This window comes from Gymnoscopelus braueri (assembly GCF_963280865.1).
Source record: "Gymnoscopelus braueri genome assembly, chromosome: 21".
Lineage (NCBI taxonomy): Eukaryota > Metazoa > Chordata > Actinopteri > Myctophiformes > Myctophidae > Gymnoscopelus > Gymnoscopelus braueri.
The window spans coordinates 48,288,964-48,413,329 of NC_137623.1; the positions used below are offsets into that span (position 1 = coordinate 48,288,964).

The 124,366-nt window shown below is 42.0% G+C and overlaps 2 protein-coding genes across 4 annotated transcripts; one reads left to right on the plus strand and one right to left on the minus strand.

Annotated features, from left to right (window-relative positions):
* Positions 1-8,985: 8,985 nt before the first annotated feature.
* On the minus strand, positions 8,986-75,590 carry LOC308077640 (guanylate-binding protein 1-like). 3 transcript variants are annotated; one of them, XM_080418453.1, is made up of 15 exons: positions 75,385-75,590; positions 72,978-73,195; positions 60,667-60,794; positions 57,637-57,746; positions 52,630-52,811; positions 52,273-52,509; positions 48,941-49,218; positions 47,773-47,985; positions 47,469-47,571; positions 28,406-28,587; positions 15,172-15,217; positions 12,325-12,451; positions 12,047-12,139; positions 10,799-10,934; positions 8,986-10,669 (listed from the first exon to the last, which is right to left on the minus strand). In XM_080418453.1, exons 2-15 carry the CDS (start codon positions 73,171-73,173, stop codon positions 10,535-10,537), a joined length of 2,166 nt encoding a protein of 721 aa, XP_080274579.1. In that variant the 5' UTR covers positions 73,174-73,195; positions 75,385-75,590; the 3' UTR covers positions 8,986-10,534. The 3 variants fall into 3 exon arrangements, 2 of the variants coding, with proteins under 2 accessions (XP_080274579.1, XP_080274580.1); XM_080418454.1 differs by lacking the exon at positions 28,406-28,587 and having other exon boundaries at positions 12,325-12,471; XR_013932418.1 differs by lacking the exon at positions 8,986-10,669 and having other exon boundaries at positions 10,895-10,934; positions 12,325-12,471.
* A 7,200-nt stretch (positions 75,591-82,790) lies between these two features.
* LOC308077642 (guanylate-binding protein 1-like) lies at positions 82,791-117,525 on the plus strand. Its single transcript, XM_080418457.1, has 11 exons — positions 82,791-83,013; positions 84,479-84,684; positions 93,385-93,512; positions 103,086-103,195; positions 106,582-106,763; positions 106,967-107,203; positions 109,814-110,091; positions 111,446-111,658; positions 111,858-111,960; positions 113,614-113,795; positions 114,238-117,525. Exons 2-11 carry the CDS (start codon positions 84,501-84,503, stop codon positions 114,499-114,501), a joined length of 1,881 nt encoding a protein of 626 aa, XP_080274583.1. The 5' UTR covers positions 82,791-83,013; positions 84,479-84,500; the 3' UTR covers positions 114,502-117,525.
* The last annotated feature ends 6,841 nt before the right edge of the window (positions 117,526-124,366 follow it).

A 124,366-nucleotide genomic window follows, 5' to 3' on the forward strand; every position in this document is an offset into this window, starting at 1 on the left:
GCTGTGTTTTCTTTTGCTGTTGTTTTTCCATCTTCAAATCCTATAATCCGGTGCGGTAGTTCCTGGCCAAACCTGGTGCATTTCCGTTTCTGTTTTCCGGCCGGATGACGTCATTTTCGCGGGAAGGACACCCCCGCCACCGTTTCAATAGAACATAGTTTATAAAAGGCTTTCGGGGGTGAAATTCATGGAGTGGGTGTTGTGAAACATTTGCCACTCACAAAAGATATACAATTTCACTTTAGTTTTTTTGAAAAAGTTACCTAGTACAACTTTTAGTAAAAGTATCAATACTGCAATGTAGAAACACTGTTATAAGTAAAAGTTCCGGGAATCTGAATTTACTTGAGTAAAAGTACAAAAGTATTGGCATCAAAATATACTTAAAGTACCAAAAGTAAAAGTACTCATTATGCAGAATGTCCTGTTTCACAAGGTATTATAATTATGTATAAAATGTATTAAAATATTTTGAAAATAGCAGATCTACAAGCTCACAACGCGTCACAACGCGTCGCATCGTGACGCGTTGTGACGCGGTGATTTTGTGGTCACCTTGTCGTGACCACAAAATGCCACAAATCATGAACGTACGAGCGTACGATTGCGGTTAAACTTTGCACGCACATTCACACTATGTTGAGGAACAAAGGCAACCCTTTTAACAGTGCCCTATTATAGCGCCGCCAGGACGCCGATTTTTGCAAATCATTTCTTTTTATAGTACTCCCAATAGTTTTTTCCCAAACATCACGCCTATCGGTACACATTATCTCTATAGTCAAGTGATCAATACGGATCTGTCCTATTTTTCATATTCCATCCTGATTGGCGAATTCCGATCATTGCTGGCCCACAATAACCTACCTGACCTGGCGGAGACCTGTGCTTCGAGGAGCACTTTTTCTAGTTTTTCATGAATACATCTTTACATTTTATCAACACAAATATACACAATAAACATTTACTCTTGTTAGGTCAAAACGTTTACATTCATAGGTGCAAACATAGACGTATTTTTTTTTTAAATACATTTGTTTTAACTCACCAAAACGCTTGGTGCGCTTGGTGCCGCTCCTATACTTCCATTGAACGAGTGCCTCATTATAAATACCTTGGGATTTGGTTGGATGATAAACTTACATACACACATTGAGATTGTAACAAAGAAATTGTGAATGAATCTTGGCTTTTTGTATCGCAATAGAAAGAGGCTAATTGAGACACTGTTCCTCGCTGCTTTGGACTATGGGGACATTATATACAGAAATGCATCATGCTACCACACTTACAACTTTGGACTCAGTTTATCACTCTGCCCTCAAATTTATAACAGGCAGTAGCTATAACACCCACCACTGCATACTGAATAATAAGGTTGGTTGACCCTGCCTTGCGACTAGGAGAGATCAGCATTTATTTGTATTTATTCATAAAGTTTTAATTGGGAGTATACCCTCTTATTTAAATTCTCTTTTGGAGTGGAAATCTAGTGTCTAGCATACCTCCAGTCCTCTTAGGACTGTTTGATGCTTGAGATTACACGTGTCTCCACTGAGTTTGGAAAGTCTGCTTTCAAGTTTTGTGCTCCACATACCTGGAACACTTACAGGCTTTGCTTAAGTACAGCTCTCTTGTTCCCCTAGGTCACTTTCAGTCGGATATATCAACTTTGGTCAATCTAAATTGCACCTGTTTTCATTGTTGTTGATAAATTATGTGATGTAATTTTCATGTAAATCATGCTATTTTGTTTATTTTACATGTCTTCTTATATTGTTTGTGCTTTTCTCAAACTTGGAATCTCTGCACCACTGGAAAAGAGGGCCTCAGCCCTCAGTGTTTTCCAAGAATTAAATAAAGGTTTAAATTAAATTGAATTAAATCAAAAGTCTGACCAAACTCCTCACAAAGGTGTTTGTCACTCCTTATCAGTGTTTTTCTTTTTACAATCAATGTAATTACTTACGACGTTCTGTCTGCTTCCGTGTCTCTTCATTCACAGCTTCAACATGACAGCCTCCACACAGCTGAGTTTAAATGGACCCTTCTAATCGGATTAAACCCTCATCCCGATTAAAAATGCTCCATGTACTGTATACACCTGAACAAACCCGAGCAAGCCCAACCCGATTAAAATTGTAATCGGTTGCAGAGGGGTGGTCTACGACTACACATTTTCACAACCGATCAAGAGGAACATTCTTCCATGTATATACCTCAACCCGATTACTATTATGTTCTTTCTGCAGACTGCACCGCTTTAACATAAACTACATTTATGTGATGTTTCACTATTCATCATTTATTTTATATTATGCAATTTTGTAATCTATTAATAAATACGCATAATCTCTGTGTATGTGAGTGCATGTGTGTGCGCGCACATGCGCTATTGCACTCGTGCGAGTTCCCCGCATTAGGGCATTCACCGAATAGTCGAATATTCGAATATCAAACTGACTATTCGACTATTAAACCACTATTCGATTATTCTATAAATTATTATTATTTATTTTTTTGTGGCTTTTCTACAGCAGACATGCAGCTGTGAGCTCTGGTGTGACGTCAACTCGCATTCCTTGAGTCGAGTCATCAATGCCATAAAAAAAAAAAAAAAAAAAAAAATTATAATCAAATCGATTAATCGAATATTCGAATACTTATAGGTCGAATAATTCGAATGCTAAAAATCACTATTCGTGAATGCCCTACCCCGCATCTCGATTGAGAACCGTCTGACCGATCAACTTAAGACTCGCCATGCACATTGCTCAGTCCACTTTGGGAATGATTGCAACCTCATGCAAAAGTTTTGCTCCCATTCTAGATCAGTAATTTCCAAAAGCACAACTTTATCGCACCATTTTTTGCTGCGGACCTTCATCCATTGCAGGCGCGTATCGTCATTGGGGCCAACGAGGCCATGGCCCGGTCTGTAAACCCAGCTTGTCCCTGTGTAGGGGCAAGATCCAGGGGAAAAAATACTAAAAATCAACATTAGCAGCCCCTCACCCTATTCTGTTGTAGCCGACCACAGAAAGTCGCCTTTGTTTTCAAATGGGGCTCATTTGCATTCGGCCGAATTGTTAATGAGTGGCCATTAAAAACCAGTTTAGCCGTCAAACCGGTTCTGGCCTGGTTCTGGCCCGGTCAACGTTAGAATCCACCAAACGCCACTGATCCATTGTACAAAAGGCTGACCAGCAAGTGTGTGCTGGACAACCTCTACTAGGTAGATGCACGCGCACGGGAGAAACAATTAACGAGTTGAGACATTAATTCATCAGTTGAATGGTGGTAGTTGCTCTTTATTAGTGCTCTAATTCTATGTCCATGTGTGTCCATGTGTGGTGTGTGTGCGTGTGCGTGTGCGCGCGTGTGTGTTCATGTAAGTACCTAGTGTGTTAAGATTAGCTAATAGTGGTTTAAGTAATTCTGCCGTTTCTGTACATTATGTGAAAATAGCCTAATAATGTGAAATGTGTAGCCTACACTTATAGCCTAAGTTGGTAATGGTGTTTAATGGATACATAGTGTATCAGTAGCTGCACAAAGGTTAGACTTCGGTGTATTCTTTTGTGCATTTATTTCATTTATAACAGCATGTGGCTGCATACTAGGGATAGGCTATTCCTTCAATAGTCCTATTGAAAAGTATAGTTTTGTCTAAGTTGTCTTACCATTTGTGGCTGCATGGGTGAAGGTGGAGTAGAGTGTTAGCTAAGGCATCATCATTTATTTTGTTCAACACTGCAACAGAGGTGGATGACTTGATGCAGGATGAGACTAAACACTTTGAAAGGAAGAGATTGAATATGTCCATGAAGACCCCAGCCATCTGCAATGTGAATGCGCTGATCACTCGCCCTGGAATGCTGTCGAGCTTGGGGGTGTTGACATGAACAACCTGCACAGCAGAGTTTGATAAGCTATCAAACAATGTTTGATAGACATCAGTCTTTGCCACATTCCAGTCACCACACCTCATTTCCCCTCAAGCAATCCGATCCAGCCTCCCTGCATTCCTTCATACTGCTGCTCACCATCTCATCTGTGTATTTATACCATCTCCATTCCTTAGTTCTCTTGTGCCTTGTTTAATTCATATTAACTCAACTGCACCTGCTTTGTCTCAGTCATCTGCATTTGACTCGTCTTCCCTGAGACACAGGCACATTGTATTCTGTACAAGCTAGGCAAGTAGAAGTGTAGTTCACTTTAGAAAACTCAGACCGTTATTACACATTGACTGCCAATCACGTAGATCTACGCGAACCGCTTTAAAGCCGCCACGTGCCAATCACGTAGATCTACGTGAAGTGAAAAAAAAAAAATATATATATATATTTTTTTTTTTTTAATGTTTTTTTTTTCCAATTTCACCCAAAGACCAAGGAGATATGATTAGTTGAAGATCTAGACTCCTATCCACTTCCTTGTTAACTTAAAACTTAAAAAGTCTGTATTTCGGCTCCTGAGTACTTTTTTTTTTCCAATGAAAAACTCTGGCACTGGCTAAAAAAATATGAAATAATTCTGGCAGTCAAACCTCAGACAGTTAGAAAAATAAAAATAAAATCTACAACGTCTTTGTGATCGGCTCTGGTAAGTCTTTATCCTCTTTTCATTTGAAATTAACTCATAAATAAACTATTATGGGGCATCTATTGCATTACACGCACATTGTGTGTTACCACCCGATCTACTATGAATCACCCCATTCAGTGGAAAGGAATTGCATCCAAATGTTCCCATTCTATGGGGTGGAATTGTACAATCTCTGCAACCCCGCTCACCCAGGTTACACAAATTACTCCTAAATCCCCATTTAATGGAAAGGCTTCTCCATTGGCTGTTCTGTCGGCCACCCCGCCCACCTCTTTCAGACTCGGTTACAAAAATTATTGCCCAAGTCCCATTTAATGGTATTAAGAGGTTGCCATGGCAACATGGGCTAAAAATGAACGATGGTCACGTGACCATTTCAATATTACGGTGGTTTTGGTATTTAAATACCAAATTGCGTTGCCATTGTGTTGAATTATTAATTATTTAATGATATTGATAATGTAATTTGGGCTATCATGTTTATTCATTATTAAATGATAAAAATCAGTTTATTTGTTAAGTTTACCAAGGACATTCATCCCCCCCATCCCTCTTTTGTTTTTTTTCCAATAATATATACTTAATATACTTATATACATTATGTGTTTTTTGTATTTATTATTATTTTCCTGTACTTTAATTGTCACTATATTAGGCGATCGGTAGGGTGGGACGAAAATAGGGGGGGGGGGGGATATCCCCTCCATTAACTTCAATGCGAGGCGGAGACAGTCACGTGACTTTCTCTCTACGCTCTCCCCATCACGGTGAAATAACCCCCAACGCCAGGCCCGGACCGCTGGAGTAGCGGTCCGGGCACCAAGGTTCCAAAGCAGCCTGACACCGTGTCGCGGATTCGATTCCCGATGCCCTTTGCTGCATGTCACTACCATCTCTCTCCCCATTTTATGTCAAACTACTATCCTATCAATAAAGACCCCAAAAATTATCTTTAAAAAAAAGGAAACCCCAAACGCAAAAAAAACGAAGTGATATCGCTTCTGTATTGCATTTTATGATATTTAAGGCGTTATTGTAAACGCGTTCATTCTGGCGTTTGTGAACGGCGCTCTCTCACAAATGCAAAATATAAGGTGCTTACCCGCTTTGCCCCAAATGTTAACTAGGTGTGCAATGTATTAGTCCACGTTTTTCAATAAAGAAGTGTTTTAATCCCGTATTTGGTGAAATGTCAAACAAATACGCCATGATTCTCTTCACTCATGGTGACCAGATTGAAGATGCAGATGAAACAGTTGAAAGCTTTTTGAATGATCCAGCACTAAACCAATTGATCAAAAAATGCAAAGGTCGCTATCATGTGTTCAACAACAAAACCAAGAATCACTCTCAGGTCACTGAGCTGCTGGAGAAAATCAACTACATGGCATGGATGAATAGAGGAAGCCACTACAACTTTGAGATGTTCAAAGACGCAGAGAGAGCAATAGCGGATAAGAAACACAGAATTTCTTTACATAATGCAGAGAAGAAACATAAAGAGCAGGAAAAACTGAGGGAAAAATATGAACATAGATAACATAGATTTATCCAAAGAATGGATTTTCCAACCAACAAAGGAAACTTTGTTGGTTGAATATAATAATATACCAATAATCTAACAAGAAACTCCATCCAGCCATGATTCTTCCTAAGTGTTTGTGAGTGAAACATGTAAAATTTCGAAAAAGGTGCTGTGCAGGACGTTGAGTGATTAACAACGATCCCCAACACGAACACGTAGAAAGAATCATGGCTGCACGTTAAAATAAATTAACGACAGAAAGTTGCTCATAACATGACAATGGTTGATTTCTTTTAAAGCAAAGCCCAGAGACAAAGAGGACAACACAAGCTGTCTGTAGAGGTGCAATTATGTGTTTCTCATCTTTTAATATCTTTGAGTTTATATCCTTAACCGAGGTTGCACATAGCTCCAGAAGGACGTATCCGACTGTAGGCAAGTTGGGAGTCTTCACTCTGCATAAAAGGATCCCAGCACAGCGTCCCGAAAATCCTCTCACATATGCGCTCATATCTTAACAGAGCCATATCTGCAATTATCTAGATCTGAATGACTATTTAAGCACATGGGTGAATGAATGATTAAAGGTAGGGTCAGTGATATTTTATTTTTATTTTAAATTAATTTTAAAGGTTAAAGTACTATATTCTGATAGTAATTGCTACGGAGCGTTTCTTTGGTCACAGGGGTCTCTCCAGCTCTTTAGGAAACAGAATATAGTACATTTTCAGGTAGGTGACAAATGTTAAGCCAATCAGGAGAGAGCACTGAAAATGCATTTTCCATTTAATAAAGAGCTGGAGAGACATGGGAGACTCCTTTTACTGAACAAACACTCTATATCAATGAGTACTATCAGAATATAGAGCTATTTAACACTTATTTTAACCAAAGTAAATCCTAACTTTAAAGAGGTGGTGCCATGTTTTTGCACTTTTTCTGTTTTTCATGTGTCTATGAGGTTGATAGAACTTCATTAAGCCCCCCGGTGGTGTTTTTATGGTGTTTTATGTCTTCTCTGACTATTTGGATTTTTTTCCTGGAGGCTGAAACCTTGAGGGTCAAATGTGCCAATAGAGAAACAGCGCTTTAGTGACATCACAAAGCCCACACCCTCCCCCTCATTATCATAACACAACAGGTGTGGGCATGAGGAGGAGGAGGGACTAGGACAGGTGGGTGGTGCTAAGGTGGTGGAGGAGGTGCTAAGGTGAGAACCAGGTATACTTAATGCACTGGTGGGTGTGTCTACATAAAAACAACATTTTAACACTTACTGTACACTTTTTTTTTGTTGAAAAAAATCCTTACATAATAATAATACCTTATGATCAGGTTTTAGGGTTGAAAAATATCATGGCACTCCATCTTTAAGCATCTAAATGGTAATTTTGTTTTTATTGCTCGTATGTTTGTACACTTGGAAATATCCTACCAATTTCACATAGTCGATGTATGCCTTTACAAATCATTTTTTCCACGTATATTATTCATTAGTTTGGTAGCTACATTTTTGGAGTGGACATGTGTTCAGATGGCTGTCATATTGTCAGACTATGCTGCACTTTACTAAGATGTAAAACATTTTCGTACACGAGCCGAGGAGCTGACGTGAGATTTGAGCGCACCGTACACTCAAGTCAAAGTGACGATGGAATGATGAATCCAGAAAGTTACGCCGATCGTACGCCCGTTTATCAGTCTGAGCAAGTTTTATAAATGAGGGCCATTTTGCTTGCATCATTTTACAATTGAATTTTAGCGTCAGACTTTTATTTTTAAAGCCTAAATCCATCTAAGTCTCATTTTTCCAGTATTTTTTATTAAGATTGAGAAATGAAAGAATGAATTAGCAAAATCCTGTTTTGTTCTCATTGTGATTTTTTTTTTTTCAAATGAAAAATTTAAAACGGGAGGGCAACAACCTATTTTGATTTGTGGTTTCAAAGGGATAATGAACGTACACTGAATGTACACTGACCACCCAACCATCGGCTTTACAGACTGGCCAAGCGTTGTGTTCGGCCAATGTTTGTGCCGCTCCACTAATATAAGTGGTTGCATTTATTTACATTGAAACTCCCTTCATATAGGCCCATCAATACAACATCCGCAGTTTTAGACGTCGTCATGGACCCTCATATCTCCATTGTTAGTTAAAAATACGTTTAAAACATGATGTTTTGGTCTTACATGACTTCATCAGAAGAAGGTCATTTAGAACCAAAATGTCTGCAATTGTTTCCATAAATGTCAAAATGTTAAGCATTTTCCAAAATAACAAAAATAATCTATAAACTCAGTGTGTCGCATCACAATGCGTTGTGAGGTTGTAGATCAGTAATGTAATGCCTAATATGTTCACTTCTACACCAGAAGGAAGCAAGTGATGTGTTGTTGTTACTGTACAGTATGCACATATACTGTAATATGTAGCATATTTAATTGAAATCTCATTTACCATTTCTGTCAAACAAAGTGCTGTAGATGTTTTCTTTTTTCTTTTTATATATTTAGTTGTTTCTGGTGCCGCCATTCATTGGCACAGTATCAAGTAAAAAAAGAAGTGTAAAAAACTAAAACTATTCCTTTACTGATGATTTGGATGAATAATCATGCATAGTTTATTATTATTATCAAAAACAGTTGATTGCTTCCAAAGGGATGATCCCTCTACCAAACAAAACAATGTAATTATTTGATGTGTTACTGTATCAGCTGTTAGATTTACGAGCTGAACCTTCACACCATAAATAAGCAAGGTACTTGGTTCAAATTCTGTAGAATGGGAAGACGTTAAACACCCTTAAATGAAATTCTCTACACAGGTGAAGTACAATTGTTTTATCCAATCATTTTTATTATCCTTTAGTCTAAGTTTACAATTATTTATGAGCCTAAGAAACTATCAGAATGAATTATCAAACAAACAGAAGAGATACAATACCAATCAATAGTACATCAGACAGCGCGCTGGATACAAAAATCTCTCCCTAATCACAGAGTAATGATGTTCCAGACAAGGCGATATTTTTGCACTGAAAGCATCCTTTCCCTAATCCAGCGATAATATACATTCTCATAAAACATCAATATGTCGCTGTTGGTTGCCGAAGATGGTTGATCACTCTTCCTGCTGTTCTCACGCTGGACCGTAGCCTTGGCGTCTTCATCCTCCCCTCGAAGGCATCTGGATGGCTATACTCCCTAACTTTTGGGTGCTGATAAGCTTCTATGATTGTCTATAATAAGTTGGCCAATGTGTATGGCATTTTTAGTTTCTATATCCTGGGAACTAACACCCTGAATTCTGCTGTGTAATTTTATGGCATTTTGATATCCATTTAAAGCTTTTAGTATATTACTATAAGAGTATTACAACAAGAGTATACGATTGTTATGACCTAATATTAATTTTGAGGCACCACTAGTGCCTGTATTTTCAGTGAGACATTCCTTTGAAAAAAGGGAGTGAATGAGAGAGAGGGAGAGACAGGGCCCCTTTCACTATGATCTCCTCTCATTCTTGGTAAACACATTTTCTTTGAATAAGGTTATAATGACACAGTTAAACTAAAACTTAACACTTTTAGTCATACTAATGATTAAAATATACAGTATATATACAGTACACAGTATAATAGTCTATATATATCAATGTGTGGCTTAAGTGATTAGAATAGCTGAACTTAGAGCAGTTATATGTTTAAACAGCAGGATATAAACATGAGCCACTATAAAAAAATCACACCCTGTGTGAAGTGGGCGGTGTCTTGCTAGCTAATCACAATACTGAATGGAGTCAACCAATCATGTACAAAAGATAAATACATTTATTGAAACACTCTTTATGATGGACGAAACCATAACTTGAAAAAAACAAACTTTTGGTTTTTTTCAAGTTATGGTTTCTTATATAGGGCTATGCACATGTGTCATGTGACACTGGCCAATCACAGTCCTGAATAGACTGTGATTGGCCAATCACAGCGCAGGATAATTGTACAAATTTCCTGGGCCCAGATCACAGCGCAGGAAAATGTAAATCTTTCCAAATCTCACTTATAGGGGCGGTTTCACCGCCCAAATATCAAAATATCATATGACCAGGCCGTAGCTATACATCAAAGGTCCTCTATTCTAGATTTATGTATTAGTTCCCCCTTTTTACTCTTCTAAACTCCTACATTTATGCAGTTTTCTACAGACACATTTATTATACTTCTAGACTTTAATTCTAATTTTCCTTACACAGCTAACCTTTTTATAAAGAAAATCACCTTTCCCTTCATTCTATCCTTTCTACAGCTTCATCCCTACCCCAGCCTCCTCTACACACTGCAACTAAACTCCTCCTTTTGTTCTTTAGCTGACTTCTACTTCCCCATGTCTCATGCTTCAGGCCTTAATAGTAACAGAGCTTCCGGTGACTCGCACCCCATACCACCCATGCCAGTTCTTGGTGTCTTCTCCTCCGTGCTCAAAGGAGATGAATCGTAGCCCACGGCCATACCTTGTGAATGTGTGTCTCACCTAGAGGTCAAAGAAAGAACATTGAATGTCAGATTGCCATCAAAACCATGTCACAAGCTTCATGCCAGGGCTGAACAACTTCTACATTTGTATGTCTGTGCTTAGATCTGCCCCTCTATCACTGTGTACCTGCTTCCATGAGCAGCCATGGGTAGGGTTCAGTGTCACAGTGCCTGGCTGAAACCTCTGCAGTACTTTCTTGTTCTCATCCAACAGACAGACATTTATCTCATACGTACAGCCGCAGTCTGTCCTCCCACAGTACCTGCAGGATGAATGAACAATGAATTAGCATACTGTGTCTATTGGCTGGTCACCCGACACAGTATACAAATATATATTGACACCAAATGTTGCCCGATTACCCGGGGTAAGTAGAACAAATACAAATAGGGCAAGTGGGCTGTTTCTTTCTTATTTTTTTTGTGTTTTTAGAGACTGGAAAGCAATGTTCTTTTGTTTGCTATTCACACTCCATGAGATACTGTATATCTTAAACACTCAACCGTTCTCATGCACTTTTGTACAACTTTTGTTTTAATGATAATGATTTATTGATATAGCACATTTCCAGACATAGTCACAAAGTGCTTTACAGAGCAGGATAAAAGGAGCAACATGATAAGCATTGGAGATAACTCAAACATAAGATCAGTGAATAAAACACACAGTAGGCACAAAATGTAAAATAGACCCATACAGATAATCAATGAAACAAAAAGTGGCGAGAAAGAAAATAACTTAGCATAGAGATGGGTTTTCAGAAGAGTTTTAAAGATTCAGACTGATTAAGGAAAAAAAATGTATAGATTCGCTCTTCTGAAATGTGTGTGTGTGACGTGAAGATATATCCGCTCTAGACCGGAGAGAGAGAGGAGAGAGAGAGAGAGAGAGATATCTCTCTCTCTCTCTCTCTCTCTCTCTCTCTCTCTCTCTCTCTCTATATATATATATATATATAGTACCGTACATGATTGCATCAGGTGAGGACAAGACAGCTTGAAGTAATGTTGATAATAGCTACCTTAATTCCCTGAAAATAGCTAAATGTGGAGAAACCTTTTTTTTTAAGACAATGGATAAATATTTGGTCTCACAATTAAACAATTAAAGTTGACGGGACCACAGTGAAAAAATATCAAAAACAGATTTGTTCAGAAGGATCTAATTGCTGTTGTGAGCTTGTAGATTGGCTTTTTAAAAACTAACTTATATGTCTTTGTGGCTCAGTGGTTAATGCAGAAATACTATCATTGTAAAATGCGAAGCACATTGGCATAGACACTATGGCACTTTAGGAGTGAAAAAATAAAATATCAATGAAAATGTCCACCACAAGCTACCGGACAGACCATACTGTATACAGTATATTCTCACCAGTCTTCCACTGTTACAGGAGGCTGGGCATCCAGCAAGCGAGGAGAGTAGCCATTTGCTTGCAAATCAATCACCTGTCTCTTCAGACACAGTCTAGGACAGACACAGAGAGAGATGGGGGGGGGGGGCGTTCAATATTTGGTCACACACACACACACACACACACACACACACACACACACACACACACACACACACACACACACACACACACACACACACACACACACACACACACACACACACAAGCATACATTATGATAACAGCACACACTCACTGAAAAGAAGTGGCAAAGTATTTGGTCACTCCATCTCTACAGAAGTCATGACCACAGTCTCCAGGCAAGTCCTCCACCCGCCATTGGCAGCCACCATTCTTTGTAAGCTCCCAGGACTCCATATGCTCTGGGAGGCAAGTGAACAATCTTAAATAAGAGGTATTATAAACACCATTCCATTTCTCAAAACACACAGCAGACTGCAGGTATACATATTTTTATGTAAAAATGTTTGTTGGCCCCTCACTTCATACTCTGTTCCAAAACTCAAAAATACTGATTCACCTGTTTTTAAAAAATCTCAAAATGGCGGACAATCTAACGGCGAAGCTACTGGTCAAAGTGACAGATGTCTCATGGCTGTATAGGCCAAATAAGGTATGACTTATGCCTGTTCAAAGTTAGCATTTTTTCAAAGTTTCAAAACAATATGACACTGCATTAATGTATCTTTCTTTTTAAAGATTTATTTTTGGGCTTTTTATGCCTTAATTGATAGTACAGTAGGTTGACAGGAAATGGGAAGAGAGAGATGGGGAGTGACACGCAGCAAAAGCCGTCGGGATCGGGACTCGAACCCGCGACACGCTGTCAGGCTACACTGAGCCTAGGTGCCTGGACCGCTACGGTCCGGGTCAGTTTTAATTTTTTCACGTACAAACTTTTCTCCACCTGGGATTTTAGATATTGGTCCAAAGTTTGTGCGTGCAAAGTTAACCGTTTTTCACAAAAATTCAAAATAGCGGACGATCTAAAGGTCAGAGCAGAGGTAATAGGTCAAAGTGACAACTTTGATGCAAATATTTAATGAAGTTTTATTTTTGTACGTCAAACAGGGCATGAGTTACCTAGTTTGTATTTTCAATTGATTGCTATAGCGCCACCCTTTGACGAATGACTGTGAGTTTCGTGTCTTGGCTGTTTTCCATGACCCTCTACCATTATGCAGAGTTTCTTAAAAAGCTACTGCACAGATAAGCCAGAACTGCTAGAAACGACGGAAGAAGAAGAAGAAAACTAACAAATACAAAAGGGTATAATAATACAAATGTGGGGTGTTTTTTGTCACTGTATATTTGCACATACGTGAAATGTGTCCTCTGAATTTCACCCATCCTACGAGCGTGAACAGTCGTTGCTTGCAGTGCTCGGGGAGCAGTTAGGGGTTAAGTTTCTTGATCAGTTTGAAACCACATTGCTGAGGCCTGGAATCGAATCTGGGACCTTTGCCCTCCCAGGTGTTTTTTCTAACTATTCAACTATGATGATGTCCTCCGAAACATTCCACAACCGACTTAAGTGATGTGACGTCACACAAAGTCTGAAAACTTGCCCAAATTTGGGGTAAAATGCCATCATACAGTTATTTAAATCAATTAATAATTGACTTGTTATATATGAAAGAATTGTCATTCAGATGTATTTGTTAGAATGTTGTTTTTATAATTAAATGCTTTATATTTTTTCAAATTAAGGCAGACAAGTGTATTGTTTTTTTATTTTATGTTTAAGATGGACAAATACTTGAAAAGTAACTCAAAACTCAAAATGTACCCGCAATTCTTGCGGTGTACGATTAATAGGTCTGAGAGGTTATGTGGAACAGGCTGCTTAACCGTCAATTTGGGAAACATCTGTGTCAGAGAGAATTCCTTCAGTACTGCCTGCCTGTACCCAGTCTATCCCCGACTCCTCCCTCTACTTGTCAATAAGACCTTCTACCAATCATCAGCCTGCTTGACCGTCTCTCTGAAGAAAAAAAGCTGCGTTCTGTCAGTGGTGTAATGGCTGTGTCGCTGTGTAATGTGAAGATTTTGGATGTAGAGATTTTATGAATTATGTGTCAACATTTTGATTATTTGATCTGGCTCCCCTCTAGCTGAATACCATTTTGCAGTGCAAACAAACATGTTCAAACATTTTAGAGTTTGGACAGAGTTTCTAGCTAAAAGTATGAAGGACATAGCCTGGGATCAATACCATTGTGTAACCCATTTTTTCACCCAGTGCCAATTGTCTATGTAATCCTGGGTGCTACTCTCCCTCTGCCAGCCTAGGTAGAGCCCAGAACTGAGCTCATGCCTCCTTCAATGCATGAGGAGCTAGCAAGCCTCTTCTTATCACCTGACAGGAGGGAATTTCCCCGGTTGGACGTAGCGCGTAGAAAGAACACGTTATTCCAACCAGTTCCTTTCCCCCACATCAGGCGCCCGGCTGACTAGGGGGAGGCAGTATAGAGACCAGGATTACTGCATGTCTTTTTGTGAGGGTACCTACCCTAGGGGACACGGGGAGAACATGCAAACTCCACACAGAAAGGCCCTTTCGCATTTTCGGGTTTCTGATCCGGTCGGAGCGGAAATAACTTTACGTCATCAGGTGGTTGGAACCCACGACCGGAACCTCCGGTGCCGTACACCTCCAAAATGATTCAACTAGTTTAAAATGTGTTTAATTTGGTATAATTGTTTGTTTTTTTTGGTATAAAAATCGTTTGATATGTCCATCTTTTATTCTAACTCATGGCGCGACAATAGTTTATTTTTCCTTTTTTCTAAACCGGATCACAAGGGCCAGTTTGGAACGAACACCCAGGCTTTCCTCCGCGGTGGAAAGCCTGGTGACGCAAGGTTATGAAGGACAAGATAGGTGACAATATGGGTGGAATAATACAAGAATATATATAATAATAGTGAAGATAATTGCCTTAGCAAGCACACAAGTATACCTTCTGTCCAGTCAGTGCATTGCAAAGTGAGGCCCCCCATGATGCTTTTCATCTGTATACAGTTACAAAGAGTACCTGTAATGATGTAGGGATTCTGATGTATAAAACAGATTTCTTACCTTCTCCATTGGGATTCTTCAGTAGGTTTGTTTTCATCAGCAGTGCCTACGTAGGAAAAAAAACTGCCATCAGCCCTCTGTTCTCCCACAAAATAATATTGTTTCACCCCACATTTTCCCTTCTAATCAAATGGCACACAGCGATATTCCTGATATTTCAAGAAGAAAGCATTGCTCAATTTAACACAATTCCACACCTGGAAGTATGGGAATAGATGAGAACTACAGAAGATCCTGTCTATAGGTCCCTTTGCTTGACAAGGCCTGATATCTACGGTAAAGAAAAGGCCATATCAGTGCTGGAAAGGCAAAAAAGGTTGTTGTATCTCTTTCAATGTGGCAAACATTGAAAGTGATACAGTACAGAAAGTGTGGAAGCACATTGATAAAATGTACCTCTATGTGCAGGGGCGGGCTGACCATTGGGCATTTGGACAAATGCAGGATCGGCCGGCCCACTATTATGATTACATTTTTCATAATAATTTTTCCTCCCCGTCTTTGGCTAAATAAATCACACACGTTTGCTGCAGCTATAGTGATATAAACAGACATGTGAACCTGTGACTGTAGCAGCAACCCACCGTTACCCAGGCACGTACATAGCAGGTACATACCAGCCAGCCCAGATAGGCCATCAGGCTGTATTGTTATGTATGTTTACTAAAAGTGCAATCCATAAACGGAATGTTAGATTGGCACCATGAGTCTGACCATATCCATATTCACCTGCGAATCACAGAGCATTAAAGTGAACTCCAAAGACACGTCTTCTGAAGTTCTGACTAAGGTTCATGATATTTTTTTATTTGAATCCATCCGGCCATCAGTCACACTGGCACACATTTACGTGTGTGTGTGTGTGTGTGTGTGTGTGTGTGTGTGTGTGTGTGTGTGTGTGTGCGCGCGTGTGTGCGTGTGCGTGTGCGTGTGTGTGTGTGTGTGTGTGTGTGCGCGTGTGTGCGTGCAAAGACACCTGACTTTATATTTTGAGGGTAAAAATAAGAATTAATGAATTAAAACATGTCAGTCACCCCGAACGGTGGTGGGCCGGTCTGGTCACAAAATGCCCAGGCCACTTTCTGTTCCCAGTCTGCTCCTTATTGTTCCCAGAATACCTAGTGGGCTCCATTCTTACTTATATTTTGAATTAATTGTATTCTCTCTTCCCTTCTAGTGCATAAGTATGTGGTCAACATTCTCTGTAGTCAGGTTATTGCACAGAATACAACCCAAATTTAAAACAAAACTATGATTTAAATAGACCAGTGCTAAATGCCCTAAACATAACATGTAATAGAATCAGATTTTTTGTAAATATGCCTTTTTTTCTCCTTTATTTTTTGCATGCCCCTCTGATTATGCAATTCCTATTGTATCCATTGTCATAGTGCTTGTTGTACTCGTCTGTCTGTCTGTCTGTCTGGCTGTCTGGCTGATTTGATATGACAGTCAGAAGAAGTTAGTCAGCAGAAACATTTGTGATGTGCAAATACTTGTGCTTTGTGGTATTAATGGGCAAACAGTGCATCAAATTTTACTTTGACTTGTACCAAACAAAGAGACATGATAACATGACTAAATTCAAGTATAAGAACTGCTGCCTAATCTGTCCTTGTGGATAGTTGAAATAATAATGAATGTTAATAGGCCTCCATGCACATTAACAACATTGTCAGAAAGCCTGTGAGCGACGCCTAGTGGCCCGACATGGTATTTGCCTACATACAGTCTATTTAGTCAGTTGAGTGTTTGACACACACAGGACCAGTCCTAGCCTGGCTCCACCCCCTGAATCGTTTGCCTGGAGTGAAACGAAATGAAAATTCAGACTGAGTGTCAGGCTAGGTGGTGTTACTGTAATCCAGTGGTGTCCTCTAGTTTTTTTCGGAGGGATACGATAATCATTCTCCTGCACGACATTCGTGTGGTCGTGGAGATAAGCTAGCACGTTTTCAATGGATGAAACGGTTAGTAGAGGGCGACGTTTGGCTACGAAGATTTTCTGCAGGTCACACGTATATAGCGTAACACGTTAGAACGCACCACTGCTGTAATCCCAGGAATATTTTGTTTCCAATTAATGTTTTTATCCATTTGAGTTATATTCAGGTAATTCAAGAGTGGCCTACTAGTTTTAGTTAGGTAAATTATAGCTGCTGCACAGCAGAAAAAATAGCAAGTCAAAGGCCCAATGCCTGAATAGTTGTTTGTTTACATGTTTATAACATGTTACTTGTAACATGTTTATTAAGAGCTTAAATTTACAACCTTAGACACCAAGGGCAAGGCTCTATCTCCTGAGAGTGCTGCCCTAATATGAATGTGAGTGAGATAAGTCTGATGTGTTGCATGTAATGGTGGATTTCAAAGTATTCAGTTATTTAAAAATTTGGACAAATGTACTTTGTACTTCATCTAGACAGCATAGATGATGTTGTATTTGCATACTTTGGATACTTGAAGATATAGGAGTTTTTTCTTGGGGGGGTAGCCCTGGTCCAGAGCGTTAGCGAGTTCTCTCTAACGCCCTGCCAGGCGCTCGGCTCTGCTCATAGACAGAGAATTCCACTGCCCTGCGAGGGCTCCAACTGTAATAAAATAAACAGGTTTCCCACCTCCAAGAATAGACTTTCAACAACACAAAACAGCCTTTGTTTCGGCGAGTAGCGAAGTGGTTTTGTTTATTTAACAGTAAACAAAACCTAATAGTAGTACTAATACTTACTACTATTACGTCTACAAATATTAACAATTGGACCTGTGCTCCTTGCTTTGCTTTGCTTTGCTTTGCTTTTGCTAGTTTAGTTTAGTTTAGTTTAGTTTAGTTTAGTTTAGTTTTATTATTTCAATTCAAGACTGAATTCAAAACCATGGCAGGCTAGTAAGCAATGCTGCTGCATCTAATCAAATTACTAGGTGTGCCCAGAGCTATGCGGGTGAATACACATAGACGGTAGTCAACCTAAATCCAATCTGGGAACCCAGAGCCAGTGAGAATGAAAAACAGCGCCCTCTGCTGTTTGTACTATCTCTCACTGGCTCTGGGACAATGGCGACGTAGCACCCGTGCGCAAAGGAAACCGGGGTTTTGGTCTGCCTTCAGCTTTCACTTCCGGTGGTGCCACTATGTTTTCATTCCCACTAACAATATTTCTACACGGAACACTAACACCACTTCTCCCAGAGAACATGGATCGTTTTGGTTATAAGCCCACTTGTTTCTATGATGAAAGAGTAAGTTAAAATGTGAATATCTTTCCGTGGTTTTGTCTGCTCCGCGGACGCTATTGTTAAATTAGTTTGGGTTTGTTTCGAGGGGGAAAGATCGACGGACACGTGAATCCCGCCCACTACATTTGATTGGGTAAAGCGCGGCCTGCTTCCTGATCTGAAGGCACGCCCACTTGTAGCCCAGTGCGTACATGTTATGACGAGCCTTCACGACAGATTCCAACGCAGAGCAGAATCTGTTCTTGAGAGATTAACCTAAATCTAACACATATTTGATTAGCAGCAGCTGTGTTGCTTAAATCACTGTGTGCTAAAGGTCAGCCCTGTAGCTGTGTTGCTTAAATCACTGTGTATAAGGTCAGCCTTATGCAGCCGGCCATCTTTTTTTTTCATGCTCTGCTGTAGTTTTTAAACTGAACCAGAAAACAAACTACTAAATAAAACGTATGTTTACGTATGTAAACACGGTTTTATGAATGAAAAGTGAACCTGTAACCATGTGACAACTACCCTCGGATCAGGAGCATTATACCAAATGAATCACACCTGTGGGTGCGACGACACCCTATAAGTGCGTCATACACCCACACACTCTCCCTCTTTCTACCAACTGGGAAGGCATGACAGGGCCAGCCTTCACCGCCGAGTGACAATGAAGGGTTACAGGTTCACTTTTCATTCATAAAACCGTGTTTACAGTACATACGTTTTATTTCATTTCCAGTGAACCTGTAACCATGTGTCAACATGGTACATAGTACAGTATACCAAATTAGTCACGAGGAGAGTGAAGTGGCCAAAACCTACAGGTGAAAAGCCATAAAGGAGGAGTAAACCTCATCACAGTAATACAGCAGAACACAACAGAGTTCAAGCACTGTATTGTCAACTGAAAGTCATGTTTATAAAACATTCTCCAGGTTATTACCAAACTGAAATGTTCCAATCAAGGGAAACAAACATTCTGGAGCACAAACCAAGGGTGCTCATATTTAACTGTAAAGTAAATAAACTCAGGTGAAGGTAGATTGGGACACCAGCCAATCACACCACCAAGTCTACATCAAGCGTGTACAAACGCCGCCTCCCAAGGGCCACACACGAAGCCTCATCATCTGAGGCTTCGGGTGCCATCCTGCCCTGCACCTGTGACAGCAAGTCCAGTCTGACTGGAAGACGCCATGGCTGGCCCTCCAGCATCTCGTAGATCTCTCTCATCCATGGTCTCTGTGGCCAATTCGGTGCCACCAATAGTACCTGGGCGTGCAGCAACCTCACTATCCTGAGGAATGCCGGCATGAGAGGAAGTTGGGGGAAAAGCATATAGCCTCTGCTGAGGCTATGAAAGGTTCAGAGCATCTATCCCCAGTGGTCCTGGTGGTCCATGCATTGACGACCAGAGAGGACAGTGAGTGTTCTCCTCTGTGGCAAAGAGGTCTACTTCTGCCCGACCAAAGTTAAACCATATCTGGTTCACTACCTGGGGGTGCAAGCGCCACTCGCCAGGTTGGGGACCTCCCTGTGACAGAGATTTGCTGTTACATTCCGGGGTCCCGGAAGATAGAAATCTCTCCGGGACTGTGCCCACAGGAGCAACTGGTGCACTCTTGCATGCAGGGATGGGGACCTCAGCCCACCCTGGCGGTTGATGCAAGACACCACGGCTGTGTTGTCTGTCCTTATCATGACTTGCTTCCCAGACACAACTGGGAGGAAGCGTCTCAGAGCCAGCAAACCGCCTCTATCGCAAGGAGGTTTACACTCTACCCCTGCTGTGCAGGAGGCCAACATAACTTGTGGCGTCAGACATAACTTGTGGCGTCCAAACCAATATTGGACCGGGCGCGTGTGCAACAGGCCCAGAGGCACAGCCTGGGCAGCTGCTGCAAAGAGGCCCAACAGCCTCTAAAACTCACAGACAACGACCTGTGTGACATGCAGTCTGTGATGCATTTCCTGATTGTCACCTTCCTTTTCTGTGTCAGGCATGCTTTCATGGTGACAGTCCAAAATACTCAACTGACTGGGCCGGGACTAAGCTGCTCATTCCTGCATTCAGATGCAGGGATGCAGAAGCCTGTGCAAAACCAGACGTTCCAACACAACCTCTGTGTGGCTCTGAGTCCGTGCCAGGCTCTCTGATAGTGCACACACTAGCCAGTCATCGAGATAGTTGAACACTTTCCCCGCACCCCCCGCAAAAGAAAAGACGTGTACAGTTTTTAGCCTTTTAGAACTGAATCCAATTTAATGGAACAATAGAAAACAGTCAACAGTCTTTATTCTTTTAAGTATTTTGCTGCTGCAAATTCCATATTTGGAATTGGAACAATAATTATCCTTACAGGAACAACATCAATCTGAACTGCACACACTGGCTGCAGCGTCTCAAAAACTGAAACAATAAAGTAAACTTTTTGAACATTTCTTAACCTTTTCAACATATCTTACACCAGTCAATATTAATTAGCCAAAGAGCAAGGGGTCAGAGGAGAGGAGATATAGAGCAGTGGTTCTCAAACATTGTCATGTCAAGGACCCCCAAATTGACACTTATTAGCCCGCGGATCCCCATTTCAAAAGATATGCCAGGGACCCCCATAAGAGAAGATTTTTTACGACTCTAGCAGTGATTCTCAACCATTTTAATTTCAAGGACCCCCAGTTTGACATGCATTAGGGCTACAGACCCCCATTTAATGGAATTTCTATCACTTGGACCGCAATTTATATTGTAAAATCTATGTTAATTTAACTCTGAGAGTGTACAAATGGAACCAAATGTACCCGTTAGGGTCCATTTGGTTCCATTTGTACACTCTCAGAGTTACAGACATTCATAAAACCGTGTTTACAGTACATACGTTTTATTTCATTTCCAGTGAACCTGTAACCATGTGTCAACATGGTACATAGTACAGTATACCAAATTAGTCACGAGGAGAGTGAAGTGGCCAAAACCTACAGGTGAAAAGCCATAAAGGAGGAGTAAACCTCATCACAGTAATACAGCAGAACACAACAGAGTTCAAGCACTGTATTGTCAACTGAAAGTCATGTTTATAAAACATTCTCCAGGTTATTACCAAACTGAAATGTTCCAATCAAGGGAAACAAACATTCTGGAGCACAAACCAAGGGTGCTCATATTTAACTGTAAAGTAAATAAACTCAGGTGAAGGTAGATTGGGACACCAGCCAATCACACCACCAAGTCTACATCAAGCGTGTACAAACGCCGCCTCCCAAGGGCCACACACGAAGCCTCATCATCTGAGGCTTCGGGTGCCATCCTGCCCTGCACCTGTGACAGCAAGTCCAGTCTGACTGGAAGACGCCATGGCTGGCCCTCCAGCATCTCGTAGATCTCTCTCATCCATGGTCTCTGTGGCCAATTCGGTGCCACCAATAGTACCTGGGCGTGCAGCAACCTCACTATCCTGAGGAATGCCGGCATGAGAGGAAGTTGGGGGAAAAGCATATAGCCTCTGCTGAGGCTATGAAAGGTTCAGAGCATCTATCCCCAGTGGTCCTGGTGGTCCATGCATTGACGACCAGAGAGGACAGTGAGTGTTCTCCTCTGTGGCAAAGAGGTCTACTTCTGCCCGACCAAAGTTAAACCATATCTGGTTCACTACCTGGGGGTGCAAGCGCCACTCGCCAGGTTGGGGACCTCCCTGTGACAGAGATTTGCTGTTACATTCCGGGGTCCCGGAAGATAGAAATCTCTCCGGGACTGTGCCCACAGGAGCAACTGGTGCACTCTTGCATGCAGGGATGGGGACCTCAGCCCACCCTGGCGGTTGATGCAAGACACCACGGCTGTGTTGTCTGTCCTTATCATGACTTGCTTCCCAGACACAACTGGGAGGAAGCGTCTCAGAGCCAGCAAACCGCCTCTATCGCAAGGAGGTTTACACTCTACCCCTGCTGTGCAGGAGGCCAACATAACTTGTGGCGTCAGACATAACTTGTGGCGTCCAAACCAATATTGGACCGGGCGCGTGTGCAACAGGCCCAGAGGCACAGCCTGGGCAGCTGCTGCAAAGAGGCCCAACAGCCTCTAAAACTCACAGACAACGACCTGTGTGACATGCAGTCTGTGATGCATTTCCTGATTGTCACCTTCCTTTTCTGTGTCAGGCATGCTTTCATGGTGACAGTCCAAAATACTCAACTGACTGGGCCGGGACTAAGCTGCTCATTCCTGCATTCAGATGCAGGGATGCAGAAGCCCGTGCAAAACCAGACGTTCCAACACAACCTCTGTGTGGCTCTGAGTCCGTGCCAGGCTCTCTGATAGTGCACACACTAGCCAGTCATCGAGATAGTTGAACACTTTCCCCGCACCCCCCGCAAAAGAAAAGACGTGTACAGTTTTTAGCCTTTTAGAACTGAATCCAATTTAATGGAACAATAGAAAACAGTCAACAGTCTTTATTCTTTTAAGTATTTTGCTGCTGCAAATTCCATATTTGGAATTGGAACAATAATTATCCTTACAGGAACAACATCAATCTGAACTGCACACACTGGCTGCAGCGTCTCAAAAACTGAAACAATAAAGTAAACTTTTTGAACATTTCTTAACCTTTTCAACATATCTTACACCAGTCAATATTAATTAGCCAAAGAGCAAGGGGTCAGAGGAGAGGAGATATAGAGCAGTGGTTCTCAAACATTGTCATGTCAAGGACCCCCAAATTGACACTTATTAGCCCGCGGATCCCCATTTCAAAAGATATGCCAGGGACCCCCATAAGAGAAGATTTTTTACGACTCTAGCAGTGATTCTCAACCATTTTAATTTCAAGGACCCCCAGTTTGACATGCATTAGGGCTACAGACCCCCATTTAATGGAATTTCTATCACTTGGACCGCAATTTATATTGTAAAATCTATGTTAATTTAACTCTGAGAGTGTACAAATGGAACCAAATGTACCCGTTAGGGTCCATTTGGTTCCATTTGTACACTCTCAGAGTTACAGACCCATAAGGGTCCATTTGGTGCCTAATCTATCATTTAGCTGGGGACCCCCTGGAAATCCCTCAAGGACCCCTGGGGGTCGCCGGACCCCACTTTGAGAACCAATGATATAGAGGTCAGCAGTTCGTTTCCCTGACCACCAGACAAGTGACGCAGGGGGACTTCTGAAAGGGCCATGCCGAAAATAGGTTGCTTTATTCGGATACAATGCGTGTCACTGTCTGCCCCTGCCGGTTCTCTGAATTTTTATTTTTAAATAGGCTCTGTCATGATTAATTTACCATATATATGAAGTTAAACAACTAAATTCTATCCGAACGATATCTTATACAGTAAGTAAATTCCGTGCCTAAAAATAGAAGTATGAGAGCTTTTTGAAGTTATAAATCGGCGGAGAAAATACACGACACGACGGTCGCATACGGGTCATGCGCTACGTCATAACTGTGCGCAGGCTGCGTGCTAAAAAGAACTGATCTGCAAGCTAAAAAGCATCTCTGTTGACGTAGGTTGATAGCTTGTAGATCTACTCTATTTTTGCATGATGCGACAACTTGCCTCTACGAGAGACGGAGAGGGAGTAAATGAATGAATGAGCAAAAAAAAAGACACTCGTCATCAGTAACGAGTAACGAGGCCTTTTTTGACCGAGTAATATGGTATTATATTATATTATTGTTTTGGCAGAATAATACCTTACTTTACTCGTTACTGGGAAAAGTAATAATATTACAGTAATATATTATTATTAATTCGTTACTACCCAACACTGACAGGGACAGACCGAACGGGAGGACGTTGTATTCAAAAGCCCTCCCCTGAAAGGCAAACCTGAGAAATTGCCCGTGAGCCGGCCTGATTGGAATGTGAAAATAAGCATCACGAAGGTCCACTGTTGTGAACCAATCGCCTGCCCTTATGGCTTGAAACAAAGTTCTCAACCAGAGCATTCGAAAGGGAAGCACCTTGAGGTTGCCTCAAATCCAGAATTGGGCGAAAGCCTCCGGTCCGCTTGGGGACAAGGAAGTAGCTGGAATAAAAACCCTGTCTCATTTCTCCTGGAGAGAGAAGCCTTATTGCACCTTCCCCCAGCAAGGCAGAGAACCTCATTGACCAGAGCGGAAGAACGAGATTGGTCCCTTACTTTTGTCTCCCAAACTCCAGAGTACCGATCATCCACGGACAAGAGGTACACTGACGCCAAGCGCTGAGGTCGGTGCTGGAAAAAGCTGGCACCAGTCAACTCGCACCGTAAGGGGTGCTGGCGGGGCTTGGCAGATCCCCCTGTGGTGCGCTCCCAAGATCGAGGCTGGGAACGCTGAGGGTCCCGCCCCTGCTGCGGGGGATACCCCCGCCTCACAGTCCCATAACTCCAGAGAGGAGCTCGGTTCTGAAGAACGAGGCCGCTGCAAGCCCCCTTGCCTTTCTGGAGGCTCCCGAGCCACCAGCCTCAACCGCTCAGGCTGGCATATGGACTGAGTGCGCTGCCTGACCTTCTGGGACTCATCCAGCGTAGCCTCTGCTGCAGGCCCGAACAGCTCCCCAGGAGTTATCGAGGCCTCCATGACAGCAGTTCGGTCTGCATCTGCCAGGTCAGACATATCCACATCTGACGTCGGGCCATGGTCAGTCGTACCAAGGAATTGCCAAGAACCGTGGCTTGAGTGTGAGCACCCTGGATTACGGTGTCAACAACCTTTTTCAATTCTCGTAGGAGGTCAGCTGGGTGCTTGGACCCCAGATCATGTATCAGAGCCTCCAGGTACACAAGTAGGAGTGTATTTGTGTTCGCCAGTCTAGAGGCCATGGCTGTAGACTGATAAGCCTTCACCACCAACCCATCAGTGGACCGGCATTTCTTATTTGGGCTACGGGCAGCCCTATTGCCTGTGGCTGGAGCCCCAGCCAACAGAGCAAAAGTAGGGCCCACTCTGGCTATGCCATCTAGCCCATGCTCTGCAGCACCATGCAGGGTGCTGAATGTAGAACGGGGTGCAGCAGCCTCCCTGGGCCGTGCCCAAGACCTTTGCAGGTGCTTGACAAAATCACAATACACCGGGAGAGGGGCCTGTCCCCGGTTCCTAGGGTTCCAGTCCAGCACAGAGGCCCTTGGCGGAGAACGTGGAGGAGGCACGCCAGCAGCTACTGCTGCCGTGAGAGCAGTGCCACTATGGAGAAATCACCCAACACAGGATCACCCGGATCCTGCTGGAAGGCGGCGCCAGCCTCAACCTCCTCATCAACATCCACCTGCCCAGAGGAGCCGCAGCCAGAGCTGTCGGTCTCATCCAGGTTACCCGAGGTAACAATAGAAACAGCATCAGGATCTGGAAGCCTTGATGGAGAAGCCGTGTGGCCGATCCAGAAGGCGGCGCTGTTGTGCAGCCATACATTTAATGGTCTTACGCATATCCTCCAAGTGCCTCTGCATGAGGTCTACTCTTGGGTCATAGAGGCGGTCCTGTTCAGTCCGCTTACGCTTCCTAGGCGCAGCTGCTCGCAGGTTCATGTCAAGTTCCCCCGCCCCCAACCCCATCAAGGTAACTTGCCTTGCGGGTCTACTATCGGGACCTCGGGTTTACAAACTCTGGTTCAACTCCTGCGTGCGCAACCTATGTGGTCTACACCCATATAAGGTACTGTCCCGGCGTGGGCAATTGGCAGTGCCTGCACGCCCAACTCACACAAGTCTGCAGCACCCTTTAAGACAAGCATATGCTACTGGCAGGATCAACCAGGTAGGCCTCCTGTTCCGCCGCGACAGCGCGCCCAGCTGAGGCGCGCGCCGTAGGGTTGCCGGTCCGCGGAGGCCGCCAAGGCCCCCCGTGAGAGGGGCGGCAGTGTCTCCCGGAGGCGCGCACTGTGGCAGTCACCACTTCCTACTTTGACCCTAGCCAGGTCGACGGCATGTTACGGGGGATCGGCACCCGTGGCCCGTTACGCAGCTGTTTGGTCGGTCGCCGGAGTACACGACGCAAGCAGGGTTTGAGAAACGGAGTCTCCGGAGCACGCCTTCGCGCCCCCGCGGCAATCGGATCTCCTCGCCGAGCCCCGAGTGCTTCGACTAGAGTGGCCACCGTGGCCGACGGCGGGCCCTGCATTCGGGCTCTCGCCTCTCTCTTCCCATACACCCGATGGCCACCGTGGCCTCCAATTTCCTGGTTCTTTCCCCCCTATCGGGGAGGGGGGAAAGGGACCCATGGCCACCACCACCGGCGCCCAGCTCGGCCCGCCCCGGGCCACCCCGAGACGGAGCCTCGTGCCGGGCCTCGCCGCGGCCAAGCTCCATAGGTACGTTCTGGAGCGAGTGGGCGTCTCTACCGAGAGACTTTTTCAAAGGAGGGAGTTAAGGGGGAGCCAGGCGCCTCCAGGGCCCCGGGGTGGGGACAGGGAGGTACGACGCGGAGATCCAGGGGAAGGTGGCCCGCGCCGCCGTCCCCAGACGGAGCCTCGCCTCGGGCATGGCCACGGCCAAGCTCCATAGATACGTTCTGGAGCGAGTGGGCGTCTCGACCGGGAGACTTTTTCAAAGGAGGGAGGCAGGCACGAGCCAGACGCCTCCTGGGCTACGGGCAGGTGACAGGGAGGTACGACGCGGAGATCCAGGACAAGGGGGCCCCTCGCGGCGCCGACACTGCCCCGGGACCATGCCCCGGTTCCGGGCATGGTCTCTCTAGCTACCCTCTGGCACAAGTGGCCACCTCTCCCCCCAAGCGACATTTCACGCAGGGGAGAGGGCGGGAGCCCAGGGCCTCGTGGGACCTCTGGACTCTGAAAAAATCCCGGCTTTTTTCCGAAACCTCCAGGATTTGGGGCCTCTCGTCGCCCCGCCGCCACCCCAGGAAGGAGCCTATTCCTGGGCATGGTCCTCACCTATCCTCTGGCACCAGTGGCCACTTTCCCCCCACGCGAAATTTCACGCAGGCGAGGGGCCAGAGCCCCAGGCCTCGCGGGGCCTGCAAACATAGTGCGATTTTCACACTTTTTCCCGGGTTTTTCGGCCGCAGTTTGCCTGGGCGGCCACCCAGGGACCCGGGCAACCCACGGTCCGGGAGGTACCGCCCGTTTTAGCCCGAAAAAGAGCAGATCGTGAAGCCGAAAAAAGTTGAGATTTTCGGCCGGGGGCCCTCCAGGGGGTCCCCGGGGACCTCTGGAGCCCATGCAGACACTTAGAGAATTTTTTTTTTTTTTTTTGAGAACCATGATTTTGGGCCTCGCTGAACCCACCGCTTGCCCCAGGAAGGTGCCTCTGTCCTGGGCACAACTACCCGATGGCACATGTCGGCCTTCCAGGCACCTGCAAGAAAATCCCCGGAGGAAGGAAGGCAGGCGCCCACCTCCTCGAGGGCCCTGGACACTTAGAAAAAAAATTGATTTTTTTTTTAGAACCAGGATTTTGGGCCTCGCTGAACCCATCGCTGCCCCAAGAGGCCTCTTCCTGGGCATGGTCCCTACCTATGAGATGGCACCAGTCGGCCTTCTCCCTGGCACTCCCCTTCGCACAGGGGAAGGGCCAGGGAGCCCAGTGCCTCACGGCACAGTGCCGGGTGCACACTCGCCCGCTCTACCCGCCCCGGGAGCCACCGTCCCTGGGTAGGAGGTGGTCCATGGACCCCCGATGGGGACCAGGGACCGGGGACGGCGCCGCCTTGTGGACGCCGGCGGTATTGCGCCCCGCGGCCACCACAGGCCTATCCAGGCTTGTGGATCTGCTCTTTTTCCACGGCAGGACTCTGTTTTTTTTCCAGACACCCGACCAGACACCCCCAGGGACCCCCGGGGAGGCCTCGACCCGGCCCAGGGAGCCCCGAAGCTGGGTACTCGCTCCGGTCCGGGGACCCCCGGGGGTCCCTGGCTCCAGAGGCTCCACCCTGGCCACTCGGCCGGTCGGCTCAGGCCTCTCCGGCCAGGGACCCCCAGGCCCCCCAGGCCGGATTCCGGCTTTCGGACCCGCGGGACGTCGGAACAGCGGGGTGTAACCATTCTGCACTCAATATTCATGTCACTTACAATCATTATCTTGTCATGTTGCTCTTGGGCTGCTTTAGTGTCTCTATCCATCTTCTCCATGAGCTGTCTCATATTCTCCTCATGGGTTTTCTTCAGGTGAGCCTTCCTCTTCTCTGAGGCGCAGAGACTCTCCGCTGCGATGAGTGCCTGTCTCTCTGCCTCTGCCCTTTTTGCTTTCCCCTCTGTAGGAAAACAGAAAAACAGAAAGACAAAGAAAAACACAGCTGTGTAATGTTATATATTATCAGAATCTACTTTGTGTTTGTTTAAGGGCAAAATTGGAGATTTTGTCATCGAGAAGACTATTTTGGAATATCTATTTCTATCATCAGAGCAACTATTGAAGCTATCTCACACATTTTTGGAGCTACATCATGTTAAGGTAACTACACAACCCAAACCAAAGTGTCATTTTCCATTAACACATCTGTAGATCAATAAGATGAAAACAGCTGTCAGTCAGCATTAACTTTGTATTTGTTGTGTGCATGCAAATACATTAAAATATATACAGCTAGAAAACGTACAATAATGTCTATTTATTTGTAAGTTGAACTGTATTGTGTCTGTCTGTCGGCCCGAGTTGATGAAGGGGCGAGACATGGCAAACAGCTGCCAGGCGGATAACTCGATCTTTGGGATCATGTTTTTTTCCCCAGCTGTCAGTGTGCTACCCCACTTTGAGTCACGTCCCATAGTTTTTGAAGCGCAAATATATATGAATCAGGGGCGGCAGTGGCTCAGGGGTAGAGCGGCCGGTAGAGCGGCCGGATGGAAGCTGTGAGGTTTCCAGTTTGATCCCGGGCTCCCCCAGAGTTAGTGTCGAAGTGTCCTTGAGCAAGGCGCTGAACCCCTAATTGCTCCCGATGAGCAGGTTGGTGCCTTGTATGGTTTCCTCCACCATCGGTGTGTGAATGGGTGAATGTAATGCACAATTTATGTAAAGCGCTATCTAAATGCACCATTTACCATTTTTATTTTACCATGATATCATTCACCTGTGTGATTCTCATGTTCCTCCAAACACAGGTGTTTCTAATTATAGACACTGTTAGCTCTGCTAGTCTGTAAATGGAATCCAAGATGACGGCCGGATGATGCATTAAGGTGGCCTTACACTACGAGATAATCGGACTAAAAACAACCCTCCCGAGTATCGGCAGCCTAGATCGGGGGCGAATCTCGGGCATAAATATCATCTAGTGTAGGGGTTCAAAGATCCATTCTGAACCCTCCCGAGTTGCTCACAGGACGGATGGGGCCGCTCTGACCATTTTCAAACATGTTTGATATTAATCTGGATCGCTACTGTATGGAACACCTGCAGGTTCATATAGTCAGGGCCGTTAAGTCCATTTTTATGTTACAATCGTTCACTTTGTGATACAAGCGCCAAATTTGGCATGAACAATGCCTAGGACCTACTGCTGCTGGCGAAAGACATTTTATGTGTATTTTGACCTGGATTGTGATTGAATTTTGATTATTTTGGTATCAACATATAGTTTTGACTCCCCCGCCCCCTCCCCCCGTTAGCCACGTGAAAAAAATAACAATATGGCTGCCATTTTCCAAAATGGCTTCAGGCAAAAGGCATTCTATGTGTATTTTGACCTGGATTGTGATTGGATTATCCCATTTTGATTATTTTGGCATCAGAATATAGTTTTGACTCCACCCCGCCCCCTCCCCCGTTAGCCACGCAAAAAAAAAAACAATATGGCTGCCACTTTCCAAAATGGCTGCTGGGGAAAGACATTTTATGTGTATTTTGACCTGGATTGTGATTGGATTTTGATTATTTTGGTATCAACATATGAGTTTTTACCCCCCCCCCCCCCCCCGGATCACAAATGGTTCTAATCGTCACATTTGCTGGCACTCAGCTGTGTGCACTGAAGGCCAAAGCGGTAGCACTGCATCTACCACGACATTCAGTCTTGCACCGGCATTTTGTCAGTTGTTCACAAATCTGGGCAATTGGTAGCGTGTCATCCACGCTACTTGCCAAATATCATCTTCTGCTCGCCATCCCCAGCTGGCAGGGCTCTCTGTATGCATTTGACATACAGTTGCCTGGCTTCAGACACGGGCAACGTGATAAGTGGCATGCTTCACATGATGTGCAAGAGATGCCCTTGTAGGTGGAATGGCATCATAGGACCTCTCCTTCCATGCAAACAGGTAAAATCTTGCATCATCAACCCCATCAGCAGTGCTGTTCTCTTTCGTGGTCGAGACTGGCTCTCCACTACATATTATTCAATATGTACGGGAACTGACCCCCCGGGGGCAGTGCTCGTGGATACTCTTTAAGACACATCACATATGGTGGCCCTGCCCTGATTTGCAATCAGTGGGGTATTTAAGCCCCACCCCAGCAGAGCCACTTCGATTCTTTGATTTCCACGAGTGCAGACGCTTTGTGGGCTCAGTTAAGACGAAAACAGTACAGAACGGGTGTTTGGCAGCGTGTCCACTTACCTTTGGTAGAGAGCAGGTCTGGCAAGGCTCCTCTCAGGACGCTTCGCTGTCATATTTCACACCAACAAAAGTACTTTCCTGGCGTACAGCGTGCACCTTGGTTCCGATTCTGACCCAGTCAGAGGGCGGATCAGGGCGGCTGCTGTTCTGCTCGAGTGACCAAGTGGGAAGCCGTCTGTCGGCCGAACGCTTGGATCGCCGGCATCGCCATCGCCGCGGCTGCAGCCTGGTTCCGATTCTGACCCAGTCAGAGGGCGGACCAGGACGGCCGCTGGTTTGCTGGAGAGATCCAAGTGGGAAGCCAACCCCGTGAAGCGGTTGAGCACTTGGATCGCCGGTACCGCGCCGCCACGGCGCGGTACCGAGGTAGACCGTAGAACCCGAGCGAGGCTGACCCAGTCGGCGGACCGCCGGGCCATCTACTACCGGTTGTTATCACCGCCGCGGTCCGAGAAGCCTCGGCGGAGCCAAGTGAAAAGAAAAACAAACAAACAAACAAAGTTGCAGCGTGCCCTGGGTTACTTCCGCGTTGACGCAAAGAGAAGTGTGCCCCACAGGTCACAAGAGGGCAGTGTGGCGCTAGGTCAGGAGTTCTCCTGTCAGTCACGGCACTCGCTGCAATTCTGTCTTTGTATGAGTATATAAATATACAAATAAATACTTTCACGGTAAATAAGTGAAATAAAGATAAAGAGACACTTGGCTCTGCTCATATACTGATAGAGTAAGTGTATTAATATACGAAGTAGATGAGTATACAAATATTCGAGTGTTGAGCATGTAAGTGTATGGTATACAAATACATACGTTTACGAATATATACCTATTTGTTTAGGTATATAGATAAGCATACATGGCTTAAATAATATAGCAAACATGGCCAGCCCAGCGCCCCACGTCTGTCTGGGCTGTGGGCGGCCACGATAGATGTATGCTTTGCTTGGGGATGGATCATGCGCGCACGGGAGTCTGGACCCCTCTGCGTGCATGAATTGCTTATCCTGCCGGCAGTCGTTTTCTCTCCAACCCGCGAAGCGGGGGGCACCATATATGGTGTGTTGCACGGCAGAGCCGTCCACACCTAGGTGCAATTCTACATTGTGGCGCGCGTTCCACAACAAGGAAAGAGTTTGGAGTAGAAATGTCAGAGTCTCCGTGTTGGAGCGCCTCAGTACGGCTGCAGAGTTCAGGTGCAACAAAACAAACTGCTGGACATTGAGTCTGATATGGGCATCCATCCTAACGAATAAAATGTATGTATACAAATATAGATGTGTATATATATATATACATATAAAAAAAAAAAAAAAAAAAAAAAGGCCAGGTGCCTGTCGTTTAGAGGCAAGCCGTTTCCACTGCAACCCAACAGACTGAACGTCCTAGGGTGGCAGAGCCGCACCATACGAGCGTATTGGTGCCAGGTTCGGCAGCTTCTGCGTTCAGGTGTAATAACGCACTATACGGCGGGTCGCTGACGGGGTCAGTTCACGCGACCGTGGTGTAGTTCTGTCTGTCGATCTGCCAGTGACACAGACAGGACGTGCTGGTCTGTTGTACACAGACTGTGCGGTACACAAACTGTGCGGTACACAAACTGTGCGGTACACAAACTGTGCGGCCAATCCCCGGCCATTAGCCCGCTATACGGCGTATCACCGGTTGGGTCGGTTTACGCGTCCGTGGCGGAGTTCCGCCAGTGGAGACACTGGGCGGGGCGCGCTGGGAGTCTGTCGAACAATTGCAACAGTATACCCGCGGCCATTATACCCCGCTTTACGGCGTATTACCGATTGGGTCGGTTTACGCGTCCGTGGCGGGTCTGCCAGGGGTCCCCTGAATCAGTCGTTGCACGCTATACAGCGTATCGCCAACTGGGTCGGTTTACGCGCTGTAGCGTAGTTCGCTGGAGAACCGGGCTTGGTGTTTCCAGCGGAGCACATCCGTACTGTCAGGGGCGACCGGAGCGCACCATATATGGTGTGTGTGGCACGGAGGGGCCGTCTACACACCTAGGTGTAATTCTGCGTGGTAGAATCCGGTCATCGGTGTGAAGCCACGGAGTAAGCTCCTTGCTCATCCCGAGAATGCACAGAGCCATGGCTATCCGGATGCAGCTAGCCAAACACAGAGGCTATTCCGTCACTGTATCAGCGCGCGCTTACACGGCGCTTGCGTGACCATAATAGCCCTGACCTTCAGGGAGTATGGCTGCTCTCCGGGCGGTGAGGCGCCATCGGTGGCAGCCCTAGTCCAAGCTGCGGCAGGAGGACCGAGCTTGTCCGATGAAGCGGCCTATTGAGCCATCGGCCATGTTAGGCCAAGAGGCCAGTGCCCGGCTACAACGAGCTAAGGAGGCTCGTGGATGTGCACGGGAGGTGTTGGCAGGAATGCTCCGGCGGGGCTGTGAGCAGCTTGCCGAAGTAATAGAGTACTTTCTCCACCACTGGTGTGGACAGTCATTATAGCCTGCTTTACGGCGTATCACCGATGGTGTCGGTTTACGCGTCCGTGGCGGGGTCCCGTCAGTGGGAACACTGGGCGGGGCGTACTGGTGGTCTGTTAGAACACACATAAAGCAGCCATTAGAGCCCGCTATACAACGTATTACCGGCTAGGCCGGTTCGCGGGTTCGTGGCGGAGTTCCGTCAGTGGAATCACTTGGCAGGCGGCTGGTGGTCTGTCGAACACAACCTGGGCGGCCATTATAGCCCACTATGCGGCGTATCACCGATTGGGTCGGTCTACGCGTCCGTGGCGGAGTTCTGTCGGTGAATCTGGTCTCAGTGACGCAAGACAGAACGCGCTGGGTCTGCCAGGGGTCCCCTGAATCAGTCATTGCACGCTATACAGCGTATCGCCGACTGGGTCGGTTTACAGCTGTGGCATAGTTCGCTGGAGAACCGGGTTTGGTGATTCCAGCGGAGCACATCCGTACTGTCAGGGACGAGCGGAGCGCAACATATATGGTGTGTTGCCGTTTCCACTCCAGCCCAACAGACTAAACGTCCGTGGGCGACGGAGCTGTGAGAGCCAGGCTCAGGCTATGGCTCCCCCTCTTTACCTGCCCTGCCTGGTTTGGACAGGTCTGTAGAGATGGATTTTGTTTTGAGAACAAGATCCTAAAGGAGAGCAAGAGTAGCCCCCCGCATGTTACAAGGTGCTTGGACTCAGTCCTGGGACCTTGGCGTCGGGAGAGCCTCCGCATCCAAGATTGGATGACCGGCTGGTGCGTGCTTGCTCAGAGGAGCAGTACCACAACGAAGTGGCCAGGCTCCGGCGGCACTTGGGCACTGAGGCCGGCGCCTCGACAAGAGAGGTTGCAGGCTCGGCATGGGTTAGAGGCCAGAGCAGGGACTTTGTCCCTTGCTCCAGTGGGACGGGCCACCCTCTGGGCTCGCCCAGATTTTCAGTTGAGGGCCAGGTTGACCTGGAGGCTGTACCTATGCCCTTTGGGGCTGATGGCAGCCACGGCACACATTGTGCCCTGGCTCTCCTGAACATGCGGCCAGTACGGATTGGGTCAATCCCTGCTTTCCACCCTATGGCCTGATCAGAGTACGAGTCAGTCTTGAACTGCACCCTTCCCACCCCCTCAGGGCAGTGGAGCAGGGTTGCAGTCACTGTTGGGCCCTGTCAGGGCCTTGAAAGTGGGTATGGACCTAACTGCCTTGGGCAGATGGTCTCCAAGGCTGGGCTCCCTCAATGGGTTGAGAAACAATCCAGCAGGCGTATAGGTGGGCAGGCAGGCCAGCCCCAACAGGAATGTGTGCACATTCCACACAGGGCCTCGCTGCCTCATGGACTTCTGGCGAGGTGCCCCTCTATCTGAGATCTGTGTGACGGCTCCTGTTTGACGCCGTACATTCCTCGTCATTTACAGTCATGCACCATACGGGCGTATTGCTGGCGGAGTCAGCTAACGCGTTCGGGTATGTAGTCCCGTCAGTGCGGTGACACAGTGGAGCATGCAGAGACTGTCAAGGGTGAGCAGAACGCACCGTACGGGTGGGCTACGGCATGGCCAGTTACGCACCTGAATGTAGTTCTGCAGGGCGGAAGCCGGCGTGGTCGTGTGAGCCACGGAGTGAGCTCCCTCCTCATCCCAAGAGAATTGTGTCGCTGCGCTGGGGATCAGCCAGTGACACGACGGTCCCAAACAAGGGCAACATGTAAATTACCCAGTTGCCGAAGGGGGCTCGTGGCCCTCTCACGGTAGGCCAGCAGTCCCCCCACAGGAGGTGGTACCGTGTGCCTTCAGTGCCTTGCGGCATGGGGCATCTGAGCCTGTGAACACTTGGGCTGCAATGGCTTCTCTCGAGGCAGCATTCTTGCTGTTAACTTCTCAGCTATAAGAATGTCCCTGTCGTGCATGAGGGATGCTGACGCTTCCTACATGGCAATGCTTGGGTGGTGCTGGTGTCAATCCCTGCATTCCACCCTATGGCCTGATCAGAGTACGAGTCAGTCTACTGAACTGCACCCTTCCCACCCCCTCAGGGCAGTGGAGCGGGGTTGCAGTCACTGTTGGGCCCTGTCAGGGCCTTGAAAGTGTGTATGGACCGAACTGCCTTGGGCAGATGGTCTCCAAGGCTGGGCTCCCTCAACGGGTTGAGAAACAATCCAGCAGGCGTATAGGTGGGCAGGCAGGCTAGCCCCAACAGGAATGTGTGCACTTTCCACACAGGGCCTCGCTGCCTCATGGGCTTCTGGCGAGGTGCCCCGCTATCTGAGATCTGTGTGACGGTTCCTGTTTGACGCCGTCCGCATTTATCAGGTTCTACTGCATGGGTGTGGTAGCCAGCACCCCTATCACTGAGTGCGTGCTGGGCTCCGCAGCGGGACATGGCCTTCACCAGTCGTATCTGCAAGGAGAATTGTGGAGTGGCAAGCTCTGTCAGTCCATGAGGAGCTTTGCAGGTCTAGGCCCAGATGATGGAGGAGCAGTGTTACGCCCCATCCTGGCCTTTCTCCCCAAAAGTTCTCTCAGAGGTATCTCAATCTGGTGTTTGAGCTCTGTCCCTCTTTGACATGCGGACAGATGGAGTACAAAGACAGAGTCGGTTCCCACTCTGCCCTGTTAGAGCTTAGTGTCGTACGTCAGGGCCACACAGGCCCACAGAGTAACAGACCAGCTCTTCGGGTGCTGAAGCAGGAGTGCTTGGACCACTGGCAAAGGCTAGGCTGTCCCGCTGGATCACAGAAATGATCCAGCAGGCATACAGGCGGGCAGGAGTACCAGTGCCGCCTAGGTGCGGGCACACTCCACCCGTGGGACGGTGGCCTCCTGGGTGCTGTGGAATGGTGCGTCTCTGACGGAGATCCGCACAGCAGCAACATGGTCGACTCCGTCTACATTCACCCGGTTCTACCGACTGAGCGTGGCAGCCAGCACCCCATCCACGGAGTGAGAGCGGGGCTCCACGCGGTAGAGCAGGTCATACTCACCGTGCCTCCGAGACCCTGGCTCCCGTAGGACGGGCCGGGCTCGGAGTGATGTCGGGCATAGTAAGCTAGCCCTGCGTCTTGCGGGCTAGGTGGCTAATCAGTTGACTGGCCTGTCGCCAGCTGGGCCTATGTAGCGTCTTGCGCCTAGGCCACGAGCATTACATACTTTGTTGGATGGTAGGATTTTGGAGCCGCCTTGGGTTCTGATACTTCGGGCTTAAACTGCTCAGGCTGCCGCGGGGGCGGCTGGGTCTGCTTATTTCCTCGCGGTGTGTCTTAGAGAGTTCCCGTACATATTGAATAATATGTAGTGGAGAGCCAGTCTCGACCACGAAAGAGAACGGCTCTCCACGAATCAGCCGCTCCGAAATTCGTGTCAATGCGAAGTGGCTCTGCTGGGGTGGGGCTTAAATACCCCACTGATTGCAAATCAGGGCAGGGCCACCATATGTGATGTGTCTTAAAGAGTATCCACGAGCACTGCCCCCGGGGGGTCAGTTCCCGTACATATTGAATAATATGTAGTGGAGAGCCAGTATTCCTGTACCCAGCCGAGTGGCGAAATGTTTGTTTAAGATCGTCACTACACACATTGTTTATGTAGGATGGACAATCAGGTGCAGCTGCGGTGGATCCATTTTTTATATTATAATTTATTTTAATAATGATTTTATTTTTTTAATTTTACAATATTGGACCAGTCCTACATATAGGCTATTATAGCGATAATGTCCATAGAGAATCTATCCCCACCTGAAAGATGCTTATTAAACTTTTATATAACTTGCCTGGTACCATTCCATGTTTCATCTTGTGGTGCCATCTAAAATTATATTCCTTGGCTTGCAAGCAGCCAAAATGTGTGTAGCCGATGAAACACAACGGCTTTGCATTGATGACACCATGCAGGTAAGATAAACACATAGTTTGCAGTCCATATTCATCTTTAAAAGCCCTGTTTTCAGCACTGTCACATACATATCCTCTTTATACTTTTGGATAGTGTGTCATTTCTCTTGTTAACTAGTAGCAGATTAATGTTTAGCAATCTCAAGCAGTCTGTCTCTCTCCACAAGTAGCAGAGCGCAATCCATCCAGTAACGACCAATTTATGCTTCGACGTACAACGGTGTTGTGCCCCAAATATATTCAATCTGCGCCGCGGTGTGAGCTTGTAGATCTGCAAAGCGATCCTATGATGAATCATGCTTAATAATGTGACGTTGTAGCCAACGTCTGGCAGAAGGGGGCAAGGGCGCCGAAACTGCGGGTGCTTCGGGGCTAAAGCACCCAGGGGAAATGAAGAGCACCCATGACAAACTCCTAAAAAAAAAGAAAAAGAAAAAAACACTGACATCTTCACTTCATGGAGTACATTTGGTACCAAATTAACCACATTAAAGTAACAAAACCACCCTAAAAAGGTAACAAACCCGGATAATAACCGCAAATTCATGTCAAATTCATGATAATAACCGCAAAGACCGGCCGCGCATGCACGCGCGCGCACCCGCGAGCGTGGACACAAATCGGCGCCCCTGGAAGGGGGTAATAATAATGAGAACTAGAAACAAATTTCCTAAGAAAATTTAAGTGTGCCTGCAGCTGGCTGGTGACTGAAAATAGTGTCACTACAAAGTACCACCAATCGACTCGAAATGGCCTAAAACGTGCTCCTAACAGGTTTTTGGGTGGTCCAAAGTATTTAAAAAAAAGCAGCCAAAAAAAGAATTAAAAAATGAATAAAAAATAAACCGAAACCTAAAATGGGAAAATAAAAAAACGAAATATTTAAGGAAAATAGGAGCATCTAAAACAATGTTTGAAAAAAATCTAATATATATTTAGCCTGGTTGGCCCGGTCGTTCCGCACGTTTTGATGTATACATTGACACTGACGTGTAAACCGTGTGGGAGGAGTAGCATTTGGCGCGGCGCGTGCAGCCAAAAGGGGCGGGGTTTCGTCGTTTTTTGCGAATAACGTCGCAATGGTAACGCGGAAATTCATTTCCGAGCACATCATTCCCGACCAAGCCGCACGTTTTGATGTATATATTGCGGCGGTAGTGTAAATCGTGCGGCTGTTACGGACGACCGAACTTTTGAGGCGACAAATAAACTTGGATTAACTAGAAACAAATTTCCTAAGAAAATGTAAGTGTGCCTGCAGCTGGCTGGAGACTCAAAATAGTGTCACTACAAAGTACCACCAATTGACTCCAAATGGCCTGAATGGTGCTATTAACAGGTTTTTGGGTGGTCCATTTTGGTGGAATATGAAAAAAAGCAGCAAAAAGAATTGAAAAATCAATACAAAAAATAAACCAAAACCTAAAAAAGGAAAATGTAAAAAACGAAAAATGTAAGGAAAAAAGGAGCATCTAAAACAATGTTTGAAAAAAATCTAATATATTTTTTAAATATATAAACAATTACTCAAATGGTTACGAGTGCTTGTTTGACCCACTTCTGGTGGTCTGAGGCAAACACTGACCATTATATATTTGTTCGTTTAGTTTGGGAGCATTTTGGGCAATTTTCAAAACCGGAAGTGAATAAATCCACTTCCGGATGTAAAAGCAAAGCAAAGCAAAGCAAAGCAAAGTTTGTTGTTGTTGTTTACCCAGGGTGTTGGACTAAGTGCGAAACTTATTTACAGCCAGACCCTGCATGGAAGCCTTGCTCAAGGGCTATTCAGCGGTGATTCATGATTGATGTGATGAATTGGGGAATCGAACTAGGGACCTTCCGGTATCAAGGCCGCCCCTCTAACCACTAGGCCACCGCTGCCACAATGTGACACATTTGTTCGCAGACCCCTATTTAGGGTGGGTAGGCGAAGTTTCGGAGCATTTTGGGCACTTTTCAAAACCGTTCCGGATGTGATGCATTTGTTCGCAGACCCCTATTTAGGGGTGTAGGCTCATTTTGGGCACTTTTCAAAACCGGAAGTGATAAATCCACTTTTGGGTCTGATGCATTTGTTGGCAGACCCCCACTTAGGGGGGGTGCGTAAAGTTTGGGAGCATTTTGGGCACTTTTTAAACCGGAAGTGAAGAGGTCCACTTCCACGTCGCACCATTGAGCTCCATACCCCTCAGAGAGTGTTTGGGTGTATACATTGCCACTGACGTGTAAACCGTGTGGGAGCATTTTGCGTGACGCGTGAGGCCAAAAGGGGCGGGGTTTCGTCGTTTTTTTGCGAATAACGTCGCAATGGTAACGCGTAACGGCGAAAAACGTCCGTTTTTATTGCGGCGGTAGTGTAAACCGTGCGGCAGTTACGGAGCGACAAACTTTTGCGGCGTGAAATAAACTTGGATTAATAAACATGCCGGATCTCAATAATTGTTTTGCCATTACATGGCAGGCACACTTATTAAGTATGGCGGATCTCAATAAGTGTTTTGCCATTACATGGCAGGCACACTTAGGGCGCGTTCGAAAATTACGCACCGGAGCACACTCGCCTATTAGTTTGTATTGGCCAGTGCGCTCAGTGCTGTATTTTAGAACGCACCCTTAATTAATAAATATGGCAGATCTCTATAAGTGTTTTGCCATTACATGGCAGGCACACTTAATAAAAGTAAAATCATTCAAATTATTTAATGATTATAATTATAATGAGGTAGGCTCTGCTACATGGTCAGTCCATAATAACTGTATTACTATTCACAAATGGAAAGGGGGGAAAACATAACTCGTTTACAGTTTATTATGCCACCCAATAGCTTACATTTTGATTCATTCTCTGTGAGAGAATAACATATGTAGGCCAATATAAGGCGTTCTGTCTTGACTCTTGGCGTTCCAGTACATATTTTAACTATCAATTTCTTAAATTAGCCTTTCATTATCTGGCCCGCCATCTAATGCCTTAGATAAAAAACATTCATGTTGGTGCACCCTTCATAGTTCTTAAATCCATGGAAGTCTCTCGGCCAGCCAGGATTATTTTTCGTCGCACAATGGTGTCGAGCGGTTAACATTGGTGCCGCGGATCATATGAGACACGTTGTGAGCTTGTAGATCAGCTCTGACGCAAAGCACCGTGTGTGTGTGTGTGTGTGTGTGTGTGTGTGTGTGTGTGTGTGTGTGTGTGTGTGTGTGTGTGTGTGTGTGTGTGTGTGTGTGTGTGTGTGTGTGTGTGTGTGTGTGTTGCGAGGAGAGGCGAGGCACAGCTCAGCAGCGTAGCTGGCTGTCGGAAAAAAACACACTGAATCGATTCTCCACAATCGCCAGTCAGTGTATGGCATGCTCATAAAAAACTTTAAATATGCAAATTATATGAAAATGTACGGATTGTAATGTGTAACTTTATTTAATATCATAATAATATAGGCTACCAATATAACAGTGTCTTATATAATTATAATTATTAATAAATTATATATTTTTTCATATTATTTATTATTGCTGTGTTCGGGCAAGCCCGAGAATCTGGATAGAATCTTGTAGTGTGAGATGCCCCCGAATTTAAAAAATCGTGTAGTGTGTGCATGTTTAAGATAATCTGATAAGAGAATCTTGAAAGATTATCTTGTAGTGTGTGATGATACCCGATTTCAAAATCGTTTAAGAAAAAAGTCTTGTAGTGTAAGGCCAGCTTTAGTCGCTTTAGAGATAGCCAAGATGCAAAAAAAACACCAGGAAGCTCCAAAATCACATTAACCACACAAAAAAAGATTTTTGGTGGAATAGGTTGTTAAACCACCTATAAAGAATGATCGCAGGCAGGCACGTTATATCCCATCCCATGCGTCTTGTGTTGGACCTCGATATACTGTAAAAGGGTAAAGATTGGGAGGAGGCTATGGCTATTTGATAGATAGAGATATTTGAAAAATATTTGAGTCGAATTATGATGGATTTCAGATTAAAAGCAGTGTTGGCGCATTGTGAACCCATATTCTGTGTAGGTCAATCCAATGTGCTCTATAGCATGGATACTGTACTGGGGGATTGTGCTGACTGTGCTTCTTAGCGCTGTCTTACGCTGGGTAGCAGATATGTTCCAAAGCTCTACACAGCTGAGGACAGTGCTAACTCTTGAATAATTAGCTATGCAAACATAACTCTGTAGCCTTGCTTTTATACAATAAGTCATTTGACTTTAATTCTTTCCAGTTTTATTTTTATTTATATATTTTTACTCTTTTAAACTTGTATGTATTATCACTATACTCTCGTTTGCGACAGCTTTTAAATACCTTCTGTTGCCATGTGCAATACAGCACCGCAGTTCTCTATGAAATGATCGATAGCCTATACATCTAAGAAAGATTCTTTCTCATTCAAACCTGCAAAAACTGAAGATATGTTAACAAACTCTTTGCCATACATTACAAACTTATCCATCAGTCAGTGTCACCTCCCACAAGAATTCAAGTTGGCGAGAGTAATCCTTCTATATAAAAAAGGAAGCAAATTAAGATCCTGGCAACTACAGGCCTGTTTCCATCCTTTGTTCCATCTCAAAGGTCATAGAGCGATTAATTCAAGAACAAATCAACAGCTACCTCAGCGAGCGTCAACTGTTGTCTGTCGGGCTTCAGAACATCCCACTCCACTGACACATGCCTACTGTATTTGATCGACTACATCAAACGTGAGGTAGACTCGGACAAATACTGGACCTCCAAAAGGTGTTTGACACTGTAAACCATTCAATTCTACTTGATAAGCTGAGGGCGAGTGGTTTTGATAGCACTTCACTAAACTGGATGAGATCTTACCTGGAGGGAAGAGAACAAGTGGTTGACATCAACGGAACCATGTCCTCATCCCTCCCGGAGAGCTGCAGGGTTCCTCAGGGTAGCATTCTAGGGCCGTTACTGTTCCTTTTATACATTAACGACATGTATGCTGCCTGTAACTGCAAATTGTTCCTGTTCGCTGATGACTCAGCACTCCTGATCTCGGGTGAGGACAAGTTGCAAGCTGAGGAAGCTCTCAGCTCTGAACTCACCAAAATCCATACTTGGCTTACAAATAGCAAACTGTCACTACACTTGGTAAAACAGAATCCATTCTCTTTGGGACCAAACATTCCCTCAGTAAGATGAATGTATGTAAATGATGAATGTAAAATGATTTCAAGGTTAAAGTCGATGACACAGTAATCACTAGCAAAGAAGAGATTACCTATTTGGGCTGTATTCTTGACAAATACCTGACAGGTGAAAGCATGGCAACAAAGGTGATCAAAAGAGTAAATCAGAGAACCAGATTGCTGGGCAGAGTTTCCTCTTTTGTCAACAAAAGTGCTCTCAGGACCCTTTCAGGGGCCCTGATTCAGCCCCTTTTTGACTATGCTTGCACCTCCTGGTACTCCAACATCGTCACTAAAGACTAAGCTTCAAACCTCCCAAAACAAACTGATATCGACTACTTCTCGGCCTGGGGCCCTTGACCCACCTTTTCCCCACACATTTTGCTAGCCTAGGATGGCTCAGGGTAGAAGACAGGGTTAAACAACAAAAAATGGGAGGTCTTCAAAATTGCCAATGCAAATTTGCCCTCAATGCCCTCAATACCCGCATATCTGACTAAATACCTCCAACAAGTTAGCGACACCCACAGTCATAAAACTAGAAGGAGCGTAAACAACGATCTGGTACCACCTACCCATAAAACAAACATGGGTAAATTCTCCTTCTACAGTCGGTGCCTATTGACTTTGTCGTTTCTCATGTTGACATCACACTCCTCATTTGCCTCACTCACTCGTGCAGTAAATCTAGTTCCAAATACTACCACGAGGTGGCGCTTTGGAGTCACTTTTTTTTTGTTTCAAACAGACAGACAGACAGACAGACAGACAGACAGACAGACAGACAGACAGACAGACAGACAGACAGACAGACAGACAGACAGACAGACAGACAGACAGACAGACGAGATGAGATGAGATGAGATGAGATGAGATGTGTTCAGCGTCGGGCAGTCAGGAACGCATCTCTGTCATTTTAGAAATGTTCAGACACACATTGTTTTCTGTCTGTCTGTCTGTCTTGTCTGTCTGTCTGTCTGTCTGTCTGTCTGTCTGTCTGTCTGTCTCAAAAGTCCGTAGAGAGAGAGACAGACAGACAGACAGACGTCTTATATATTATTATTTTTTTCTTGCGTCAATTTCTGTGTAGTAGTACTTTATGCTACCTCTTTCCTCTGTTAATAAAACAGCTCCATTAGTGTAGCGGCTAAAACTGATGCCCGGTGATTTTACGACCCGAGTTCGAAACCCACGCCATGATCAGCTATTTTTACTTTTACTTCTACTCCACTACATCTCAGAGGAAAATATTGTACTTTCACTCCACTACCATTATTTGAACGCTTTAGTTACTAGTTACTTTGCAGATATAAATCATTACATTATAAAACATACATTATTTGCCCTATTTTACATAGTCTATTTGAAAATAGCCGATTTACAAGCTCACAACGTATCGCTATTGATGCCAATACTTTTGTACTTTTACTTTGATTGAACTCAAGTAACATTTTGAGCACAGGCCTTTTACTTGTAACAGAGTATTTTTATATTGTGGTATTGCTACTTTTACTTGAGTAAAATATCCGAGTACTTCTTCCACCAAAATGAATTTGACCCACTGGTCGACTATTAGTCACTACCGTTCTGGCTGAATTCAACCGGGTGTTTGTGCTTTCTCTATTTACAACCCGTACATCTACATAAACGTTCAGATTTCAAATATAAAGTGCTTAACTCATGGCCATGGATGTTACAATTCACTTCGAGTGCGTATAAGTACCTGTATCTTCCGTATTGTTCAATAAAAAGCATTTTAATCCGATCGGCGGCCATTTTCTCATAGAGTTATAATGTATCAGAGTGCAATACTCCTCCCAACCGATAGGGTCGCGTAAATGAAGCCAATGGAGACAATTCGAAGACAATAGCCACCAATCCGATTAAAATTATTTTTATTGAACAATAGGAAGAAGATAGGTGTACTTATGCGGGCCCATACATAATTGTAACATCCGTGGCCATGGGGTCAGCACTTTATATTAGAAATATGAACGTTTATGTAGATGTACAACACCAGGGTGAAGTTCAATTGGTGCATTAAAAATATCAAAATTGGCCGCTCTGAATTTGTATCTGAACAAATACTTTGATAGAAGAGATACAGAGGTAGCCTACTGTAGGGGGGAGGGGGAACCTGATAGCAGAGTTCCTCACTTGGCTTATTTGGAATAGGCTGCATATCATTAACATAACCGGTTTGACAAGAGACTGGGCCAGTGTTGTAGGCTAGTGCTAATTTTGGAAGTGGGGGAGCACGGTTCTTGAGCCAGGCCGCGCTGCGCTAAAACGCACTGTCTGTGCCTGTGGTGGCCTACTGAAAGCTATAATAACATAGTAGTAATGACAAGGGTGCAATTATATTCAATGATATTTAATTGTTTTGTGGAAAACGCATGGCTCATCATGCTTAATTAAAGAGAGACTCACTTGCCTTTTCTTAGTGCTTTTCATTGTTTGGACAGAAGACATTATAAACATTTAGCCAATATTCGATCATCATTAAATAACAGACAGTGAACTGGTAAACTGGTGACAGCATGTCATGGATAGCACATTAATTCTTAAACAATATTGAGGAAGAAATAAGAATAGAAATAAAACAAACCAAAAAGACGCCAATAACCCCTGTCTTATAAAAATTGCCAAAGTGGGTCTGGGTTATCTGACATGACAGGCTGTGCCACTCTGGTTTTTGTGCTTTCTGCCGCGCGATGTGCTCGCAGCCAAGTCTTGACATAAGGCTCTGGATTCCAGGACCTGAGCGGAGGACCATACTGTCTAATAAACATCAGAGCCGACACACGTTCTGTATGCAGTCGCGAACGGAGTGATGTTATGAGGTTCAATGTTCATCAAACTAAAGCCGCACTCGCATTCTGCCGAGCTGCATGGAATGAGCATATTAAAGTTAATAAGGGGTACAAGTGCACCTTTCTCAATTCAGAATATTCAATATGGTTATTTTGGGGGGTCATGGCCTGAAAAAGATTGAGAACCCCTACTTTGATGCATATCTCTCTCTCTTTTTTCCCCCAGCCATTCCAGTAGAGTTAGACCTTCACAGGTACAGTCAGCGTGAGAGGGGGGGGTAGTTTGCAACACTTTGTGAGCTTGTAGATCGGCTATTTTCACTACTTTAATTTATCCCCGTTCAGTAGCATTGGAGTTAACATAATGACGCAAAGGACGCAAATGATCCCATAACCCCCAAACAATGACAGATCTCCACGGGGTCTAAGCCAGGCATTATTAATGTAAAAAAAAATGGACCATGTTCAGCTTCAACAATCCCTGCTACATGGGTATTTCGTATTTAGAGAGATTTACCAATAGAGAAATTGTATGTCTCATCGGAACCGAAACCAGTGAAAGGAGCCGATCTACAAGCTCAGAAACACGTTGCTATCTGAAAAGTTTTGAGATTGTAGATCGGCTATTTTCAGAATTAAGTATATCATACATTGAAAAAACATACTCTCAACTAAGCATTTCATGTTATCATTATCAATTGCACATGAATTCATTGATAGTCATGTTGTTTGCATTGCGCTTCAAATGAAGTCTGCCTGAAGTGAGCCTTGAACTGGCAACCTTCAGGCTGCGAGGCACACGTTTAAGCGAGAAGCCATTGGACCGATAGATCTGAAATGGTGAAAAATCAAGTCAAAGAGATGATACAGAAAGAAGACCATGCAATAAACATGAGCATTTTAAACCCTCACTAACCCGAGAGAGAGAGAGAGAGAGAGAGAGAGAGAGAGAGAGAGAGAGAGAGAGAGAGAGAGAGAGAGAGAGTTGGGTTTAACGAGACATCAGCGCAAAATGAAAATGCGACGTTTATTAAACGTGCTGTCACAGATGATCCAATCATCTTATCAAAAATTTAAGCATATGCCAAGATAACTGAGAATATATAGCTGATGATGAGCTAAATATATTTGTTTAATGTCGAAGTTTTTATTTTAAACTTTATGATGAAAGCCGCACAGAGCTTTGTGCCTCGTCATGTATTGTTTCTATATTATAACAATGTGCTCATAAAACTAAACTAAACTTGACAGCAATATGGAAAATCTTATAAATATATTTCATAGAATAACCGGTTAATAGAAATAACGAAATAACGGTTAAAAGGGGCAGATAGGAGCGTTGACGCCCGTTACTTTATTTTATTTATTTATTAATGCAGGAGCGCGAGGTAATAAATGTCACATGTGTACTGTATGCAACAGACATGATATCTCTCTGTCTTTCTAGGAAGTTAAGAGTTAAATATATATTTTAATTATTTAATATAGCAACATTAGGCTATTTCAAAATGCTTAATTATTTTATTCATCAGTGCCACTGAAACACCACCACAGAAATAAACAAACAAACAATTTGTCAATTCAAATGAGCTATGGCATGAGAAAAAATACGTTTACATTTTCCAAAGCAAGTGTCAAAACAAGTGTAAAGTAAAGGGAGAGGATACAGTAACTGTAGGCAGCTCTAGGCAGTAGACCGCTGCTGCCCCTAGCGGCACAGAGTGGAAATAAGTGGAAATAACACATGTCCTGCGTGACACGCATGAGATGCCAGAAAAAAAACGACAAAGTCAATAGGCAATGACTGTACAGCACTGCTACCCAGGTGTGGAATAGTCTGACCCCATCCCTCAAAAAATGTAGGTCCTTGGCTCCCTTTAAAACAGCACTGAAAATTCACCTTTCAGGAGGCAAAAAGGGGAGGTAGTACCACTTTCGCCCTAGACAGACGACCCCCCCCCCCTTCCTTTGACTCTCATTCCCCCATCCCCACCACCCCCCCCCCATTGTTTTTTAGACTCTGTACATATAGTGTTTGTTCTTTTTCTGTATTTTTGTGATGATATTGAACGTTTGGTGCTACTTTATATGCTTATGAATTGAATACCAAGGACCTCAATGGAAACAAGACCGCAAGGACTTTTTTGGACGGACCTTTTAGACAAAGTGTGTTAACTGTACTTGTGCTGTTTTTACATGTCTGCCTAATCAAATATTCAATCAATCAATCTTGGGATGGACTGACTGAACTAATAGTATATTTTACCTTTTGCTTTCCGCTCTGCCTCAGAAAGGCGTTTATCAGCTGCCATTATGGTCTGGCCAACTGCTGCCTTCTCGTCCAGGTATGTCATCAGCACCTCCGCAGCCTTTAACACACACACACACACACACACACACACACACACACACACACACACACACACACACACACACACACACACACACACACACACACACACACACACACACACACCCCAATACTGATGGTTACATTGTATTCAGCTCAGAATCAGATTATTGAAGAACAATCCATCTGAAGTAGGCAGGAATCCATCTGTCCATCTTACCTTCACTCCTTTGCCTTTTTCACGCCGGTATTCATTAGTCATCGTGGTGAGGTCCTGGGAGAACTGGTAGTATCCTCCAGTGGTTGTGTAGAGACCACTTCTCAGCTTGGCCTCCAGAGGTTCAAAGATGCGTTTGATGATGCGTTCACAAGCCTTCCTGGACTCCTGGCAGTTTTTCTCACAGACGTGTTTATATCGGTCCTGAAGTACTTTCTAAAAACATAGCGGTCAAATGCAAATGTATATCTTCCCAAATGGGTTAATCTGCAGGGTGCTACAACTATCTTTAGTTATTGTGCTTTTACTGCATGGTCCAGTAGATGACTCTTGTAAAATGACCATGCCTGAATAGTTTAGCAGAATAGTTTATTAAACTAAAGTACAAATATATAATAAATAAACAAGAAAAGTGTGCTCCTTTGAGCGCAGGTCTCCGCCAGGCCGGGTTGCCTACCCAGGGCCTGCAAATCTTGGAAGGCAGTCATAGCCAGTCGAATTGGCATTATCTCAATCACATGACTTCAGAGATAATGTGTGCAGATTTGTGAGTTTTGGATACATTTTGTAGGAGTTGCAGGAGTTGGAAAAAAAGTGTGTTTTGAAGAAACCGCAAAAACAAAGGATATTTATTAAATATAGTATATCATATAATTAAATATTCAATTATTTGTTTTCACAGAATCAAATGTTTTCTGGTTATGATTCACCAGGAGCCTGGATGGCTTGATTCTAGGCTTAAAACAATTGATATAAATATGTTTGGGAAATCTCTACGGGAAAAATGAATGGACTCTGGATTGGTGGAACCACAAAATGGTCACCACTGCTATGCCCTATATCACCACTTACAGGCTGATTTGAAAAAATTGCTGTTTAACAGCATTACAGAGTCCACCTTTAATTCAGTTTAGAACGTAAATTATTATCATGTTAAGTACATGTAGGAACGGCTCACATAGTTATAAATGGCGGTAAAGACAACCGGTTGAAATTATACACTTCTAAATAAAAATAGGGAAAGCAGCAGTTAAACAACTGAAGAGGAAAAGTATAAGCAAGAGACTCAAGATGACAGAATGCAACTAAGGTTTAGATCTATTTTAAAAGTAATGTGTAATGTGATTGTGTCACCAGATGCGAAAATAAAGAATAATAATTTACAACATACCACAATTTTGTGCTGATATTTTTGGTCTTTATCTCTGAATGAATATTTCATGAAAATGGCCACTGCCTCTCTCTCACTGGATTGATGGACTGCAGACAGCTCCTCCTTGGTGTTGGTGGGGTAGCGTACAGATTTCATTTTCTGTACATAGTGGTCCAGGGCCTGTTCCACAGCTTTGGCGTTCTCAATCTCAGATAGCGCCACCACAGCATTCTCCAGACAGGGAATCTTTCCACTACGGATGGCATTCACGTATGTGTCTGCCAGTTTACCAAGCACTGTGGAAGGGACAATGGTGATGCTAGCAGGCAAAAGTCAGATATTACAAATTCGGGCAACAAATCAAGCAGAGAAATAAGAATATAAAATCTGCAATCCATGACTTATTTTGTTAGAATAAAATGTTATTTAACCATCTGTATGGTAGAATATGTTAATACAATACTCTTCTATTACATTTAGATCCTGTGGTCAGTGAGGACACTTACTGGTTGACAAGTGGTATTGCATGAATCTTAAACCGTAAGATCTCCCCTGCCCATGTGGGCTTTCTGTCTTAGCTCAGCAGTAGAAATATTAGTGCTTGTGTGGGATGTTCAGGTTTGAATCCCGGAGAGAACATAAATATTACAGATTGCAGCTCTAAAGTATAATGTAAGAATCCCTGCATTGGTATGGATTTTTACTATACAGTCATAATCATAAAATGAAGTAAAAATGCTTCTTGCATAGTGCTGTACTTTAAAGGTTCTTGGATAAAATACAAAATGATCAATTAAAAAGCACCATGACTATTTGGAAAAAAATGCAACCCCTCAAATAGCATTATTTCATCAAAAATAAGACAAAATGAAATACATTCTTAAGACATTGACTGCCAAGGACGTAATATTGTGTCATCTCAAATCCAATGCTTCACTGCCAAAGATGTAATATTACGTCATCATGGTGTTTTTAGTGATTACGCTAGAGGACGCTCTTCGCCAAACTATGATGATTACATAATCTAAAACATTTCACCCTATCCACTACAATGTTATCAGATTTATAAAAATACATTTATCACGGATAGTGACCCTAAAATTATAGCAAATTAATTCAACAATTTTTCTGCAAAGGTGGGTTCATCTCTGTCAAAGGATATGGGAAACCCTAATAGTAATCATTTAGATTATATTAGGGGTAACTTCCCTACTCTTTTACAGTTTGAAGATACTAATGAAACAGAGGTGTTGGAATGAATTTCTAACTTGAAGATATCAGCAGCTGGTCATTCTATTATTAAACCCCTTACACACATATTCAACCTATCTCTGCAATCTGGGGAAGTTCCAACTGATTTAAAAATAGACTAAGTTATTCCTCTGCATAAATCTGGAGATGCAAGACTTTTTAATAATTATCGGCCAATATCAGTGTTACCATGTTTTTCTAAAATATTGGAAAAACTGGTTTACAACAGAATGTTGCACCACTTAAATGAACACAATATCTTATATGAGCATCAGTATGGTTTTAAGAAAAATCACTCAATCACACTACAGATATGGCCTTATTACAACTGGTTGAAAATATCTACTCAGCCATTAATAACAAAGAATTTGCTCTTAGCATATTCCAGATCTTTCTAAAGCATTTGATACCGTGGATTATACTATATTACTTGATAAATTACATGATTATGGTTTTCAAGGTATAACATTTAAATGGCTGTCTAGTTATGTTTATAACCATGAACGATATGTTTATGCTAATGTTTGTTTTTCATCCAAAGTTAAGATGTCATGTGGAGTTACTCAGGGGTCGATACTCGGACCCTTATTATTTCTTATTTACATCAATGAGCTTCCTGCTGTATCCTCATCCTTTACGCTGATTTTGTTTGCTGATGATACGAATTTGATTTGAACTTACAAGAATTTTGAATCACTCATTAAGGAAGCTAATTCCTGCATAGCTATGCTCTCTGAATGGTTTCTTGCAAATAAGTTATCACTAAATGTAAAAAAATCCAACTTTGTTGTGTTTTCAAGTAAGAATTAAAAACACGGTCATCATACAGCTAAGATTTCTATTGGTGGGATTGAAATTAGTCAAGTTTAATCCACCAAATTTCTAGGGGTCTTAGTGGATGAAAAATTGTCTTGGAAAGAGCACATACTTACAGCAACCAACAAAGTTTCAAGATCACTTGTTATCAATCAGGGGCTTGGTTCATCAGGCTTGCCTCGATCTTAACCCTTTATTACAGTTTAATTTATCCATATCTAATTTACTGCAATATCGTTTGGGCAAGTACATCTCCATCTAATTTACACAAAATACTTATACTTATTACTCAAATGTGTAAGAATAGCTACTTCTTCTAACTATTTGTCTCCATCTGCTCCTCTGTTTAAAAAACTATATTTATTGTCTATCTATGACATTATCACAGTCGAGTCCTGTTCTTTCATCTAAAGTGTATAAATGCACTTACCTTTCAAATATGCTTCCTACACCTTTTAAAGAATATTTTAAGACGAACTTGCAAGTTCATAATTATAATACTAGACAATCCGATAATCTCCATCCTCCCTTCAGCCATACCACCCATAGCCAGTTCTCCATTAAAGACAGAGGTTCTTTACTTTGGAATACACACATACTTATTGCCAACTCCTCATCTTCACTCAGTAACTTTAAACATAGACTGAGGGCCAGCCTGATGAATCAAGCCTCTCCACTTGCTTCTACCATATAACGTAGCTTTCTGCATACACACACACACACACACACACACACACACACACACACACACACACACACACACACTGACACACATGTGCAGACACGTGCACACATACGCAAACTCAATACACAGACACTCGCACCCACACATTCAACTGCACACATGGTATTTGTTGTTTGTCGTGTCTTACGTTTGATTATTATGTTTAACTTGATTATTGTTTAACTACTTGTTTATTATTTTTAGGTGAGAACCCTTTATAAGCCATTTATGGGTTTCTTTTCTCACCTGCACTTATTTCTGCGTTGTTTTAACAATGTTACCTTTGTAATGTTTTTTATTGTGCGAATAATAAAAAATAAAAAATAAAATCAAATTTATTTTCCCAGATTGCGTTTTTGGTGAAAACAAGCTATATTCAACTGCCGATAACTACAGAACGGACGATCGCTTACATCGGTTACAATGTTATTTTTCCGGTGGAAAGAAGAGAATTCCACGGAGACATTGTTTGTTTACATCTGGGTTGAAAAATAAATTCTGTTTTCCAATTGAAATTGCATTGAGTGGCTATCGTGTAGCTTTTTTGAATCCCACTTACAACTGCCAGTGACCTTTTGACCAGCATCAAGGGTCTTGGTCTCAGATTTAGTGTAGATGTGTTCAGTGAAGTCGTTGGCCTGTTGGACAAATTCTGGTTCCAGGTCAGCGTCGGTCATTTCCTCCAATCGTTTCAGTGTATTCTTGTTTCCTGGTCTCTCAAACACAAAGCACGAACGATGCAAAAAGAACTTACGAAGGCAGTTACGGGGCTGGTTGTACTGCTCATTCCCTTTACCTTTGAAACAATGAAACACATACAAAAGACAATAACTTTTAGTGTAAATGTGCATGAGCATTACTGGCTAGATTAAATTACTGAAACATAGACTGTATCCAAATAAACTGTCATGAAAACCTGGTTTCTGCTTGAGAGCATTTTCCAGGTACTCATCTGCTGTTATGGGTTTCCCATCCAGCTCCAAATCGAGGGAGAAATCTCGCACAGCCCACACAAAGGAGGGAAGGAAATGCGTGTATGTTTGATCATCATCTGTTTCTGACTTGATTTTGATATGCTCTGTCAGTGTCGTCACGTAGCTGTAAGTTGTGATGTTATGGATAACAAAATAACACTGAGTTTCTAAACCTTTCGGCAGGACAGTAGCCTGAGCAAGGATATACTTAAACGCTGCAACATAGTTTAAGGATAGAAATTGTAACTAGAGCCCTGCGCAAAACTGTTTTCTTAATGCTGCTCCTACCTCAGCTTTATAGACCTAAATACTAATGTAACAGGGTTGTTATTGTGTTTAAATCTGTCAAAATGCATGTGTTATTCCTTGAATTAATTTTAATTAATGCTGTCAAAATTATCGTGTTAACGGCGGTAATAATTTTTTTGGATTAATTGCGTTAAAATATTTAACGCATTTAACGCATGCGCAGAATGGCCCGACCCATACATCCCATAATTCCGCCGCACTCGCTCACTCGCTCTAGTGTTCCAGCGGGGCGGATGAATGACATGTAAACAATATGGAGCAAGAACAGGTTGGCCCTCTGGATTGGGTTTTGAGTACAAAAAGAACATAGATGGAACAATAAATAAACAATAAATAATTTACCTACAGAAATTAATTAGGCCCCCACAAAATTCCACCCGCACCCTCAGATTTACGAGCAGATTCCTCCTCGATGTCCCTGGTACAAATCTACGTACTATGGGTGACCGGGCCTTCTGCTCGGCAGCGCCGCGCCTGTGGAAGGTGCCTTCGTGCTCTGTCCTGAGGATGGTGCCATCCTTGTCTCTGACAGGGGTTGACTGGCTTTTGTACAGTACTTGCCGCTGAGTTTCTTCGTGATGTTGTAGATCGTACTAATTTCGCCCCTTGCAGCAGCTTGCTCTGCTTTATCTGCTAAATCCTCTACAAAGGCCCTCTTGTCACTTTTGGCACTTTTTCACTTGTCTGTCCTTCTCTTTGTAGGCATTTTGGACCCGTTCTAGGAGCCTGGGTGATTTTGTGCTCAGCATCTTGTCCTTCAGTTGTTTACGTTCCTCTATTTTCTGCCAGGTTCCAGGAGTTAGCCATTCCTGGTTATTTTTCTTTCTGTAGCCAAGGACCTTGGTGGCTGACTCTACATAGACCTTTTTGATGGCCTCCCACTTGCTGTTGATATCTGAGACCTCTTCTGTAGAGTCCGCCAAAGCACAGAAGCGTTTTCTCAGTCAAATCTCTGTTGGTGTTAGGGAATTTCAGCTTGGCTACATCGAGTTGTTTTCTGTGTTGGCTCTGCTTTGCCACTTTCCTTAATTTCAGCCTTATAATGGCTGTTAGGAGGTAGTGGTCACTGTTGACATCAGCTCCACGGCAAGCTCGGACATCTTGAAGAGACCTGCGCCACGATCAAGTTGTGGTGGATCTGGTTGATTGTGGAGCCATCAGGTGACGTCCATGTGAGCTTGTGTATTGTTTTGTGTGGAAAGATGGTGCCTCCAATGACACAATTGTTGTTCAGGCAGAAGTCAGCAAGGCGTTCACCGTTGTCGTTCATCACACCGCATCCGTGCCTTCCCATAGCTCTCTCACAGCTGGTATTGTCATTGCCAACTTTGACATTGATATCCCCCATGATCAGTAGCAGGTCATGCTGAGGAACTTTGTTGACTGCTTGCTGTAACTCCTCGTACCAGTCATCTTTTTCCTTTTCCTCCGCTTCATTAGTTGGTGCATAACACTGAAGGATGGAGAGTTTGCAGTGGTTGGAGTTGAAGCGGGCTCTGATTAGCCTGTCACTGAGGGGTTCCCACTCTAACAAGGTGTTGACCTTCTCCTTTGAGATTATGAGGGCCACACCGCGAATGTGTTGATCGCTATGCCCAGAACGGAGGATAACTGAGCCATCACTCATTGCTTGGCGTCCTGAGCCGGTCCATCTGCATTCGCTAATTCCCAGTATGTCCAGCCTGTATCTCCTCATTTCGCCAATGACCTGTGCTGTTTTGGATGTCTCGAACATGCCATTCCATGCACCTAGGCGGATGTTTGTTTTGGGCCCGAGTAGACTATCGATCCCCCTCCTGACTTCCTGCTGGAGGCTTTCATCAGGAGAGTTCATGCTGCCAATGGGTTGGCTCAAGTCCACTGCTAAGTCCGTTGAATTATTTATCGTCTTTACTGTAGTGATACTATCTACAGTCAGGCTACCGAGTGTACTTATTATTGATTCTCTCTGCTCACTAGAACCAATTTTGAGAACTTCTGTCTTATCCTCATAGCTTAAGAAAGTTCTCACTCATCCAGCATTTGATGCTGGACAGACAGGTCAACAAAGGCTCTAGAGCACAGGGGTCGTCTGGAGCTACAGAAAGATAAAGCTGGGTATCATCAGCATAGAAATGGAAATTCACTCTGTGATCGGTAATAAGTTCTCCCAGCGGCAGCATATACAGGAATACCAGAACAGATGTCGTGTTTGTCTGAATCAAAGTCAGCTTGTTATGAACCTTATTGTGTTGTAGAAACACATCCAATTGATGAAAGATAGTTTTTTGGCTTCGGCCCCCTGTCCCCCACTTCAACCACAACTTGCAGGGGGTAGCAGATAACAGTTGCTCAGCACCCTGTTGTTTTGTATTCTTGTGTTCTGGCCATGGCGGAGGGTGGCGGTGGCACACAAAGCGTGTAGAACACATTTGAGATTAACAATTTTACACCTAGCTTATTAAGGTGAATTCCGTCTGCAAAAAGGTGCCTCCGATCCCAGAAAATAATTAAATTGTCCATTAAGTGCACAGATCTGGTACAACTAGTTGAAAGCCACTTGCTCAGTGCAGACAGTCTGCTGAATCGTTCATCACCGCCTCTTGTAGTTGGCAGTGTGCCACTGATGCACACATTGACACAGAGGGAGCTGAGTGTGCTGAATAAAGCCATGAAGTGCTGTTTCAGGATTTCTGACTTTTTTCCTTCTATATCACATGTACCAATGTGCAATATCAGGGATAAAAGATCAAAAATTCTGTCATTCATGTCAGAGACCATGTCTTTGGGAAAACAGCACTTTTGCCTTTCTCTTTATCATGCTTTTAACATCTTTCACAGGCACAGTCATTTGCTCTCCATGTAGCCTTTTACTTTCTGAGTTACTCTTGGTTCTTACCCTGCTGGGTGAAGATGAGACGTTATCTCTGTCATCAGACGGACATCTAGAATCCTGGAGCAGTGGAGTGAATGCACACTCGGTATTTGGGGAGGTTTGTTCGTAGTTCTCCCTTTGGCAGTTGAAGGGGGGTAGAAGGCGCGGTACCGCGGTATGCCGGGGTGGTAGCGCAGGCCAGCCGGTCCTATCTGTAATCTCAGGGCTCCGAGTTCTGCCAGTTATTTGTCCTTTCATTTCCTTTGGCTTTGCACCAAGAGTGTTCCAGGAGAAGGCCTTGTCCTGTGCACGGTTCACCGTTTTTTTGGAAGCCACGTTAGTGTTAGGTGGCTGTTTGTTGGCACGGTCTTGTCCGTTGCGTTGAGTCTGTGGTATCCCATATTGTTGATTCACTTCCACATTCACTCTTAATCAGTTTAATTACGTTTCCAGCACTGCAATCCTTTGTAGCTTGTAGATCGGCTACTTTCACTAGTTTCGGTTCCGAGGGGACGTACAAGTTCTCCATTGGTAAATGGTTTGTGAACGAGTGATCTTAGTGTTAGTGAAACAGGGGCTTGGTTCATGACAGAAGGCAAAACACTGAAAACAGACAACTTCAGCCTGGACGAAGCTATAGCACTAACAGGTAGTGTCTCAGCCTGTGAGTCCGAAGGTTGAGAGTTCGATTCCTGTTAAAAGCAATAGGTTGAGGTGTCCATGAGTGAGGTTCTTAACCCCGGATTGATCCCCTGTGTGCTATATATGACCACCTTAGCTGGGTTGAGCTGAAAAGTAGTTTCCCCTGTTGGAATCATTTACGTTTACGGTCTTTCTTGTGGGCTCGCTGCAGGAGCAGTGAGAACACTATTATATCTTCACTATTTATAGACTATATTCTCCTCAAAACATTAGCACCCTACTCCTCTTACATACTTTCACTTAGAAACTCCATTCAAATGGAGACCACCTATGCTTTTTCTTTGAAATAATGTGTAGTTTTTCAAATATTTAACTTTAAGTGCCCAATGCCACGGCCATTTAAAGGGTAGCAACATTAACAAATACATGAGTCTATACCTGTAACAATGCTCTATACACCAGGGAACCAGATTACTCATATGCTGTGTTGCTTTTGCCAGGATTCGATCCCATGACCTTGCGGTTCAGAGTCAGAGCTCTTCCAACTGAGCTACCCAGACACAAGAAATAATATACATTGACATTTGATGAACGTGCAACTTTTACACTACAGATTTTTTTTACATTAATTAATTAATTAATTTGTGTTAAGCCTTCATTAGCCAAATAATATTGTAAAGGGCATGGCTTCATTAAAAAAGGAAGATAAATCATCTTTGTGTGCTCCTTTCTCACTGCTGTCTGTCTGTGGATCGAATAGCTCAGTTGGTAGAGTTCTGGTAATGTGCCAGCCTATGAGTCCCAAAGGGCAAGGGTTCGAATCCTGTCAATGGCCATGGTTTGAAGTGTCCATGAGTGAGGTTCTCAACCCCAATTGCTCCCCTCCGTACTATCCACAATCCCTCTGCTCAGCTGTTGAGAATGCTCATTTGTTAATTGCATGGGCTGCTTTGTCACAAGTTCAATCTATTCTGTTTCTACGTCTTATTGTGCTATTGTTGCATATCGCTTTTTGCCTTATGCCTGGAACCCGCTTATTGCTGCTTGCAGCTATATTTTAATATTATATTTATATATATATTTATGTTTTTCAGTTTTTTCTATGGCCTCCGGACAACAAATCTGCACTTAACTTGAAGGATACTGAAGTTTCTCCAGGGCTTTGTTATTGATGGTTCCCATGCTGTTGTACACCAGAGTGCTGCTGAGCAGTACAGCCATGGCAAAGATCCAGGTGTCATTCTTTGTATCACCCTGAAACCAGAAGTCAATTTGTACTGTCATTAAATATAGTTCAGAGTTTATCATAGTTTATTAACACATTCCCTGCCAACGTAACTGTATGCTCTGTGAAAGAAGACACCTTAGTGTTAGTAGGCCTAGTTGATACATACATACATACATACATACATACATACATACATACATACATACATACATACATACATACATACATACATACATACATACATACATACATACATACATACATACTGTACATACATACATACATACATACATACATACATACATACATACATACATACATACATACATACATACACACATTACAATTTAAATAAATGCACTGTAGTTGCATTTGTATTTGACATGACTGAACATGTTTTATAAATCCACACGTGTAGTTTAAAATATATTCTGTACGAACACCAAATACGAAAATAGCAGATCTACAATCTCATAATGTAACACGGTTTCATTGTCATTGTTCTGACAGTAGCCTGTGGATGTAGATTATGACCAAAATGTTTTTTACATATTTATTTATTTTCAAAGGATACAATGGCACACCATAAAATCGTAACACATAGGCCAAACGCATGATTCCGTAAGATGGACCTTATAACAGACATCGCAAATCTTATACAACAATGCACATGAGCAGAGACTCTAGGGGGTACTTACTTTGAAGTAATACAGAATCTTAACGCAATGGCCCGCAAAACTGGGGATTTCTGATTGATATGAATGATAACCCTTCCTTTTTAAGAATATAAGATTACAAATAAATGTTTCAGGTTATTTTAAACTGTAGTACAGTTGTATGATGTAATATGGGTTGTATAGTGACTAGGTTTTAGATTTAATATGGTTAACACTTTACACAATTATCATAAGGTTCACACACAAAGTGTGCCCAAATTGTAGCCTTAGTTAGTTTAAGAGTACAACAGTAACAACTCTCACAGACCCTTATTACCTCCATGTGCCCCCGGAGTTTATAGGATTATTCACTTTTGAGTAGTATCTTCCATGTTTTAAGTAACTTTTTATGCTTTATAACAACAGTTGTGTTTTATCTAAATACTTTTGTATGCATACCTGCACATGCTCAGGGAGTAACGATACCTCATTGAAAAAACTATTCAAGCTAATAAACATAATCTAGGATGCTCTGTTTTCTCTTGCAGTATCATGTAAATATTTCTTCTCTCTGTGCATTACTTTTACCAAAAGTTATCTACACAAGGGGTTGAATCTCAAACTATGGGTAATAGCCAGTTGCCTGGCAAGGACACGTCCTTTCAAAGCCAACACTTGCCTGCCAAGGACGTTTTAAAACGTCCTTTCAAAATAGGAAAGATTCAACAAGAGGGTGCTCTAACACAACTTAGGAATGATCCCATGACGCTGAAAGAAGGAATGGACGGATGTGACATCATCCCAAAAGATGACACTTCCGTCCACTCCTATGTTAAAAGAGTATAAGAGTTTGATGAAAAGACTAATTTGCTGAAAAATAAATTCTAAGTTTTTAGCTGAAACACTATCCCATTTCTACATTAACCTCTGCCAATGTAACCTCTGTCAGCCTATTTTAGAATTAGCAATTAACTTGAAAATGTACCTCTCCATTATGACAACCAATAGTTGCATAAGGTATTGTATGCTAGGGGGTCTGTCAGGGGGTCTGACTACATCCTGAATATGTAGGTGAACACTCTTTTGTGCAAAGCTAAGTAGATATCGTTAGTTATTGATAGCATTGAATATAGCAGAGATGGATTTGTATTTTACTGTAGTTACTATTTACATCCAATAGCGATATTTGCTAGTTTATTAAACCAGGTAAGCTATAAACATTCAATGTATTTGAAGACATACCTGTACATATTGTAGTCAAAAACCGTAGATAATAATAATGGATACACATAAATCATATACTGTTTGTGAGTAAATCTCTGTCAAAAATATTGACAACAACAATACAATATGCTAGTAAATATGTAATATTATCAAGTATGAACTTTTAGTTTAAGCAAAAAAAAAATACACCATACTCAATCATAGGGCCTACGTATCTTCACAGTACAAACGAAAGAAAACATTAAATAGTCAATAAATAGACATAAATGATCTGTTAGTCTTAAACTATGTGTAAACTATGTGTAAAATGTTGTATTGGTAGCAATGACTATAGCATAGATGGATTGTTTTTTAAAGTAGTTACATCATTAGCGATATTTGCTAGTTTATTAAACCAGGGTGTAAACATTCAATATATTTGAAGATATACCCATACATATTGTAGTCAAAAACTATAGATAGTTTGGCTGGACATAAAACAAATACTGTTTGTGAGCAAATCTCTGACAAGACTATATTGACAACAACAATACAATATCTAAGTAAATAATCAAAGTCAGTATCTAATAGATATTTATCAAAAACATATTTCGAGTGATCACTGATGTTAGTAAAGGCGCAACTTTTAGCATCTCTCTTCACACTGTCTTTCTCGTCACACATCTCTCTCTCAATCTTTCTCTCGCCTCTCCCCTCTCTCAATCTTTCTCTCTCCTTTCAATTTCTCTCTCACACAATCTCTCCTCTCCCATCTCCTCTCTCTCTCTCTCTCACACTCACACACACAAATCTCACCCGTATCTGTATCTGTATTTTCTCTCTTTTTTTCTATCCAAACCATAACAAGTAAACTCTTCAGTAATGTCTAATATGACATTGGTCAGTAGTACACCGGTACCATTCATCAAAATCAGTAACTTATGTGACAATAAAGTTGATTCTGATACTATAATACAACTACCATTACTACCCACTTGGAACATGGATCCTTTAATTATTAAATGATTTGTATAATTATTCAATGTAGGCTAATGTGGTTTGAACATGAAACAAAAGAACATCTTACCTTCTCAACGTCTCCCAATCCCTCTGTATCCAGCAACACCAGAGTGTGGTTAACCTTTTTGGGGTGAGGCACACACCACATCCAGATGCCCTTGGTCTTGGACTGAATGGTGGATCCCAGGGGGAATCCTTGAGGATGGAGTAAGGGACAATAACTAACCAAATGACATAACATTATATTTCAACTACACTGCTTATATAAATACAGAGTCTGTAAAGGGCATTATAGCAATAGTTATATTACTTTGATGAGTTCATTTCATTAAGCTATATGAAGTAGTAGAGGAACAATGTTAAATCCCTGTCCATTCATTTCAAGGCTGCTCAAAAGGAACACAGATGCGGCGGGGCTTAAGCAACAGCCTGTCCCTATTGGCCGTCTAAGTGCACTTAACAAGTTTCTGAAGTTTAGCATGCTGAGAACTGGAGTTGTGGCTGTTTAATGCCCAGCCAAAAGGAACACAGAGGGGACGGGGCTTAAACAATTACAGCCTGTCCCTAGTGGCTGTGTAAGTGCACCTAGCAGGTTTAGTAGGTTTAGCATGCTGGGAACTGGAGTTATGGCTGTTTAATGCCCAGCCAAAAGGAACACAGAGGGGACGGGGCTTAAACAATTACAGCCTGTCCCTAGTGGCTGTGTAAGTGCACCTAGCAGGTTTAGTAGGTTTAGCATGCTGGGAACTGGAGTTATGGCTGTGTAAAGCCCAGCCAATAGGAACACAGAGGGGGCGGGGCTTCAGCAATTTCAGCGTGTCTCTGTTGGCAGTCTAAGTGCATCTAGGAAGGTTCGTAGGTTTTCGATGCTGGGAACTGGAGTTATGGCTGTTTAAAGCCCAGCCAATAAGAACACAGAGGGGGTGGGGCTTAAGCAATTTCAGCCTGTCCCTATTGGCCGCGTAAGTGCACCTAGGAAGTTTAGTAGGTTTTCGATGCTGGGAACTGGAGTTATGGCTGGTTAAAGCCCAGCCAATAGGAACACAGAGGGCCCCTGGGTGCCACACGTGGTCCCTGGTGTGGCTATTGTGATGGCAGACGTCTGACCAGTGTTGGTGGCAAGTTTGTTGCGGATCGGAGCAACGGTGCGCCTCGCACTAGCTAGCGTGTGTGCAGTTATGTGCCTGAACGCGTTCAATGAACATCGTCCATGAACGCGTTCATGTTTTGGCGAACGTGAAATGAACGTACTGTATTTCCGCTAGATGAACGTTATTGTTAACGCGTTCATTCTGCCGTTTGTGAACGGCTCTCTCTCACAGTATAACTTAGTTCAAGAGTGTGCCATATTTCCATGGTTACAATTGATTGAGATAATTTTGTAATCAAAGAAAGCTTCTGCGCTGTATTAACTACACACGTATGAACAACAACGTGTACTGCTTGTGTTTAAAACAAAGTCTTTCTCACAACTTTTCACTGTTGATACAGCCTTTCTTTCTCTCTCTGCTGCTGCTGTTCACTCTGGGCTAGAGCCTAATTGATACTTCGCAGCACGACGGTGTCTCGCGCCTAAAATAGTAGACATACAAGCTCACAACGCGTTGTGGATTCGACTTATTGTGAGCTTGTAGGTCTGCTATGTATGTAATTGTGGGCTCGCTGCAGCAGCAGCGAGCACACTATAGATATCTTCACTATTTATTTATTCTCCCCCAAAAGTATGGCACCTAACTACTCCCACATACTTTCACTTAGAAACTCCATTCAAACTTTAAAAAATCCAGCTTACTGTGGACACGTGTGCTTGTACTTTTCTTTTTGAAATAATTTGTAGCTTTTGAAATATATAACTTTAACCCTATAACGCCAAACGTATCATATATGATACACACATTACACTGATTTTTTTATAAATCAGTGTAATGAATACTTGGACCAAGAACCTGTTGTATCATATCTGACACATCCCCACTTCCCCCTGGACCATACCATTTGCACTGCAGGTAGTTACAGAGCCTCAGGTGGTCTGACCCAAAATGGCTGCCATCAACTAAACAGGAGAGGTTGATGCACTACTAACAAACAATTATTTTTTAAGCAGTTCGGGTACGTTTTCCTAGTATATCTTTACTAATATTTTGAAATAAGTGTTGGATAACTTGAATGCACTTATGAGCTCTCAAAATTTTGCATTTGAGTTTGTTTTTTATGATGTCAAAAGTGTTTGTATCATATTTGATACTACAGGTCTATAGTCCTTTACGATTTGTATCATATTTGATACTACAGGTCTAAAATAAATGTTTTTTTATTTTTTTGTAATGTTAAAACCGACTTGATTATTTTTTTTGTTTCAAAATTTTATCCCACGATTTTGTAACCCTATTTTTTACACCCAGTGCCAATCTCTATGTAATCCTGGGCACTACACTCCCTCTGCCAACCTAGGGAGGCCAGGGCCGAGCTCATGCCTCCTTCAATGCATGAGAGCTAACTGACCTTCTTATCACCTGACAGGGGAGTTTCCCTGGTTGGACGTAGCGCGTGGAAGGAACACGTTATTCCAACCAGTTCCTTTCCCCTCCATCAGGCGCCCCGGCTGGCCAGGGGGAGGCAGTAAAACCGACTTGAAATACCCCTTTTAATACCCCTTGTATCAAATATGATACAACAAATAAATGATACAAAGGAATGTTAAAAAAAATAAAACAAAATCAAAAATGTTTTAAGACCCAATAAAGTGTCCCTTTTCAAAATGTTGGAATTTTCTGACCTTTCCTTCATAGTTCATGTTCTAGAGGGTTAAGCACCCAATGCATTTCCAATGGGTTTTGCTAGTGGGGAGAGAGAAGGACAGAGGAGAAATGCCCCGTGTTTTCGTAAAGTCACTGTGGCCACATTTTTTACACTACAGATATTTATTTTACATCACCAAGTGGGCACGGGTCTGCTCTCCGATTTAATCCAAAGATCTAAGCTGTGTGATGTATACATTTTTAGTTAAGACCATTAATATAAACCCATGCACCTACACAGTCTAGCAATCAGTGCAGCTGCTGCTACCTAATCTGTCAGTCATTGGCTGTCAGGCAGTGGTGCTGCAAAGTAACTAAGTATATTTACTCAAGTACTATGCAAGTGCTTACCATGCACAGTTTAATTTTGAGGTCCTTTTACTTTACTTTCCATTTTTGTTACTTCTACTCCACTACAATGACAGCATTTGACAGCTTTAGTTACTTGTTACTTTGCAGAATTTATTATTAATACAAAACCTACAGTAACCACACACAACCGATCTACAATGTGACGCGTTATGAGCTTGTAGATCTGCTATTTTCTGAACATTGAGTACTTTTACTTTGGTGCTCAAAGTATATTTTGATGCTAAAACGTTTGTACACTGCAAGCTCTGCCCCCCCCCCCACTCACACACACCCCATATACTCCACTGCCACTCCACCAGGCGCTCCCAATCTGATCAACCGGAGGCAAGTCTGCACCCACACACAACGCAAAGACAAAGATGCAGAGTTAAACTGAATTTGTACTTTTTTCTTTTTTTTTTAACTACATTTTTTTGGCTTTAAAGGGATACTTCACTTTAGGGCCGGGGACACATTTAAAAAAAATATTAACAATAAATGAAAAAAGTTATGGAAAATTCATGGCCCCCTCACGCATTAGAGTGTCCTACTAATGTGTGAGGGGGCCATGAATTTTCCATAACTTTTTTCATTTATTTTTAATATTTTTTTAAATGTGTCCTCGGCCCGAAAGTGAAGTATCCCTTTAAAGCGAGCCCACATTGTTTCTTTATAGGAACAATATTTTCTAGTGTATATTAGTAATACTAATAGTATAATAGTATTAGTAATAATCTGACACATAATGTGTCTGGGGTGTGCACAAAAGCCTGAGTAGACTATAAAATGAAATTTACCTTTAAATACAACAATTAAATTCTGGGGTCAATTTGACAATGTTCTTGATTCATGATTATGTTTTTTGTTCAATAGACCCATCCCAGGGGGTAGGTTAAGACTTTGACAGGGGCCATTTTCGAATTGCAGCCTCCTGAAGGTGTATCTTTAGGGCAGTTTTGAAAGTGAGTAGGGTTTTACACTTTATTCCTTTTGGTAGGGCATTCCACATTTTTGTTGAATAGCATGAGAAGGAGTTCATTCTCTTTGTTGAGCCAAATCTGGGTTGAACTAGTGTTTGTTCAGTAACAGGAGTCTTCATGTCTCTCCAGCTCTTTATTTTAATCAGAAAACGCATTTTCAGGTCTGGATACCAATTTTATCCAATCAAGATAGAGAAATCAGTCAGGATACAGATTAAACTAATTAAATTGGAAGTGATGACAGTGATGAAATGAGCAGACAAAAAGCTGATAAATGGGTACTCTCTCCTGATTGGCTGACATTTTTTCACCTGGGGTCCTGAATTGAGTACAAAAGGGCCCCATTTGAAACAAGTTCACTATTTTTATTTTTATTTTTTTGGTTGAAAAATAGATTTACGTTATTGGCAGTGAACTGTTGTATTTGGAAAACGTAGATTTACGTTTTTGGCAGTTAAAGGCCTATATATATAAAAAGAAAATCCCCAAATTATTATTTTTTGACCCAGGAGATATCATTTTTCAAAGATCTAGACTCCTATCCACTTCCTGGTTAACTTATTACTTTAAAATGCTGTATTTCGGCTCCTGTGTACTCTTTTTCTTTTACTATGTATTTTTGGTGAAACATGCTATTTTCAACTGGCTGCAATTATGGAACGGATTACCGCAATCAGATTTTTTCCCCCCGATTCCTACGAGACTCCTGTGTGTGTAATGAGGGGATAATGAGGAAAATATTTTGTGACTACTTAAAAAGGTTGGCAAAACATGTACATAGTACCTGGCAGTGAATGTGTTTAACCTTTTAACAAAAATAATTTTGTTTTAACCAAAGAAATCCCTTCAAGTGTTTGAATCTATTATATTTGTTATCTTTCTCAATTTTTATGATGATAATACCTGCTCATTATTCCCTGGGGTGAGACTTAGAGTCCCTATGTGACCTGTTAATCTTTGCCAAATCACAAACACTCACATCTCATTCACTGTGTCGCTCAATCACTCAACATGCCATTTAATACAGGTCGTCCACACCTCAAACTAAATAGCAAACAATCCACAGATGACTTTCAGTCGACATTGCTCTGTCTTTAAGCATGCAGACAGACAGACAGACAGACAGACAGACAGACAGACAGACAGACAGACAGACAGATAGACAGGTCATTGATGAGGGTAATATTGGTAACATTGTACCACTACAGGCTTTTTGAGTTATTTAATAAACAATGTATGGGTCACATAGAAGTGAAATAAAATGTCCTCTGTTTCTCTTGGCCGTGTGTGTCAGGTGAGCTGGTTGTTCAAATATATTATTGAAGGAATTAATTAACCTACAAAACAACAATTTTACTACGTCAAAACAATGAGAGGGAACACCTATTCTTCCAAAATGATTCATGTACAGACAATAATAATAATTATAAAATAAAATAAAAAATGTCACGGCATTCAAACGTGGGGAAAAAACTTGACTATTCTGCCTTTTTCTTTTGTTCTTTTCCCCCCCATTATTTCTGTTCTCACTTTTTTCATTTTGAGCGCCACCGCCACCTCTCGGCCCGACTGCAATGTCTTGTGCCTCCATTGAAGGTCATACGTTTTTGTGTTAACGACAACAAGAGCAAGCATGTCTAGTAAGAAGTCATCAGAAGTGTGGTTGCACTTTCAAATAAGCACAGACAACCCCCACACAGCAGAGTGAGAGATTTTCCAAAAGAACATGGCGTATCATAACTCTACAACGAGTTTGGGGAATCGCTTGAATAAACATAAGTAGCATTACACACGTGCCTCAGCAACACATTCATTAAGCTATGTCTATGGCTAATGATACGTTAGCAACTTGGCTAATTGTAATCATATGCTTTTAAAGGTGTATACTCTGAAACTGAAGAAGATTACGGATAGGCCTACCAGAAAGTGAGTCATAACTGATGCATTAGTCTCTTTCATTGCTGAAGAAATGAGACCTAAAAATATTGTGGAAGGGAACGGATTAAAATGCTTAATCAAACACTGGAGTTATTTAAGGTATACAGGGTACATAATTTGCCCAAGCGACTTTACTCTTACAAATAAAGACAGTTGCATATGCGATAAATACGTAGTGACATTGAGAAATGCTCTACAGTTAGTTTCAACAGATATATGGACTGGTCAACAAATGGAAGCGTACATGATGGTGACAGGTCATCTGATAAACAGCGACTGGTAAATTAATGTCAATTATGTGTTAGAGACAATGCACAAAGACTTGGAGAGGTGGCCGAAGCCTACGCTATACCTGCAGAGAAGATAGTTCACAACAATGCTGCTAATATGAGTCTGTGCTACGACATGCTGCAAAAGGAGGAGTGTTGGGGGTCTGTCAAGGGGGTGCACTGTGCGGGACATACACTTCAGTTTTGCATTAATGCATTAGTAAACCAGCATGACCCTGTATCCCGTTCCGTGGCTCCAAAAACAACTGTAGTGTACAGCAAGTACTCATTCAAGACGTCGCAACACACTGGAACTCAACATGTTTTATGCTGGAGCGTCTTTGCAAACAACGGTGGCCAATCTCAGCTGTCTTGATCACTTGACTATAGGGGAAATGTGTACCGATCTGCTTTTTCTTGGACAAAATTTCTAGGGGTAATATGACATTTCTTTTGTTGCAAAGAATGACCTCCTGGTCACGCTATAATAGGGCGGGGCGTGCCTGCCTCACGCTATAATGGGGCAAAATTTCACAGAAATTGCACGCTGTGTTCATGATTTGAGGCATTATGTACAAAACGGAGCCCTCCTGCAAACTTTGGTAGCCAATCTTAGCCAATCAGGATGGAATATGAAAAATCGGAAAGACCTGTTTAATGACTGTAGAGATACTGTGTACCGATTTGCGTGATAGGACGCTATAACAGGACCATGTTAAACATTTGGGGCATAGGTTCTGCTCTGGCATCCAGGGAGAGTGTGCACAGTTTCTCTACAATCAAGTCAACGGTGCCGGAGATTAGCGGTTCACAGACGGACGGACGGACAGACGGACGGACAGGGTGCAAAACATAGTCTCGGCCATGCCTTCGGTCTGGCGGAGACAACAAGTTCCTTGTTGCCAAATAATAACCCTAACCCTAAAATAATAGAATTGTGTTAGACCTATATACCATTTATTTTGTTTTTGTTTGTTTATGTTAAGGAACTAGAAGCAATGCCTTTGTCAGGCTATTGAGTTTAATTTATGTTAAGGTCAGCACTGACGGGTGCACTGCATTAATAAAGCCTCAAATGACGGCTTACACTGTGAAACAATAGGTTTTTGTTCATGTTAAAAGCAGTCTTTCGTTTAGCTAAGATTTTAAAAGTTTACAGAACTGACAATTTGCTATTCATATACAGTAGCCTATATATGGTATATTATTTGTTTTACCAGTGTATTATAAAAGATGGCCAACTTGAGGATTCGACTGTGTCTGAATAAAAGGAGCTTAGGTTAAGTGAAATTCCGCACTTGTCTCTCTTTTAACTACTTATACATGTAATAATAATAATAAATATAGCTGCAAGCAGCGATAATACAGGGCCAGGAGAGAGAGAGAGAGAGAGAGAGAGAGAGAGAGAGAGAGAGAGAGAGAGAGAGAGAGAGAGAGAGAGAGAGAGACAGACAGATATGGAAACGGAATAGATTGGAGAGAGAGAGAGAGAGAGAGAAAGACAAAGACATGGAAACTGAATAGATTGAAGAGAGAGAGAGAGAGAGAGAGAGAGAGAGAGAGAGAGAGAGAGAGAGAGAGAGAGAGAGAGTATTTTTGTATTTCATCTAAACAACATAGATGGATTGTAGTATTCTAATTATGCTTATACATTTAGTCACCAGACAGTCAGCAGACGCTCTTAATCCAGAGTGACTTACAGTAAGCAAGGACACAAGATAATACATCATAATACACATAATACATAAAATGCATAATAAATAGTAATCTAATAATAAAGTAATACATAAGTAAACCCATGGACACCTCAACCCGTTGCCATTGACAGGAATCGAAAACTCGACCTTTGGTCTCACAGGCTGAGACACGACCTGTAGTGCTATAGTTTCGTCCAGGCTGAAGTTGACTGTTGAAAATCATAAACTTTTGCATTCTGTCATGAACCAAGCCCCTGTTTCACTAACACAGAGAGAGAGAGAGAGAGAGAGAGAGAGAGAGAGAGAGAGAGAGAGAGAGAGAGAGAGAGAGAGAGAGAGAGAGAGAGAGAGAGACTAATGAGGAGTGAGTGAGGGCAGGTGTGATTATGGATTGAGAGGGAATGACAGCAGGTGAGGTGGGTAGATCCAATCCATGGGAATAGGCCAGGGGGACTGTTACTGTTGCTCACTTTCTACAAGAACATAGTTATGTCAGAAAATTGACAAACAAATATTGTTAACTTCAGTAAAACTATGCCTACCCCCAACCTCAAGAAATACTATGCGTAAGCCTACAAATGCCAAATCATGATCACCTCAACACATCGTCGGGGACAGAGATCGAACCGGTGACCTCCGGACTCATAGGCTGCCTTTTTTCTCATTGAGCTAGAGATATGATAGTCCTGGTAGTGTGTGTTGATAAGTCTTTCCGTCCCTGACGGACCAGGCCTTTGTTTTGCTAACTACTCTAGATCACTGGTTCCATAACCATCTACCGATAGAAAGATTGTACGTCTCCTCGGAACCGAAACTTCCGAAAGTAGCCGATCTACAAGCTCACAAAATGTTGCTATCTGAAAAGTTGTGTGATTGTAGATCGGCTATTTTCACAATGAAGTATGTCACACATTGTAAAAACATATTCTCAAATAAGCATTTCATGTTATCTTTAATAATTGCACATGCATTATTTGATGCAGTCATGTTTTGTGCGGTGCAATTGAAAAGTGGAATGACAGACAGACAGACAGACAGACAGACAGAGTGAGAGAGACAGACAGACAGAGTGAGAGAGAGACAGACAGACAGACAGACAGACAGACAGACAGACAGACAGACAGACAGAGTGAGAGAGAGACAGACAGACAGACAGACAGAGTGAGAGACAGACAGACAGACAGACAGACAGACAGACAGACAGACAAAAAAGCAAGTGCAATAATAGCACAATAAGACATGGAAACGGAAAAGATTGAAATTGAGACAAAGCAAATGATTGCAACAGGTGAAACTACTTTTCAGCTCAACCCAGCTGAGGTGGACATACATAGGACGCAGGGGGGTAATCCCAGGTAAAGAACCTCACTCATGGACACCTCAACCTATTGCCATTGACAGGAATCAAACTCTCAACCTTCGGACTCACAGGCTGAGACACGACCTGTAGTGCTATAGCTTCGTCCAGGCTGAAGTTGTCTGTTGAAGACCATACATTTTTGCCTTCTGTCATAAACCAACCCCCTGTTTCACTAACACTAAGATCACTCATTCAAAAAACATTTACCAATAAAGAAATTGTACAACTCCTCGGAACCAAAACTAGTGAAAGTAGCCGATCTACAAGCTAACAAAACATGAAATTATTTTCACAATGAAGTATGTTATACATTGAAAAAACATGCTCTCGTTGCTATCTGAAAAGTTGTGAGATTTTAGATCAGCTATTTTCACAATGAAGTATGTCATACATTGAAAAAACACACACTCAAATAAGCATTTCAAGTTATCTTTAAGAATTGCACATGTATTCATTGATACAGTCTTGTTGTTTGCAATGCACTTTAAATGAAGTCTACACCAGGTGAGGCTTGAACCGGCAATCTTAAGGTTGAGAGGCATTCGTTTAAGGGAGAAGCCATTGGTCTCTTGCTCTAAAAAGAGATAAAACGGATGATACAGTTTCACGCAAATAGCTGAAAAATCCTGGGTTTAAGTGTTTTTCAAACTGCTCAAAATTACGGACAATCTAAGGGCGGAGCTTACTGGTCAACGTGATAGATGTGTTCCTCATGAGTCAAGGCACATGTGTAAGCAGGTTTAATGGCTGTCGGCCAAACGAGGCATGACTTTTGCCTGTTTAAAGTTTGCATTTTCAAAAAAATGCTATAGCGCCCCCCTTTGACCAATTGGAGTAAGATTGGTTTCAGTGATATCTGGAATGACCCTCTACATTATCGCAAAGTTTCAAAGAAATGTGAGTCTGCATGTATGTGTTAGGGGCAGATGAATAATTGTCATAAAACTGCAATATTCATTGGCTCATTAAAGCTTAATTTTTTCACTTAGAAAAAAAAAAAAAAAAGTTTCGTGCAAATTGCTAAAAAATCCCAGGATTCCATAGATTTTAACAGTTTTTCATATAATTCAAAATGGTGGGAGATCTAAAGGTCAGAGGTCAAAAGTCAGAGTGTGAAAGTTGTTCATCATGAGTAGACGCATGTGTGTATGGAAGTTTTATTGCTGTAGGTCAAACAGGGCATGAGTTGTACCTGTTCAAAGTTGTCATTTTCAATTGAGTGCTATAGCGCCACCTTTTGACGAAAGATTGTGAGATTTATTTCTTGATAGTTTTTCATGACCATCTATCATATGGCCGAGTTTCGTAAAAAGCGTATGCACGGTTCAGCCAGAACTGCGAAAAGTGGCAGAAACAGAAGAAAGCAGGGCAATATTAAAACAGGGCCTGCTGCCATGCTGGCAAGCTGGCCCCGTAATAATAATATACATCATCAGCCCTATTTTGCGCCCAAGTTGCGCTACCCACTATTTGGGGATTTAGCATCGCGCAAGGGGCGTTCCCTTGGCCGAGTTGCTATTTTGCACCACCAGCCCTATCTCTAAAACACCTGTGCTACTCCTTACATTACGCATAGGTGTGGTTTGGGCGTTACATTAATAAAACCAATCAGCGTGCCAGGTGCCATTGCCTTTAAGAGCCGGCTGGCTATTCCTTATGCCCAGTGCTATCGCACGTTCTCCCCCTCTTGGAATAAAATAATATTTGATGCATAGAATTATCACTCACACATTGCTGGTTATAGAGAACTTTACATTGCAGCAATTGCTTGTGTTCTGGATTAATTAAACAGAATGGTCTAGTGTGGTTATAGATCACAGATCAAACTACATTTTATTTGTCTTTGATAAGCTTAACTGGCAACTGCTGATAAAAACACAATTTATTGACACAAGGAATTAACAGTCACACTTTTGTGGATTACTACTGTACTATAATGAGAATTACATTCAACTTTCACTTAATTCAGAAGTGCGGTGTTCGACTGCACTTACACATCCCGACGTTTGTATCATAAGCTCCAGCCTTTGATTGCCTTTGAATAAAACCATATTTGATACAAATAAGTATCTCTTACATGTTACTGATTATAGAGAATGTCATATTATTGCAATCCGTTCTTCATTTCCTGCGCAATGGATCAATCAAGCTGAAGTGCGTGGTTTGGAGCGAATGGTACAAATAATTGTCTTTGAATATATTAACATCTTATTTAAACATAATTGACACAAGGAATTGGCACTCTCACTTCTGCTGATTATAGTCACAGTTCGTTTCGTTTTGAATAAGGAGTGAGGGAGACCTCTGAATGTTGTGCGCCCGGCCTGACATTTCCATTGCAGGCGTGCTCTATCAAATGGATTAGGCATATCGGGTGGTCTGAGGACCCGCTTTGCACTTTCCCACATGCGTGTACGCACAATAGCAATTTTAGGCATAGCGCAACAGCACGCCCATCAGCCACACCTCCAGGTGCAAATAAGGGAGTCAGCATAATGTATTGCAGGTAGCGCCGTAAAATAGCATTTAGGGGAAGCTCATAGCGCATAGTGCCAAGGCATAGCACAGGTCGAAAAGTAGGGCCCAAAGGTTGCAATGCATGTAAATGTAATCATTTCGTTGGCTGTAAGAGATTCGAGCAGCCATACAGGCCTGCAGGCAGCGCTGCTCGCGCACGCGGCTCATTATTACAGTTTATACTGTCGTATATACTATCGTTCATTGTCAATTATGTTTTTTGTGATGTTCGTCCTTAGACACTTTTGTGTCCCTACCCTTGCTGTATCCTACAGTACTGCTCACTCTGTATCGGTACTTTAACTGCTGTTCTGCCTCTGGTGACTGAACTTCCCCTGCAGGACCAATATCTGTCTGTCTGTCTGTCTGTCTGTCTGTCTGTCTGTCTGTCTGTCTCATTCCAATGCCAGGCTCTACTATGAGGTTCTATTTTGTGGACTTGGGTGTCTATGTAGTGAACATGCTCACCTTTGTTCCTCCCGGCCAGCTTGTTCATGAGGTAGGACTTGCCGGTACGGTACAGGCCCACTACTGCCACCACGACCACATGTTGGTCAATCTGCTCTAGGATCGACAGGGCACTGGGGTTGATACACAGTCTACCATCCCTGCCAGTGTCTATCAGACATACTGGCTTCTTCATCGACACTCTGCAGGATGCCATGATGGTCACTATAGTGGAGATTCTACAACAAACAGGGAGTGGACATAAGGATAATACACTGCTACACACATGGTTATGTTATGTTATATATATAAAGCACATTTGATATGTCAGGTGCAACTCAATACATATACATTCACAGACAATAATTAAAAAGATAGGCAAAAAAAATAATATATATATATATATATATATATGTCTATATATATATTAAACTATACAACGTATCTCTTAGCAAAAAACAAGCATACGATTTCCGGTGAAGCCGGTCGATTTGACATAATGGCTTGACTGAGTGTGTGCCGCCAAAACTGTGGGAGGAGTAGCGGGACAAAATAAACTATCTATAATAACTAGAAAGGCGCAAGTGTGGTTGCACGACGTGAGTCGTGGGTTGCAGCCGCCGGGACCCGAGGAATACGCTGGAAGGAACAGCATCGGAGGCCGTGCGACGTGAGATTAAAATTTGGTGCTGATCAGATCCTGTGTTCGTGATATATAGCGCATAGTGCCAAGGCATAGCACAGGTCGAAAAGTAGGGCCCAAAGGTTGCAATGCATGTAAATGTAATCATTTCGTTGGCTGTAAGAGATTCGAGCAGCCATACAGGCCTGCAGGCAGCGCAGCTCGCGCACGCGGCTCATTATTACAGTTTATACTGTCGTATATACTATCGTTCATTGTCAATTATGTTTTTTGTGATGTTCGTCCTTAGACACTTTTGTCTTATACTTTTTCCACCACTGCTCATCATCACTTGAGGATGTATTGGTTCTCAGTGGCGTGGAAAAACTCGCCCCACAGATAACTTTATGAATTGTATTCTCATATACGCGCCGCGCTCGATGTGTAGAGGCAGACGTGTAAAACTTCACCTTCACCGGCCGAATATTTCGCATTTTCAGGTTGTTTATTCGTGTCACCGCAGGTGTGTAAAGCCCTTATGGTTAAACCCGAAATGGGCCCACAGTGGTGCGGTGGTACATGTACGTGGATTTGGAACCAACATTTCATCCTCCATGATGATGACACAAACTAGTTATCCTAGCCTCGTGCATCCGATCGAGACAAGACATCACGAGGTAAACAACCCAGCTGCCACGTGCATGCTGCTGGCAGTGTTGCCAAATCTGTTTATTATAAGCGACTTTGGGCTTGTTTTTCTGTAAAGTGGCTTGTAAGTATTGGGGGTCCTTGGCATGAAAATGTTATAGAATCACTGCTCTAAAACAACATTAGACAATAAAGTTTGACTGTGTTGCCCTAGTTGCTTATTTTGGGATTATTTTTATAGATCTGGTTGCTTGTTTCTTTGGCAAAATCTGGCAACACTGGCTGCTGCTGGTGCCATCAGGCTCAGATTCAGAGCGATGTAAAACATAACATTTTGTGGAAATACTTATGTTAAGATTACATTTCTGTTAATTTCAGCCAAGGGTCAACCGGTCAAGTTTATTTTATTTGTGATTCCACCCATATCCAAAAATAGTACATATGATACAATAGAATTGAATGACATTTCACAGAAAAAAGATATATGTATATACATTTGTTTTAATGGCTAATTGACGGTAATCGCGATTATAAGAAATAATCGTGATTATGAAAAATAATCGTGATTAGGTGATTATGTAATAACGTATAATAACATACCCAAAAAATTGGAAAATCAAACTCCTGGAAAGGCATCATTTTCAAGATGGCGGGAGCTTGAAATGCCAGGAGCTTAAAATGCCTATAAGCTGGAAGGGCATACTGTATGTGCCATTTTGAAAATTATGCCTTTCCCAAAAATTTTTATTTATTTAGCATACCCAATAGTAACAGAATCCATTGAAAATTCTCTTCAATCAATTATTTGGGGTTTCAACCACTTACTGACCTATCTAATATTGGAGTCTGTTTGCAATCAAAATCACCATCCCAAAATTCTAAAACTAGTTACCAAGTGCACAATCTTGATGATTTTGGCCGAATTCCCTCCCAGCTATGAGGAACTAAGGGTTCTGGCAGGCATATCCAACGTCACATCCACACCGTTTCTATAATCTGCACTGAACTTGAAACAAACACTGTTCGGGGGTCGGGCATGAGAATAGTCACACCTACAAAACTAAATTGCACACATATGGGACACTACAGCAGTGTTACAGCAGTATGTAACAGTCTAATATGAGTATAATTTTAAATGAAAAGCAGACAAGGACTTACCAGAGCAGATCACAAAGATGTTATAGATCTTTGTTCTCGTTTTCTTTTTCTAACAGTCTGAGGTTATTTGGCGTTTCTAAAGTGAACTACACTTCTACTGGCCTAGCTTGTACAGGATACGATGTGCCCGTGTCTCAGGGAGGACGAGTCAAATGCAGATGACTGAGACAAAGCAGGTGCAGTTGAGTTAATATGAATTAAACAAGGCACAAGAGAACTAAGGAATGGAGCTGGTATAAATACACAGATGAGATGGTGAGCAGCAGGTATGAAGGAATGCAGGGTGGCTGGATCTGATTGCTTGAGGGGAAATGAGGTGTGGTGACTGGAATGTGGCAAAGACTGATGTCTATCAAACATTGTTTGATAGCTTATCAAACTCTGCTGTGCAGGTTGTTCATGTCAACACCCCCAAGTGTAACCCTTTAGTTATTACAGGCAGGGTATAGGACCAGTTACTAGGTTCGGAAGAGCAGTAGGCTATCACGGAAGAATAATTTAGACCACAGACCATAGGTAAGGTTTTATAGTAGCCCGACGGCTTGTATTAACAACAAATAAAAATAGAATGACAGACGCACAAACAATAACAATAATCACATAAAACAAAAGAAAACCAACTGTGTTTAGACAGTTAAGTGTCATAGATAAGTACCTCCTTTTAAACACCCCTGTGAAACACAGGTTAAACAGGTAAGTCTTATTTTAGTCTCTATTTTAGTTTCCCTTTCAGGTTTTAGTTCTAACTAAGGTAAGTATAAACTAAGTTATTCCTCTTTAAGGTTCACAGTAAGTATTAGTTTTTCCACCAATGTATTATCCTATATATCAAATAAAAGACCTTGATCAAATCACCTTAACACATTCACAGTATATACTCAATATTACTTAATCACTCAATCAACAATGTTAAATCAAATGACTTGATCAATAATCACATTACAATTCCCATTACCTTAATAATAACCATGTCATTTACAGGTCTTAAAAGAATGAGATGAATGAATGTGTGGCTCAAGGGTTCACAGAGTGTGTGTGAATGACAGTATAACTGTAAAGTTCATTGAATGTCCATCCAGGTATGGGTAGGTGTGTGCAGTGCAAGTGGCTAGCACTGTGAGTCTCACTGTGTTGCTGCAGTGATGTGAGATGAGTAGTGTTGAGTCCTACCACACTACCAAGTGCTCAATTTCTGTTTAAGGGTTCTGCTTTGAGATCTTGATCCGTAGTAGCCCTGAAACATGACTGTCATACCATGACAGTCATGGTGCCGAGTCCCCCTGGTCTAAAGTTGTGTTCGATTTTTTCACATTGCCATCTCTCACATAAACATAAACGTTCAGATTTCAAATATAAAGTGCTTACCACCGAGCCACGGATGTTACAAGGCGACACGGACCGCGATGAGTACCCGTATTGTTCAATAAAAAGCATTTTAATCCCATCGCCGGCCATTTTCTTTATTGTTTTTTTTTTGTTTTGTAATGTATCAGAGTGCAATACACCTCCCAACCATTAGTGTCGCATGGTTGAAAGTATCGGAGACAATTTGGAGAAAATGGCCGGCGATGGGATTAAAATGCTTTTTATTGAACAATACGGGAGATACGAGTACTTATCGCGGTTCGCGTCGCCTTGTAACATCCGTGGCTCGGTGGCAAGCACTTTATATTTGAAATCTGAACGTTTATGTTTATGTGAGAGATGGCAATGTGAAAAAATCGAACACAACTTTAGACCAGGGGGACTCGGCACCATGACGCTTGTATACAAGCGTCATGTGAACCATGGCTAGATCCGTAGTATCTTGGGTAGCTCGCCATCAAACTTCATCCATGGAAGTGATTTATGCCAATATCACTCGAATCAATTCCAATAAAAGCAAAAGACCTGACCAAGTCAGTGTTCACTGAATTCACAGAGATTCAGGATCTAATGTTTCAGGATCAAAAGCACTCTTGTCTCAAAAAGAGATGGGATCAACCAAAAATATCTTATCTATCTAACAGTAAATCACATTCATCACACTTGTCTTTTCATCACACTTTTTCTCTGTCTTTCTAGCTGTTTGTTTAACAGGCTCCTGTCTCATGTTCTTTCCAGAACATTCTGTGCTCTGCAGCATGTGATTAGCTGAATCACATCACCTGGCTTCAACGAGCAGGTCTATTAATTGAGAAACCTCATTGGCCAATTGCTTCATTGGCTAGATCAGAGCCCCTCACAGGGCTCTTAAAGAGACAGTAACAAGTGGATGAATGTGAATCCAGACTGAATACATGAAATAAACCCATATATTACCATACTCTGTGTAGTAAAATAGTTTTGAACAATCCTATTTAGTTTCCATCTTTAAAGCTCTTTTGTAGAGGTTTGGATATTTTATTTGGTTTATATCCTAATTCCATTTCTGTTTAGATCCTTGTTTTAGTGACTTGGCTATTTTGACCTGGGTTACACAAGCTGGACAGCATTCCAGGGCGAGTGATCAGCGCATTCACATTGCAGATGGCTGGGGTCTTCATGGACCTATTCAATCTCTTCCTTTCAAAGTGTTTAGTCTCATCCTGCATCAAGTCATCCACCTCTGTTGCAGTGTTGAACAAAATAAAAAGCTAGGTAACATACTTAAAGGATTGGGATCCTTTTGTCCTCACTCCAATAATGAGCACCCACCCAGTACCCTTACCAATGTATTTACCAGCAAAAGACAGTGGTGTAATGGTGATTTTTTCCCAGGGGAACGGTATTGTAATGACGTCACATGCACGTGCGCGCACGCTCACAGCCACCGGTGAACCTGTTATGCAAAATAGCCATTTGGGTACTTGGCTCGGGAATCTAGGGGGGTAAAAGATTACCAGTGGAACGCCGTGGTGTTCCGTGTAGTGACCAAAACACCACTGGCAGAAGATGATGCCTTAGCTAACACTCTCCACCTTCACCCATGCACACACAAATGGTAAGACAGCTTAGACAAAACTATACTTTTCAATAGGACTATTGAAGGAATAGCCTATCCCTAGTATGCAGCCACATGCTGTTATAAATGAAATAAATGCACAAAAGAATACACCGAAGTCTAACCCTTGTGCAGCTACTGATACACTATATATCCATTAAACACTAGGCTACACATTTCATATTATTAGGCTATTTTCACATAATATACAGAAACGGCAGAATTACTTAAACCACTATTAGCTAATCTTAACACACTAGGTACTTACATGAATACACACGCGCGCATGCACGCACGCACGCACGCACGCACGCACGCACGCACGCACACACACACACACACACACACACACACACACACACACACACACACACAGACACAGACACGGACACACACACGGACACACATGGACACACATGGACACACATGGACACACACGGACATAGAATTGGAGCACTAATAAAGAGCAACTACCACCCTTCAACTGATGAATTAATGTCTCAACTCGTTAATTGTTTCTCCCGTGCGCGTGCATCTACCTAGTAGAGGTTGTCCAGCACATACTTGCTGGTCAGCCTTTTGCACAATGGATGAAGGTCCGCAGCAAAAAATGGTGCGATAAAGTTGTGCTTTTGGAAATCACTGATCTAGAATGGGAGCAAAACTTTTGCATGAGGTTGCAATCATTCCCAAAGTGGACTGAGCAATGTGCATGGCAAGTCTTAAGTTGATCGGTCAGACGGTTCTCAATCGAGATGCGGGGGACTCACACGAGCACAATAGCGCATGTACGCGCACACACATGCACTCACATACACAGAGATTATGCATATTTATTAATAGTTTACAAAATTGCATAATATAAAATAAATGATGAATAGTGAAACATCACATAAATGTAGTTGCAAAAATAAAAAAAATGGCCACAATAAATGGCATGGAAGCGGTGCAGTCTGCAGAAAGAACATAGTAATCGGGTTGAGGTATATACATGGAAGAATGCTCCTCTTGATCGGTTGTGAAAATGTGTAGTCGTAGACCACCCCTCTGCAACCGATTACAATTTTAATCGGGTTGGGCTTGCTCGGGTTTGTTCATGGAGCATTTTTAATCGGGATGAGGGTTTAATCCGATTAGAAGGTCCATTTTAACTCAGCTGTGTGGAGGCTGTCATTTTGAAGCTGTGAATGAAGAGACACGGAAGCAGACAGAACGTCGGAAAGTAATTACATTGATTGTAAAAAGAAAAACACTGATAAAGAGTGACAAACACTTTTGTGAGGAGTTTGGTCAGACTTTTGATTTCATTCAATTTAATTTCAAACCAATTATTGGAAAACACACTGAGGGCTGAGGCCCTCTTTTCCAGTGGTGCCGAGATTCCAAGTTTGAGAAAAAAACAAACAATATAAGAAGACATGTAAAATAAATAAAATAGCATGATTTACATGAAAATTACATCACATAATTTATCAACAACAATTAAAACAGGTGCAATTTAGATTGACCAAAGTTGATATATCCGACTGAAAGTGACCTAGGGGAACAAGAGAGCTGTACTTAAGCAAAGCCTGTAAGTGTTCCAGGTATGTGGAGCACAAAACTTGAAAGCAGACTTTCCAAACTCAGTGGAGACACGTGTAATCTCAAGCATCAAACAGTCCTAAGAGGACTGGAGGTATGCTAGACACTAGATTTCCACTCCAAAAGAGAATTTAAATAAGAGGGTATAGCCTACTCCCAATTAAAACTTTATGAATAAATACAAATAAATGCTGATCTCTCCTAGTCGCAAGGCAGGGTCAACCAACCTTATTATTCAGTATGCAGTGGTGGGTGTTATAGCTACTGCCTGTTAAAAATCTGAGGGCAGAGTGATAAACTGAGTCCAAAGTTGTAAGTGTGGTAGCATGATGATATATATCTAATGTCCCCATAGTCCAAAGCAGCGAGGAACAGTGTCTCAATTAGCCTCTTTCTAGTAGGCCATGGAAAGCACTATCTATTGCGATACAAAAAGCGAAGCTTCATTCACAATTTCTTTGTTACAATCTCAATGTGTGTATGTAAGTTTATCATCCAACCAAATCCCAAGGTATTTATAATGAGGCACTCGTTTAATGGAAGTATAGGAGCGGCACCAACCCGTTTGGTGTTTGCACAGACCAAGCGTTTTGGTGAGTTAAAACAAATGTATTTAAAAAAAGAAAACGTTTATGTTTGCACCTATGAATGTAAACGTTTTGACCTAACAAGAGTAATGTTTATTGTGTATATTTTTGTTGATAAAATGTAAAAATGTATTCATGAAAAACTAGAAAAAGTGCTCCTCGAAGCACAGGTCTCCGCCCAGGTAGGTTATTGTGGGCCAGCAATGATCGGAATTCGCCAATCAGGATGGGATACGAAAAATAGGACAGATCCGTATTGATCACTTGACTATAGAGATAATGTGTACCGTTAGGCGTGATGTTTGGGGAAAAAACAATTGGGAGTACTATAAAAAGAAATTATTTGCAAAAATCGGCGTCCTGGTGGCGCTATAATAGGGCACTGTTAAAAGGGTTGCCTTTGTTCCTCAACATAGTGTGAATGTGCGTGCAAAGTTTAACCGCAATCGTGCGCTGCGTTCATGATTTGTGGCATTTTGTTCTAAAAGGGCGACTCCTGCAAACTTTATGTCAATCTTAGCCAATCAGGATGGAATATGACAAATCAAACAGATCCGTCTTGATCACATGACTATACATTTTGATCAAATCTGAAGGAGTAATATCAGAAAATGTGTTTTACATAACTCGGCCTCCTGGGGGCGCTATAAAAGGCAGATGACACACACACACACACCCACCCACCCACCCACCCACACACACACACACACACACACACACACACACACACACACACACACACGGAAGGACAGACGGACGGACGGGCATGGTGCAAAACATACTCTCTCGCCATGCCTTTCGGCCTGCTGGACAAGGGTGCGTTCGGAAATGCGCACCGGGAGCACACTCACGTATTAGTTTGTATTGGCCAGTGCTCTCAGTGCTATATATTCGAACGCACCCCTACAAGGCAGCTGAGCTGACAGCAATCAGCCATCAATCTGGGTCTTGATAATGCTATACATTGACCCACAGTATTAGAAACACTTCATTGGATTGATTTGGTTTGTTGATAGAGTTGTTTGTTTTCTTTATGGCCTGTTGTACAGGTCATGGTTTTTGTCCTTGTCGGAAAAATCCAGTGAAGATCTCTGTTCTTGGTGATACAAGATGACAAGCCAGGAGGCCCACGGACACTGAGTGAAAGGAACTGTTCTACATAGTAAGGGTCCACTTTGCATGGTCAGACCATTGAAACTCACTGCCAGAACGGTAGGAGTGTTGGGCTTTGTTGGGAGTGTTTTATTTTTTATTTTTTAGACTTAACTGAGTTAAGGCTCAATTTAAGAACTGAGTCGTGGATTAAAACACAGAAACAGAACTGAGTCATACTGTACATTTAAAAAAAAATGTTGACGAGGAAACAACTTGAACTGAACTCTAACCTGATTGAAATATAATATTGTATGTAATATGCTTAGCTGACATTCCATGTTGAGAAAGGAATTAAATAATTGGCTGTGATCGCGGGTAGGAAGCCGATTGGGGAGGGAGGGATGATTTTTGTCGCTGCATTGATGATCCCTATTCCCTACAAATGGTCAGGGCGCCTGTTCAAGGGGGGGGGGGGGTTGTGAATGTGGGGAGGATAGTCTATACCACCACATGCGTTACGTCCCCCTAGTGAGGCTCTTCACTGTCAGGTGAAAAGAAGATGTCATTGGGAGGGTGAAGACATCGGAGGAGACTACGAGTCTCCTCCGATGTCTTCACCGTAAGAAAGGATGGATCACTTGTAGAGAAGCAGGGGAACTGGGAATTGGCTTAATTACTAAATTGGGAATATGAAGGGGAGAAAAAATATTTTCTTTTGTCTGCGTGGGGTGTTCTGTAGCATAGTCTTTTTTAAATGAGTTGTCTTGTACCTATTATATGCAATAGTAGGTCTCAGAACTTATGTTATATCTGCTTTAATAATTCTGTTATTCTACTTTTGAAAGAAATAGGATATGGGATCTGAGAACATTTTAATAAAGAGATTTTGAAAAAAGGAGACAAGAAGGGATACGTGAAATACTTACCTAGATGCCTCATGCCTGGAGGATGTTTATTGGGTTTATTAAGTCATTGTACTGTATGTTGTATATATTGTCTTTTTCATTGTCTAATTTTCAGATAAAACTGTCTATCAAACAATGTTTGATAGACGTCAGTCTTTGCCACATTACAGTCACCTCACCTCATTTCCCCTCAAGCAATCAGATCCAGCCACCCTGCATTCCTTCATACCTGCTGCTCACTATCTCCTCTGTGTATTTATACCAGCTCAATTCCTTAGTTCTCTTGTGCCTTGTTTAATTCATATTAACTCAACTGCACCTGCTTTGTCTCAGTCATCTGCATTTGACTCGTCTCCCCTGAGACACGGGCACATTGTATTCTGTACAAGCTAGGCAAGTAGAAGTGTAGTTCACTTTAGAAAACTCAGACCGTTAATAACCTCAGACTGTTAGAAAAAGAAAAAGAAAATCTACAACGTCTTTGTGATCTGCTCTGGTAAGTCTTTATCCTCTTTTCATTTGAAATTAACTCATAAATAAACTATTATGGGGCATCTATTGCATTACACGCACATTGTGTGTTACTGTAATCCAGTGGTGTCCTCTAGGTTTTTTCGGAGGGATACGATAATCATTCTCCTGCACGACATTTGTGTGGTCGTGGAGATACGCTAGCACATTTTCAATGGATGAAACGGTTAGTAGAGGGCGACGTTTGGCTACGAAGATTTTCTGCAGGTCACACGTATATAGCGTAACACGATAGAACGCACCACTGCTGTAATCCCAGGAATATTTTGTTTCCAATTTAATTTTAATCCATTTGAGTTATATTCAGGTAATTCAAGAGTGGCCTACTTGTTTTAGTTGGTAAATTATAGCTGCTGCACAGCAGGAAAAATAGCAAGTCAAAGGCCCAATGCCTGAATAGTTGTTTGTTTACATGTTTATAACATGTTACTTGTAACATGTTTATTAAGAGCTTAAATGTACAACCTTAGACACCAAGGGCAAGGCTCTATCTCCTGAGAGTGCTGCCCTAATATGAACGTGAGTGAGATAAGTCTGATGTGTTGCATGTAATGGTGGATTTCAAAGTATTCATTTATCTAAACATTTTGACAAATGTACTTTGTACTTCATCTAGACAGCATAGATGATGTCATATTTGCATACTTTGGATACTTGAAGATATAGGAGTTTTTTCTTGTGGGGGTAGCCCTGGTCCAGAGCGTTAGCGAGTTCTCTCTAACGCCCTGCCAGGCACTCGGCTCTGCTCATAGACAGAGAATTCCACTGCCCTGCGAGGGCTCCAACTGCAATAAAATAAACAGGCTTCCCACCTCCGAGAATAGACTTTCAACAACACAAAACAGCCTTTGTTTCGGCGAGTAGCGAAGTGGTTTTGTTTATTTAACAGTAAACAAAACCTAATAGTAGTACTAATACTTACTACTATTACGTCTACAAATATTAACAATTGGAACTGTGCTCCTTGCTTTGCTTTGCTTTGCTTTGCTTTGCTTTGCTTTGCTTTGCTTTTGCTAGTTTAGTTTAGTTTAGTTTAGTTTAGTTTTAATATTTCAATTCAAGACTGAATTCAAAACATGGCAGGCTAGTAAGCAAGGCTGCTGCATCTAATCAAATTACTAGGTGTGCCCAGAGCTATGCGGGTGAATACACATAGACGGTAGTCAACCTAAATCTAACACATATTTGATTAGCAGCAGCTGTGTTGCTTAAATCACAGTTTGCTTAAGGTCAGCCCTGTAGCTGTGTTGCTTAAATCACTGTGTATAAGGTCAGCCTTATGCAGCCGGCCATCTTTTTTTTCATGTTGCTCTGCTGTAGTTTTTAAACTGAACCAGAAAACAAACTACTAAATAAAACTAGTGTGTCATACCCCTCTAAGCATTATGTAGCAGTGTATTATCCTTATGTCTCCTCTCTGTTTGTTGTAGTATCTCTACTATAGTGACCATCATGGTGTCAATGAAGGAGCCAGTATGTCTGATAAAGACTGACAGCGATGGTAAACTGTGTATCGACCCCATTGCCCTGTCGATCCTAGAGCAGATTGACCAACACGTGGTCGTGGTGGCAGTAGTGGGCCTGTACCGTACCGGGAAATCCTACCTCATGAACAAGCTGGCCGGGAAGAGAAAAGGTGAGCATGTTCACTATATAGACAAATGTACACTAATGATGTGTGTTCCAAAGTCCACAAAATGGAACCTTATAGCTCAGGTGATTACTAATGCTTGCTTTGGAGTATTCATTTTAGTTTATAGTTAGTGTGGTTAGTTACTGTATTTGTACTCATGTAGTGGGAGGTATATGTCTATTGAGAATGAGCTATTGCACCAACAAGAAAAAAGGAATGTGGATATAATAGGACTATTATACACTATGCAAGCAGCCAATTAACGTATGGTTTTCATTACACAAATGATCACAACAGGTATTACAGATAATGATTAATTCTCAAAAAAGAACAATAGGTTACACAGCATTACAGGCAGATAAATGTGAACATGACGTCCACGGTCCTGCACAGATTATTGAGTAATTTCAAAATTGCAATTGCAACAGCAAACAAAGTCAAATAATGTTCAAACATGTGCAACCAAAAGCCCACATCCTCCTCCATCGATTGTGCTATATCTACTACAGCATGAGACAACGGGCTTGCTCTTGACAATTTTTATAGTAGTAGTTGTTAGTAGTAGTAGTAGTAGTAACAGCAGTAGTAGTATTAGCTTAATTGCTTTTAGTTAGCTTTTTTCTATTTGTGTTGTATTTCTTGATGTGAAATGAGGTGAGATTAACCTTATAAACCACCATTGGGGTTTTCAATCTCAACCTGCACAATCTGCTTTTGTCCTGTATTAAATGTCATGTTGAGTGATTGAGTGACACACTGAATGGGATGTGCGTGTTTGTGATTTGGCAAAGATTAACAGGTCACATAGGGACTATAAGTCTCAACCCAGGGAATAATGATCTGTGATTATCATCAGTTTTGATATAAAATGGAGAAAGTTAACAAATATAATAGATTCAAACTCTTAATGTATGTTAAAGGTGAATTTATTTCATTAAGCATCTACTATATTTAAGACCACGGCCATTTCAGCCTAACTGAATGTTCCGGCCTTTGAATTTTCTCCTAGATTGACACAATTTGGTACACATGATCTCTTGTGTCATGTGATAATTACAAATCAAACAGCTTGTCAATATTGTTTTGCTATCATTGGCTTCCTAACATTGTGGCATCTATTTTACAAAAAATAATAATAATCATGAATCAAGAATACATTGTCCAACTGACCCTGCACTCTTTTTAGGCTTTTTAGCTATTTTTGGTGAAAAGACAGTAGAGGGGGAAAAACGAATGGACCAAGTACAGACCCAACTCAGATTGAGTTGACTAGAGGGTTTAAGTGGTTAATTCATTCCTTCAATGATATATTTCAACAGCCAGATCACCTGACAGACACGGCCAAGAGAAACAGAGGACATTTTATTTCACTTCTATGTGACCCATACCTTGTTTACTAAAGAACTCAAAAAGCCTGTAGTGCAGGGATGTCAAACATACGGCCCGCGGGCCGGATCAGGCCCGCTAACTAGTTTAATCCGGCCTGCGAGATGATTTTGCAAAGCAAAATTAGTTTTTTCTTTAAATAATGTATTTCTGTTTTTTTTTTTGTGCCAATTTTTTTTTTATTGTTTTTTGGCCAAGTCTACACCTGCAACCACACGTAACTTCCACTTTCCTCTTCTTCTTCCTCGTCTTTGTATTGGTATTGTTTGTGTTGGAGCGCCTCAGTGCGGCTGCAGAGTTCATGTGCAACCTCTTCCAGAGAGAGATAGAGACACTAGAAACTCTGCTGGAGACACAAAACAAACTGTGTAGACTTGCCCCTTTGAAATAAAATGTATTTTGGCAAAAAAAAAAAAAAAGTTCTTAACGGTTATCGATTAATTAATCGGTAAGGCCTAACGGTAAACGGTTAATAAAATGTCTCCATTTGGCCATCCCTATTTGTGAAGTTTACATTTTCAGAATGTGCTTGTACTAACTAAGACTAAGTAAAGTAAACAAAGAAAACTATCTGAAGTTGTTGTTATTGTTATTATTAGTTATTATGCCATGATTTTACCGGTCCGGCGGTCCGGCCCTCTGGCCCTCCTCCATGTGGCCCCTGAGCTAAAATGAGTTTGCCATCCCTGCTGTAGTGGTACACTGTTACCAGTATTACCCTCATCAATCTGTCTGTCTGTCTGTCTGTCTGTCTGCCTGTCATTGTATGAATACTTGTGCTCAGTAGGCTTCACATCAGGGTGTGGGAACAGGTTTTTTTCCTCGGCCTCATGCATGCATGACAGTGTTTCATTCTTAAAGACAAAGCAATGATGTTGATTGAAAGTCATCTGTGGATTGTTTGCTATTTAGTTTGAGGTGTGGACGACCTGTATTAAATGTCATGTTGAGTGATTGAGCGACACACTGAATGGGATGTTCGTGTTTGTGATTTGGCAAAGATTAACAGGTCACATAGGGACCCTAAGTCTCAACCCAGGGAATAATGATCTGTGATTATCATCAGTTTTGATATAAAATGGAGAAAGATAACAAATATAATAGATTCAAACTCTAAATGTATGTTAAAGGTGAATTTAGTTCATTAAGCATCTACTATATTTAAGACCACGGCCATTTCAACCTAACTGAATGTTCCGGCCTTTCAATTTTCTCCTAGATTGACACAATTTGGTACACATGATCTCTTGTGTCATGTGATAATTACAAATCAAACAGCTTGTCAATATTGTTTTGCTATCATTGGCTTCCTAACATTATGGCATCTATTTTACAAAAAAATTAAATAAGCAAATAATCATGAATCAGAATACAGTGTCCAACTGACCCTGCACTCTTTTTAGGCTTTTCGGCTATTTTTGGTGAAAAGACAGTAGAGGGGAAAAAACGAGTGGACCAAGTACAGACCCAACTCAGATTGAGTTGACTAGAGGGTTTAAGTGGTTAATTCATTCCTTCAATAATATATTTGAACAGCCAGATCACCTGACAGACACGGCCAAGAGAAACAGAGGACATTTTATTTCACTTCTATGTGACCCATACCTTGTTTACTAAAGAACTCAAAAAGCCTGTAGTGGTACACTGTTACCAGTATTACCCTCATCAATCTGTCTGTCTGTCTGTCTGTCTGTCTGTCTGTCTGTCTGTCTGTCTGTCTGTCTGTCTGTCTGTCTGTCTGTCTGTCATTGTATGAATACTTGTGCTCAGTGGTAGGCTTCACATCAGGGTGTGGGAACAGGTTTGTACATTAATTATAATAATGATCTTTCCTCAGCCTCATGCATGCATGACAGTGTTTCATACTTAAAGACAAAGCAATGATGTTGACTGAAAGTCATCTGTGGATTGTTTGCTATTTAGTTTGAGGTGTGGACGACCTGTATTAAATGTCATGTTGAGTGATTGAGCGACACAGTGAATGGGATGTGCGTATTTGTGATTTGGCAAAGATTAACAGGTCACATAGGGACTCTAATGTACATTATCTGTCGTGTCTTGTGATAAATACAAATCAAACAGCTTTTCAATAGCGTTTTGCTATAATTGGCTTCCAAACTTCATGAGCTGGGTCTATTTTACAAGAATCATATTGAATCAAGAACACATTGTGCAACTGACCCAAATTTAAATACGCTGTGTAGCCTACATTCTCTTACACCCCATGATTTATCTATAAACTTGTCATAGCCTGAAGATCACAGGTCTGATACTAAACATAACCAAGTGCTTTTTTGTTTAGTTTTTTTTGTTTGTTTGTCATAATATTCTTGAGCAAAGCACTGAACTTCACTCCACTCATACACTTTAAGTCACTCTAGATACATTGGCATTTGTCCAACTAATATTACTTTGTTGTCATCAGCAGTAGTAGGCCTAATCTGTGCCATCATTTTGTTTGTTTATTTATTTATATATTGTATGTATGATTGTTTTTCCAAGGAAGATTGTTTGATTCAAGGTCTTTAACATTAAAACCCTGTTTCAGATTCACACAGACATCAGTTGTATGGGTAATACTTTGGAATAGCTATCCCTTATAACTAGTTCATAGATCATTCACAAATGTTAATAGTTGGCTTAGTATTTATAATATAAACTATGAAAAAAGTATTTAATGTATGCTCATCTATTAAATATCAAATATGTATAAGTGATAGTTAAAAACCATGACCAAACATTTAAGTCATTTATAACTACATAATAGTGAACGGGCAACTGCCCGCCTTGCCCATCGCTGGCTACGCTTCTGGTACATACTCCTGACCAATAGTTGGGTTATTTCCAGAAGTTCCGTGACCGCGGAGAGGTTTTTTTCAGTGGATTTGTCATCTATGAAGGTTAAATAACAAATTGAGCTCCCATGCCCCTCCCAAAAATGTGGGCAAAACGTTTTATAGCCCCATATGCAAATTAGATGGGCTAATATATATTTTTAAATCACTTAACTCCAAATAAATTCTTTAAGTAACAAATTGAGCTCCCATGCCCCTCGCAAAAATGTGGGCAAAAATCCTTACAGCCCCATATGAAAATTGGACGGGTTAAAATGTTTTTTTAAATCACTTAACTCCAAATAAATTGATAGAGAAGAATTCTGGTACCTCTAGGCTTAAGAACATACTACAAATCTAGAAAAATTCTGGAAAGATGTCATTTTGAAGATGGCGTCCAAGTTGGCTGCCAGGAGCTTAAATGGCTACAATGACTATAACCTAGAAAGGTGGTTTTGGTGTCTAACTCTAGGTTTTAGGGCTCAAGGAATGTGACTGAATCAGTGGAAATACAATCAGTTATTTTTTTTATTGCCACATACGTCTTTCACTATAGGAAAAGCCATCAAATATCAAGTTGAAAAAAGATAATTTCATTTCCCCCCCCCCTGCTGTTACAGATGCTGCCCGGTAATTTTTGACCTGAAGACAACACAAGTGTTAATGTTTCCTATCATGCTGAAACCGACAGGTAAAATGGTTGTTAGCTGTCATTATACAAAAAAAAATGAATTCCCAGCTACCTGTTGAGGCTATCTACAACACCAGTGATGTCTTGCAAGGCGGCTGTAGTTGTACTGCGAATGGCTGACAGCCATTAAAAATGTTTCAACCACTTGTTCTCTTCCCTCGAGGTAGGATTTCATCCAGATGTGTTATCAAAACCAATCGCCTTCAGCTTATTCAGTAGAATAGAATGATGTACAGTGTCAAACGCCTTTTGGAGGTCCACCATGACGATGCTGCAGTAATTGCCCGAGTCTACCTCGCGTTTGATGTAGTCGGTCAAGTACAGTAGGCATGTGTCAGTGGAGTGGGATGTTCTGAAACCAGAGTGTAATTCAAACTGCAGTTGGTACAGCTATCTCAACACATGTCGAGATAGCTGTAGATCTGTTCGTGAATTAATCTCTCTCTGAGGAATTTGGTGGGGATGTTGTCATAGCCAATGGCTGAAGGGTGATGAGCTTCTTCTTTTTTTAGCACATCTTCAGTTTTGACTGGTTTAAATGAGAATGGGTCTTTTTGAACCCCTAGGTTTTCACAGTGAGTATGGATATGATCTATATAGAGCAGGGGTTCTCAAACTTTTTTATACCACAACCCGATATTATGAGGGAAATTTCCCTCATAGCGCCGGTCACGTGGTTCCTGTAACTCGAAATAGTGACAAACACTCATAGACTCCAGTCCATAAACTTCCTGTTCAGGGCTTTGTCACTATTCGCCAATAGAAGGCTACCTATGTAGAGCTGGCCTGATGAAGTGAACGGAGCTGGCGTAACCCTCTAATAAATGGCTCTGGTCGCGACCAGAGCTGCGACCTACCGTTTCTTGACCAAAAAAATCTTCTTCTTTTGGTTGCCAATTGACAACCCCAAAGTGGGGTCCCGGGAAGGTGCCATTGCACCTTCCCGGGACCCCACTTTGGGGTCGCGGGAAGGTGCCATTGGGGTTGCGCATTGGCAACCAAAAGAAGAAGATGTGTGCAGTTGCACATTACTGTTTTTTGCAGAGTAGCTTTTGTTTCTGAGTTTGATAGCATTCAGGATTTCTATGCATCCATGCATCAGTAGGTTCAGTATGGGCTTTGACCCTTACCGCTTTTATTGGTGCTCTGCTATCAAGAACAGACACAAATGCAGCTTTAAAAGAAGACCAGGCGTCCTCAGCCGATGCACACTTTAAACATTGGACCAGTCCATTTTCTCCTGGGCTGTTGTTAGAGCTTCATTAGAGTAGTGTTTCATTCTTCTGCATATGATTGTGTTAACTTCAGTTTTATGAATTTTACGAGTGCAGAAAATTATATTGAGATCACTTAAGGTCACTAGGTCTATGATGGTGTGAGTAGTAGGGCATACCCTTGTATACTGAGTTATCAGCTGGGTAAGGCTATGTAGGCTACAAAACTTGTGTGTCTTTACAAAGAATGTTCGTGTTGTAATTGTGGGATCGCTAAAGCGATCACACTAATGTTATCTTCACTATTTAATATTATATACCATATTCCGCCCGTTTTTTGGACCCTAACTAGTCCTTCATACTTTTAGCTACAAACTCCGTTCCAACTCTTCAACGTTCAGCCTACTCAGGACATGTCGGCTACCATTTGAATTTTTGAAATAATTTGTACTTTTAGAGATATTTCACTTTTTACTGCTAAAAAAAATCCCATTCATTTCAATGGGGACATTCATACTTTTAGCTAGAAACTCCGTTCCAACTCTATAACGTTCAGCCTACTTAGGACATATTGGCTACCATTTGAATTTTTGAAATAATTTGTACTTTTAGAGATATTTCACTTTTTACTGCTAAAAAAATCCCATTCATTTCAATGGGGAAATCCTATCTAGCTACAGTGGAGCCTAGCAACTGCTTATTAGACCCTATCAACACCATATTAGACCATAGCAACCACCTATCACACCCTAGCAACCACCGTTTTACCCTAGCAACCACCTGTTTTACCATAGTAACCGCATATTAGACCATATAGACTGCATATTAGACCTTAGCAACCCCCTATTGGACCCTAGCAACCGCTTATTAGACCCTAGCAACCACCTGTTTTACCCTAGCAACCACCTGTTTTACCCTAGCAACCACCAATTAGACCCTAGCAACCACCTAGAAAACTACATTTTACACTATTCAACACCGACAAAACCTTTAGAACCGTAGACCTTTCAAACCTTTAGAACCTTTCAAACCTTTTGAACCTTTAGAACCTTTAGAACCTTTAAAACCTTTAAAACCTTTAAAACCTTTAAAACCTTTCAGACCTTTCAGACCTTTCAAACCTTTCAAACCTTTCAAACCTTTCAAACCTTTAGAACCTTTCAAACCTTTGGAACCTCTTAAACCTTTAGAACCTTTCAAACCTTTAGAACCTTTCGAACCTTTCAAACCTTTAGAACCTTTCAAACCTGTATAACCTTTCAAACCTATAGAACCTTTAGAACCTTTCAAACCTTTAGAACCTTTAGAACCTTTCAAACCTTTAGAACCTTTAGAACCTTTCAAACCATTCAAACCATTCAAACTTTTAGAACTTTAAACCTTTCAAACCTTTAACACTACTAACAATATCAATACTCAATACCATCAACATTCTTAGCGATCCCACACTGTTTCTTCAGGAACAGTACTTTCTAGTCTCCAATTAAAAGCTGCCTATGCCTGTCACATACTCCTCAATTAAGTCACTTACATTTGTATCGAGGCAATAATTACTTGGAAATAAAATGTGTATTTTATTTTGACAGAGGCAATACAATTTTACAGTTTTATGTTGTGTTCACACCGAACAATGAATCAGCTTTTATTTTCAATGTTATCTCTATGCAAATCAGCTTTTTACATTTTTTGATGAGCTTTTAAAAGCGTAAATAGAAAAGCGTGCTTTTTTCTCCCCAGACCTCATCCTTGAAGCTGCTTTTTTTTGCCTTTTGAGCAGTCAATTCTAGCCAATCAGAGCACAGCATGATCTGAGTAGGCGGGGACTAGCTCATTCAGCCAAAAAGAAAGTAAAATCTTGTCTCGGAGCAGACATGGAGATGGGGTGTCCGAAAGAAAAATATATTTTTTTAAATAACGGCTGTACAGTATATGTAATATTAATGGTGATTTGGCAAGAACGTGGCATATTTATGGTCTGAAATAAAAGGATATGTGACCAACAAGTCGTGAAAGCAGTTAAAACTGGTTATGTTCCGTGAGGCCCCTCTCTCCACCAGCTCATCCCGGGGAGAGGAGAGCCGGCTGGGGGCGGACTGTCACACGGTCCGCCGTGGTCCCCCTTGCCCGGTTCTCACCGGGCGGAGCTGGGTAGATGAACGCCGGAGGCCGAAGTGGACTGCACACACCCACACAAAACGAATATTAAAGTTACTACATACTGTCATAAATTTATAATAACCTTTATCACCGAGACACCTACAAATCACAACAGATCACTCTGACCTGCTCTGCTCTGCTCTCGGTGAGCAAGTGGAGATCTCCCCGCCGCAGCATGGAGACTTGAGTGACAGGTACTTGGACACGCCCAGTTTGATCAAAAAACGCTAATTCAAATGGATTTCTGCTATTTTTTATGTCCAGCTTCACGTCGGTGTGAACACAGCATTAGTACAGAGAATCGAACTGATGAGCTGCAGTTTATAATTATTGCTATTTGCCCTTTACAGACTCTGAATCTATATAGACAGTGTAGTTGAATTATAATTTTATATAATTGTGTTTGTACTCCATCCACAAGGATTCCCCCTGGGATCCACCATCCAGTCCAAGACCAAGGGAGTCTGGATGTGGTGTGTGCCTCACCCCAAAAAGGCTGACCATACTCTGGTGTTGCTGGATACAGAGGGACTGGGAGACGTAGAGAAGGTAAGATGTTCTTTTGTTTCACGTTCAAACCACATTACAATGAGTAATTATACAAATAATTAAAGGATTATTACCCTACAAGGGTTACTTTTGGATACTGCTCCATGCTGTTAAATTCTGAAGCACAATAATCGTAATAATTATCGAACAGATTGCATTTATAAATATACCTTCTATCTTTCTAAATGGAGCCTTGTCCTCCTGTATTGTTAAACCAAACACTTTTTGTGTGAGAGTTTCAGAGGAGAAGGGGAAAAAAAGAGATGTGTTTGTCTCTCACTCATATGAGTATGTATGAGTATAGTAATCTATATTGATCATGTATATTGTATGCATTTAGGCAGCAATGCAGTTTTATTTCTGTAAAGTTGTTAGATAATTTGTCATAAATGCATAATTTCTAGGTTTCGGCCCTACAACAAGAATATGTTTTCTGTCAATAAAAACTTCAATCTATCAATCAATATTTAGAGCTTTATAACTAATGTTATATTGATCATATATCCATCATATTTTGAAATATGTCCATCAGCTCAACACACAATAACTCCATTTGCCCCGAAACCTGCCTCAGACTGTGCTGAGCCGAGATTTAAAAGTCTCAATGGTGGGGGCCCTTTTAACATGGGGGGGAGCGCATTCCATAGTGTGGGGGCTATGGCAGCAAAGGCTCGGTCGCCTCTGGTCTTTAAGTTGGTCTTTACTGTGACCTCGAGGTTTAGCTGGCCGGCAGACCACAGTGACCTTGGGGGGGTATAGGCCTTTATGAGGTCAGAGAGGTACTGTGGTGCCAAGCCATTCAGGGATTTAAAAACAAACAATAGAATTTTAAAATCAATTCTGAAGCGAACAGGTAGCCAGTGGAGTGAGGCCAGCACGGGCGTAATGTGCTCACGCCTACTGGTTCCTGTCAGGAGGCGTGCCGCAGAGCTATAACTAGACCGTCAAAAGGCTGCCGTCCTTCATAATTAAACATGAGCAAGGTTTCAGATTTACCTTATCATTTTAAATATTTGGTCAACTGCTCAAAAGCAGGGGAAGTAAGGATGGAAATTACCATTAAACAAAAGGCCAAGAAAAGACACTTCAATGCAGAGGATTGTGACAATTTGGGGATAAGTCCAGAAGGCACCAGTGATTCACAATCACAAGGACTTGGAAGAGAGGTGACTCCTAAAAAAGACGACAAGGACATAGACTATTTAGAAAGAATGACAGCCCACAGACAGCCCACAGAGATAGAACACTATTCGAGAACACCCTCAAAGAAGCTGAAACCCGAAGGTCCTGACAAAAGGCAAAGTTCCAGTCCACAGAAATCGATCGACAATAAGGATGATGACAGTATCAGACTGTTAGCCACACCATTGAAGGATGAGGAGGAAATTGACTATTTAGAAGGGATGACAGAATCGAAATGTTACGAAATGTTTTTGGACGATGACGAATGGTGGTACGATGATAATTTAACACATCACATTTCGTAATGATGTGTCTTTTATTTTTTTATTTTTTTATGTTTTTAGTTTTTTGCTTTTTTGCTTTTTTGTTTCGTAATGATGTGTTTTTTATTTGTTAAACTAGATGTGAGGGCCCTCATATCTAGTTCTATTAATAGACACTGCGTACACACACTCACCCATGGTCCACGGTGAGGAAGTTGAACCCACAGGTTACTTGGTCTCGTAGAAAAACGAGTTTTATTTTAAAACTCAAAGTAATACAGGGTATGGCAATAAATAGTATAACATATGAAAGGAAAAGGTAACATTTCTGGTAAAACAGACAACAGACCCCAAAGCTCTATCTCCAAGTCCTCAATCTATAAGGTGCCCGGCACAGACAGAAAATATCCCCAGACAACTTATTCAACCAAGATACGGGCTTGCCTAGAATTCTTGATTGAATGTTAAATCTGGAAAATATCCATCCTTACCATGCCATGGGCTACCTAAGATAACGCGACCCAGCAATCGGTAATGAGCTGACAGAATTCTCTATTTATTTAACTAGATTATGGGCATGCCAAGATTCTAACCGAATACAGCAAAATTAAATATCGCTCCAAACAACAGTCTGGTCACCAAGACGATCTAAAAGGAGAGAGCCCAATAGAATATTGGGGGGGGGGGGGGGGGGGGGGATATGGGAGAAGCTCCGTACAAGGCTATGTCCCTTGCCCGATCGTAAGTCGGGGGAACATTCTGACACCTCATACGCACACCAGGCTCCTTTACCAACCAACCCCCCGAACAGAATTATACAGCAGTATTTATACAATTTGATTACATCCGACAAGCCTAATATGGCCTTGCTTCCCCAAAAGTCCCCTATTGTAGCTAACACCATAGCAACGGGTCATAACATACAGTATGTTGTCAGAAACAGCAAGTCATTGATACGAGGAAGTTATGGTGTAGGCCGTTCTGATGCAATCATGTCTGGCGGACCTCGGGCCCGCTCATCTTCATCATGGGGGAAGAGGATGTGGGTCAGATCCACACCCACGAAGACCCAATCTCCTCGACAGAACACATTTTAATTAGCGAACATGAACAAATATAAACACTAACAGCAGAGATGGGAAGTAACGAAGTACAAGTACTTTGTTACTTCAAATACTTTGTTACTGAACTTATGTAGTTTTTGACTACTTTTTACTTACTCGTTACATTTTAACACAAGTATCTGTACTTTTTATTCCTTACATTTTCAAAACAGGCTCGTTACTTTAGTTTTAAAGAATGACAACGATTAAAATAATATTAATAGACCAGGGAGATTATGGGCTCTATCTCTCGCTCGCTTTCTCTCTCCCACAAATACACCAGAGCCGTGTACGGCTCTGAAATACACACACTGTTAAGTTACACCTATTTCCTGCTAAAAATAACCAGTGTAAAATGTGGTGCATTTGGTGGTAAAGGGGAGACACTTTATTGTGAAGGGACGACCGCCGGAAGGAGAGTTATGTTACTGTGAAGTTGTTGAAGCTGCAGCTATAACTCTATGCGCTGCAGTTGGAATGGCAGGACTGATCGCCGGGTATTAACTCTTTGACTGCCGTCGACGCGTTTTCGAGTCAATTGCTAGTTGGTCCACTTGGCCGTCGACGCGTTAGATGCGTCGGCCGCGGGTCGCCGGTCGCGGGTCGCGACCGCGGGTCGCGGGTCGCCAGTCGCGGGTCGCGACCGACGGGTTGCGGGTCGCCTGTCGAGGCCGCCGGGACTCGAGGGATACGCCGGGAGGAGTACTGTCGGAGGCCGCGCGACGTGCGATTCGAATTCGGTGCCGATCGGATCCCGCATTAGCGATACGTGCCGTTTTGATTTGAGGAAATAGGCCCCTCCCACTAAAGAAATAGGCCCCTCCCATAAATGTAACGGGCCAATCGTATTGTCACGTCACTCCTAAGATCACTTACGTTTCATTTTGAAAGGATTGATCCCCCCCAAAATCATGTTTTTGCATCAAACGGTTACATTTTTTGGGCGTGGCCTATATAGGGAGTTGCGTCATGACCCAAGAAATCCAGGGGATTTTTCTACGACCCACGGTTGAAGAGTTATAGGCCAAAACGTAAAGTGGGCTATTATAGCGCCACCATGTGGCTGACTGGTGTAATTATTTTTTAAATAATTTGGCAATAAACTATGAACCTCCCCTCCAAGTGTCGTAGCTGTAGCCCTTAAAGTTTTTGAGAAAAAAATACTTGAATGGTTGTTTTTTTCATTTTCCCATTAAAGTGGATGGGGAAATGTAATGCACTAATAAATCAATATCAATTAAACTATGTAACCAATCTCTTAGCAAAGTACAAGCGCACGATTCCCGGTAAAGCCGGTCAATTTGACATATGGCACGAAATTGGGAAGAAAAAACTGTGGGAGAAATAGCGAATCCAAATAAAGTTTATCTATAATAAAGGACGAAAGAAACTAGACGCGTCGCAATTCTGGGAAATTGCAAAGTGTGGTTGCGCCGACGCCGGTCGCCGGTCGCGGGCGCCGGGACTCGAGGGATACGGCGGTAGGAATACCGTCGGAGGCCGCGCGACGTGCCATTCGAATCGGGTGCCGATCGGATCCCGCCTTCGTGATCCGTGCCGTTTTGATTTTAGGAAATAGGCCCCTCCCACTAAATAAATAGGCCCCTCCCACAAATGTAAGGGGCCAATCATATTGTCACGTCACTCCTGAGATCGCTTTTATTTCATTTTGAAAGGATTGATCCCCCCAAAAATCAGGTTTTTGCATCAAACGGTTACGTTTTGTGCATTTGTGGCGCCCCCTATGGTCAAAGTGGAACTGCTTTTGGGGATTCGTTGAGTAAACCACCCTCGACATGTGATTCAAATTTGGGATTGACCGGACGTTTCGTTCATGATTTCTGGCATTTTTGGTAAAACGGGCCCCTCCCACTAACTTTGGAAGCCATTTACGGACGGTAAGGACTATCAAAATGCCGTTTGGATATGTTTATCGCATGGGCCCAGAGATCATGTGAACCAATTTTTGTGAAATTTGGACAAAATATGTGGGAGGAGGAGCTAAAAGTGTTTTGAAGAAAATTCAAAATGGCGGAAAATCTATCCTGACGCAAATGGGCGTGGCCTATATGGGGAGTTGCGTCATGACCCAAGGAATCCAGGGGTAAAGATTTTTTCAAGAGTTCAAGAGTTATAGGCCAAAACGTAAAGTGGGCTTTTATAGCACCACCATGTGGCCGAATGATATCATTTTTCTTTTAATAATTTCACACTAAATTATGAACCTCCCCTCCAAGTCTTGTAACTCTAGCCCTTACGGTTTCTGAGAAAAAAATACTTGAATTTGAGTTTTTTCATTTTCCCATTAAAGTGGATGGGGACATTTAATGCACTAATAAATCACTATCAATTAAACTATACAACCTATCTCTTAGCAAAGTACAAGCCCTGGATTCCCGATGAAGCCGGTGATTTTGACATACAGCACGAAATTGGGAAAAAAAAACTGTGGGAGATAAAGCACGATGAAATAAAGTTTATCTAGAATAAAGTGGAAGAATTAAGTCGGTAGAGTACTATAGTCTGGTTGCACTAATAAGTATCTATTACTATAGTCTGGTTGCAACCAGAAAACACCATCGCGGGAGCGTTTTTTTTACGTTGCACGTACCTCCCGTCCTGTGTACGGGGGGAGGGGATGGGGGCGTGCACGATATCGTGAACGTAACAGTTTCAGAAAGTGAACGAGCTCGTTCACGGCAAAGAACTAGTGCTTTTGAACGAATCGATAATGACCATGACCGACACACTCGGGTTACATTCAGTGGGTCGTGGAGCAGCATTCTACAGCTGATCTTTATGATAGATCACTATGGATGGATGCTTTGTAGTTTAGAGATCATTTTGACTAGCAAGAATATGTGGCTAATATTGAGCCACTTGTTTGGCAGGGCTGCCAACTTTCAGAAATTTCTAAGAGTGAGACTTTAACTGTGGCGAAAAAAAATTTGGGGGCCCAAAATTTAAAAAGGGCCCTTTTTAACGCTGATTTAGAGGAATTTAACATTAAGACTGATGTCTTCACCCCCATGCCAGCTGCTCTCCCTGTCTCCCTGTCCCCTCATGCTTATATAGTGTTAATAATTGCATTTATTCATTAATTCTGATGAAAAACACGACTACATTATGCTATTGTTAGTCACATTTATTCAACATTGGGTTTGGACACAGGTTTCACTTAGAGCAAAGGTATTATAATATGTTACTCTCTACCTCCCCCTACAGGCTGGTATTATAATATGTTACTCTCTACCTCCCCCTACAGGCTGGTATTATACTATGTTACTCTCTACCTCCCCCTACAGGCTGGTATTATAATATGTTACTCTCTACCTCCCCCTACAGGCTGGTATTATAATATGTTACTCTCTACCTCCCCCTACAGGCTGGTATAATAATATGTTACTCTCTACCTCCCCCTACAGGCTGGTATTATAATATGTTACTCTCTACCTCCCCCTACAGGCTGGTATTATAATGTGACTCTTTACCTCCCCCTACAGGCTGGTATTATAATGTGACTCTCTACCTCCCCCTACAGGCTGGTATTATAATGTTACACTCTACCTCCCCTTACAGGCTGGTATTATAATGTTACTCTCTACCTCCCCCTACAGGCTGGTATTATAATTTTACTCTCTACCTCCCCTTACAGGTTGGTATTATAATATGTTACTCTTTACCTCCCCCTACAGGCTGGTATTATACTATGTTACTCTCTACCTCCCCCTACAGGCTGGTATTATAATATGTTACTCTCTACCTCCCCCTACAGGCTGGTATTATACTATGTTACTCTCTACCTCCCCCTACAGGCTGGTATTATAATATGTTACTCTCTACCTCCCCCTACAGGCTGGTATTATAATATGTTACTCTCTACCTCCCCCTACAGGCTGGTATTATACTATGTTAATCTCTACCTCCCCCTACAGGCTGGTATTATAATATGTTACTCTCTACCTCCCCCTACAGGCTGGTATTATAATATGTTACTCTCTACCTCCCCCTACAGGCTGGTATTATACTATGTTACTCTCTACCTCCCCCTACAGGCTGGTATTATAATATGTTACTCTCTACCTCCCCCTACAGGCTGGTATTATAATGTGACTCTTTACCTCCCCCTACAGGCTGGTAGACAGGCTGGTATTATAATGTGACTCTCTACCTCCCCCTACAGGCTGGTATTATAATGTTACACTCTACCTCCCCTTACAGGCTGGTATTATAATGTTACTCTCTACCTCCCCCTACAGGCTGGTATTATAATTTTACTCTCTACCTCCCCTTACAGGCTGGTATTATAATATGTTACTCTCTACCTCCCCCTACAGGCTGGTATTATAATGTGACTCTCTACCTCCCCCTACAGGCTGGTAGGGCCTGTAATAAAGGCCAATCAAAAAGAAGGCCATCAAATGAAACGATGATTTTTAAGTCCACGGAAATAATGAATTTAACTTGAAGGTTAAGGATGATTTAATTTTAATATAGTACAAGAATACTGTATCTGTAAAATATAACCCATTTATTTCATAAAATTATGTATTGGGTTATAGCCTATTTGTCTCAATATTTGTCACATTCAGCCCTGGACTTCACTGACTGTAGGGGTCACATTAATCACATTAGAATCACAGATTAGAGATTTTATGTATTTTCCCCTATTTTCTGTATTTTTCACTATTTAAAATGTAGTATTTCTTAATTTTTAATAATTATAGCTCGTAGGTTGGCTTTTTTCACCATTTGAAATTGTTTTAAAATAAAAGGTAAACAGTTTTCCTAACCGACAGAGAGTCAGAGACAATATTTTGCCTATATATGGTTCTGTATTAGTGTATGAGTCAGTTTTAGCAGATTTCATTCTAATTGGCTATACTGTAGACTGCCTATCAATTTCATGGGCCTGGGTAGGGTCACCTGGCCTGGCGGATATCTTCCCTGTTGCGCAGCAGCACGTCAGCAAGTGAAGGAAATGAATAAATACAAATAAACATAATGTTTTGATGGATAAATGCAAATGATTAAATCATATATATATCTTCGCTGTCAGGCCGAAACCTTGTATTTCCATATTTCAATTTTAATTTTTTTCATAAATTAATGCCTTACTTCAGCGGTTCTCAAACTGGGGTCCGGGGACCCCCAGGGGTCCTTGAGGAGTTACATGACTTTAACCATGAGATTGTTCCATTTGTACACTCTTTCTTAGTATAGATTGGGGTCCCAGAGATAGCAAAGAGGTATCAAATGGGGGTCCGTGGCTTATTAAACTGGGGGTCCATGAAATTAAAAAGTATGAGAACCACTGCCCTACTTCATCATACAAGAGTGTCACACTATAAGAGTAAAAATAGCCGATCTACAAACTCCCAACATGCCGAGATATGATGTGTTGTGAGCTTGTAGATCAGCTATTTTCACAAATTACAATTTCCTATAGTATTGTTTGTTGATTACTTTTCATGCAGTAATGCTATTTTATATTTCATTTCTTCCTTCTTTTTTTTGTATTAAAAAGGTCTTTAAAAAAATGATCACTTTACTGTCATCTGGGGACCCCCCCCCCCAACAAAAGCAATACGTGCGGACCCCCCTGGGCCTTGTGGGTCCCGACACACAGGTTGAGAACCAGTGATTTGACTAACACTGCTAGTCACAGTGTGTTGTTAAACCCACCAGCAACATGTATGCTGCTCACCAGCAGCCTGTGTAACGTTTAAGTCTCATGTAGTCAGACCCATCATTTCAATAAAATGATTTGTAAAGATAATGTGTTTGTAGAAAGGAGGTGGTTAAGTTATCTACCGTTTGACCCGCTTCAGAATCAGTCACGGCATATTGAGGCGCTGACACAGACGCATCGGTCGGCGTTTCACGTTGTATACTTTTTTAATTTCTCCACCAAAGTGTTGTGCTTCCTTAAATCCTTCTCCTTGGCTAGAGAGACGCAATGACCCGCCTTAAGCTGCCTCTGATTGGTTTGTATTAGTGACAGACGAGCGTCTTGTGAACCGTGGCGCAGCGCACCTCCCCAAATCTGGAAAAGTCGTCCTAAAACACCCTCGCCCCCGGTCTAATGCGGCGGCCACGGTCCGCGAAAAAAGGGTGGCAGTGTGTTTTAGGACGAGGCTTCCGTTTTACACCCGGTTGCTCTTTTTTTTTTTTTTTTTGCTGTGAGAGGGGGGAAAAAGCGTGAGAAATGGCAAGTGTGGCGTGAGGCGTGAGAAGAGGTTAAATTGCGTGACTCTCACTCTCAAAGGGTGAGAGTTGGCAGCTCTGCTGTTTGGGTTTAATCCAACTAAGACAAGTAGCATATCCAATCCAACCTAGCAATGCATGTAAAATGTATTAATTTCGCTGGCTGCAGACTGCAGAGATAGGGCAACAGCGCAGGCCAGCGCAGCCCTCGCGCTCATGGCAGATTAGCGACCCGACTGTTATCCAAGGATGATCGGTGACGTGTTACAAAGGCAGTATAGTCTCCTAGCCACTAGCGGTCTGTTTGTCGGGATGACGTGGCTACACGGTAATTCCGCCTCAGAGCTGTGCTGTTAATTTGGAACAGAATGTAAAAGACAGCATGCAGTTTCACAAGTTTTGTAATAAGGAAAAGTGAAACAAACCTGGATATTTTGTAACGCACTTAAGGAGGATTGTATCAACATCAACATAACAAGCACCACACTTTGACAACATTTTACAGACGCTCAGCTCGTCTGGTAAGATTTGACCGCATTTGATTGGAAAACGTGGTGATATTTTTTTTCCATAAAATCATTTTGAAATCTTAAAGAGGCAAGTGTGTATGTGACATATTTAGGGAAAATCAAGAAAGAGGAGCCCTCTACGAGCTTCTTGATCCATGGTTACTTGAGTTCAAAATGCCAAGATCGTTCTTGTGACCGGACCTCCAGTCCCGTAATTCTAGATGGAACATAAAAGGGTTATAAACTATGCACTATATTTAACAACAGTGACTTAATTAACAAATGCAATGGTTTCACTTTTGGTTTCAGGGCAATCCAAAGAATGACAACTGGATCTTTGCCATGGCAGTTCTGCTCAGCAGCACTCTGGTGTACAACAGCTTGGGAACCATCGATAACGTAGCCCTGGAGAACCTTCAGTATCCTTCAAGTCATTCCCTCATTATTCCCTCCTTTACTCAAATTATACAGTATATGTGATTATTGAGTCCATTAGTAGGCCTATGTTGTTTTGGGAGATCTGTTGCAAAGAATTAAAACATGTCTCCCAATCCCCACAAAAGTGAAAAGACAAAGAATAACCTTTAGAAAAAATAATTAACCATGCTTGCGTTTAGAAGATGTATTTTGGTATTGTGAGTGTAACGGGAGGGTAGTAGCACCACAACTAATAAGATGCTTTCTAGCCTCAGAGAGTGTTTCAGGGACACAGAAATCACAAAATCAAGAGAAGGCACGCCTGGATAAGCTGAGGTTTGAACCAGGGAATGTCTGATTCACACATAGATGCTGTAACTCCTGAGCTACTGCATACCCAAATTGAATTTGTGTGAAAGAAGCCCATGTAATTAATAAATTAGTATTGGAAACAGCTGGGCAGAATTTTGTAATTTCACTCACTACTTAGCATGTAATGGCAGATTTCAAACTGGTAACTTGCGAGCACTCGTACCTGCTGACAGTTCTTTTACCAGGGGTGCTCCTTCCATTCAGACATCTCACTACTCCGACTAGTGGCTTCCGCGTGCGGTTAGGGTTAGGGTTAGGGTTAGGTATAGGGTTAGTAACCGTCGGAAAGGCGACATGTCGGAAAGCCGACATGTAACCCTTTTACCGGGTGCATGGCTCTAAAAATATTCCAGGAAAATCATCACCAGCACTCAGTGAACTTCCTTATAGGATATTTTATTTTAACTAGATTTTCAGACCAATATACGGCCTTCAAATCCAGTCCTATGATCAGAGCAATAGGCAAGACAAAAATAGCAAGACTCATCTCCAATTTAATTCCTGTATCTGTGGGAAGTAGGCGGACGCCTTTTTAGGAGACCGGAAGTCCATTACTTCCAATGGAAGAGTGAACGTGAACACGGCTTCTGAACCATTATTTAGCCCCATGGTCCCTGAACTAAATATTGGACCCAATCGTTACAACCACACAATATTCCCAATATGCTCATACTCAAATTTGAAAGAGAGACAAATCAGGAGAAAATGTACTTTATTATCTTCCTTTCTCTGTCCCAGCAACGGGACAGAGACATCTAGCACCAGTAAACATAGGACGTTCGCAAGATTTGCTGTCAGACGCCAGCGCCCACTTAGGAGACCATTTGTAGGATTTGTGTTTTTAAAAGCTTTTCAAAGGGGAGATACATTATTGTGTTATCTTCACCGTTTTTGGGACCGTTTTTTGGCCCCTAACTAGTCCTTCATACTTTTAGCTACAAACTCCGTTCCAACTCTTCAACGTTCGGCCTACTCAGGACATGTCGGCTACCATTTGAATTTTTGAAATAATTTGTACTTTTACAGATATTTCACTTTTTACTGCTAAAAAAATCCCATTCATTTCAATGGGGAAAATTCATACTTTTAGCTAGAAACTCCGTTCCAACTCTATAACGTTCAGCCTACTTAGGACATATTGGCTACCATTTGAATTTTTGAAATAATTTGTACTTTTAGAGATATTTCACTTTTTACTGCTAAAAAAATCCCATTCATTTCAATGGGGAAATCCTATTTAGCTACAGTGGAGCCTAGCAACTGCTTATTAGACCCTAGCAACACCATATTAGACCATAGAAACCACCTATCATACCCTAGCAACCACCGATTAGACCCTAGCAACCACCTTTCTACCCTAGCAACCACCTGTTTTAACATAGTAACCGCATATTAGACCATATAGACTGCATATTAGATCTTAGCAACCCCCTATTGGACCCTAGCAACCGCTTATTAGACCCTAGCAACCACCTGTTTTACCCTAGCAACCAGGGGGCATGGTTACGTAGTTTTTTGCGTATTACGTCGCCGTGGTAACGCGTAACGGCAAGACAAGTAATCGCCAACATGTCCCGGCCAAGCCGCACATTTTGATATATATATTGCCGGGTCTGTGTCAACCGTGCGGGAGGAGTAGCACCTTTGTCTCCTCGTGGGGCCAAAAGGGGGCGTGGGTAAGTAGTTTTTTGCGAATTACGTCACCATGGTAATGCGTAACGGCAAGAATAATGATAGCACACTATTCCCGGCCAAGACGCACGTTTTGATGTATATATTGCTGGGGTAGTGTAAACCGTGCGGGAGGAGTAGTCAATCAAATTTTGCGGGAAGAATAAATATTTTTAAGTATGGCGGATTACAATAAGTGTTTTGGCATTGCATGGCAGGCATACTTAATTACAATATCCACAATCCCTCAGCACTCTGCTCAACTGTTTCCAATGTTCATCCGCTAATTGCATGGGCTTATTTGTCTATTCAGTTTATATGGCTTATTGCACTTATTGCACATATTGCATTAATTGCATATAGCATGTTTCTGGGACCCTGTTATTGCTGCTTGCAGCTATATTATTTCTTGTTTTTATTTAATTGAATTTTTACTCCATTCTAAGCAGCATTATGACTTTTTATTATCTTGTTGTATGTTTGAGTTAGCAGTCTGTGTGGAACATGTCCCATTAACATTTCACTGCTCGTACCTGTATGAGTAAGTGACAAATAAATCCCTCTTGGCCCATAGAGACTGCCTCAAATCTTAATCTTTCAGTAATTATCCTGTGTTCCCATTCAGTAAGGATCCGTTCACTGGTCCATTGAGTGAACTAGATCATTACTCAATGCCAATCATTTTTCACTTTTTCTCCCCAATTTAGTCATTTTGTCAATTGATTCCTCCCCACACACATTTCTGTGTTTTCACTGCTGTCGTATCCTACTGACTCACCTGCCAGTGAGGAGCCCCCACCAGGAGGACGTAGAGCCTTCATCCTACTCCTTCCGCCCAACACTCCCCGTTGACAATCAAACCCACAACCTCCGTAGTGGTGGGCAGGTACTTTACCAACTGCGCCACCATAGCGCACCTTCATTGACTTTAGTTAATACGTTTATGCATTTGCACCTGAACTGACTGAAAGGACCTTTTCAGGAGGTGAGACCTAGTTCATTTTGTTAACCCAAAATAACTAGTACGTTCGAACGAGTTGTTCATGACTTGGCCTGATTATCAGCTGTAGTCTGTACGTTGTGTGCAGGAGCAACATTTAACAGCTTTAACACTAAACATCTCCCAATTCAATCTTTAATAATCGCGACAAGTCAGTTTGGTGTGTCAGGGCCAGTATTCACTACTAAAGCTTCATCATATCTCATATACTTATTTCTGTGTTTTCAGAGGTTCACATTTGTATCCTGGAAGTACATTTTGTAGCATTTAAGTATATCCCTGCTTATGCAACTGTCCTGTGAAAAGGTTTCGAAACTTTGTTATCCTCAACACCACAACGTACAGCTACGTGACGACACTGACAGAACATATCAAAATCAAATCCGAAACAGATGATGATCAAACATACGTGTGTTTCCTTCCCTCTTTTGTGTGGGCTGTGCGAGATTTCTCCCTCGATTTGGAGCTGGATGGGAAACCCATAACAGCAGATGAGTACCTGGAAAATGCTCTCAAGCAGAAACCAGGTTTTCATGACAATTTATTTGGATACAGTCTATGTTTCAGTAATTTAATCTAGTCAGTAATGCTCATGTAGCCTGGTAAACCCCCCCCCCCCCCCCCCCCTTCCGGAAATCTGATTTCCGGAGGGAGGGGTTTAGCAGGCTACTGCTCATGCACATTTTCACTAAAGGTAATTGTCTTTTGTATGTGTTTCATTGTTTCAAAGGTAAAGGGAATGAGCAGTACAATCAGCCCCGTAACTGCCTTCGTAAGTTCTTTTTGCCTCGTGCGTGCTTTGTGTTTGAGAGACCAGGAAACAAGAAAACACTGAAACGACTGGAGGAAATGACCGACGCTGACCTGGAACCAGAATTTGTCCAACAGGCCAAAGACTTCACTAAACACATCTACACTAAATCTGAGACCAAGACCCTCGATGCTGGTCAAAAGGTCACTGGCAGTTGTAAGTGGGATTCTAAAAATCGTAAATCGGTGAATACTGCCTCTGTTCACTTTGCATTCTGACAATTTCCAAGTGTTTGTTGTCATGAATCTAGGGCTGGGTGATGTTCACACATTCATTGCCAGGTATTAATTAATTAATTAATCCGCCACTGCCAGCGGTTTTACCTTATTTTGAGTCTTTTTGACAATCCACAGATTTTCTTTTCAATTAATTTGTAAACAAACGATGTCTCCATGGAAAGACGAGTCTCAAGTGGGTGAAATTCGTTTTTGTACATCGTTCCCATCGCAAAGTTATTTCCATAAGAGGGGGGAGGAAGAAGAGGGGTGGGGGGGGCAAGTGGGAAGGAGATCAAACAAGAGAACAACAAAAAGGCCAAACAAGTTATCTACATATTTACAATAGTAGCCTACCTGAGATAAAAAATATGACTAAGGTGCCTGAGCATAGCAGCAATGTATGTATACTGTGCATGATATACTTATGGACGTTAAGGTGCTTAGAGACAAATAAAAAGCACAATAAAAAGACAAAAAAGTCAGTGCGTTATACATGGGATTAAGGTGCAAAAAGTCAGTGCGTGTCGACCGCATAATCCACCTAAGGTGGACTGACCCTGGTATAATCCGCAACTAGCTCCTTGAGGGAGAGCAAAAAAAGAAAGTCACTTGTACCTGGTGTAGTCCACAGGTAAGTCCAAGTCATTTGTCCCTGGTATAATCCACAGGTGTGTTCAAGAAGAGCCAAAAAGGTCTGCGACCAGCTGGACAGTATCGCCTATTGTCAGGCTGCTGAACAAGGCTCATGCCTCATTCAGCAGTCTGACAGCAGCCGGATTAAAACTGCCCCAGAACTTGGTGGTGGTACTTTTGATACTGCGGTAGGGCCCCTTGCCATGATTAAAAAAATATATACATATATGTATTTTTATTCTGTTCTGTCTATTTATCTATTATGAAGATGACGGCGCTGACGACGCTGACTGACTGGCGTTAACTTACACTGTGCTGATTTAAATTAAGTTAAATACCTGTCTTGTTCACACCTTACTCTGCAATGCATGCATTTCTCTTCTCCCCCCCCCCCGATTGTCTGAGACCGACTCGAGACTGTTGTTAACCTATTAGCTTAAGCTTACGCGTGTCGGGTGAAAAATATACTTTAATCATTTCACGGGGACGGGCGGTACCATAGACTGTATAGGGTGGTACTGAACTAAACGCGGGTGGATAACATTTTATTGTGAAAATCAGAGAGCACTGTCTTTTTCCGCCACTTGTGTAACTTAACACAGCACGCCGGCATAGAGCATGCCGGTCAGTTGTCTTAGCTCACAAAAACACATTGAGCATCCTGTTAAACCTTCAAATTAAAACCATCAGAATGTAAACAAAGGCACAAGCGGACTGTGTGTATGCGCGTTCTCGCGCGTGGCTATTATGGAAAGCTCGCTCCTGCGCTCTTCACTTGATTTCTGAACGAACCTGACCACTGAATGTAGCGCTATTGTTGAAGGCTTCTATCTTGTGTTAAAAGCATTTCAACACACTTTTAAATTGAGTGACTGTCTGTAGGCTATTTACATTTTACTGCATGTAATCACGGGTACAGTAAACGGGAGGACAACGGGTCCATTATTTGACGGGTGGGGTGGGTCTGGTTTGTATTTTTGATATAATCACGGGTGATGGGTCGGTCTATGGATCTGATTTTTGACAGGCGGGGCGGGCGAGGGTTGTCAAAATTGGACCCGTGCAGGACTCTGCTCTGCCACTGTCTGATTTATGGCCCTGTTAAGAACCGATCTGCAAGTCTTAAACGTGTAGATCGTGATGCATTGTAGATTTCAGTGGGCTGTTCAGTCTATTTGGTGCGCAACACCAGCCAGCAGCAGCACAGCAGGGAGCCTGCCAAGCCAGCGGTAACACCGTTTTTTTAAACTCTCTCTCACTCTGCTGCCTGAGCCCTGAGCAGCACAGTGTAAGTTAACGCCAGTCAGTCAGCGCCGTCAGCGCCATCTTCATAATAGATAAATACACATTCAGACAGATCAGAATAAATTAAAAAAATATGTATATATATATATATATAATTTTTTTCATGGAGCCCTCGGCTCGGTCCGAAAACGTCGGGTCGGGTCGGGCCGGGCCGGGTCGGGTCAGTTTCGGGTAGAATTTGAGAACTCTAATTGGTAAGTAAAAATCCATACCAATGCAGGAATTCTTTACATTATACCTTAAAGCTGCAATCTGTAATATTTATGTTCTCTCCGGGATTCAAACCTGAACATCCCACACAAGCACTAACATTTCTACTGCTGAGCTAAGACAGAAAGCCCACATGGGCAGGGGAGATCTTACGGTTTAAGATTCATGTAATACCACTTGTCAACCAGTAAGTGTCCTCACTGACCACAGGATCTAAATGTAATAGAAGAGTATTGTATTAACATACTCTACCATACAGATGGTTAAATAACATTTTGTTCTTACAAAATAAGTCATGGATTGCAGATTTTATATTATTAATATTTCTCTGCTTGATTTGTAGCCTGAATTTGCAATATCTGACTTTTGCCTGCTAACATCACCGTTGTCCCTTCCACAGTGCTTGGTAAACTGGCAGACACATACGTGAATGCCATCCGTAGTGGAGATATTCCCTGTCTAGAGAATGCTGTGGTGGCGCTATCTGAGATTGAGAACGCCAAAGCTGTGGAACAGGCCCTGGACCACTATGTACAGAAAATGAAATCTGTACGCTACCCCACCAACACCGAGGAGGAGCTGTCTGCAGTCCATCAATCCAGTGAGAGAGAAGCAGTGGCCATTTTCATGAAATATTCATTCAGAGATATAGACCAGAAATATCAGCAAAAGCTTGTGGTACGTTGTAAATTATTATTCATTATTTTCACATCTGGTGACACAATCACATTACACATTACTTTTAAAATAGATCTAAACCTTAGTTGCATTCTGTCATCTTGAGTCTCTTGCTTATACTTTTCCTCTTGAGTTGTTTAACTGCTGCTTTCCCTATTTTTATTTAGAAATGCATAATTTCTACCAGTTGTCTTTACTGCCATTTATCACTATGTGAGCCGCTTCCACATGTACTTATAATGATAATAATTTACGTTCTAAACTGAATTAAAGGTGTACTCTGTAATGCTGTTAAACAGCTACCTCAAGTCTAAAGAGCCACACTTGGTGTTGCACATCATTGTCTCCGCCAGGTCAGACCGCCAAAGCCAGAGGCCAGAGACTGTGTTTTCGCTCCTGTATGTCTGTCAGTCATTCTGTGAGCAGCTAAGCACTGATTGGCGTGAAACTTTGCACGCACACTCCCAGTAGGCCATGGAAGAACCTCTGCCATGTTTTTCAAATCAGCCTATTAGTGGTGCTATAGGGCATAGCAGTGGCTTCCACCAATCCAGAGCCCATTCATTTTTCCCGTAGAGATTTCCCAAAATATTTATATCAATTATTTTAAGAGTAGAATCAAGCCATCCAGGCTCCTGGTGAATCATGACCATAAAACATTTGATTCTGTGAAATTATATGATATACTATTTAATAAATACCCTTTGTTTTGCGGTTTTAAATTTTTTCTGTTTTACAGAATCTAATGTTTTATGGAAAAAATAATGGGCTCTGGATCGGTGGAACCACAAAAGGTCCGTCACTGCTATGCCCTATAACGGGGTGCTTCACATTTTGGCCTATATACCTCTTGAACTGTGTAGGTCATACAATCAAAATCCCTTTCCCCTGGATTCCATGGATCATGACGCAACTCCCCATATAGGCCACAGCCATTTGTGCCAGACTAGATTAGTTGCCATTTTGCAGTTTCTTCAAAACACACTTTTTTTCCTACTACTCCTACGAAATGTGTCCAAAACTCACACAAATCTGTACACATTATCTCTGAAGTCATGTGCTCAAGATAATTGCAATTCAACTGGCTATGACTGCCTTCTAAAATGTGCTGGCCCTGGGTAGGCAACCTGGCCTGGCGGAGACCTGCACTCAGAGGAGCACACTTTCTAGTTTATTGTATATTTGTACTTTAGTCTGATAAACTATTCTGGTAAACTATTCAGTCATGGTCATTTTACAAGAGTCATCTACTGGACCGTGCAGTAAAAGCACAATAACTAAAGATAGTTGTAGCACCCTGCAGATTAACCCATTAGGGAAGATATACATTTGTATTTGACCGCTATGTTTTTAGGAAGTACTTCTGGACCAATATAAACACATCTGTGAGAAAAACTGTCAGGAGTCCAGGAAGGCTTGTGAACGCATCATCAAACGCATCTTTAAACCTCTAGAGGACAACCTGAGAAGTGGTCTCTACACAACCTCTGGAGGATACTACCAGTTCTCCCAGGACCTCACCACGATGACTAAAGAATACCAGCGTGAAAAAGGCAAAGGAGTGAAGGTAAGATGGACAGATGGATTCCTGCCTACTTTAGATGGATTGTTCTTCAATAATCTGATTCTGAGCTGAATACAATTTAACCATCAGTATTGGTGTGTGTGTGTGTGTGTGTGTGTGTGCGTGTGTGTGTGTGTGTGTGTGTGTGTGTGTGTGTGTGTGTGTGTGTGTGTGTGTGTGTGTGTGTGTGTGTGTTTTAAAGGCTGCAGAGGTGCTGATGACATACCTGGATGAGAAGGCAGCAGTTGGCCAGACCATAATGGCAGCTGATAAACGCCTTTCTGTGGCAGAGCGGAAAGCAAAAGGTAAAATATACATTAGTTCAGTAAGATATAGCTAGATCATTTCATAGAGAACTGCAGTGCCTTCTGTTGTGTACACATGGCAATAGAAGGTATTTAAAAGCTGTAAAAAACGAGAGTATAGTGATAATACATACAAGTTTAAAAGAGTAATAATATATAAATACAAATATAACTGGAAATAATTAAAGTCAAATGACTTCTTGTATAAAAGCAAGGCTAAAGGGTTATGTTTGCATTGCTAACTATTTAAGAGTTAGCACTGTCCTCTGTGTAGAGCTTTGGGCTTCATCAACTCGAGCCGACAGACACAATACAGTTCAACTTACAAATAAATAGACATTATTGTAAGTTTTCAAGTTGTATTTGTAATTACCTGGTTATTACCTGGTAATTACCGTACTGTAAAAGGAAGGGTTACCGTATTTTTAATGTAGGCCTATTTGCATGCACACAACAAATACAAAGTTAATGCTGACTTACAGCTCTTATTGATCTACGGATGTATTCAGTGATGAGCTGTGGATTTTTGAACTAGGGGGGCTATATTTTCTGATGTCACGTGCACGCGCACGTGCACGTGACGTGAGCTCTCTCTCCGAGTGAGCTCTCTCTCCGAGCGCACTCAGCCCAGACACATTCCTCCTCGCACCCCCCTCCTCTCACTCACCACCGTCTCAACTGAAGTAGTAAGAGAAGGAATAGCCTGCCCTGCAAACTTTGTAACCAAGATTTGCTGTTGTCATCTTGAAAACTAAAATCCACATGTCAGAGGGTGTAACATTAGTTGGAAAACCAGCGCTAGTTAAGAGCTCGCGCAGGGGAAAAGAATTAACACCAGCTGTGAACGCTTCTGTTTGATTGTGTGTGTGTGTGTGTGTGTGTGTGTGTGTGTGTGTGTGTGTGTGTGTGCAACTGCAACTGCAGACATTATAATGCCTTTTGCTAGGCTATTCAATATTTGTTTTAATTTCTTGAATATGGCAGGGTAATGTTCTGAGGCATATTGTATTTTTATTACTACACAATAGTAAATCAATAATTCTACACAATAAATAAATATGTTTTAAATAACTGATCTCAATATGGACCCATTATAAATTAGTTATGATAAGTTTTGCCATAATCAAGTAGCTCTACAACAGAGGCACAGCCATGACAGCAATGGTACAAAAAAACTTTAAAAAAATGTATAAATATATTTTTTTAATTAATAATTTCCGGCTATTCGGTTTTCGGCCAAGTGTTTCCTGTATTCGGTATTCGGTTTCGGCCAAGATTTTTCCATTCGGTGCATCTCTATTAAATAAACATTTGACCTCTTATTTTTGTATCATTTTGGAACCGAAATATGGAACCGATAGGAACCGGATCCGATAAGCAGAACCGGAACCGGAACCGGACTCGTAAAAATCCTAACGATACCCATCCCTAAACACAACCCAGATGAGATAGCTTCAATAGTTAGTCTGACGATAGAAATAGATATTCCCAAAATAGTCTTCTCGTTGACTTTACATTGCTCAGTGAAACAGCTCTCAAAGTCTCCAATTTTGCCGTTAAACAAACCCAAAGCAGATTCTGATAATATATAACATTACACAGCTTGTGTTTTTCTTTGTCTTTAGAAGGTTCCCTTTTTCTGTTTTCTTACAGAGGAGGAAGCAAAAAGGGCAGAGGCAGAGAGACAGGCACAGGTTGCAGAGGAGAATCTCCGCGCCTCAGAGCAGCGGGAGGCTGACCTGCAGAAAACCCAAGAGGAGAACATGAGACAGCTCATGGAGAAGATGGAAAGAGACTCGAAAGCAGCCAAAGAGCAACATGACAAGATAGTGATTGTAGGTGATATGAATATTGAGTGCAGAATGTGTTTTTAATATCATATGGTGTGATGTGTAGGCTGTACCTCTGCTGTTTAGAATGTATATCCTTCTTCCGGCTAATTCCCATCAGGGGTCGCCACAGTGGATCATCTGTTTCCATTTGCTTCTGTTCTCTGGATCTCCCTCGGTCACTCCAGCCACCTGCATGTCCTCTGTCACCTGCATGTCCTCTCTCACCTGCATGTCCTCTCTCACCTGCATGTCCTCTCTCACCTGCATGTCCTCTGTCAGCAGCTGCATGTCCTCTCTCACCGCATCCATAAACCTCCTCTTTGGCCTTCCTCTTCTTCTCTTGCTTGGCAACTCCATCTTCAGCATCCTTCTCCCAGTGTACCCTTCATCCCTGTTTAGAATGTGTATAATCATTTAGAATGTGTATAATAATGTGTTATTTCAGGAGCTCGAGAAACAAGAGAAAAGAAATCGGATGGAGCGCGAACAGCTGATTGAACAACATAGGCTGGCTGCAGAGAAGGATAAAAAGCAGTTTAAACTACAGCAGGAAGCTTCAGAAAAAAGGCAAAGGGTATTGATTGCCCAGCAAGCTGCTATCCAAAAAGAGGCATTGCAGATGAAACGGGAGATGCAGAGACAGAGAGAGGTGGTGGCGAGACAGCAGAAGGAAGCAGAAAACCAAAACAGTGGGTGCATCATTTTGTAGTATGTGTTTTTAACACGTTTGTTTAACCCATTTAGGCCTGTTACACCTAACATACGTTGTTATACCTATACCAACCGGGAACGCCTCTGTGTCATTTTATTTGTCGCTATATATAGCAATTATTATTATTATTATTATTTTATTTTACGTTTTTCAGAAAACCTTTTAGAATCGGCCTCAGGTCTAAATGGGTTAAACGTTAAGGTTGAAGTTATGTCAATACATGGCTGTGGGTTTTAGGCTGTATCACTCTTTCACTTGGAATACCAACCATTTTAAATAAGTCACAACTCTTCTTCCTGTGAGCAATTCAGATTGCATATAAATGAGATGTTACACCCGAATGAGATTTATCATAATGTTTGCACCACAATTAAAACGTATTTAGCAGCAGCACCAACACCAATATTTATAAAACGCTAGCTTTTTCCCCCATTTCAAGTTGAGAATCATAGCTACAGATGTTGCTTATTTAGAAATTCCTTGAATTCCATCTTGTGTCTCCATTGTCCATCTGTTTCTATTGTCTTTGAGCTGCGCTGTGCTACAGGCTTGTGTTACTCCACCCTCCTATTTCTGTATCACTACTTAAAATAGACAAAACAGGCAATATTCTGTTTATATTCTCCAACAGTTTTACTTGATTTTGTGGTTAATACATTTTAATTTGGACAAACAAACCAAGGGAATAATATTGTAAAGCCTGCCCAACAGATATGGAACACGTATTAGTCCGAGCCGACCAGAATTTCTCTCTTACGTGTGCCTTCTCTGGTGCGTTCAGCACACAGCTATACTGTATGATGCACACTCACTCGCGCTCCTTGCAAATATTAACAGAACACACGTCCCATATACTAAGAGAGGTGGTGCCACCTACAAAAAAATCTCTGCGTACCAGACCAAATGTCCATTACCATTACAGAGACACATAAGCATCATGCCATAGCATGGAGTACAGTAGAGAATCAAGTTACGTGTTCCAGCAGCAAATATTAACATAAATACCACCAACAACAATTTGGAACAAGCATAAGCATGCTGTAAAGAATAAAGTCAAGGTACGTGATCCAGCAGCAGGTAAGAAACTGTGAAGAATGATCTTTCAAAAGTTATATCGCCCCTAAATAAATATCCTTTAACTGTGTAGGAATAGGATACTTTAATGAGCCTCTGCCGCATAATAAGCCTCATTCACTGTTTATTTTGTTGTGGGGAGCGCTGTGCATCGCATCGTCCAACAAACACATCTACCACTTCCAACTTGTCAGGCTGAGACGTTCAGAGACTATAACTGATGTAAGTTACGTAACATAAGTAATGCGACAAATCTCCTCTAGGTTCAATTCATTGGTGAACCAATCCATTAACAAAAAGAAAAAAATGTTCTGTCCAGGCCCAGTCGGGCCTGATGGGCTTGCAGACCTCTAATCTGGGGGTTGTTTGACTCCCCTTAATAATGTGCATGTGCTCCAAACAGCCTCGGTCAGATCTAATCACATTTGGTTGAAAGAGCTCACAAAACAAACCAACCAACCAACCAACCAACCAATAAAAACATTGTTGCTCATAACTTTAAAGTGAGAGCCCCATTCATTGTCTATGGCACAGCCCCAGGTTTTACCTCCCGGTTAGGGTTCTCACCTTAAGTTATAGGTTTAGGAATGGTGTGTTTCATAAATACTGACTGATTTGTACTGGGCCACAGGAAGAACATTATGTGGATTCTTATCATGGGTGCTATTCCCTTTTAATATTAAAGTTAGACTTGAAGATCGTTATCAGGGTTATACTAGGGGTGTTATGTGAGGGCATCTGAAACCACGGTGGTCAGTGAGAATATGTCAGCCAGGGGACCGTAGCTGCTAAAGAAAAGGCTCTCAGGGATGAGGAGATAACAGCTGTGATGAGAAAGACCATAGCAAAGAGCAGGCAGGAGGCACAAATGGTTGATATCAGTGACAGTGAAGATGAAACAGTAGAGCAAGGAGGCCATCTAGGGTTCGTGGTAGATAAGGCATTGGGCCCAGCCACACCTAGCCTGGTTAACCGTCCCGGGTCGTGTGAATTCACATTATTATTTGTCTTCTGCTGACCGGTCTGGCCAATCAGCAGACACTGTTTGGCTCTTCCACTTTTTGGTTTCTGTTAAAAGCCCACACAGCGCTTGGGGCCAGACCGGTCTGCAGAAGACACATGATAATGTGAATTCACGCGACCGGGATGTTTACCAGGCTAAGCCACACCAGCAATTGGAGAAGATCTGAAGGAAGATAATAATACTGATAATAGCAATAATAATTAAAATAATTATATAGCGCTTTTCTAGATGCTCAAAGTCGCTTAACACAATAAAACAAACAAAAACAACTTTATTAAGAAAATAACTAGTTAAAAGGGTAAAAAAAAAAAAAAAAAGTGAAAAAAGGGGATTTGAATTGGGTGGGGAATGCCAGTCTGAAGAGGTGGGATTTGAGAGTGCTTTTAAATGATGCGAGGGTGGGGGCAGCCGGTGATGGGGGAATCAAAAAATAAGATGTTGAATAAGAGAGATCAAACTACAGTTGCTTTTATCTCAATAAATAATCAAATCAACCTTTACTGCTTAAAGCTGAATATTTAGATTGCTTGTATAAGGCTTGTATTCAAATTCATTGGTAATAATGCTAGGGTGGGTGAGCCATGCAGGAAATGTTTGTGAAATACTGTTGTAAGAGCGAGATGTGACTAATAGAGTTTAAGCTGATTACCAAATTTCTAAAGTACAAACACTATAAGTGTGTGAAAAACAGGTGTCTGATTATGTGTGCTATGCAATGGAAACATTGATTGATTTTGCTGAGTGAGATATTAATCATGTGAAGTTGTTACTTATGTATGATGATTTTGACCATGACATATTATTAACCATTTTTTTATTTTATTCATTTGTATTTCTTGAATCATGATTATGAGAAGATACATGGATGTACAAGGAAGTACAATATATGAAAGGTTATTGGAGATGAGCCAGGAGGGTCAGTAAAAAATACTATATATATATATATATATATATATATATATATATATATATATATATATATATATATATATATATATATATGAGCGAGCTGACTGATCATCGTTTCCTCACTCTTACAAAAGGTTTTGACAGGAATTAGTTAATTAGATTTTTGATAACTTTATTCTAATAATTTCATTGTGACTTTAATGATGTTTGACTTCTGTAATGAATCTGATTGTCTACACTAAACTTAATTTGCCATTTTTCTTACGTGATTATTTGCTATTTGCTGTATCGCTTATTTCCTTTAATAAAGTACTTTCCTGCAGTTAAAATAATAGACTAAATTGTATATTCTTTTTATCCCAGAATGGAATATTTCCATCATTTGACTAAACCCTCCATGTGCATTATGTGTTTTATGGGTAATTCCTAGTCAAAAGAAAATAGAACTGGTGGGTATACATGTGGGTGCAGGACCAACTATACACCACAGGTGTAAAGATAAAACGTTGGAAGTCTGCACACTAAGCTTACAAAGCTCCAAGTCAAGGCTTTTGTTGATTAACGTTCCGCCTCGAAGTGTTCTTCAGAATTAAGTTTTGACTGTAATTCCTTCCTAACCATGTTAGTAATTAATAAGGAATATTAATTAACAAAACCATGATCGTATTGAATTTAGCTCAATACTAAATTATAACTCATACATACATCATTCCACCCAGCGAGCTGTAATGGAATGTTGTATGCTATGCAGAGGGCCGATCCAGACCTGTGTTATACTGGGGTTTATTTAACGGGGAAGTTAACAATGTCCACATCTGTTCCACTTAAGTGACCATGGTCCAGTCTCATGACTGTGTGCAAGCCTATATAGGTGTAGCGGACATGGCGTAATTATTATGGGAAATATTAATAATAATTATGAAAATATTTTATGAAAAATCTAAATATAAATTTTCACCAAAGATTAAGGAATTGTGCAAATTAAGGGATTAATTCGCTCCTCAACACACCCATGAAAAAGGCGACGTAAGAATCTTGGACACAGTATGATGCATGGATTCTGGTTAGAAATTGATTGGAAATATATGCGTTGAAATCACTTGGAAAAGGACTTCCGTTTATATCTATATCTATATTCCGTTTATTAATATAAATCCTATGTAGATGATAATAAAACAACCAATGAAATGGGGAAAAGAACAATAGGTCAATAAAACAAAAGATGATGAAACTGGTTAAAATCTCAACAATATACAAAATCACAGATCTACAATCTGGTCAGATCAATAAGGTCAAATAAGGAAATGGCGGGAGAAGAAGGGATTGAAGTCATAAAGAAAAGAGAAAGATCAATGGTAACCCTTCCTTTTACAGTACGGTAATTACCAAGTAATAACCAGGTAATTACTAGGTAACTAAATAACAAGTATTTACAGGTAATTACCAGGTAATTACCTGGTAACTATTAGGTAATTTACCCAGTAATAAGCAGGTAATTGCTAGGTAACTTACTAGGTAATAGTAGGTAATTAACTGGTAATTACTAGGAAATTACATAATAAGTACCAGGTAAATTACTCAGTAGTTACTAGATAATTACCAAGTATTTTCCTAACAACTACCAGGTAGTTACCAGGCAATAATAAGTATTTATTGTGATTACCAGGTAATTACATGGTAACTACCAACAAAATTACTCAGTAGTTACTAGGTAATTACAAAGTATTTTCCTGACAACTACCAGGTAATTATTTGGTAATAATAAGTTATTTGTTTTAATGACATGGTCATTAAATGGTAACTACAAGGTAAACTACTCAGTAGTTACTAGATAATTACCAAGTTATTGTCATGACAGCTACCAGGTAGTTACTAAGTAATTACCAGGTTTATTTCCTGACAACGACCAGGTAATTATTAGGTAATAGTAAGTATTTATTGTTTAATTACACGGTAACTACCAGGTAAAAGACTCAGTAGTTACTTGGTAATTGCCAAGTATTGTCCTGACAACTACCAGGTAATTAATAGGTAACAGTAAGTATTTATTGTTTAATTACATGGTAACTACCAGGTAAATTACTCAGTAGTTACTAGATAATTACCAAGCATTTTCCTGGCAACTACCAGGTATTTACTTGACATTTACCTGGTAGTTACCCAGAAATGATAGACCGTAGATTATAACCTCCACTGTCTATTACCCTGTCAATTTGCTTAAATGTGACTGTGTTAGGGTAACAATGGCCATGTAATTACCTGGTACTTACCTGGTAAATACCACCTACTTAACTGGTATTTACAAGATATTTCAATGACGACTACCAGGTATTTACCTGGTAATTACTCAATATTTACCCAATAACTAGCAAATATTTACCTGGTAATTAGTCAAACATTATCAGGTAAAACCTTAAGAGTTACCATGTAAGTAAGGGTCAACTGTACTGTAAAAGGAAGTGTGGTTTGTTGCCATGATATTACCATGTGCTTACCTGGTAATTGTAGATTATAATCCTCCATAATTACCCATTAGGGTGTGCAGGTTTGAACATGTTACCTGGCAATAACTCTGATAATTACCTGGTAATTAGAAAGTTGGACCACATACATTTCCATAACGTTATCGAGTAAAACCTCACGAGTTACCGCGTAAGAAACGTGGAACTGTACTGTAAAAGGAAGCGGTGTTTGTTTCCATGATATCACCCTGTACTTTCTCAGTAATTGCAGATTACCCTCCCAGCTATTTAGCCAGTAATTACCTGCCATTACCCAGTAATTAGAAACTTGTTCCGTGTACATACCAAACCATTATCAAGTAATACCTTGCAAGTTACCCGGAAAGTAAGATGGAACTGTACTGTAAAAGGAAGCGTGGATTGTTTCCATGATATTACCCTGTACTATCCCTGTAATTGTAGATTCTAAACATCCACTATTGGCCATCAGGTACAGTAGTCTCCTGTGTTACCTGGCAAGGTCTTCAATATTTCCCCTGCAGAGTTCACAGGACCCACCCAAAACACCAGCATCCCCAACATTAATCAAATACATAAAGATAAAATGCATTATCATTACACCACCACCCTGTGACAAATATGCAAAAACAGGTGAACTGTCAAAGGGATCCATTTTAATCCTCTATAAAACTCTCTCTTTGCATATAAAACAGTAAATATTTGTGAAAAACAGTTGAATATAAAAACATTGTCATATCAAAATAAAAGTGCAAACATCCTCCATCCTCCAGGCAAGGTTGAACAATTTTGGTTGAACTCCAAATAAACAGTCCCCAGCAAAATGAGTGAATAGCATCAACATAGGTTTAACGACTTTAACTCTATATACGTACATTTGCTATTTGAAAATTGCCGATCTACGAGCTCACATTTAAAGAAAAAATGTTAACACAAATCTTGTATGGGCATATTAATTAGGGGGTCCTTAACATGAAAAAGTTTAAGGACCACCCCTGTACGAGTCAGTATTGTAATGACGCCTTTGTTCTGTTCGTGACAATGAGCAGCTGATCCAAGTCTTGTTTGAAGTTACAGTATATACCTGACGTTCACAACCCACATGCTGCATACCAGCAAATCTGATCAATTGACAATTCTTAATGTATCTTTTCTTATTTCTTCCTATACCTTATATTTTCAGTCAATTGACTGTTACAAGCTACAGTATACCTGGAACCCTACACTGCATCTGAATTGAAGTGCAACTCAGCTTAATTCAAACTATTCCAAACTATTCCAATCTTTTATTCCTAGTTTCTCCCCTTTGTTCTAAAATACAGCTAACACATCTAGACGTTAGACTTCAAGGTATACAGTGAGAAATAAATCAATCAATCAACCCCCACCACCCCTGCATATGCCCTGAAGAGCAACACTGCTCAATTCACACTTTTCCATTGTTCTGTTTAAAGTAAACCCTTAATTCTATTTTCTTCCATCTATATTTCATTTTATCCTGTCTGTTTCATTCTTAGCCCCTTCAAGGGTGACTATGTTGGTCGATCCATCCATCTTTTCATCCCTGACTTTGGTTCTCAACAGAATATCTTGAAGCCCACCGGCTGGATTGCCATGAACCTTTCTATGCACCTTTGTGAACCTCAGAGGATAATTGCCTAAATTATCGAATCCTGCTAATTTAACTTTGTAGAGCTACCTCTCGACTACAGAACTTGGCTCAGACGCACTACCTTGACATTGTCTTTGTGCCCTGTACATCACATCAGGACCCCTGTCTTCCTCAGCAGTCGATTGGACATAGAACTCCTCCTTTCTCCTTGACCTCTGAGAATTTGATATGGAAAAGGCGAGCACAGAGCATTCAGGGGAGCGTTTTCCTGAGCACCCCCGAGCCATTTGACCTTAAACATTGTTTGTAGCGTTGGCGGTCGAGGAGTTGAAGACCGTTCTGTGGCTGCACTTGTCGTATGTCACAGTAATAAATTAAACTAAATATATACAAAAATAAAAAAAAATTCAATTAGTATGACATTACTGCACTTTGTAGCCTGGTAAAACATCCCGGTTGCCGGAGTTCACATTATCATGTGTGTTCTGCAGACCGGTCTGGCCCAACCACTGCTTTTGCAGAAACCAAAAAGTGGAACAGCCAAGATGTGTCTGTCAATGACAGGGCCCTGAGCGCAGACACTGATTGGCTGTTCTGCTTTTCGGTTTCTGCAAAACACCCACCCAGCACTTGGGGCCAGACTGGTCTGCAGAAGACACTTGATAATGTGAATTCACACGACCGGGATGGTTTACCAGTCCCACACTTGACCCCTCACTTCTTCATCTTGTCATCGTAATCACAGGTTACACTTTGTAACATGCTCTGATGTCTTTAAAGGCATACTAGGTAACGTTTTCAACAAAACTAAAGTTAAATTGTATATCTTTTGTGAGTGGCAAAAGTTTCACAACACCCACTCCATGAATTTCACCCCCGGAAGACTTTTATTTATATATTCCCGGGAAAATGACGTTCCTGGCCAACGTCATGACGTCGTGGCCGACGTCCTGGCCGACGCGCAACGGTTTCCTGTTTGGCCAGGAACTATCGCGCTAATAACAAAAAGGAACCTCACGCTGATTTTAAGAGAATGTAGGATTGGAAGATCGAAAAAGAACAGAAAAAGAAAGCACAGCTCATGGTAACTAATGCTCCACTGGCTAAGAGAAACGATCCGTAGATAGTATAAAACAATTAAAAGCTTTTTGAAACGCTTCCGGTGAAAACGAATGGAATTCTGGGTAATCGAGGAGTACGGAAATTGTATGCAGTGACGGTAGTGACCAGCAGAGGTTGCTAAAAATCGTTATTAGTGATTCTGCATTGTACAACTTTAAATAAGCGTCCAAGAATGCCCTCCCTATGCTCTTTCCCGAGCCAGTGGTTCCACTCGATGAACCTTAAGTTCATCTTCAAGGCTTTCTCTGTCAGGTTCCCCCTGTACCTGTAGATGTCCTCTTTATAACTCCGCCATGCCCGTTCAATGTGCTGTGTGTGAGCACCAGTACCAGGGTGGACAAAATATCGCTTATGATTGACCTGATAGTGAATGTAGCCGTCATGAGACAATCTGTTGAAACACAATCTGGATCGTGTTTCAACCAGTTTTAACACAGGCCGTCTACGGGACCCCTTCACCTCCATCATCCCAAAGACCCACGAGCGTCGTCGCCAGGTGTTTCCATGTCGTCCACGTCCATACTGAAAATAAACAAAATGTAATGCTTAAAGGCAGTCCACCTAAAATATATAATTTGAGAATGTTGTTGTTACTTTGTTGCTTGTTTGGTGCACCCCCATGCTCATGGTAATACTGCCTAGCATATGACTAATTCATAGGGTTAGCTCTCAAAGCAACACTTTTATTTGTCAGATTTTTCCATGAAAACACCATTTGGCATAGGCATTCAGATCAGGGTTCCCACACCTACCTCAACATCAATTTCAGGGATCTTTCAAGGACTTTCATGGGCCTTTTATTCAAATTCACTGCCCCCGCATGGCATAGTTTAAGACATGGATCATGGCAGTATAGGAATTTAGCCATGGGTAATGTCAAAGAAATCCTCTGAATTCCCCTAAAGTAAAGACCATCATCCAGGGGTAAAGATTGTCCACAATATTTTGATAATTTTATTTCCATTCAATTAAATGTATTTAAATCTCTAACACACACTCAGCACCTGCAAGTTGTTTGTCAGAAGACAACAATGAGGAACAGAAACGCACAAACAGCATTGTTGTTCACACTACGTTTTAGCAACTTTATGCACTATTTTTTTTCCTTTTAAAAAAAAGGTCCTACCCAAAATGTTGTTAATGCCCCCAGTTTTTAGACAGTGGGGCCAAAAGTCCCCCCCCCCAATTGTTTCCTACCAGTGTATTCCTTGATCCAGTGTATATATTCCTACGCTGGATCAAGGTTTAAATGATGAGAAACATATGCTACCCTAAATTTAAGCACTTTCAAGGACCCATTTCTATTTTCACAAACTTTTATTGCCTTTCCCCCCCAAAAAAATCACAAACTTTCGTGGATCCGTGGAAACACTGTGATATATGTTCAGGCAGTACCATCACCATGGAGATTAACCTTTATAGATTGTAGATGTTTTTGAGTGGACTATCCCTTTCACTTCTTTAAAACCTATTGTCCCTGTTTTAACAGCAATGTAGTACTGCACTATACGACAAAAAAACAGAAATTGCCATTTTATGAACAAAATAAAACCTTACCTTTCTTTTGTGTCTGAACTTGCTCTCATCTATCGCTACGAAAGCTCTTCTCCCTCCAATCCGCATTTCCCGTCTTCTCTCCAG

Bases quoted from the DNA above. Each gene is read 5' to 3' on its own strand.
- LOC308077640 (XM_080418453.1), bottom strand. From the start codon at position 73,173: ATGGCATCCTGCAGAGTGTCGATGAAGAAGCCAGTATGTCTGATAGAC. The intron at 49,219-52,272 runs GTAAGTGGGATT...TCCCTTCCACAG, and splicing joins TCAAAAGGTCACTGGCAGTT to TGCTTGGTAAACTGGCAGAC. The intron at 10,670-10,798 runs GTACACAGTGAT...TTTGACCTCTAG, and splicing joins ATGGCTGCTCATGGAAGCAG to GTGAGACACACATTCACAAG.
- LOC308077642 (XM_080418457.1), top strand. From the start codon at position 84,501: ATGGTGTCAATGAAGGAGCCAGTATGTCTGATAAAGACTGACAGCGAT. The intron at 84,685-93,384 runs GTGAGCATGTTC...TCCATCCACAAG, and splicing joins GCTGGCCGGGAAGAGAAAAG to GATTCCCCCTGGGATCCACC. The intron at 111,659-111,857 runs GTAAGATGGACA...TGTGTTTTAAAG, and splicing joins AAAAAGGCAAAGGAGTGAAG to GCTGCAGAGGTGCTGATGAC.